The 144,179-nt window shown below is 37.3% G+C and overlaps 2 protein-coding genes across 4 annotated transcripts; one reads left to right on the forward strand and one right to left on the reverse strand.

Moving 5' to 3' along the window:
- Nucleotides 1-12,466: 12,466 nt before the first annotated feature.
- On the forward strand, nucleotides 12,467-93,526 carry st6gal2a (ST6 beta-galactosamide alpha-2,6-sialyltranferase 2a). 3 transcript variants are annotated; one of them, XM_055214659.2, is made up of 7 exons: nucleotides 12,467-12,842; nucleotides 30,940-31,039; nucleotides 61,870-62,824; nucleotides 72,236-72,333; nucleotides 75,192-75,293; nucleotides 81,969-82,143; nucleotides 89,524-93,526. In XM_055214659.2, exons 3-7 carry the CDS (start codon nucleotides 61,936-61,938, stop codon nucleotides 89,769-89,771), a joined length of 1,512 nt encoding a protein of 503 aa, XP_055070634.2. In that variant the 5' UTR covers nucleotides 12,467-12,842; nucleotides 30,940-31,039; nucleotides 61,870-61,935; the 3' UTR covers nucleotides 89,772-93,526. The 3 variants fall into 3 exon arrangements, with proteins under 3 accessions (XP_055070634.2, XP_055070632.2, XP_055070635.2); XM_055214657.2 differs by lacking the exon at nucleotides 30,940-31,039 and having other exon boundaries at nucleotides 12,470-12,842; XM_055214660.2 differs by lacking the exons at nucleotides 12,467-12,842; nucleotides 30,940-31,039 and adding an exon at nucleotides 37,180-37,280.
- tmtops2b (teleost multiple tissue opsin 2b) lies at nucleotides 85,840-118,327 on the reverse strand. The gene is made up of 4 exons (XM_055214661.2): nucleotides 117,458-118,327; nucleotides 102,371-102,696; nucleotides 95,000-95,233; nucleotides 85,840-88,044 (listed from the first exon to the last, which is right to left on the reverse strand). Exons 1-4 carry the CDS (start codon nucleotides 117,801-117,803, stop codon nucleotides 87,832-87,834), a joined length of 1,119 nt encoding a protein of 372 aa, XP_055070636.2. The 5' UTR covers nucleotides 117,804-118,327; the 3' UTR covers nucleotides 85,840-87,831.
- Nucleotides 118,328-144,179: the final 25,852 nt, after the last annotated feature.

Here is a 144,179-nt window from a genome sequence, read left to right on the forward strand (position 1 = left end):
GGTGCTGTGGAAATGTCCCGCCCCTCCTCCACTGTGATTGGACGGCCATGTGAGAACTGACAAGCGGAGCTTTTCATCCAAAGTTGAATATTTTTCAACTCTCGGCGCTCAGCACTGAGCGCGGAAAAAACGCAGAGCGCCGGTTTTTAGCGCGGAAGAAAAACGCTAGCTGCTGGCTTATTTGAAAAATGCAGGGCTTCCATTGGAAACAATTGAAAACATGCGCCAGCCGCGGGCGTAAAAGCTTTGGTGTGCCCTCCCCCTTATTAGCTCCCTTTTCTTAAGTTTCCTATCCAATAGATTCATTAACAAATAATTAAAAGAATATCCCACTTTTATAAATAAAATTCTGATAATTTACTCACCCCCATGCCATCCAAGATGTTTGTCTTTCTTTGTTATGTCGAGAAGAAATTAAGTTTTTGGAGAAAAACAGTCCAGGATTTTTCTTAATTTAATAGACTTTATTTTACAGTTTCAATGCAGCTTCAAAGGGCTCTAAATGTTCCCAACCGAAAAATAAGGGTCTTACAGTATCGTAACAATCATCATTTTCACAAAAACATTTTTTACCACAACTTCTCATCTTGCACTAGCTGTGGGACATGTGATTATGCAACACATAAGGTCGTGTAGCGCGTCACACGCCTGCAAGACGAGAAGTTATGGTTTTAAAGTACATATTTTAAATTTTTTGGGCCTGACGTATGCGAAACCCCTCCAGTGTTTAGAAGTGTGGAAAAAGCGGACCGTTCAGACATTGTTGTATGTAGAATGATACTAATTCATGTCTTTGCATCAGTTTATTGTTTCAAATGGTCCCCAAGTGTGCATTTCACAGATGTAATGCATGACCTTTCGATGTGATTACGTAATACGTTAGGTCGTGCTGGCGCATCAAACGGCTAGTGCAAGATGAGAAGTACATATGTATATGAAGAGTTTGGTTGCAAAATGAGATAACTCCATTTTTTTGTCAAACATATTATTTTTATTAATTCTTTTCTCAAAAATGATGATTGTTTCGCTAGATAAGACTCTTATGCCTTAGTTGGGATCAGAGCCCTTTGAAGCTACATTAAGATACATATTTGTCCTCTGAAAATGTTAGGCATTTAAGCATAAGTTATAGAGGAAAATGGTTCAGGTGAAGTGTGTCCAAGTTGGTTTTCCATGCAGTGTTGGGTATACACAAAAGGCTTATAATATCCCATGGGAGGTGTAAGTGAAGGAAATGTACATTTCCTCAGTGGAACAATACCTAGAAACTCACCACGTTGGAAAAATAAACACATGATATCCACTGTAATACGTTTGTAACCAAATAACTGGTTACTTAGAAATAAAAACTTATCTTGCCATTATCTGTAATGTCTCCTGTTTCTGGCATTGCATGTTTACATTAACAGAAGCTCTATTGTATACACTGGTTTGGCCTTATACCTTCATCTCAAGACAGCAGGAAGAGGCTGCTGGGGCCCAGTGGGTGGCTGCAAGGGGCGGCTGAGCTCAGCTGGAGATCTGCTACAGTAACTGTAGGAGCTCTATACCAGCAATACACAACACCATCAACACCATTTGGCTCTGTCTGAAGCACCTTTATAACCTCCAATGAGGGTCAAAAACGAGCAGAAAGTGAGAGGTTTCAGGCCGTGCCGACATTCTCACTTCTTGGCCCCTGCAATAACCTACAAATTAACACTTTATCTTGTGCTGTCTATGTTTTTATGTAATAAGAGTGAATAATGCATAATTACACTAAAATGTAAGTATATTTTTTTACGTGTACGCAAACGTACGCTCACAGTTGATCTCACAACCTTGCAAAGAATAGTTTATTTGCCCTGTACACATACACAGATGTTCGACGCATGCATATTGCAACAAAATGCAATGCATTTCCTATGTACTACATTACGTAGGTGCATGTGCGACATACGCGTACAATGTACGTGGGGGTTCAAATCTGCCAGTGCGCAAACAGTATGCGCACTTCTGATGATTAAAAATGTGTCACACGCACTGTACGCGTACCTTTGTGTGCATGTTAAAAATGGACCATACTTTGGCTTTAACACTAAACCAAACTCTAACCCTAAAATAAGTAGATGTGTTGTTAATCATTATTACTTATTACAGTGTAACAAAGCATTGTAAAATAAAGTATAACCCAACAACGTTCGAAAAGAAGCCTTGAAATCACATATGCTTTAAACACAGTTCGAGAAATTGACCATTTAATAACCTAAAGGTTTAAATGTGCATGTTAACCCTTGCGCATTGCTCAAAGCCATAAATTAAGCTGTTTTTTGCACAGGCTTACTAAAGAGTTAATGGTGCCACATGGTGATCAACCGTAAAATTTTTACCTCTTTGCAAAAAAAAAAAAAAACACCAACAATCCAGAAGGCATGATATTAAGGTGTCATGGCTCTGCAATCAAAAAAAGAGTCGTTATAATGGAAGTAAATGGGGCAAAAAAGGCCACAAAAAATAAAATCTGATGATGCACAAAGCCAAAGTTTTTACTAATATTTGACATGCCAAAGACTGTAAAAAATAAAAATCCTGTCCACAATCACTTTTTATATTGAAATTGTCATTGTGTGTGTTTTCCCCCAAATCAGTGACATCACTTATCAACTTGGCAATTAAAGAGTTAAAATCATTAAATTTTTGTAAACATTTGGTAATTTTGATCAATACTGTGGTTGATAGAAAGTTGTGGCCAAATTAAGACTAAAATAAAGGCCAAAATGGCCCCAACAACGCATAAGGGTTAAGATGCAAGCTTAAAAATTCGGTGCTGTTTTTAGCCCATCGTTGGGTAAAATATGGACAAAGTTGGGGTGTTTCAACACAAAATGCTGCATTGTTTCAACCCGTGGTTGGGTCACATAGGGACAAATTTAAAATTTAATGTGGTTGCTCTTGTCCATATTTTACCATCACCATCATTATTTAAAGTGTGCAAAGGGTTCAGATGCTGTTTGAGAACACACATTTAAAATGAGCTGACCCAAATAAAATTCAGAGGATGATGATCTATCATATATCCCAAAAAAACACAAGACTGACAGAACATTTCTGTCCCTATGGTTACCGTTACTCATTTGGCACTCTAACGGCCCAAATTATCATCCTTAAACACAACAAACAGAAATAATGCAGGGCAAATGTTAGGGGAATAATTACTAAAAGAACGAGTTTCCTCATTTTCTCTCTCAGAGAGAATGTAAATAATAAACAGATGCAGAATAGACTGTTCTGAAGAGATTACAATGATGATAATGTTGATGATGCTAATAATAAAGCTGATTGGACAGTTACGCGTGGCTCTCATGGTAATGAGGATGCTAAGTGATCTTGATAACAACAATGTTACTCTTTATACAAGAGAGAGAGAGAGAGAGTTTCATTTGCAAACTTTGCACACAGATGAGAGAAACAAATACTGCCCATAGCTGACATTATTCTAGGCATTGTGGGTAATGAATCGCAGCTTGATGTTTATTCTTTGATACAAATTTGCAAGTCTGTGCTAATGCTGATGAGAGCATGTGGGATGGACAGAACAGAGACAGATCTACAAATAAACCAAACAGCCAGTACATTAATCAGATCATTTACCACGCAGCTGAACAAACCGCTGCTGTCGATAAACAACACTTGGACATCCAGAGAAAAAAATCTGTTTTTTAAGTCTTCTCTACATAATGTGCTGTCTGCAAAAGTGCTAAAACTTTAAAGCCCTTCTTGTAGATGTGAGTACAAAGATGGAAAATAGCTTGAGCAGTAACATTTCAAAGTCGCAGGATGTAGGAGACCAATAGATTTGAAATGTAATGAGGTGGAAAATAGAGAAGGGGCAGACATAACTTCACTCTGCTACCAACAAGTCGGCTCGGTGAGACATAAAAAACATTGAGAAAAGGAGAGGAGGTTTTGACTAATGAGGGATTACTGTGGTATGTAGACATAAAAGCCTTTAAAGGAACTGAATATTCAGTGGAGAGTCCAGACACGGCTTTAACCCAGAAAATCTCAACTGGGCCAGTCAGTATTGGTAGAGTATGCATACTTACCATGTAGGTCCACCCAAGCTTCTGCAGTGCATGCTCCAAATGCCTATTTAAATGCAAGTCAAATTTCTGCCCTCAGCAGTAAGTGATGGAAATGAACATAATGCAACTGTGCATATTGTAATACAATCATGCCAGAGTATTTTTCCATACAGGTGTCAATGGACAAATGGTTAATTTATCACTTTACTTGCAGGGGCAATCGTACACTGACTTCCTGTCATCAACCCTACCAGAATCCTCCAATGACCTTTGCATTGAAATAACAAATGCATTCAGAGCCAGAATTTTACTGCAGCAATGTAATTGTGCTGCCAGTGAAGCAATCGTTTGTAATGGTGCTCAAACGAATGAATAACCTCTGATTGGCAAAGCATTTACTTTTTGACATTTACTAATGGTACAATTAAGAAGCTGCCTGTTTTGGGCCAAGGGAGGTTAGCTCCTTCTCCGCCACAGCATGTCAAATAGCCGGAGCTTCTCATTGTATTAAACCCAACATCATACTTATTGCGTTTTTGTATACATTGTTTTAATATACCTAGTTCTTCTTGGCAAGTTTTGGGAATTCCTAACTGAATATGACCTGGATTTGTTGAGACAATTGGCATAGTGGAATGAAATACAATTCAAAGGAAAGCTTACAATTAGAAAGGAGTGTCCCAAAACTCTTCAATTAATAAATAACTCGCCTGTTGCTCCAGTTCCAAAGATGAGTTCACAAGGTAAGTACTTCTTCATCAAACCTATGTCATAAACATAGCTAAGCTATGATGTAGCCATTTGCAGAATGATGCGTACAATCAAATATTTCCATGTAACAGCCATGTTGAGCTACCGTGTTTGATACAGAAGTATAATGGGACCTTTACTAATAAAAAAACCATCACAGTTATGTTAACAATCGATCTTCGATTAATTGTTAATAATAATTAAAATGATAAAACTTAAAGGAATAGTCCATTTTCTTAAAAGAAAAATACAGATAATTTACTCACCACCATGTCATCCAAAATGTCGATGTCTTTCTTTGTTCAGTCAGTTCAATCAAACATTGCAGGATTTTTTTTCATTTTAATGCACTTTAATAGAGCCCTACATTTAATACTTAACTCAACACTTAACAGTTTTTTTCAACGGAGTTTCAAAGGACTATAAACAATCCCAAACGAGGCATAAGGGTCTTATCTAGCGAAAATAAAAATAAAAATATGCACTTTTGAACCACAACTTCTCGTCTGGATCCGGTCGTGATGCGCCAGCGTGACCCCACGCAATACGTCATGACGTTAAGAGGTCACAGAGGACGAACGCGAAACTCTGCCCCAGTGTTTACAAGTGTGTTAAAAGAGGACCGTACGTTGTTGTATGTCAACTGATACTAATTAATGTCTTTGTTTACAACGGTCTGCAAATATGCATTTTATATATGTAACACGTGACCTCCCTATGTCACTTCGCATTTACATTAGACCTAGACGAAAAGTTGTGGTTTAAAAGAGCATATTTTTTATTTTTCTTGTCAAAAATGACAATCGTTTCGCTAGATAAGACACTTATGCCTCGTTTGGGATCGTTTATAGTCCTTTGAAACTCTGTTGAAAAAAACTGTTACGTGTTGAGTTAAGTGTTGGTGTCTATTAAAGTGCATTAAAATAAGAAAAATCCTGCAATGTTTTCCTCAAAAAACATAATTTCTTCTCGACTGAACAAAGAAAGACATCAACATTTTGGATGACATGGTGGTGAGTAAATTATCTGGATTTTTCTTTTAAGAAAATGGAATATTCCTTTAACGATGGTCAAAAAAGCAAGGTCATGCACGTGTGTTCAGAAAAAAAATAAAGCGAGCGCACAGATGTTAAACTAGCCATGATCACAACGATGCCCAATGCCAAGCACACCTGGGCTTTTAAGCTTAATGTGAGACGAGGCAGGCTGCCAACGCAACGAAATGGCATCTGCAGTGGATCTGGGGTGCGTTTCCCAAACAACGACGTAACTCGTTGCTGAACGACCATAGTATGATGCATCGTTGGAGAAACAAACTACCTTGTCACGATTGTTTCCCGAAAGCATAACTTTGTCGCACATTCGTTGTTTGAAGCATGTTGGTTTAACAACATAGTTGATGATGTCACAAGGGAGGTGAAGTACTAATTAATCTGTGCAAATCGATTTAATGTGAGATTATTGCTGTAAACAACATATATTGCACCGGAAGACTGATTTTGTTATCGTGATTTAGTTATCTGTTGTTTATTCTCAAGATATTTAATTCACGCGCAAGTTCCCTCTTACGTCACTTCTGACAAGAAACTGTAAACTGTAACTGACTGTCGTAACACTCTGAATGCCTGCAACAGATATCACTGATCATTATTGACTGGCTGAGGCACTGCACGCTAGTCAAGTTGACTGTTGCGGGGTTTTCTAATGGTAAAAGACCATCTCCATAATTAAAGTATCTTTGCTGGAAGTGCGCTGCAGGTCCCAGCTGGAGGTGACGATGGGAAAAGTGCATGAGGAAGCAGGCGTTTTGATTGACATTTACGCACACTTTTATGTCTTTGGCTATTTGCACAGAAGTAAAGGCTTGCACTATTACAGTTAGCAAGCGATTAATCGATTGATTGTTAATTGAAATGATCATTGAATATGGGGAATTGCATAAATTGACAATGTGCAATGTTTTAGACTGTTTGTATGAAGTAACAATATTATATATTGTGCAGGTCCTATATTGTGCTCTTCTGCTCCAACATTAACACACTTTGAATGGCTCTTTTCCAGTCACACTAGAAGACAAGAAATAACTAACTGAATTCTGGATGCATGTGTTTTTTGCAAATGTAGGGGAAGACCTAGATGACAATGCTTAAACCTGCTGGTGGGGTTGATGACAGGGAGTGAGTGTACAATTGCTCCTCCAGGTAATGTGATAAATGTACCACTTGTATGACATTGCCCGTGGAAACCTGTTTGGAAAAAGTATGTCAGTGTATATCCGTAGTTAAATTATGTTTACCCCTATACTTTAATTTCACACTCATAGCTAAGGGCAGAAATATGTTTACTAAAGTGTGCGTGTGGAGCATGCACTGAAGAAGCACAGTTGTGCTACAGGGTAAGTATGCATTCTTATACTTTTCCACAAAGAATGATGTAAAAACATGAAACCAAATGTGTGTTTTAGCTGTATATTAGGAAAGTGCAGTGAAATAAAGTTCGATTTGAATGGAATTGGAGGGACATTATGTCAAACATACAGTAGGCTCTGTATGTGTAGCTATTTGCTACAATAAGATCTATCAGTATCAGCCATGTTAAGTTACCACATAGGTTTGAAACAGAATAATGAGACCGTTACATCACAATATAAGTAGTAGTAACTACTGTGCAGGTTCTATACTGTAAAGAAGTGACGCAAAAGCTTTCCGATATGGCACTCTTGCAATGGCTGATATTCAATCCGATTCAGGGACCGGAAGAACTGAATTCTGGTTCTAAATGCATGTTTTTTCATTGCAAAGAGTATCAGTGCAGTAAGACTGAGATGACAATGCTTAATCATGCCTGTAACGTGCATGATGGGAAGTGAGTGTACAGTTGCTCCTCCAGGTTAAATGTGAAAAATGAACCATCTGTATGACTTTGCCTGTGGACACCGTTATTGATTGCATAACAAACCTATATCCTTGTATATTTACAGCCATATTTTGTATCTCCAGCTGCATTGTTTACCAATATTCTTTAGTTCCACCCTTATAAGCCGAGAGCAATACTAAAGTGTACGTGTGGAACATGCACTGAAGATACATCTGTGTGCATACATGGATAGTATGCACTCTTAAACTCCACCAAACTTGATTTTTATACATAATAACTAAAAACGAGTGTGTTACGGGTGTGTGCATAGCAAGTTAAAATACAATTCAATTAAAAGCATGCAATAAGTAAATATATAAGAGTGCCTCAAAACCCCTTATGTTTGGAACTACTTTCTGAACTACTGTATAATCACTATTGTATACTTTGCAGGTCCTATACTCTGGCGGAGTGATACAGAAAAATAAATCATCCCAGTGGTGTTTTAATCCAATATTAGCAGTACTTTTTGTATATCAGCGTAAATAAACAAATACAATTCAACTGAAAGCATGCAATCAAGCTAAAACAACGAGTGTCCCAAAGACCTTTGTATTTGGAACAAATTTCTAAAGCAGCATTTTTTGGAACTGCTGTTGCTATATCAAATAATAAGTTTGTGACTAAAGGGGCAGTCGGTCACACTATACTTTTCATTCCATTGAGTTCCATTCATACTAGGGGTGATTAAAAAGAGATTAAAGCGAGATTAAAATGTCAAGAAATTTCTTGTGGAGGTGAAATGCTGTCTCATGATATTAGCATAAAATTGAGTTTGTGGCAAAACCTTTTACAGTACATGCATTGTATTCTGTCTTTTACTGCATGTGCTTTTTTGTTTGGATTTTCAATAATTTTAGTTTGGGAACTCATATAATGTCTAAGACACGTTGTGTTTGTCTGTTGATCATTCACATGTGAAGCATCTCAGCAGTTTACACGGGTGTTTAAACTGCATCTCCGCGTTTACATGATGCATGTTCTTCCTCAAGAAATACAGTGCTGTATCATTTCTATTGTTAAGAATATTATTATACAAATATTAAAGATTTAAATGAATTTAAACATTAAACAAGTGTTTTCTCAATCTAAAATGAAAGTTAAAAAAATCATGACTCCGCTGATGCCCTCTGCATGCATTTGTTATAATACATAATGCTGTTTTAAATTATATGAATGTTTTTGTTTAATAAATGTGTTTACTTGTTTTTGATGCTTTATTTGAACCAATTAATATTGCATCATCATCATTATATGTCATTTAAAGGACAAGTTCGGTATTTTACACATAAAGGCGGAGTCCACAATGTTTGAAAGCCAATGTTGATATTTGAAATCACCTAAACAAACACGCCCCTACCCCAATAGAATCTGGACCTTCTGTTGATAGACCCGCCCCACACATACGCAACCCGGCAAGGATGTCGGTTAGTAGACACGCTCCTTACTGCTGATTGGCTATAAGTGTGTTTTGTTAGTCGGCCCGTCTCCTTTTCCAAAGCATTTTTCAAACATCGTGGACTCCGCCTTTAAAGCCCTGTTTTCAGATCCATGCCGATCTCCACTAAAAATACATGGCCGATCACTATTCTGAATCGGACAGTCGATCTTATTCACAGCTATTTCATGTACTACGGGTTTTAATCAGTAAGTTCTTATCAATTCTAAAATCATTGTTAGTTTTAAGTCGTTTATAACAAGCATTTGAAAAAGCAACACTCATCAAGCATAATTATTAAACATATTCTTTATTATCATGAAAATACCTGAAAAGGTTTGAAAAACAGCAATATTAATATATCCTTAAGACACTTTCTGAAGCTGCGTGCAGTGATGTTACATTTGAAGCGAGGCTTCGGAGCTTGTATCGAGCAAAAGTGGGCGTGCCAGATGAAGCTTTGATTCGAAGCTTGTGTTGTTAACGTTGAAATCACGTGACCAATGACAAACGAAGCTTCACTTTCTGCTTAGTCACGTGCGCGCTTCCCTTTGCGTGTCAGAAGGTTCGAACCCTAGAGGTTTTTTATGAGTTATTTGCCTTATTCACATTTGGTCCCACATAATACTGTATATATAGTATTGTATTTACTTATAAATTTGTGCACGTCTGTTATTATATGCCTGTGAACATTATTCTGTACAATATATTATTGAATCATATGAATATTAACTACTGGAATTTATTGCCACACTTTAATCAGTAAATGCATTTATTATATTGACCATTCACAGACATGTTGTCTAAGCTTTATTTGTTCACATAATATTAATATTCATCTGAATTTCATCAGCTTGTTACTTCATTGACGGAGCTTTTTCCAGAAGCAACTGCTATATATTTTATTAACCAAAAGATGGCGCTGTTTTCGACACCCTCGTTGAGGCTTCGAATCATGGTTCGAAACAGTAAGAGGTGGTGTCTTTATAATGCCCTCTCGTTCTCTGTCGTGTGCGCGTTCGTTAGTCTAGATTCAGTGTTTGTGTTCCTGTCATCCGGGCTTCCTGAATCGTGTTATCTGTTCCTGACTCTGTGTATCCTGTTCCTGACTCGGTGTAGTGTGTTATTTTCAGTTCAGTGTTTCATCACTGTGTTCATTATCTGTTTTACCCCACGTGGGTTTTTGTGTTTACGTTTAATAAACCTTCAGTTTATTATTTAATTTGTGTCTGCGTTTGGGTTCTCCTTGGTGTTTATACGTATCGTGACAGCGTGTCATCATAGCTGCATGTGTATTGTTCTTCGTCTACAGTCTGCATTTTGAGTTTCTGCACGAGATCGCCCCCTAGCTTTTGGATATAGTGGCATTTCGCCGTAATTCATTGAGAAGCATAGCAAGCATTATCGGCCGATCGTTTGGAGCATCCCTACCTGTTGGAAAGCTTCTTTTGCAGCGATTTTTGTGTGAGCATATCAGTGAACACCCCTGACCACTCGGTGAGTTTTACGTCTTTGTAAACAAAAGTTTAATGCATTTTAGGAAGGATTGTTCCAGTGCACCTATGCAGCCATTGTAGAGGTTGTGGGTGATAGACCAGAAACCGAAAATTCTCAGGCCAGCATCATATGTCCAAATTTCAGTCAAAACCGTTCTATTTCATCATAAACAATCTGTAAAACAGGGCTTTAAGTGTAAAATACCAAACTTGTCCTTTAAAGGTTATTGCTCACTTAGGTCTATTTTTATTACAAAAAAAAATCGAATTACTTCATTATCAAGTACCAAAATAAGGGACAATCCTAGATTGGTTAAAAATTTCAACATTATGTGATTTCAGCTTTCCATTCATATACTTTATTATTGAGTATTTCTTAAAAAAAGGTAAAAATATTGTCTAGTTCTCACACCAAACACGAATAAAGCGTTAAGCGCAAGTGATTTACATGTTGAGTCAATCCAAAGACATGATAGACATCCTGCAGCGCAATTTGCGCAAATGAGGCGGTGCGTAAACCAAGTATGTGGACAACCGGAGCTGTATGACACATCTTTTATACTTTTATAGAAAAGGATATTGCTTGGAAGAAAGTGAGTGACGTGAATGATGTGAATTTCACTCACGAATGAAGCAAGTTAATGAAACATTTTCAAGTCCAACTATGCGCGAATAGCACATTTTTTTCGCTTTATTCGCATCTCGTATGAACACATAGTAAGCATCTCGTCACACTCCTAATGTGAATGCGTCAGACCCAAAATGCAAGTTTGTGCGAAGATATTTAGCACTTCGTTGCATACCAAAACTCAAGTCTGGTGAACTCTGACCTGCAAATTCGTATCACATAGAGATATGTTACCAGTAGAAAACCGGTAGGCACTGACCTTTATCTCCCCTGCTGAAAAAAAAACAATAAAACCATTATCTAATGGAATATGGCCCAAAACACACTACAGTGTATTGGTTTTTGTTGGTCTCTAATGGTATGTATTGGTTCTATGTATTGGTTCTAATGGAATATGTATTGTTTCTAATGAAATATGGCCCAAAACACACTACAGTGTAGTGGTTTTAATGTTTAAAGCTAATGGTTCATATTGGTATTTTAATGGAAACCATTAGAATTTTGTTTCTATTGTTTTTTTCAGCAGGGTCTACTGAAAAGCAAAAAATGGAGAAGTGAAATAATTTATACTGAGAAAGCGCTCCCCACCCATATTCCCAATAATGTCAGAAAAATATTTGCATGCTCAAAAGTGTTACTGTCCCTTTAGTTAAGGCTGAAGTATACGTCTACATCAAAAAAAATGTATGTGGTGTGGTGTAGCAACTTGAAGAATGACACTTTAAATCAGATCAATGTAAAGAGCCATGTTAAGCAGATTTGACGCATAAATGAGACCTTTACTAATCAGAAACATTATTACAACAAACAATGGCATTTTGGACTGTTTATGAGAAATCAATATTGTAATAAAAAGGCAAAATAGAGAAATAGAGAGTGCAGAATTGTTTCTGCTGTGAGAGGTTATCTGGGGTAATCGATAAGTTGGTTGTTTCTGTGGCGAAATGATACAAAACAGTTAATCGTGCGGTTGTGGTCCTATATTAGCACTCGTGGCCCTCGTCCAATCTGGAATCTGACTGGAACTGCTAGGAATTGTATAAGACTTTGCTTAATTGCTAGTTAGTGAGTGACAAGTAAGAACAGACGAGGGCATCCTTAACAGTGCTTTAAAGCTGTGCTATAATGAATTTTGCCTGTTATTTAAATTGTTAAAAACAGCACAAAGAACCGGTCAAAACATAACACGCTACAAAGCATGACATCTCTAAACCAACCTTATTTTTCATAATATTCCGTCGTCTTGCTAGCCACGAGGGTCTGAGGTTTGTTGAGCGCAACGAGCTGTCAATCAAGCGCTCTGTGTACAGAGGCTGCTCCACGAGGCTCCTCCCCTTCAAGCTAAACTCACTCATCAGATAAAACACAGAGAGACGAAGAAACTGGACATCCAACTACGCGCTCGTCCGGTACCGCCGGAGCATCCGTGATCCCGCAACACGTCCTCAAAATAATCCCTATCAAAACAGCGCAAAAAATAGCGGTTAGCAGGGTTCGAGAGGAATATCTCAGTCTCTCAAGCGAACAATGAACGCGGGCTGAACTCTCAGGTAAGCCGCGTTTCTCACTCCGTTATGAAGACAGTTTTGGGATTTCAAAGCTAAATGCTTTACAGTATCAACCTAGCAACACACCTTTATCTCATTTATTTGCGTGTTTATTTTTTGAGGCAAATATAAACGAGTGGTCGTGTGCTCCACGTTGCTCCGTCGTCTCTGTGGATTGGTCGATCATGCCACAATCTGAGACAATGTGAAGATATGGACGCGCTATTAAATGATTTGAATGAAACAAAAAATGGATCCGTCGGCGCAGCTTTGCGTTGATTGATTGACTGCATGCATGCAATTTAGTCGGTGCAGTATATCGGAGCGCTTTTTTATTGTAAATCGTGTGCTTGTGTTTAAAACGGGCGTAATGTTGAGTTCAATGCGCTCTATTAACGTTGCCCCTCTGTGTTCACGGACGCTTCATTTGTTATGCATGCTTAAGTTCAATTAAATACCTTGAAACAGTATTTAAGTGGGATCCAGTCCATTGGTGTTAGTTAGTTGGATATGTGAGAAGCCTGGTGGGAACATTTTGTAGTTGCAGGGCTAAATAATAGCAAACGAAATGTATACATTTTAAAATTAATACACTGAATGAATAGACTCATCCCTAGAAAAGTATGTGATAAATGGGATAATGTAGCTTAATTAAAATCAAATGGTGATTGGATGTTAAATGTAAGGGGTAATGTCATGTTGAACTAGTTATATTTTATAAGGTAAAATCAGGGGCATAGCAAAAAGGGGTGGCCAGGTAAGACCCAGTGATTAAATTGGGGTGGCGCAAAAAAACCCCACTACAGACCTAATTTCTATAAATTCTCCACATTTAATGCTATACAAAAAAGGAAAATGTATGCTGATATTTTCTAAATAAAACTGCTGGTACACAATCTTTAACATTTTTTATGATGGTAACTAGGTAAAAAACACAGATTTTACAGACCTGATCACCCGATTTGTAAAGTAACGAGTTTCACTTTTACTGCTATAGACTAGCAGAGATGCACGGATCAGCTATAACGTCACAGAACCCTGTCATTATAAATTATGCACCCGAGCATATGATTTTCTGAAATGTATATATCCGCACCCCGAACCATACCAGTGTAGTCTCCTTGCCTTTGCTGTGACAGACATATTATATGGTAAACGAATATGCATTTAAATGAACATGTATTTAAAGTTATTGTGTCTGTCACACACATAAAGCATGTCAGAACAGTAAATATCACATGCCCAAAACTTCAAAACACGTTTACATTTTAGGGAATGTAGATGACATTTCATTTTCGGTGATTTAACACATCCACTGGGCGATATACCGGTATGAAAATGATTAATACCTGTATTGTGTTGCTCCAGGATTTGCAGTACTGTAACATATTCATAAATTCTATTTGCATTTTTTTATTTGTTTAATTTGGTACTCTTTGCGACTTCTAACACTAACAGTGTTCATATATTTACAAACCACTGCCCTCGATCTCTTATGTCACCGTGTGGAAAGTGCACACTCTTGAGTCCCGTACAGATTGGTGCACATTAAACAATTAATGTGTCGTGCAAATGAGTGGTAAAACTTTTTTTTTCCTTTTGAGCAGCTGCTCCTGTTAAAAAATAATTTATATGATTGGAAATATGTGTGTTTTTTCAGTAATTTTGTATAAGTGTGGGTTGATACCACTTTTCCATAACGATCCGATTTCGATACCTGGATTCTGAGTATTTGCCGATAGGTATCCGATCCTAATATTTTTCTTGACCATTTAGAATTCTGTGTGTGTGTGTGTGTGTGTGTGTGTGTGTGTGTGTGTGTGTGTGTGTGTACGTGTCCACACACATACGCACACATACACGCACACAAAATCAGGAGAATATCACGTCAAGTGTAAAATACTAATTTAAAATGAGATACAAGTTAAAAGAATTTAAATGTTCTTAAGTATTTATTAATAATGCCAGTTTTTGAGTGTATATACGATTGAGCAAATATATAGTCCAAGCACATTTTTACTTAATTGCGCAAAACTGTTACAACATTAAAGACTTCAGTGCTGAGTTGCACAATAGCGCTTATGCACATCCCGGGAGAAGAATGTCGCATGAGACATATTTAATTTACTGCTTCTTCAGTGTATTACCTCAGCGAGAACCACACTATTCAGTTTTTGTTTCTTTAAATATCTTAATATATGCATTTGTGTTACGCATAAGCTGTCAAATATATTAGGAAGATTTTGAATATAGTGTATAAAACATTTATGGAGTTATGCACAGTATCGGCCCGGTCCGTCCACTATCCAATCCAGCAAAAAAGGTCCGTATCCAGCAATATACTGTGGGTAACCTTAAATCAGGGGTTTACCCTGGGTAAAATGATACATAATATCAATAATTATATGATTTTTACACAAATAAAATTATTTTAAGACCACTTTAAAGATGGTGGAGCGGTGGTCCTCACAAGAACTGTATAGGTGTCCAAGTTTGTGTGGTGTAGTGGGTGAATCTAGGCAATTTTCCAATATGACAAGAACAGCAAGCGCTGTGACAGACTCAATCCAGATGAATTAAAAGAACAAGGGGAGCTTTTTTTAAATAAGGATATACTGCTAATGGGTAACGGTGACTAGATATTATGGATGGGGTTTTGAAATGATGCTGAAACAGATGATGAAGGCAAGACACACAAATGTGTCAGAATTTAACCATGCATTCAGGCAAAATTAGTCCATACAGTAAGGTTAATTTATTAAAGCATTGAAATGTAAATCTGTTTAGTTTCAAAATATGTTTTTATTATGTTTGATTTGGGTGTTTCCTTATTGTCAGTTTGTTCTATGATAAATCTGGTAACATAATACCTGTCTTTACAGGAAGTTAACCCCATGCATATACAGTCAATCATTGTAGTGTTAGATATCAGTACAATAAATATCAGTCATCTAGGCCTGGGGCGGTAACCGCATTACCGCCATACCGCGGTCACGTGACCCATGCCGCGGGTCTGAGCTCCTCACCGTCATAACCGCAAAAAAAAAAAAAAAAAAAACTTGAAACATTGGCCTGCACTTGTGTGTTTATGTGGGGATGTTATACACGCAGCTTTTAAACAACCGCAGCTTGTTATGAACATTAAATCTTAACTGATATGATTTTAATATTAAATTGTCATTGAGTAGAAATACGGGTGACGTTGTCTGTGACTCGGTAAAGCAATACAAACATTTTATTTAATTTGAACAAACAGCTGCAACAGATCAACAACAGAATCAGGTTTCATACATTATTAAATTGTCACGCAACATAAAGAGCACGCGATCAGTCCGAGGATTAATATCCAAAGAGGTTAGATCGTCTCTTTTTCATCCAGCCTACCACAGTGGCCATTTCTACAGCAGGACACATTTCAAAAAGGTTTGCTTTTGCGTCTTCTTTCTCCGTTTGTGGATAAAGACAGATGTTAATGGTAAGTGTCTAGAACAGAAGCGGTCCCGAGCACGCGAGACAGACGCGGACTGCGCACTGCCCGGACGCGCGCGTGACAGACCGTGTCATTTCGCGCGCACACACACGCGTCTCCGTGCAGCTTCCAACTACACTCAAGCACGGACACATATGCAGTACAAGTGATTTCTCATACAAATGGTTATTTTACCAGACCATCAGGGCAGCAATAATTTGCGTCATTTACAGGCCATTCATAAATTAAGGATAGAAAAGTGGAGAAATGTCTGTAGGCACGTACGTGTGGACACGCACAATGCGTTAAAAAAAAATTTAACTGATAATATTAATTGTTCAAGTTGTTGAATGTTGAAATTGAATAAATGTGGAAGGAAATAATATTCACTTTACATGTTCCTTAAGTAATTTGCACATGTTGTTTATTAAACATAAATAAGTCATGCATGTTATTTAACTCGTTGTCTTGCCAATAAACCGCAAAACCGCGGGAATTTGTTGATTACCGACCGCGGTAAGAAAAAATCCAAACCGGCCCAGCCCTACAGTCATCAATGCAAATTGCAAAGCTTTAAAAAATGGACATGCATCAACACGTTATGGACCTATAGAGATCCAGGTACCAGACCATAATTTCATACCTGCTCTAATGGTCCCTCGAGGGAGAAATAATATGATCTATATGAAAATATATACGGGAGAAGCTAGGGCTGTTGTTGGAATGTAGTTTTAGACTGTAATATGACACATACAGACATGCATTATCCGTCCACCCGATCAATATGTGTTTTTTACACATTGAGACATTGTGGCTTATAAACCATCAGTTTACCATCTTGCAGTACCTGATCAATAAAAATTGCCTTTTGGATTCAGTTTTATAGATTGTAAGGGCGGTCTCATTGTTACCATTTAGTCCCCCCAAGTTTTCAAGTTCTTTGGTTCCGTTTATGATTAATGTGTTATCTTGCTCATTTGAAGGGCAGTTAAATATATATAAAATCCATAATTTAAGTGGTTTTTGTTATGGTTTGCATTTTTGCATACATTTTTGTCACTGAAGTTTGTCATTTGCACGTTTTTAAGCCTTAGCAATTAGTGATGCACCGATGTATCGGCCGCCGATTTTTTATGAATTTGAAACCATCGGCATATCGGCAATAGCACGAGAAAGGCCGATACCGATTGTTTATTAATTAACTGCATAAAGAAATCCATTATATGTAAAAAATGAGTAAATGTTGTTAATAAAATAAATGCTGAATAGCAAAAAACACCTTTGAAGGTTGTCATGCTGTCTTATTATATGTGTTTTAGCTTAATTTGTGCCTCTCTTATTATGTTGGTCAGTTGAATGTTAATTAGATCCAATCCATGTTCAGTAAAAATAATTTGATGCAGAAATAAACTAGCTAATAGACCAACTGTATAGTATTGTACAATTGTTTAATATCGGCCAGAAGTTGTCTGTTTAAATCTGTATCGGTATCAGCCCAAAAAATCCTATCGGTGCATCTCTATTGGCAATTTAAATATTCAAGAATATGCTCAGAAAGCCACATCTCAAATGGCCTGCGAATACTGAATTGTGTTCTCTGTCACATCTTTTTGCGCTTGAACTAATACAGCATGGCCATATTAGTCCATAAAATATAGTCTCACTCCTGATTGTAACTTGAATAAGGATGAATATAGATTGAATTTATACATTGAAGACAATAAAAAAGTGTATTTTACATTTGATTACTTGACTCAGTTTCTGTATACCTGAAAACATTACAGGGGTCAGAAACAACTTAAACAATAATAGGCCCATGGAAAAAAATCTTTTGTTTTGCCCCCTGGGCTATAATTTTAAAACTAGGCATTTTCTTTTAGGTTTTTTCAATCCAAACACTTGTTCATGACACTTGCCTTACAGCCACAAGATTTTTGCATGTTGCATGTGACATTGTCATGCAGCAGATGCATATTTTAAATGACTTCCTTTTCTTGGTTCTAGGTGTTTTTAGGTGTTTTTATTAGTAGCAAATTCAACCCACAAAGCTGCTGGCATACACATTTGGTTAAAGGGATAATTCAACCAAAAATCACAATTTCATTTATCAGAATTTTGTTAGACTGTGTTTCATTGCACGTCTTTTACAGACCCTTAACTCTTTCCCCGCCAGCATTTTTTAAAATGATTTTCACAAAAGTTTAATGCCTTCCAGAAAATGTTATTTTTTAGATATTTAAACATTCAATATAACCAATGAAAGAACACACCCTCTGCTTTCACAATAGGACTGTCACTTTTGAGAAAAAATAAATTCGAACGGATATCGAATATCATGCAATATATTCAAATATATTCGAATATCTACCTGCCCCCCGCGCGCATTAAAAAAACACCGTAATGGAGATTCAATCACAAATTTATATAACAGTGACAGTCATAAACAGGACTGTCTGGATTATTATTATTTTTTTACTTAAAGGTGGAGTGCACAATGTTTGAAAGCCAATGTTGATATTTGAAATCACCTAAACAAACATGCCCCTACTCCAATAGAATCTGGACCGTCTTTTAAAAGACCCGCCCCACACATGCGCAAACCGGCAAGGATGTCGGTTAGTAGACACGCTCCTGCTGATTGACTATAAGTGTGTTTTGGTAGTCGGCCCGTCTCCTTTTCCAAAGCGTTTTTCAAACATTGTGCACTCCGCCTTAAATCTTTGAAACAGCAGGTTATCAACTTGTATGAATAACAACTTATATGAAGTGTCATTATGTAGCCACAATTAGGCTACATGAAAAAAAACTGTTCAGAACAGGCACAAACAATAATGTGACAACTTAAACAACAGCAGGAATAAGGCATATAGCCAGGCCCAAACGGAATCCGTGCTCGCAGATTTCGGCGGAAAATCCATGGAATTCCGCAGATTTAATGTCCGTCATTGACAAGCACACATCACGCACTTGAGTGTGTTTGTGAGAAGTAATCGTCATTTGACAACAAGCACACATACATAGCCTATCTCACGCGTTTGTGAGCCATCATTGACAAGTACATTAACTCTGTGCGTGCTGTTCGCTTGACCGTTTTTAATTATAGAGAGCACAAACCATTTGATATTTGATATGAACTTAAACTTAACTCAGCGGGAGTTAAGCAGATCTCACTTGACTCTGTCGTCTATGTGATGCCCGACAGTCAGCACATGATCGTTTCATATCCGTTTACAAGACAAATGCTGTTGTTATGTTTAATATAAAGTTTACATTGTGTTGTAAAAATTATGAAATTATCTTCATACATGCTAATTTCATAATGCGAACGTATTAACACAAGCTTTTTATTCTGCTATAAAACTATAAACAATAATATATGTAAATTTATATACAAACTATAATTCTATCTGGTTCATGTTGGTCCAATTTTTAATTTACAAGACTCGTTGGTTTGGTGTATTCATTTTCCTTGTAAGCCTTTAAAAAGTAATAATTTAGTAATTTGTAATATTTACAGCTTAAATTTTCTAATATTTATTTTTTAAACATTTAAAATCATTCCGCAGAATTTTCCAAAAAATTCCCACAGAAAAAGCTAAAAAAGTCTGCAGAAGCCGGAGCCACGTTTTCCTTCTCTTACTCTCAGCTTAGACTGAAAAACATGCGATACACATGGCATTTTAAAACCCGGACAGTTTATTTATAGTTCGATTACGGATTCACGTCGTGTTCGAAATGCATATTCGAATATTGAATAAAAAGTAACAGAGATCAGATTCAGAGCAATCATTAAACATACATGAAGTTCTTTACTGTTTGACCTAAGGGGTTGCTTCTGGGTTTTATAAGTTCAATAAAAGCGCCAACTGGCGGTTAATAGTGGAAATATGGATTGCTGTAAAAACTTGTCAATTAACGTCAGTGGCCCTGCTATCATGAGAAATAACTCTGCAGTTCCTGGGCAGATTCCTTATGATGAGGTAATTGATGACTTGTTAGTAAAGTCAGGGATAGAGAGTTTTAGTTGTTTAATCAGTAGGGGTGGGACAAAAAAATTGATTCTTCGATGCATCGCGATGCGAACGTGGCTGATTCTGAATCGATTCCACAAATGTCAAGATTTTTAAATGTAAAATAATATAGCTCACAAAATAATAACGTGACGTTATTAGAATCAAAAGGCGGAACTCAACTGGGGAAGCGGTGCTGCACACGGACAGCTTGAGAGAGCACGCTCTGCACGTGCACCTACATCGGAGCTTACACAAGCATTAAAGAAAGAAATAAACAAATACATCTAGAACAGCCCTGTTTGACTAATTCTAAACTGCAAGAAAACAAAATACACTTTGGGATGGTCTTCCTCTGCCTTTTCTCTGTTAAGTGAGCAGCAGGGAGAAACAGTGCATTTAATTTACTGACTGACTGACTCATCTGACTCTGCTATAATAGCGTTTCCCAAAACCATCCGCTGACTGTTTATATATTAATATACTTTTGTAAAAATATAGACTCAGTTTGTTATCCAGACGCTGGGTGCACTGCATTAGATAAATACAGTAATACTGCCCAAATCAATGTGTATAATGATGATGCTTATCGCTTAACGTTAGTCAGTTTGTGGAAGTTAATGCTTATAGAATTAATATGTCAAATTTAATTACTATTTTTTACTGGTTTTAATGTCATACAACAGAAACAGAACATATAGCCTATATGTATATTGATCACTTAGTTGCATTAAAGTACTGTATATGACGGTTCAGAGACTAGTAGCAAAAGCGCAAACACTAGACTAGCCTGGCTTTGAGAGCAAATGTGATGTAATGGCATCACAAATATGCTAATTAATACGTCAAGAATCGATTCTGAATCGAATCGGGACCCTAAGAATCGATTCTGAATTGATTCATGAGGGTCCACGCGATTCCCACCCCTATTAAGCAGTGGAGTTGGGTGGGTGCTGAAGGGTGGTTCGCCCAGTATGTGACACAAGCTAAAACCGCCATCGCATCACATGCTTGAATTAGTCACATGTATCGTGTCTTTGTCATGCGTGATGGAGTTTGTTTTTGGCATCAAGTAATGAATGTTAAACTGCACAGCATGCCACAATAAGAACCCATGAGAGCACATCTGATGTTTAATATACAGGTAACCGTGGGATTTAGATCAGTGAGATTTCGCTGTGGATGGGGCTTACCAGTGTGATGCTGCAAAAATAGAAACAAAGCAAGTGGTGAAATGTCCTGCTGCTTGGTTATGTTGTGGACACAGCTGGTTAAAGGGGACATATCATGAAAATCTGCCTTTTTCCTGACTCTTAAGCTGTAATTATGTCCCCAGTGCTTTTATCAACCTAGAAAATATGAAAAAGAACAACCCAGTAACTTAGTTTTGATAAACCATTTTCTCCAAGCATGGGAAAAATAGGTAATTGAATGACCTTTTGATGTCAGAAAGAGATCTTATTATAATAATACCTATCCTAATCTGCAGCTCTCCAACCGTGTTGCCGGACTGTTCAGCATGGCAAAAGAAGGAGAAAAGTTAGATGTTTGTAACCCAATAAATAAGGGATGCTCCGATCAGGAATTTTGCAGCCGATACCGATTTGTTGTTTTTATGATCAGCCGATACCGATTTTCAAGCTGATATGCAAGCTCTTTGATGACTGCAACTGTTAAAACTTTTTCTTGATAAAGTAATATCACAATTGTTGCCTTTGTTGTATTACTTGCAGTAATTGGGTATATTTAAAATAAAATGCTCACCCTGTGTAAAAATAGTCTCTAATTGCAGCCACATGGGGGATCTTCACGCTGATAAGTAGAACTTCCGCTTTCAGCGATCTTTGTGCACGGCCACTTACGGAGAATGAAGGAATACAGATAAATTTAGGCTTTAGTCATTTCTGTTAATATAGCTTTTATTGCTATAGAAGTCACTAGTTCACTTTTGTAAGCGTATGGTGCTAAGATCCACCTATAATGATGTTTTTGCACTGCTGTTCATGGTATTACAGTGTTTCCAATATATTCATTTATCTGTGACGGGCCTATTTTATAGACAACAGAACAGAAACTATGTAAAAATAGCATTCAGTTGTGTTAAAATGCAATATAATGTGACGGATCAAAGAGTAAAACACGACGCAATGATGTCACATATATGCTAATCAGCGTGTGACGTCATCACCGCCACAGTATCTCAAAATCCTGTGGGAAACACTGTAGTATTGCAAATTCTTTATGTAATATAAAACCCTGCTATCATGTAATACTTTTGTTAGGGGCCATTTTCACATAAAGGCATGTCTAATTTAATATGATGCCTGTCATTAATCATATTGAGATCGGCAAATTTAGCGAGCACAGATCGAGTCATTTAATGTTGTTATCGCCCGATACAGAATTTGACAGTAGCCTTTTCCCCGTAAAAATACACACTCTGAAGTGTACTGAAACAGTGACCCTTAAACTTTGACACACCCCCCGAACCGTGAGTAATTTGAGCCGTTGCACCCCTAACAACCAAAACCGGCAGATTTCTGCTCACACCTACAAAGTGGCAATTTTAACATGCTATAAAAAGTTCTATATTATATTCTATATAATTAATGCTATAACACAATTTATATGGTATTTTGAGCTAAAACTTCACATACATGCTCTTGGGACACCAAAGGATACCAAACATCTTGTAAAATGTCCCCTTTAGGATGTTCAGATTTGTTGGGAAGTCGTCCGGTAGACTTTCACATAGAATCAATAACAGTAGTATATAACAGTAGAGTACTTTACTAGGGCTGCACGTTTTCAAGTTTTTAATTAACCGTTAACCGACACCCTTAGCGGTTATTACTCGGTTAACCATATTATGCGCAAGGCAACCCAGAGATACAGACACACGAGAAATGGATAGTTATTAATTTTTAACACCTTTAATAACTGGTTGGACCACATTTAAAACAAAATTAATTTATAGAAATAAAACGCAGTGGTAAGGACAGAGCAGCTTAAGTATGTCACTGACTTTTGCGTTCGCGTGGGCGAAGGAACTCGCAGGCTCCGCGGCCGCCTCTCTATGATGCCCGGGTGTTGGCTGGGTTTGCCGCGATAGTCGGTGAAACGGTGATTTGCCGGTGCTTCAGCCTCTCACCAGTTAGATCACTTGCCCACCCCGCCACCGTCTTTCACCGTCGTTTTGAAATTTTCTTGTAATTAAATCATTTAGCTTCGTTAGAGAGAGCGAACACTTATAACTGAATGTGTCTGCTGCATGAATTCACAGCGGAGCTGAACGCGCGTCACGTCACAAAGCAGCAGGTGTCAGATTTCATTTATTTCTGTCAGAGTTTGCGAGGCGAGCTGACTGACCAGACGATAGCAGAAGCTGCGTGCTTACTCGTTTTTGTTATAATGCACATATATGATGTTTAATATAAGCGAGATTTTTTTTGTATTTTTTATCAAGAAAAATAATAAACCCGTCATTCAAGCAGCGCTTTATGGAGGAGTAGCCGGTTGCACTGCTTGGAACTGGCGAGTTCTGCGAGAATTACCTGCGCACATTGACTCAAGCACTTAATTAAACCAGCTGTTTATTCATAAGCACGCAAATTCATACGCGATTTAATGCAGCTTACGCAAGCGCTGCATTTAAACAATTGCGTAATTCAAAAGTGAAAGTAAAATGCGCACGTCTGCATGCATTAACCGGTGGAAAAATTCTGTCACCGCAGCACCCCTAGGTTGTAGATGAAGTATATAAGCACTGCATTGCAATACTTGCATTTTGCCCTGTCATTCTCGATTTTAAAGTGCTCCCACGCTGTCCTTTTCTTTGCCCGCTTCATATTAGAAAACTGCTATTACTTGTGGACATTACAAATGTCTGGGAGCGCTTTGGCGGTCTCTGGTGGTGCAAAAATTTATTACATCTAAATTCAATGCACGCCATTGATGCCATTTTAACCGAGCAAAATGTTTTACTCGGTTAAACAATTTTTAACGGTTAATCGGTTAATCGGTTAACCATGGACACCCCTATACTTTACAGTAGTTTATTTCTGATAACAAAGGAAATAAATTAAGTAAATAACCTTCATATATCTAACGTGTATCAACTATTACACCGTGCTAAAGTTACTGTGTAAAATTATATAAACCATGTTAGCTACAGGTCCTTAAATTCTTGCCTGGCTACCAAACCACCTGCCACAGTTGTGATCCATGCTCGTCATTTTCCCTTGTCCTTAGTAAACCAACACATTTGATTTTCGAAAAGGTATTTGTTTCAGAAATCAGTTTAGCCACTAGCCAGACAGATAAATAAATACGGACCAAAAGTTTACTTCAGTTCAGGCACGTAACTGCGGCAACGTGGGTGTGTCTGATGAAACGATAAATACAAAATTACCACAATATAAGATAAGGGGTTTTTTTGTGAGATGAAGAAAAGGGAAGCATTTTTCTATTTTAAATGATGACAAAACAGGCAAAATGGCACAAAATTATAAATACAATTTTGACTATCATATCACTGTAACTTAATTTTCTTGTGGAATAGACCTGAGACCATTGCAATACAAGTCCACGTCTTAACCTTTCAACTATGGGCATCTCGCAGTCCTCCATGCAGCATGCCATCAGAGAATAAAATGTCTGTAATTACACGAGCCTGAACTCTTGGTTGTCTTTTTTTAATTTGCTTGAAGCTTGTAAAATATTATGTTTCTAAATATATGTTTGTGTCCTATGAATACGTCTTGACAATTTCAAGGTCTGAGCACATCTAAAAAGCCACGACTTCAATAAAGAGCTTTGTTTTTATATGCACATGAGATACACTTAAGGAAATTTACTTTTCTGTTCTTCTGTAAAGGTTGGCGTGAAGCTTATGGTGTTATTGGAGTTCACACATTAAACTTTTGAAAATCTTGTACAGGCCCTGTGTGTGGGTAGATTACAATAAATGGGTCTCATTTAAAGCTGAACCCAGCTCTTTTGTGTTAGAAAGTAAATTATAGCCTCTATTGTACGTGCAAGAAAAGAGGCAATCATTTCAGAGCTTTGTGATTTTATAATTGTTACCATTGCAGGACGGGAAAGCATTTCAGCTTTAAATGTTTTAATTTAAGTAAACATTGCTCGAAATGGTCGGTAATAAATGTAGCCTAAATAACAAAAACAACTGCAAGCAATAGAATGTATACAATAAACAATGTTGTAAAATGTTTCGGGTGTCTAATAGCGTCAAGTAAACATTTATTGACTAACAATACAAAAGTAATCAAATGTGACCATAAAGTCTCTGATTTCAGATGTACTACAATGAAAAAAGAGTTACAGCTAAACCTCATTCACACAGCACTTGGGTCACAGAAAATAACTGTAAAATTGGAAGACTAGCTTCTGTGTGAACGTAAACACGTCCCATAAATGTTCTGGGATCACCGAAAGATACCCGCAAAGCCCTCAGTGTGAATGACACGACAAACAATGCCGTAAGGGGCGTGTCGTAGTGAGGATGCTCGTCATGGCAACATGAAGTTATGGTTCAGCTCTTTAAAATGAGAGGTTTACATGCAGACGAGAAATGTCTGCAAACTGGACTGAACCAGATATCAGGGAGCTCGTCACTTACCGCGCCGAAGCGGAGATCGTTTAGCAGCATACAAGAATAGTGCATCACACGCTCACATGAGCTTATAATAAACAAAAATGCACGTACGTCATCGCAACAAAATATATCGTTTAGCTCTTTAAAACTGGGTTTTTTAAATGCACACTTACATTCACAATGACGGGAGCTCGTCAAATATCCAACTCTGAAGCTGAGTTGGCAGTGTGAATGAACTAAAACTCAAACGATCCCGGCAAATCCCGTATGCATTTTCTGTGTATTTTTCGTAATGTTTGTGTGGGCTCTACAGTGTTCCTGTTGCTCAGTTGGTAGAGTAGGGCACTACTTCGGAAAACATGGACGGAATCACGGAATCTAAGCATAAAATGGAATTCTACAAATTAATTTTTCAGTCATTTTTAAAAACAATTAAAACTCATTTTCAAATGCTAGTTTTTTGTTCAATAATCAGTAAATGACAGTAATATGCGAAAACATTTTCCTTTTGTTTAATGTTGGATGTAAACAAAGGTATGTCCAGTTCTCGTTATGCATTTCAAACAGGGCAAGCAGGTTTTCGCCAAAGCCCGGAAACACAGCAGACTAAAGGCAGAGTGTACTTTCTTCCCCCATCCGCCTTGCTCGCGCACACGTCCGCACAATGCAACACTCTTCACATCTGTTTACCAGCGTGTATAGCTCGTATATGTTCTTCATACATGAGGGTCCCATTCGAAGTGCGCATACAGGACCACCGACACTGCAGTCAACACACGCATGATCACTGAAATAAGTTTTCTTTCTTGTTCAAGTGTCCATAAACTGCTGGATGTATATCAGTATTAGAGATGCGCGGTTGGCGGTTACAGCCGCGGACTCCGCGGATAAACCGCGGATCGGGCGGAGTACGTGACGAAAAATAATATTTTAATTCAATTCGGGTGGGTGGCGGATCGACTGCTTGTTATTAGCTGTGTCCTTAAAGCATGCGACCTTAAGAGGTGAGCACTCTGTCTTTCAAGGTGGCAGCCTCAGAAGTTCGCGAAGAGAACTGAAATGAGACGGTCTAGCCTTCTGAGGACCCCTAATTTGCGTCACCTGTTGCACGCGCCCCCAGTAGCGCCCACCGCGCCTGTCAGCAGAAAACAGCGGAGACATTTCTGACTTATTAAAATAAATATGTAATCAAAAATAGTAATTTATTTGAGAAAATATGACACATTGATGTAGATTAAACTATTCAACATTATATCAAATAACCGTAGAAATATACGCAACATAAACAGAATAAAACAAAACATAACTTATAATACTAAAACAGTGACAAGAAAGTTTTCTTATACACTTTTATTTAATAAAGGATTTAATTGTTTGGGATAGCCTCGGCTGTTAAGGATCCATTCGTTCTATCATTAACCGCGCGGAGAAATGAGGATGCATTGGGACACAGCTCTTATCAACGCCGGCGAAGGAGGTACATGGCAAACTCAAAAAATGAGAATTAAAAACAAAAGAAATAGAATGTCAGAAAGGGTTGCCTGGAATAAGTTTTACAAAGTGTTAAATCAGGATGACACCAGTGCAGACTATGTAATTTGTGCGTTTAATTTAGGCTATTTATTTATTTATTTTTGTCCTATGTGCGCCGATCGGAGACTGAGTTCACTGCTGATATTTTAGAGCTTTCTAGATTCGCGGCTGTCATCAGCAGCGCCTTGCATCGCCCAGTCAGCGGATGGCGGGCGGGTGCGGTTTTGAAAACTGGTCAGAAAACGTTGGTGGGGATGGATGGCAGACGGATGATGAGTTTTGTGATGCGATTGCAGATGAAATAATAGCCCATCCGCTCATCTCTAATCAGTATGTTGAAGCGGTGCAGTCTTAAAGCTGTCTTGGGTTTAGTAGTAGTAGTAGTAGTAGTAGTAGTGGTGGTGGTGGTAGTGGTGGAAAATGAAAACTGAATTTGAGAATAATAAAACGGAACTTGGGGACGGATTTCATAGGGCCCTAGTAGAACTACAAGGTTGCGGGTTCGATTTTAAAGGTACAACACACATACTGCTAAAATGTATAGCTTGAATGCATTGTAAGTTGCTTTGGATAAAAGCCTCCGCCAATTGCGTAAATGTGAATCACAGCAGTTTTGACATCTTTGCGAGTTCACAGATCCGTTTTGGCTTTGCACTGGTCATATTTTTACACTTGCAAATAAACCCTCGGCAGCCCAGTGTTTCCGTGTCTGGTGGAGCGTGAAGCTGCCAAGCCGTCCATTACTGTGACCGAGGGATGGATGCCACTACACAGCACTGCTTTGCCCCGCTTTCTGTGGTGCTGTCTAATGGGATGTCATGTGTCAGGGGCAGCCACTGCGTACTGTTGGCCAGACTCTTACCCAGGGGAGAAAGGAGAATGTAATTTCAGATGACAGCAAACACTAAAGTTCTGGGTCAGACCCCTCCATGCAAGAGGGTAAATTTATCTGGGTTGGCTTTAGACCTTAATGAAGCTGAATGAACTTCAATTAGAAGTACACAAAGCGAGTGTTAGGGCTGCTCGATTATGGGAAAAATCATAATCCCGATTGTTTTGATAAAAATCTTAATCTCGATTATTTAACACGATTACTAAAATGACTGTAAAAACATGCATTTATACATGGGCTTGACATTAACTTTTTTGCTCACCAGCCAAAGTGGCTAGTTGTTTTCCAAAGTTACTAGCCACTCAGCATTTTCACAGGCCACAATTTTGTTGCTGGTAAAATAAATTTTATATGATTAAACTTGACTTTGGCATCCTAAAATGACTTTAATTTGAGCAAATTTACTTGGTTTAGCTAAATTAGATGCAGATTTAATTTCAAATGCAGTCTGACCACCCAAATTAGGACAACATTTATTAGCTGGTATATACCAGGTATATCAGTATAGATCATATCATATATTTAGGTGCATAAAAACAGTCTAGTAAGGCATAAGTAGATTTACATTGAATGAATATATTAAAAGTGGAGCAGGGGTGTAGAAGATTAACTGAAAAGATATACACAAAACCCCTTTGACAACCACTTTAAATATTTATTAACAACAGCAGTCAAGAAATGTACATGAATTTTACTTTCAACTTGTTTATGCAGATTGTATTTTATATGCTTGATCATGTTTTCTGTTAAAAGTGATTTAAGACTTTTAATGACAAATGTCGAGAGGGCATTATTGTTGCCCAAAGTAGCTTACATTAAAATGATGCGCGAACCTCTCAGCTGGCGGGTTTCATTTGATTTCGTGTTCATTCAGGAATGCGCTGAATTTCTCTCCGCTCTTGCCCTGAGAATGTGCACGCAATATATATCTCTCCAATCACTTCCATGCAATTGTTGTATCTTTCCCGAAGTGTGTATGCGCTCAGACTGCGTCCTCTTGTGCATTCGCAAATCCATCAGCTCTCGCGCGCTCTCTGGGAGGTGGCGCTTTGGTCCGCAGCGCTCCGCTGAACGCGCGCCCGTCTCCACAAACGGTCGCAGCCAAAATATACCCGCATTTGGCGGGTGTTAATGTCAAGCCCTGCATACATTCAATGCATTGTTTAGTGTTGCTGCAGAAGGCTACACGTGTCAAAGCAGTAGTGTTTAAGTGCCAGCAGAACGCGATTCACATTTTAAACACGATCGCTTGAAATGCATATAACTTTACAAACATAAACAGGATTATTACCTAGTGACCTGACTTTAAACAGATGACTGAGCGCGCAGCTCTCTGCACGGAGAGCGGTGCCACGATCCAGCTGATATTTTAAACGTGAGGGATAGTTTGCCTCCGCTCGCTTGAAAAGCATAAAACTGAACAAATACATGAGGATTTCTACTTTGTGTGCGAGGCGCAGCTGCTTATGACGCGTTGGATTAATGACTCAAAACGAAATAACAGAAATGCGGCACACTAATCGATCTTCCTCGATTGTCTTGTTTTTGCAATCGAAATGTGCAAAAATCGAAATTGAAATCGAAAAACGATTAATTGCACAGCCCTAGCGAGTGTTATTGGGTTTTACAGCGAGCTTGTAGACCCCCGAGCTTAGGCGTGAGTAGGACATGCTGCGGTGACATTCACATGTTATTGCCATTTCTTCAGTGCAGGAAATGCCTCATCTGATAAGAGTAGCACAGATGTTACAACTACAAAAAAATGAAATCCATTAACATGTTTTCTTATCTAACATTCAGTCTATATTTTAATGTCATCGAAAATGTTTTTCATTTATTTTAATTTTCTACTTTGCAGTAAAAAAATCCTACACTCTTAAAACGAATGTGTTAAATTAACACATCTTGTGTCTAGTTAAGGACAACACATCTAGTGTGTTGTCCTTAATTTAACACATCTCTGTGTTATTTTTGAAACAACACACTTTGTGTTGTTTTAACACATCTTGTGTTGTCCCTTTTATTTATATGAACTCTAAATCAGCACGAAATGACACATAATGTGTTAAAATTAACCCATAATGTGTTAAATAGTTTAACACAAAGCAATGTGTTAAAATTAACACACCCTGGATGTGTTAATTTTAACACATTGCTTTGTGTTAAACTATTTAACACATTATGTGTTGTTTTTAACACATTAAGTGTCATTTAAGTTTATAAAAAATAAAAGGGACAACACAAGATGTGTTAAAACAACACAAAGTGTGTTGTTTCAAAAATAACACAGAGATGTGTTAAATTAAGGACAACACACTAGATGTGTTGTCCTTAACTAGACACAAGATGTGTTAATTTAACACATTCATTTTAAGAGTGTAGCACTTGTTCCGGTAAAGATAACATGATAGACAAGTCTGCCCCCCCAAACTTAAATGTCAAGCAGACTTCTCTGTTTGTGGTTATGCATGGGCAAGTCTGCTCTTAAGTTTTCTTCCTGTTTGCTATGATTATTTAAAGCAGAATATATGTGTGAACCTGTTACGTACAGGTTTGTTGATAGTATTCGCTGCTGCTCACAGGAATTTCTTCTGAAGCCTCCACCCTGCTGTGAATGAAGGTAGAAGGATGTCTTTGTGATGCAGAGCTATGGGTCATTTGTTAGAGACAACTGCTGAGAAGGTTTGTGATTTCCTGGATCTTTCTTTAGGCCTGGGTTTAGCTTGCTGTTAGCTTTTACACTTTAGCACCTGGAAATACCACTTTCCTCCAGTTGGCTTTTAACTTTTCTATATAATCTGATCTGTCACAATGGCATTTCATAGAAACTCAGAACAAAAAGGAGAGAGGCTCTGGTTTATTTATTTTTTGTATACAGTTAAAAATATATACTATGGGAAACCATTTCATTTGTTATTTGTATCAGTTATTCGTGCTTGTAAAACAAATCTGGTAAATCACTGTAAAGATCTTTGTGTCCGAAATACTTAGCAATAAAAATAAGCATGACCTCATGTTGTGTCAGTCATGCTTACACACTGCCTCCGAAACTTTCCGTCTGTCATACAAAATTCCGATCAGGTTCAATTTTCGGTGTTTTTCGCATCAGTAGCAAGCATTTTGAGAAGTGTTTTGACATCAGAGCCACCGTAAGCCAACGTCAACAATAGCATCTGACATGTTGATCCATATCATCTCGCAGCACAAAGTATGACAAACAAAGTGAGGAATACAAAAAGAATGATTGTAAAGACAGATCGAAAGTGGCGTGATTGTCAGGTATGCCACCTGCATTTAACTCACCCCAGTGTTAGTGAATGCACACACACCCGGAGCAGGTGCATTGCTCGAATTAGCTAAGCAATGTCTTGTTGCTAACCATCTTGTTGAAGTGCTAACTTTACAAAGATGTCATTTTGTATTTTTTGGGATTTTTTTCACAACGGTTGAATTAATTTCATCCGAAACAGCGTGCAAGGTTTGTGTGCCTAAGAAAATTACGGACTACAGTGTGCAACGATCTTTAACCACAATGTTCTGTTTTCTTATGGTGCATTCCCACCAGCCGCGGCAGAGGCGGCAAAAACGCGCTATTCGTGCGTAGTTGGTCGCTTGAACATTTGAGTTCACTTGCTTCATTCGAAATTCTAGTCATTCAAGACATTCACACGGAAATTCGCGTCATGGGAGAGGCTTTTGGGACTCCGCCTCTCTGCTCGCTTCCTGTAATCACCTATCTAACGCGGTATTTTTCTACTCGCGCGTTTCCCGCGGCAACCCTTTGCTCCGCGTTCCGCACCATTTGCACCGCGCTTACCGCGCCGCAGGATGCCCTATCGTGTCTTTGCATTGACTTAACATGTGAATCAATCACGCTTGCTGCGTCTACCACTTCTGGTGTAAACGTAGCATTACACAATTAAGTAATAAAGTAGACATTTTAAAGATTGACGAAAAATACTCCTCATATTGAGGGTGGGAGCAAAAAATAAAAAAGTCTAGTCTGTTGTTGGGCAATATGCCCCATTTTTAGATCATCCTATCATCAGCCTGTTAGATCGCCGATACATGCATTCACACACATACCGTAAAGATCCCGTAAAGAACTGTTACTAGGTCCTCTTTATTGAAGCGATCCCAGACAATTTGCAGGATGTTTTGTGTTCATACACTCTCTTAAAACGAATGTGTTAAATTAACACATCTTGTGTCTAGTTAAGGACAACACACCTAGTGTGTTGTCCTTAAATTAACACATCTCTGTGTTATTTTTAGAACAACACACTTTGTGTTGTTTTAACACATCTTGTGTTGTCCCTTTTATTTATATGAACTCTAAATCAGCACGAAATAATGTGTTAAATAGTTTAACACAAAGCAATGTGTTAAAATTAACACACCCTGGATGTGTTCATTTTAACACATTGCTTTGTGTTAAACTATTTAACACATTATGTGTTGTTTTTAACACATTAAGTGTCATTTAAGTTCATAAAAAATAAAAGGGACAACACAAGATGTGTTAAAACAACACAAAGTGTGTTGTTCCAAAAATAACACAGAGATGTGTTAAATTAAGGACAACACACTAGATTTGTTGTCCTTAACTAGACACAAGATGTGTTAATTTAACACATTCATTTTAAGAGTGTACAGAAGCCTATTTGTACAGAAATTTTCTGGGAAAAAGTGCTGTGTGAATGGGGTTATGGACTCTTTTAACATGTCTTTACTGTCTTTTTGAGCCTTGAAAGTTGTGAGTTGTGTTTTGCCTTTCATGTGGGCTCAAAAAGCTCTCGGGTTTCATTATATTAATTTATGTTCCAAAGATGAACGACACGAGGGTGAGTAACTAATGAAAAACATTTAATTCTGGGATAAAATTACCCTTAAAGCGTAACTAAACCCCTGGTCAGAGCCTGACTCCACCCACTGGCAATATTTGAAAAATGCAAGAAAAGTGGGCAGATCCCAACAGAGATAGAGGGGACGAACTAAGCTCATACTAAGTATGTGGAGAGATCGTAACAAGGGCGTGGTAAGCTTGAACCTGCTTACGTCACAAGTCATTTTTTGGACCCAACATCCAATAGGAAAATTCAACTGCAGTAGCCACCGTTCAACCTGAAGAGGGCAGCACTCAGACGTTTTTACACCATATATTGTAGTATTGAACACTTTATACCCAAATGTCAAAAAAAATTACTAAAATCAATGAACAGCACTAATAAACCATCATTCTTACAGATCAGTAACTAAAAAAAGTTGGATTAGGGTTTAGTTACTCTTTAAGGATTTTATAATAAAAAAAAAAAAAACACCCAATATAATTCACAAAAATGTATTGTGGTGTGAATTGATCACTGACCATCACTTTTCTCTGCTGTTCACACCTTTTCATTTGCGGTCATTGTTTTCTAGACCATGTTCCATTGATTTTGATATCTTTTAGTGTTATCATCTTGTCGTAGTGTTCTTGTAATGGAATAAAACAAATATTTGTCGGTTGCTTTCTATTTACTTTTCTTTTAGTTCCCATAACTATCTAGAGGCTGTTATTGTCAGGAAACCTCACCCACACTCTAAGAAAGGATGTGTTAATTTTAACACATTGTTTTGTGTTAAACTATTTAACACATTATGTGTTATTTTAACACATTGTGTGTCATTTCGTGTAGAATGTGAGCTTAAATAAATGAAATGGACAACACAAGATGTGTTAAAACAACACACAGTGTGTTATTCCAAAAATAACACAGAGATGTGTTAAGTTAAGGACAACACACTAGTCGTGTTGTCCTTAACTAGACACAAGATGTGTTAATTTAACACATTCATTTTAAGAGTGCACAAAATGTAACGACTGCAGAAACTTGTGATGCACACCTGTGGATGGTGTTGGGGGTTTGAGAAGTTGGGCAAAGCGTTTTATGCACCTCACCAAATGTAGTTCTACATTTATGCATGTATGCAAAGTGCTAAGAAAAAATTTGTTTCGAATTAGTTGCCAATTTAGTGTTCCTGTAGCTCAATATATAGAGCATTGCATTAGCAAGTTCAAGGGTTTGACTTCAAGGGAACATAAGGTAGTCATTTGTACTAATGCACTTCTTTAGAATTGTACATTGTTTCAGGAGTCACCTTTGCAAACAGACATTTCTGGTTTAGTAACCTAGAAACATACCTTCCACTGTTAAGTTGCTTTGAAATTCTCTGTTTTATGATACAAAGAATTCAAACAGCTTAATACAAGTAATTATTAAGTGGAGCAGTAGTTATTGAGCGGAGCAGTAGTTTACTCATTTATTTATTAGTTAATTTTTTACTTGTAAGACAAGTTACTTGATTGGTGGACAAAAAAGAAGCAAGGGCAACGCTGTCATCCTTCCTAAAACTGATGCCATTAATCCATCCGTGTTATTAAGCCGAGGCGCTCTAAAATTTCCTGAGTGCCAGAGAGTGGGAACAACAAACTCACTGGGTTTAACCCTCTGCGTGCCTAATAACCTCTCTAGTGCAAGGAAATGTCATGAACATAACAAGTTCAGATGCTAGGAGTTCATGGCGTGCGCATTCAGGTCCGTGCAAGAGTCCAAAACGCGTGCATTGTCTACGTGTGTGAAAAGGAAGGAATCCATGTGCGTAACAAGCTCTCTCACACAAAGTTAATCCCACAAACCCTCTCATGTGAGGAAAAGGACGCAATGCACATGTTAAAGGCACACTTTTTGGCCACTAGGGGCCAACTTTTTCGCGCCTAGAGGCCACAAGCGCTGAAGCACTGTCGCAAAGGAAAAGAACTGGCCAACCTTAAAACTAAACTTGACTATTGTACTTAGTTCATCGTAAATTTTTGCAGTATGCTTATGACTTGCGAATGTAATTCTCAGTTTACCTTAATAAACCATGCTTGATGACGTATGCAGCCTGCATATTTGACCTCCGTAGGCTGCAGCCTTCCAATTGAGAAACGACCAGAAGTATTTCCTTGCCTTTTTCGAAACAAATATTGTTGCATCTTCTCTCTCTCCCTCGCCACCAGGATTTTCCGCAATGGCGCTCGTTTTTCCTCTCTTTTGTATGAAAATTGTCGCTCCAAATCCAAGTAAACTGATGTGTTTAGGTCTGCCGCTTTGTAATACATCACGCGAGTGACAGCGTAACGCAGCAAATGAGGAAGAGAGAAACGATCGGATCTGATTGGTGAATGAATAGGGTTTGGTTTTACACTGTGTGAGTTTGAGCAAGTTTGACTGCTATAGCATCCTGGATTGTAATGTAAATACTAGTGCTGCCTCACGATTAGTCACGACTAATCGTTTGCAGAATAAAAGTTTTTGTTTACATAATATATGTGTGTTTACTGTGTATAAAAATTATGTATATATAAATACAAACACATACATGTATAATTTTAAGAAAAATATAAATTTATATAATAAATATTTTTATTTATATATAATTTAAATGATATATAAATGTTAACATGTATATACACATGGAAATGTTTCTTATTTACACAATGCATGTGTCTGTGTGCATTTATGCATAATTATTATACACAGTACACCCACATATATTATGTAAACAAAAACTTTTATTCTGCAAATGATTAGTCGCGACTAATCGTGAGGCAGCACTAGTAAATACCATATACAGTAAAAGAAAGGTAAATACGTGAACACGTGAATGCAGCATCTGAATACAGGGAACTATATGCAAGATAATTGTCGTCGTTTATAAAGAAGATCGCATTTATGTATGAATCAAGACCGTGAGTTTATATAAAAAATTGCCTTAAAGGGGAATCGAACACACGATGCCACAGAGTCACATAATAGAAATTGCTCTCTACACTCCTTAAGTAGCCTCCAGCAAAATTCACGTAAAAAAAAAATTGTGTGGAGGAAGTGATGTATGCCGTAAAGCAGTCGAATTTTGTATTTTGTTTGTGCTCTGGTTACTACCCAAAACCCTAAGTTTTAAAGTACGAGTAAAAGCGATACAGACCCCGTCAGGCTATGGTAGACATGTCATTCAACCTATTTAAAGTCGATGTACTATCACAAGGGTCATGAAAATTTATTATGAAGGTTGAAAAATTACATGGTGTCGCTTTAATGTGAAACTATGATGATGATAATAACTATCGCCAACTATCGTCATGAAAGCCCACTATTAGCGTATTGTTGTTTTATTTGTATGCATGTTTGAGTAGCCTACTTGCAACACAGTATCATGAAATTCGTACACACTTTACAGTGTGGTCAATTTGTATTTATACAATCTGAGTTGTACGTTTTTGTATGATGTGTTTTCACCCCAGTAACTTATCGTTTAGGGGTGGGGTTTCATTTAAATTCTTTTTACATAAAAAGTTTTATGGATTCAATTCATTTGTCTTTACACAGGTTAGCCAACCTTAAAATGTGTGCACATTCCAGTGGAATCAGGTTGATACATGTCTGTTTGGATAACTCAACATTGCCTTACAAAGGAGCGTTATCTGAACTTTGATCAACTCTGTATGCAATAGGCATGTTAGGATTACATGAAACAATTTTGTTTTATATCAACTACAAGGTTGTATCTTTCTTGAGTCAAATCTTGATACCTTTTAGCTTTACTAGGCTAAGCCAGGTATAGCCAGGTGGCTGCTATTTTATGGCCTCAATCGCTTTCTCTCTCTCTCTCTGTGTGTGTGTGTAGTGAATTCGTGGCAGTGAATTGTTTTTATGTGGGTGGGTATCTGGGTGTGATGACCAATATAATAATAGCAGTTGGGATACTCCCTGTGTAGTCTTGTTTGAGTACCAGACATCATCCTGTGCCCAGGTATCCTGTGCGTTTCTGTACCGCTGTTCTCAAGATCAAAGTTCATTTGTGTTTCCTGTGTAACAGATGGAGCCTAGTATGACTACAGGTGAGTTTGTGTACTCCTGTGACTCTCTGCTGTATCTTTCCTCACCTCAAGAAGCATTGCTCTCAGGAAATTAAGGGTCAGGTTAGAAAATACCATTTTTAGGGTGATCTTATTGATTTTTGTCTAGTACAGATCTTTTGGGCATTTTTTTTGTTAAATCTTTATCTTGGGGGCGGTCTAAAGCTATTTCAGGCATTCTGATTTAATACCGAGTTGTTTCCTCATGCTAAACAAAGGCAAAGAGTAAAAAATCAGTTGCACTTCGCCAGGGTTCGTACAAGTTTCTGAAAGTTTTTTTCAAACATGAAAGATTCATACGTAATGCTTCTGCTTTATTTTTTTATGGGCAATTTCTGTGCAGGAAGTACAGTGGAAGTCCTTATATGGGCACTTTAACTGGAATAGTGCTTTCTCTCACTCACACACACACACCAACCAAGAGCTGACACAAAATCAACATTACCAGAGAAGTGTTTTTGTGCTTGTTCAGCTTCCCGATAAACCCAGCATTATGGAAACAATAGATATAGTTTGTTTATCCAGGTTAGCAGCGGAGCTCTGTTTTTTTCGGCAATAATCTTTTTTAAGTTTGATATAACTAAAGACTCTTTGGATAAATAAAGAATGTAATGCTACTTTATAGATACTCTAGATTAACATAAGATAAGCAGAAACAATGTATGCTATGTGAGCTTTGTGTACTGCGCCTTTCCCGTATATACTGTCATTTTATAAAGTGCAGAAAATATTCTTCTCAAAATGAGCTTAAATGATCTCTGCTTGAACTTTCCTTGGATGCTTAATGTGCTTTAAGAGCCCTAAGGTTTTTAACACCCTATGCTCTTCCAGCTATGGGTAATCGGATTTGAATGAGAAATGATTTTAATTTGAAAAAGTCACACAATTATTGCGCTTTTGTGATTTGATCATCGCTGTAACTGTCTTTACTTGCAGTACTTTTGGTAGATCAGATATTTAGCTCCGTATCTTAATTAAAATCTTTATAAGCCAAAGAACTGGAAAATTGACAGAAGTTGTCAAAACAAGCTTGGGAAGGTAAAGCCATGACACCTCAAGCTTGGGAAGGTGAAGATGATTTACTATTTTTCTGCACCTACGTGACCCAAAGCTGTTTGCTTTCTTGCCTCCTGGATGGTTAAGGTGTGTCAATAGCTGGGCTTTCATCCAAATATGAAGTCAATCTTTGAATTCCCAAAAAAGAAAAATAAACAAATGCGAATTGGGTGCGTTTTCATCAAGTTGTCAGAGGGAATGACAGTGGTATTGGTAACCTAGTAACCAAGAGTAAATAAAACCAGTCATGCTTTAAAAATGAAGACATGACTGCATTTAGTTAAGACGTTTTGATGCAGGCACTAGCATTAAGGACATTATGGCATTAAGGACATTAAAGTTATATGAGAAAGACAACATCAGCTGATAAAGCGAACGTAAAAAAATGCGTATTAAGGGATTTTATTTGGGAACTTTGGCGTTTCACTCACTCGTTTCTTATGTGATGCTTTAAAATGTGCATGAAATGAGGTTTATGGAAACCCAGCTATATATGAGGAGAGCCCTTATGGAAGACTCTATCAAATCAGTCATGCGTATGTGTGTCTGTCTGTGTGTCTGTCTGTGTGCGTGTGTGTGTGTGTGTGTGTGTGTGTGTATGTGTGTGTGTGTGTGTGTGTGTGACTGACAGCTTGTGAGATGGTTGGAATTAGGACTGAATCAGTCGCCTGCAGAGTGAATGCAATACCAGGAGATCAGTGCCAGCTCAACACACACATGCACACAGTGGCTATGTTTACATGCACAAAATTTGGTCAATCCGATTGAATTTAATACGATTGAAGGTTACGACGATACAGTTTACATGCAGCCTAAAGATTGCAATCTGATTAAAATGTTCGTTTACATGTACATTATATCCGAACCGAACGTCTGCGCAAGCGCACAGCCAGGGTTGCCAGATTCGGGTATCAGTCCCATCCCAAATGGACATTCAAAACTAGCCCAAAAGCATCCCAATGACTATTCACAGCTCAAATACTAATAACTAATGGACGAAAAACTTTCATCTTTAACCCCCAGAAAAAACAACAACAGGTGGAAACAGTTTAAACAGTAGCTCAAATCTAAACTCGAAAAAAACTTGGCAACGCCTCGCTGCGGACAGCGCCTCTCTTCGAGTTCAGGCTTTATCTCTGGATTAAAGTCAAAACGGAGTTGGAGAAAGTAGGTGATGTGATGAAAACACTTTTCAAAAGTCACAACGCTATTTTATTGCTTTAAATAGCCTAATGTTTAAAAAGGTACACATAAACGCGGCAGAATGTACATCTCATTACCCCAGTAACCTACCTTAATAATGTGTGATGCCACTGCCTTGCTATTGCGTGTTTCTGTGACGAGAATCATGTTATATAAGAGTTTAATATCAGACGTGAACTTGAGAACAAATGTTCTGCGCATGTGCACAAAGTATTTTTGCATCCGATTGAGAAAATACTACGATTCACGCACATTACATGCGTACTTTTCTCCTGCGGATCGGATCACAGATCGGAGTACACCACCCCCTTCAATACGATCCAAATTTGCATCCGATCGTCCTCAATCGTATTGATTAAGGTGTTTACATGAAGGCTTTTTTTTGAGCCTTCAATACGATTACAAACGGATTATTTGGTTGCATGTAAATGTACCTACTAGTGTGTTTTTTTTATATTGCATTTAACTATATAATGTTGCTCATCAGCTAATTATATCAGGTAATTGTGTACCATTCAGTATTTTATTAAAAATAATGCATTTATTTTGTGTTACGTTTTCTCACTGTCACCTGGCTAAGGCTCTCTATCCCTCACAGTGGAAGGGACTTGCTCGGCTTGTATGTGATTTATGATTTAATGGCCGGCCGCACCTGCGAGGTTCTGGACAAAAGCGCAAATCCACTGGTGTCAATTCTGTTCTTTTACTCTTCTACAATCAAGTAAAACTGATTTCCACTTAAACACTCTGATTTCTCAATGTGGGCTTAAAGAAAGCCTTTCCTCTGAATGTCACTGATAACTTTGACCTTTTGGTCACCATGCTATTTATAAGGATTATAACAAGACTTCTGTAGAACTTTAACATGGCGGCAATAGTCAAAGAGCTTATTTATATGTCATCATGCATCAGTCATGAAACAAGAGCTCCTTTATTTTCAGGCATGCAGAATTAGAAGGCAGGCAATTTGAGCACTTCAGCTGTTCATATGTGCTAGACACAGCTAGTCATTTTTTGTGATTTTTCTACATGTAATGTAAAGAACATTCTGTGAGAATAAAACATTGATATATTTAATACTGACTGACTCAGATTTAAATGCACCTCTCTAACGCACCTAAAAAACATTAACGTGGTAAGTGGTGCTTTAAGTTATCAAGTTGTTTTCTAGTTCTTTTTATGGTGTTAAATTACGCACTGGCATGAATCATACCCCATTCGAAGGTACTTGAGTGACAGCATGTGCAATTATGAGTTTGCTCTCAAGTTGCATCAGGCCTCCGGATAGCTGGTAAAGGGGGCAAAAGGTGGGATCTTCAGTTGTGGAATTTTAAGCCGAGACTGATTGCGCTCATCCCAATCCTTTACATGGAGGTGTTGACTCAAAGAGGAACAAAGATGAACTCTTACATTGGGTTTGTTTAGGCATGTGCTGCAGAATTTATTTCTTTTCCCGTATCACTTTTCATGTTTTTCACTGGGCTATTGAATAGCTTGAGCATTCGGATCATTTTGACTCTTTAATTTGAAGGTGCTCGCGTTTCCGCCATCATAAACTGCAGACAGATCAATAGACCATATGAATTACAGGGCTCTAATGAAAGCGTTGCTGTTTCAGTGCAGCAAGAGACGCCCGCAGAAATGTCCTGCACGGGTCGTTTGTTTCACTCTTAACTGAGGAAAACGTACAGTGAGCTTTACATTATTTATGACTTAAAGTCTCCCTGTGGTGAAAATCAAGTTTTTATTGTTGATCATATGTCTTTGGTGTTTTAAGTGTGTTAATGGGACCTAAACATAGTCTGTTTACTTGGTGGATTTGGAGTGGCAAAAAGAGTAAAAAACGAGCACCATTGCGGAAAATTCTGGAGGCGACTGAGAGTGGTGATGCAACAATATTGATTCCGAAAAAAAGCAAGGAAATATCTCTGGACTTTTTTAATTGGAAGGCTGATGCCTCAGAAGGTCTGCAGGCTGCATACGTTATCAAGCCTGCTTTATTTAAGTTAACTGAGCATACCATTCGCAAGTCATAAACATACTACAACAATTGACGATTAACTAAGAATAACACTCAGCTTTATAATTGTTAATATTTTAAAATAAGACTTGATGACGTATTCAGCTTAGAAATGCGACCTTCAGAGGCTGCAGCCTTCAGATTAAGAAACTGCCGTTGTATCCCCACCACAAGTTCCCCATCAGAAAGGCTTTTAGCACTAGGGGAACGTTGTAACATGCCTATGTTTCTCCCTGATGCTAAATGTTCATCGTTTAGTGTTTTTAAAGTTGTTTGTGTTTTAAGAGTTTTAAGGTATTAAGCAAAGTTTGAGTGTACAAAAGCACAGATGCTATTTGTTCTACAACCCCAAATCAGAAAAAGTTGGGACACTGTAGAAATTGTGACTAAAAAAGGAATGGAATAATTTACTAATCTCATTTACTTTTATTTTATTTACAATAGAATATAGATATCATATAAAATGTTGAAAGTTAGATATTTTGAAATGTCATGCCAAATATTGGCTCATTTTTGATTTCATGATATCTACACATTACAAAAAAAGTCGGGGCAGGTAGCAATTAGAGGCCAGAAAATTTAAATGTACATATAAGTTTCAAATTAGTCCTTAATATGTTCCTTATAAGGTCAATTGGCAACATGATTGGGTATAAAAAGAGCCTGTCAGAGTGGCAGTGTTTGTCAGGAGTCAAGATGGGCAGAGAATCACAAATTCCCCCAATGCTGCGGCGAAAAATAGTTTTCTGAGTTTCTCAGAGAAAAATTGCAAAGAGTTTGAAGTTATCATCATCTACAGTGCATAATATCATCCAAAGATTTAAAGAATCTAGAACAATCTCTGTGCGTAAGGGTCAAGGCTGGAAAACCTTACTGGATGCCCATGATTTTTGGGCCCTTAGACGGCACTGCATCAAATACAGGACCGTTACTGTAATGGAAATCACAACATGGGTTCTAGAATACTTCCAGAAAACATTGTCGGTAAACACAGTCCACCGTGTCATTCGCCGTTGCCAGCTAAAACTCTATAGGTCAAACAAGAAGCCATATCTAAACATAATCCAGAAGCGCAGGCGTTTTCTCTGGGCCAAGGCTCATTTAAAATGGACTTTGGCAAAGTGGAAAACTGTTCTGTGGTCAGACGAATCAAAATGTGAAGTTCTTTTTGAAAAACTGGGATGCCATTTCATCTGGACTAAAGAGGACAATGACAACCCAAGTTGTTATTAGCGCTCAGTTCAGAAGCCTGCATCTCTGATGGTATTGGGTTGCATGAGTACGTGTGTCATGGGCAGCTTACACATCTGGAAAGGCACCATCAATGCTGAAAGGTTTATCCAAGTTTTAGAGCAACATATGCCCTCATTCAGAAGTCGTCTCTTTCAGAGAAGACCTTGCATTTTCCAACATGACAATGCCAGACCACATACTGCATCAATTACAACTTCAAGACTGCGTAGAAAAAGGATCTGAGTACTGAAATGGCCAGCTTGCAGTCCAGATCTGTCACCCACAGAAAATATTTGGCGCATCATAAAGAGGAAGATGTGACCTAAGAAGACCTAAGACAGTTGAGCAACTAGAAGCCTGTTGTAGACAAGAATGGGACAACATTCACATTCCTAAACATTGGTCCTCCTCCAGCTGTTCCTTTATATGTACATTTACATTTTCTGGCCTCTTATTGCTACCTGTCCCAACTTTTTTGGAATGTGTAGCTCTCATGAAATCCAAAATGAGCCAATATTTGGCATGACATTTCAAAATGTCTCACTTTCTACATTTGATATGTTATCTATATTCTATTGTGAATAAAATATAAGTTTGAGATTTGTAAATTATTCCATTCCTTTTTTACTCACAATTTCTACAGTGTCCCAACTTTTTCTGATTTGGGGTTGTAATTCTTTTTATTTATTAATGTCAACATTGTTGATGTTAAACACATTTTAAAATGCGCATCTTAAGGGAAAATAAGAAAAAGAGACTTAAGACATGTTATTATCCTGTTTAGCACTTTTTTACTTGAGTGCAATAAATCTTTTTGCTGAAAAAAATGAGAATCATGTCAGAGAAACGTGATCTCGTTTCCCAGGGAGAAAAACCGTGATTTACATTTTTAGCAAGAATCGTGTAGTCCTAGTGACAAATTAGTTTTTGTGCATCTGATATGTTGGGCATTTCAAGCTTTGGTGATCTGATTCTAGTTTGTATAATATGTCTGTTTTAACTTTTAAGTTAAGTCATATCTAGGCAGACAGGCTGGCATTTACAGACCCCTTTTAACCTTGGTCTAGCATGGTTTGTGGAAGGGTTATCATGTAGAGTTATAAATATTTGAAACTTGTTTTAAATAAAACATGGTAACGTAGCCTTCTGGAAGCTCAATATTTTAGATGGTACAAACAGGTTAGAGTAAAGTAACTGAAAATGGGTTGCAACTTTATCATGTCATCCAAGGACGATTATCATGCTTGTCTGATCATGCTTGCGTCATTATGATGTGGCTGTTTTGAAGAAAACAGGAAGGAAAGTGTTCTCTGAGCACTGTAGAGTGGATCACCAGTTTGTCTCTTGTTATTTTGTGTAGTTTTGGTTGTGGTGACACACAACCCTCTCACATGCGCAACATATTGCTTAATACATTTTTTACGTAATAGTTCTGCAAGGTGGCAGATGAGGTTGAGGGTAAAGTTTCAGATTTACTAACAGACTACAATTGCAGTTCATTAATAAGGGGAGAACCAAACATGGAATTGAAGAACTTTGATGCAAAACCCATCTCTGAGTCTGACATGTTTTCCTGTAAAAAAATATATATTTATATTTATTTATTTATTTATTTTTAATGTGTCTGAATGGATTCTGCCAACAATCTGATATTTCTGAATGACCTGGAGCAGGATTAAGCAGATTTGAAGCAGAAGCATTTGGTCAATATTAGAAATGCCCTGATATGTCGGCCAATAATCTGTATCAGTCGATAGTCGAAAATGCTAAGACTTTGATCACTAGTTTAATGTTTAATATGTTCAGAATCATTTATTGCCTGGTTTCACAGACAAGGTTTAGATGAAGCCAAGACTAGGCGTTACCATCTGATGCAAACTAAAGGTACAAAAGCTGTCACTGGGACAGTACCCTTTAAAAAATGTCCTAATATGTACCATTTAGGTACCAATGTGTATCTTTGAACTACCAATATGCACTCTTTGGGTACAAAATGTCAGGATCCTGCCAGAGTCTTTAGTATTCATATCTAGTTCAGTATTGCAGGGTTCTGACAGTGTACAGTGTTTTGTGTGGGAATGCATGGTGTCAATATTGTCTGTATTGAACCATGTGTTTCCTGTGTCTCGTCACTTTTATCCTGCTTTATTGCTCGTGTTATTATTATTTTCACATGTTTCCCTCATTAGTTCTTCCTATTTAAAGTCTTCGTGCCCTTTGTTCTGTACTATCATTTTGCTCATCCCTAATGTTTTTAGTAAGGTATGTTTGTTTAAAACTAGTTATATTTCCTAATTAAACTAAGGCCTAGTCCTGGCTTAAACTAATCCCTGTTTGGGAAACCACCCCCTAGGGGCCGTTTCCCAGACAGGGTTTAAGACTAGTCCCAGACTAACTTAAATGTTAGTGTTGTCTTGAACGAAAATAACTTGCTCTGACATATCTTAAAATATATCAGTGCGAGTGTTGTGTCTGAAGATGCACACCAATAGTGTTTATTTATAGATTATGACTTAAATATCCTAATTTAACTAAGGCCTTGCCATGTTTTAAGGTAATCCCTGTCTGGGAAACCACCCCCTAGTGTGCAGAGTACACACTAAAGGTTTTAAAGGGGTCAATGTTATGAGATTTTTTTTTAAAGATTTAAAATAAACATTTGGTGTCCCCAGAGTGCAAATGTGAAGTTTTAGCTCAAAATACCCCACGTATAATTGATTATAGCATGTTAAAATTGCCACTTCGTAGGCCTGAGCAAAAGTGTGCCGTTTTTGGGTGTGTCATTTAAAATGCAAATAAGCGAATGAAGTGCAAACACCGATCACAATAATGGTGGTTTGTTGTAATTGAAACTCAATTGTGCTGTCAAATTTTTTTTTTCTCTCTCTTTCTCTGCACTAAATGGCAGTGCTGTGGTTGTATAGTGCAGATTAAAGGGTGGTATTATTGTAATTGGCCTTACTACCTACCTCACAAAACAGGCGAAATCTGAACGATCTAATTTTTCGCATGCTTGCAGTAAATGGCTTAAGTTACTGGGTTGATCTTTTTCATGTTTTCTACGTGGAAAGAAGCACTGGGGACCCAATTAGAGCACTTAAACATGGAAAAAGTCTGATTTTTAGGCTATGACCCCTTTAAAGTAGCTCTTGTTTTAGATTTAAGTTATGAAATGATATCATCTTATTTTTTATCAATTATGTTGTCTGTGCAAACTCGGATCATCGTCCATCGTGACACCATTGTCATGCCACGCCCCCGCGCCACTCTGCTGCGAGTTGACATAACTCTCTTCTAAAGAGTTAACCTAAAAACGTGTTCAATTTGTCTAGTTTTAATAAGCTGTGGATTGTAGTGCTTGCTGCTCCCCACGATGAAGACCGCTCTGACGGAGTACTGGTGGCACATATGCACAGATATTTATGCAGATATGTGCAACCTATTGGAAAGTGCGGAGGAGTCATTTGTTAGTAAAATAAAGAATTACTTTAAATAGAAGAAAAATATTTATGTAAAGAGTAAATGGAATAAAGCTACTTTTCCCCCTTATGTGCATCCTATTTGAAAGAGTCATTAGTTGGGTAAGTAAAAGATCGGAATTATTGCTTTTAAGTACAAAAAAGTATTTATGTAAAATATATATTAAAATAAAAAGTGCACAACTCTTCTTAAGTGGAAGTAATAAAGTAAATTAACGAATAATAATTATATAATAACGAATAATAACGAAAAATACCCCCCGCCTAACGATATCATCGTCCATCGCGATGGTTTAACGTAACCATCGTCAACTGCCAATTTAGGGGACATCGCTCAACCCTAGTGCAAACAATCAGACACTTTCTGTAAAAGCATGCTTAGTGACTAGTTGTTAATCATTAGTTGCATCATAAAGTTTTATCGTTTTCGTATGGCCCTCTTATAAACTGAATATATCATAAAAGCGCAAATTATTTAGAAAATATCTAAGTTCAACAACAATCCAGTACTGGTTGCAACTTGCAAAACATTTGTCTTGAAATTAGACATGACAGTGCACTTTACAAAGTGTTGCAATCCATTTTAGTTTCCATTGCATTGCCTAATTATTCCCCTATTAAACATTTTGTGCTTGTAGGTAGAATTCAATGCCTGTAAATAACTAAGCCATCTCATAAAGTGGTGGCATTCAAATGAGATCAATTACATTGTAAATGCATAAGCCATCTCATAAAGTACTGCGGTTTAAATGAGATCCATTACATTCCATGCGGTCGCTCATTTCACATGCTCGACGTCCTTTTAAAACAAAGCATCCAGGTATTGCTGTTATATAATCTGATTGCTCGTGACTTCATACCTTTTGAGAGTGCTTTCTAATTACCTTATAAAAGCAAATAGGATGTTTACGCCCCTGGCATCCCATAACCCTCATCTCCGGTACAGATTCCATCTCATAAAGCCTGGAAAGCCGAGTGGGCTGTGCTCGGAGATTAGCTATTTAAATGAATGCTTCACAGTTCTGTGACAAAATGAGTGAAGAGCAACATCACCCTGAACGTTCACTAAAACGCTGCACAGCCTTTAAGCAAAGGCGTAAAGAAATTATCCATCATCTTACCTTGAAGTGTTTGACAGAATGTAAGTGATGGGTGCTTGGCATTTACAAAAGGCTGCCAAAACAAAAGTGAAATAAATGTTCGTTTTTCTTATGTTGTTAGAATATTTGGTTAAACATTTGGAGCAATGTTAGACAGGAATGCATGAATAATGGATGGACGGGAATTGGGGCTTGTTGCTAAGGGAGGTGGAATTTAACCATAACTTTTGCAAGCTGTCCTTTTAACATCATTTCAAATTAACGTATAACTTCACGCCTTACCACCAACCGATTTTCCCTCTTATTCTTTTCTGTGACAACCATTGTGATTGTCAGGGTATATAATATACATTCAATTTTACTGCTTAAAGGAATAGTCTACTCATTTTCAATATTAAAATGTTATTACCTTAACTAAGAACTGTTGGTATACCTCTATCATCTGTGTGCGTGCACGTAAGCACTGGAGCGCGCTGCGACGCTTCGATAGCATTTAGCTTAGCCCCATTCATTCAATGGTACCATTTAGAGATAAAGTTAGAAGTGACCAAACACATCAACGTTTTTCCTATTTAAGACGAGTAGTTATACGAGCAAGTTTGGTGGTACAAAATAAAACGTAGCGCTTTTCTAAGCGGATTTAAAAGAGGAACTATATTTTATGGCGTAATAGCACTTTTGGGAGTACTTCGACTCGCCTGAAAAGTCCGCTCCCCTTCTCACTCTCATAATGGGAGAGGGAGGGTGTTACTGCGCCGAGTCGAAGTACTACCAAAAGTGCTATTCACATTAAAATGTAGTTCCTCTTTTAAATCTGCTTAGAAAAGCGCTACGTTTTATTTTGTACCACCAAACTTGCTCGTATAACTGCTCCTATTAAATAGGAAAAACGTTGATGTGTTTGGTCACTTCTAACTTTATCTCTAAACGGTACCATTGAATGAATGGGGCTAAGCTAAATGCTATCGAAGCGTCGCAGCGCGCTCCAGCGCTTACGTGCACGCACACACCACACAGATGATAGAGGGATGTATCAACAATTCTTGGTTAGGGTAATAACATATTTTGATGTTGAAAATGAGTAGACTATTCTTTTAAGTTACAAATTTCAAACTACCGTGCTATTAAATACACAGGGCTCGACAAAAATCTGAATTATTTGCCCACCTGGGCCAGTAGAAAAAATACTTTATCGTCAAGCCCTGATACAGATGTTTAAGTTAAACATTTAGATTAATTAATGTTATAAAATCCATTCTTAAAGCGTTAACACTGCATTTCGCCATCTTTTAGTTTCCAAATTAGTCGAAAATAGGCGGTACTTTGTTCTGTCAATATATATAATTTGTATCATTCTTACCCATTTATTTTTCGTAATAATTTAAATCAGTACTTCTGTAATAGCTAGTGCCCACACACCAGAAACCATCAACACCTATTTTTTTCTTCCATCCATTCCTCTGCCTTTCTATCTCAGACATGTTACAGATGGTGGCTTTATTTCTAGTTGCTGGTTTTAGACATTTTCCCAGCTGGATGGAGGCGGCCCATTTGTATGGTCACATCCATGTGTGCATCTTCAAAAGGAGGTGTATGCAAAAAAACAAAGCCAGAGCAAGCAGACTTATGGAGATGCTGAAGCTGAGCTTTTGAAACCTGCTGAGCCCATGTAAGCCTTGCCAGTTCCCTGCCAGTGGATTGGTTTACTGGAGTGCATTAGCAATGTAGATTAAGGGTTCAGGTTAATGGGTTCAGTGTGCATCATCAATCTGTTCTCTCCATTTTCCATGCACGTGTAGTCAGATGACCTCTGAGCTGATTTCGCTACATTGCTGCACTGCAGCGGGGAGTCTTTCACAGGGCACTGCCTGGTCATCCGTAATGGGGAGAGGTGTAAATGCGAAACGGGGTCATCCAGAGGCGGACTGGATTGAGACCAGTCCAGCAGTCTCAAGGTTGTCTGCTTAGAAATCGCTTGCGTATCTCTTAGGTGCTCAGCTTGGCTTTCCGTCTTGTATATTGATTGCCCTCCACAAGGACAGAACAAGCCTCCGGTACGAACGCTTGTCTTTGGTGAAATTGATGAAACAATTGTGGGTTTGTCAGCATGAGGGGAAAAACCTTCCAGACAGACTCACCGTGATCTGTGATATCTAGCCATGATATACCTCATGTTCCCATTGCAGCCACAAGATTGTGTAAAATTTGGGATCATTTTAAAACTTATTGATTTATTTGGTTCAATCTTTGACATGACCTTACTCAGCCAATATTAGTGATGTCAAGGTTATATATTTACAAAATGTTCTTTACGTCATGTAATGTGTAATGATTTTATGTAGCAAATACTAAATCACAAAAGCTGTGTTTTCACAAATTGGTTCACATATTTAGTTATTTAGCGACGTTTCTGTTTCTCTGAAATGTTTTTCGTGTTAAACTACACTGCAGGTCTAGTCAGGCTGTTTACAACTACAATAAACTTTTTGTGTTTCTAAGAAATGAGCGTTTTTTGTTCAAAAAGCACAACACATTAGCTGTGTCCTGTAGGTGAGTAGGCAAGTAGTATTATGTCTAAATGCATGGGCGGAGCGAAGGGGTGGCTTCTGGGGCTTAAGCCCCAAATATTTTGTCAAAAGTCCCGAATCTTTTTAGATCTGTAAAATTAATTCGTCCAGTATGCTAGGTGACGGCATTCAGCTTTAAACTCTCCGGTCCCCCACTCCAGTAAAAACGAATGAGAGATGCGAGTTGAAGGCAATTTAATATGCTGAATCTCCCCACAGTAAACGCAGTGTTTATTATTGCAGTGCCTTCGTTATTACTGTAAGTGTTAGTGTATATTTATAGCTATTATGTGATGTAAATACTCTTAAATAGCGTCAACTGATATACACTAACTTAAAGGATTATTAGGAACACCTTTTCAATTTCTCATTAATGCAATTATCTAATCAACCAATCACATGGCAGTTGCTTTAATGCATTTAAGGATGTGGTCCTGGTCAAGACAATCTCCTGAACTCTAAACTGAATGTCAGAATGAGAAAGAAAGGGAATTTAATGGTGTGAAAAGGGAAAAACATCCAGTATGCGGCAGTCCTGTGGGCGAAAATGCCTTGTTGATGCTAGAGGTCAGAGGAGAATGGGTCGACTGATTCAAGCTGATAGAAGAGCAACTTTGCTGCATACCTCGGTTGTAACGAGTGGTTATCATTCAAAACATTTGTAAAGCCACAACACGCACAACATTGAAGCGGATGGGCTACAACAGCAGAAGACCCCACTGGGTACTACTCATCTCCACCACAAATAGGGAAAAGAGGCTACAATTTGCACAAGCTCACCAAAATTAGACTGGAAAATGTTGCCTGGTCTGATGAGTCTCGATTTCTGTTGAGAAATTCAGATGGTAGAGTCAGAATTTGGCGTAAACAGAATGAGAAGATGGATTCATCATGCCTTGTTACCACTGTGCATGCTGGTGGTGGTGTAATGATGTGGGGGGTGTTTTCTTGGCACACTTTAGCTTTAGGCCCCATCGTTTAAATGCCACAGCCTACCTGAGCATTGTTTCTGACCATGTCCATCCCTTTATGACCACCATGTACTCATCCTCTGATGGCTACTTCCAGCAGGATAATGCACCATGTAAAAAAGCTTGAATCATGTCAAATTGGTTTCTTGAACATGACAATGAGTTCACTGTACTAAAATGGCCCCCACAGTCACCAGATCTCAACTCAATAGAGCATCTTTGGGATGTTGTGGAACGGGAGCTTGTGCCCTGGATGTGCATCCCACAAATCTCCATCAACTGCAAGATGCTATCCTATCAATATGGGCACATTTTCCCGATATACTTATCTATGCAAAAGCGTATCTGGGTACACTTAAAGGGATACTTCACCGATTTAGCATTCAGCTTTTTATCTGTAGAAACCCGGCAGTATTACTGAATGACCATGTTTCCCTCCATCATTTCCCCCTGAGAGGAGAGATATCTGCATTTTGGTTCTGCAAAAAAGTCCTCCGATGATGCAAAAATCGTCATATTACATCATCGGAGGACTTTTTTGCAGAACCAAAATGCAGATATCTCTCCTCTCAGGGGGAAATGAGGGAGGGAAACATGGTCATTCAGTAATAATGCCGGGTTTCTACAGATACAAAGCTGAATGCTAAATCGGTGAAGTATCCCTTTAAGCATATCTCACCCTGGTGCAATACGGAGTGATCACACTAGCCAGTAGCCAAACAAACCGTACTTACCATACATGCTCTGATACGGTACGCATAATGTGCAGATATAAGTACACCCTTGCAGTCATCACATTTATTTGTATGTGTGCTATTTCCTGTTTGTCAACCCTCAATCTAATTCTTGCAGCTCAGTTGCAGGAAAGGAGGTGGTCACCCATAGCAACCTTTAAAGCACGCTCTTGTAGTTTTGGGGGTTTTGTTGATCTTAATCTGGCAAACTAAAGTAGACTACTGTTTACTACTAGTTAAAGAGGTCTTAAATGTTCTTTATCCTTTTTGATCAGTGATGGATAAAGGCACAGGCGATGTGTTAAACATTGTGTGCAACCAACTGTTGTCAGCTGCTGACAAATGGATGAAGAAAATGTAGAGCGTAAATTTATTTTGAACATGAGGGTGTTGAAGTATCAATCTTAAAGGCGGAGTGCACAATGTTTGAAAGCCAATGTTGATATTTGAAATCACTTAAACAAACACGCCCCTACCCCAATAGAATCTGGACCTTCTTTTAAAAGACCCGCCCCACACATACGCAACCCGACAAGAATGTCGGTTAGTAGACACGCTGCTTACTGCTGATATGCCATAAGTGTGTTTTGTTGTCGGCCCGTCTCCTTTTCCAAAGCGTTTTTCAAACAATGTGCACTCCACCTTTAACTGTATAAATATTTGGGGAGGAAAGCGTTTTTCAAACATTGTGCACTCCGCCTTTAACTGTATAAATATTTGGGGAGGTTGCATTTTTGCTAGTTTTCATTATTGAAAATCTAAAATATAGATTTTTTTATTTTATTAAAAACAGCGAGTAATGTAAGATTAAATAAAGTATTGTTTCACCACAGTTGTCTGTATTTAGATGGCCTTCTTTGTATGTTTTGGTCTTGTATCAGCAAAGTCCTTGCCTTTGATGTTGACATGAAACAACTTGATGTTTATTCCTTTCTTCACTCTTATCGTAGATGTCTTCTCAGTGTCTGTCAAACATTTCAGCAGTCACCGAAAGTCTAAATGCAAATCATACAGGGCTTGACATTAACTTTTTGAGGAACTTGTCCTTCGGACAAGTAAATTTGTGTTTCACTTGTCCATGCACAAAAGTCACTTGTCCGGGTAAAGTTTTATAATATAATGTGTTATAAAACTGATTGTTTTGCTAATCAGTGGCAGAGCAAGGGATTTTTCATAGCGGTGGCCAGGCAGGGGCCAGCAGTTACTCTGGTGTGGCACATAAAATCTCTATCATTCAACCTTAAAATACTTTTAAGTATTATAGGTGTGTTAATCAGAATAATGTATAACATACAATTGCTACAACACTTTAATTTGAATTCAAATGAATTGAGATTAACATACAATTTATAGTCATAATTCAACCTCATGTTTTTTTAAACTATTTAATCAAATAAAACTTTTAAAATTTACTTTGAAACCAGAATTTATATGTCCCATTGCTGAAAAAAATATATAAAGACCAGAAAATCACGTGAATTTTGTAGGCCACTGAAATGTATTTTACTAAGATTCATTTGGCTGCTTCTTGCTACTCTTTCTGAAGAAGGATGCTATATCTGCTGCCTTTCTTTTCATTTTTCCCACATTTCAATAATTGTCTGACATTAAAACACTAAAGCAAAACATTAAAACATGACCATGTTTTAAAAAACTTATCAGGATAAATGTATCTAGATTATCTGTTATATATAAAATCAATCTTAAACCTAGCATTTACGCTGTAATGTTTGTGTGGGATTTTTTATGTACAGTGACATCAGATTCGCGTGAGGCGCACACACACACATAGGCGCGCTGAAAGAGAGATTCTCATTATAAAACTGGGGCCGGATTCACGAAAACATTCTTAAGACAAAAAATAAGGAAGTTCTTAAGACAAAAAATAAGGAAGTTCTTAAGATAAATTATAAGAAGTGCGTAAGAATGTTCCTAAGTGCAATTCTCAAACATTTCTTAAGTTCTCAGTTTTTTTCTTAAGAATATCTTAAGAATAAAATGACAAGCTTTTAAATGAGTTAAGATAACTTACCCTGCTAATGAGGTAACAATACACTTATCCATGAATCTTTTGACTAAGTTACCTTGCGATCATTAACGCGATACAAACGAGCAGGGCCGTGCAGAGACAATTGGATGGTCAGGTGCTCAAAGAATAAAAAGGGCACTTTGCTCGCTGATACGCAAGAACACAACTGAAACAAATAATAAAGTAATACATAATATAAAGATTATTTTAATTCTAAAGTTTTTCTTTATTTTCCTTGCAAATAGAGTGAGACAGAAAATCTATATAGACTGAGTATTATATCTTTATATTTATTCATTTGGCAGCCACTTTTATCCAAAACGACTTACAGTGCATTTCATTTTGTGTTTGTGTGTGTCAACAGTATGCAGTTTTAAATTTATATGATATTATTGCATTGTGACATTAAGATATTATTACGTTTACAGGCTTGTGTTTTTGTTGTCATATTTAAAATATAATTCTATTCTAATCCTGTTCGAAATTTGTATACAAAGAGAGTAGTCTACATATTTTAGTTTTGAATCGTGTTTGTGTTGTGTTTTTGCACACTTTGATGCCTTGATGACAGAACAATAAAATAATGAGATTCATCTCTCCTTTCATTCATTTCATGAAGCCTCTAGTACTTTCTTTATTTTCAGGTAAACTAAAACTGGTTGCAAAGCTGGAGAGTTTTTGACTGAGTTATTAATTTAGCACGAGTATAGCTATATTAACCAACATCAGCTCACATTGTCTTTTATCAAAGGCGAGTCCAGGAATCGTAAATTCAATATGATAGAAAAATTAAACGAGTTTTTTTTTAACCGTATTCATCGGATCTTTTTCTTCCAACAAACTCCGCGTGACAGGTGGATGACATTAGAACAGCTCGAGAGCAATTTGAAATCAAACTCCTCCGTATGATTTCCCGAATATTTCTCGCGGTACTTTGATGTCATGTGCGTTTCGGTTCTTGCATTGCTGCGTGAAGTTGAGCACACCTAAAAACTCGAGACAGCTACCTGTATGAACTCCCGGCAGAGAACGTCCCTGCCTTTGCTTCATCCATTGTTTTTATTTGGGAAGAATGTTTTCTTTTCAGCGTGAGAAATATAAGGTGTGGCGAGTAAACTGGCTGAAATGCGTGTGTCTCCCGCCGAATGCGTGAGACTTGAGAGCCCTGTTTGCATCTAACGTTCTAGAGATGTTAATACACACAGACAGCAATAAACAAAAGCTGTGCATGCTCTCCTCACGTTGTTCTTGTAAAATAATAACAATATAACAAGCATCGCTTCGGTTCAATGCCGGCTCGAGGGGGATCCTCCCTCTACTGCGCACCGTGTCGTGCACGTGTGGGCGCTGCTAGCGCTGTGAGCTAGCTAGTGATCGTCCCTAAAGAGATTGTCCAATGAAAGGTCAATACGTCATCATGTGACTAATTTTATTTGAGTCTAAATTATTTTTTATTAATTTTACTAATAGTTAGATTGGGCAGGACTTCACAAAAGGGCATTTAATTACAAAAAAATGCCTTGACAAAAAGGGCACTTTGGTCATCCAGGGGTAAAGGGGCAGGTGCTTGGGCACCCACCACCCCCCCCCCCCCCCCTCTGCACGTGCCTGCAAACGAGTGATGCATTAAGACTACTACAGGATTTTATTCGCTGTTGTAACAGAGGCCAGCTAGTATTAAGGCGGTGCGGTGCGTAAATATAATTCCATAATGTCCCAATCGGTCCATCATGCGGGTTGAGCGCTCTGGGTGTGAGTGCTTTACTCTCCGTGGCCACGGCTTCGTCTCCCGCCGCAACCCGCGCTCACGCGTCAAGAGACGGACGCGGAGGGTGAAGCGTGCCCGCGGTTTTGGAGCGCTCGACTCGCATGATGGAGCGATTACCCATTCGCCTCCCGCTTAGAGCGACTTTTAGCTGTTAAGTAATTTCAAAATGAATGTAGGCTATTACAGGGGAAGTTAAATGTTTGCTAATATTATCACTAATACTTATTTGTGTTTCATGACCTATTACTGCAGTAAGCCATTAAACTTCATTACCGGTATATGAGTGTGAAATTCCTCTTTAAACAATCACATTAACTTATAAAACATCTTACATTTTGACATTTAAGACTACTTTAAGGTTATCCTAACTTTAAGATGTTATTTAAGACTGGCAGTTAAGAAGATTTTTCTTCTTAAGAATGTTTTGTGAATCCGGCCCCAAAGTCTTAAACAAGATTTTAAGCCCATTATGTGTTTTTACCGAACTTTAGAAGAGAAAAAATACGGACTTAAATCGGCTTTTTTGACACAGTGATATATTTACGTTATATTTACGCCGGAGCCTGAAGAAACATCACTCTCCACTCCACGCCATCCAGCGACTCCCGCCCCTCCGTGTTCGTTGATCAGGTTTAATGCGCGCCCAGCTTGTTTAGTAACAATAACAGTAACATGTAAAAGTGTGTGTGTGTGTCGGCACGCCGCGCACTCTGTTCAATATTCCGCTCGGTGTTTGCGCTGCGTGTTCTGCTCTGTCGATAACGGCACATAACGTTAAGTAACATTGTTTGAAATTTAACTTAACAAAAAAACAAGCGGACAAGCCTTAATGTCGAGCCCTGATCATAGCTAAAGCATATCAAAATTAGAGCCCGACCGATATGCATTTTTTGGGGCCGATGCCGATACAGATATTAGGGAGTAAAAAAAGACCGATAACGATATATCGGCCGATATTCTTTGTGCATATTATAGTACAGTACACATATACTACAGTATATTATACTACTACAGTACTGTACATAGAATACACTATATACATTAACAGAATATACTATATATAAATACTTTTTTGTAATGATCACATCACTCACAAATGTGGTGAACAAACACTTAAAATGACGTGATAAAGATATGTAATATAGGCAGGTGTGTTTTACAAGTTAACAATAAACTATATTATACAAAATGATTCTGATATAAGTGCACAAAACAGTAAACTTGACTTATTATAAATAACTTTAAAACACAAACAAAACAAAATACATATAACTTAAATCATTGTCAGTTTTGACGAGAATAATGTTATATTGGGCTTATTTTAAAAAATAGAAACTTATAGGGCCCTATTTTAACGATCTGAAACGCAAGTCCGAAGCGCAAAGCGCAAGTGACTTTGTGGGCGGATCTTGGGCGCTGTTGCTATTTTCCCGGCGGGAGAAATAAGTCTTGCGTCGGGCGCAAATCAATAAGGGGTTGGTCTGAAGTAGGTTCATTATTCATAGGTGTGGTTTGGGCGTAACGTCAAATAAACCAATCAGAACGCTATCCAACATTCCCTTAAAACGCAAGGGCGCAAGTTCCATGGCGGGTTGCTATTATTATGACGGATTTGACAGGCGCACGCCAGGAGCGGTTCACAGCCGAGGAGACCCACGTTCTTGTAAGAGCAGTCAAAGACAGAGAAGTTGTTTTGTATGGGAGAAACCCGCCCAAATCAGCGTCGGTTAAACAGGCGTGAGAGGAAATAGCCGCAATTGTCTCATCAGCTGCGCCAAGCACTACAATGATGTCAGGAGACGGGGGGATCCCAAGCTTGCCAGCATAAATCGGGCACGCCGGGCACACAGGAGGACATCGCTGCGTCCACCCTCACAAAAAGGGTTTGAGGGCTTTGAAATCGGACACAAGAAACGCAAGCAAGGTTCAACCCCAAAGTACACTTACAAATCAAGTTCACATACATGAAGGTTTCTTATGAAAACATTTTAATTATTATTTAGATAAAATAAACGTAATACAGCCACACAACAAACTTATGAAAATATTTTAATCGTCATTTGCATGATAATTGTTTAATGCTGCCACACAAAATAAATAAAAACTATCACCACAATGCTCACCACAATGATTTCCTTTATCTCATGTATTAATATTTTTTATTGTAACAATTTATGATTTAATGATTTCCCTTATCTTATATTTTTTATTGTAACAATTTATGATTTGCAAAAATAACTGTTGCATCTGTGTAGATTAGATAAGCAATGCGCGTTGTGCAGGCTATACATTATGGTCAAGCATGCGCCCTTAAAATAGCATAATGAACCACGCGCAACGCGCCACTGACTTTAGACTAGTTTTTTTTGGTTAGTAGCGCAATTGTTTTTTGAAACGGCAAAATAGCATAAGAGATGGTTTGCGCCGGAGCACGCCTCCTTTTTTGCGCTGAACCGCCCAGGGAGCGCAAGTTCATTCCCTAGTTTGCCGACGTGCGTCTGTGGAGGGAAAAACCCGCTGTGCGCCAGTGCAAAATACGAAAAGATACATGCGTCACTGACAAAGTCACTTGCGCTGGGTGCAAGATAGGGCCCATAAAGTCATTGTTTATTAGCTTTACAGTAAGTTATACTTCACAAATTAAATAGAAACTTACCGTTCAGACGACAATGCTTGACTTACTGACAATATAATGATGTAGGCTTATGTTTAATGTACTGCACAACGTTTTTATAACACGAACCCACAGTGTTCTGTCGGGACTTTAAACTTTTATAAAACTAAAGCGTCTACACCCTCGCTAAATAAAAGAGGCGGAGAGCAAAGTTGCGCGAGCTTATTTAATCAATTGCATGTTCAGTAACAACACAAGCAGCTGTACTCCCACAGACTGCGCGTCAGTTTAAGCGCGTCCTTTTTCCGCCTCGCGTCATTTCTTCCGCTTGCGTTTTAAACAACTCGCAAGTGGACAAAAGCGACAGATTAAAAACACCAAATGTAAACAGGAATGTGTCTCTCTCGCACACTCATAATCCAATCGACCAAAGTGCATCTTAATACCAGGTGTATAATGTATAATGAAACCGCGTGACTGCCGCCACCTGAACTGACTGAAGTGAAAGGGGTGGGGGATTGGCTGGTGTCACTCCAGTGAGTGACCTGGGTCGCCATTAGCAACCAATAGGGCGCGCTCTGCTGGCCAAACAAGTACTTACATCTTTCAAAAGCATTTAATGTTTTTTGAAAGGGACATTCATATCGGCTTCATATCTGCGGCTTATACGCCGATACAGATATATCTGCGACATGCTCATATCGGCCGATAAAATCGGCAAAACGATAAATCGGTCGGGCTCTAATCAAAACTACACTAAGCTAACGTTACTGTGTTAAATGTGTACTATATAATGTATACAATCTTAGCTACAGATCGGCTGCCAAATCTCCCATCAAATAGCGGCAATCCATGATCGTCGTCTTCCCTCATCTTTAGGAAGCTTTGTTCACGAATTCAGTTTAGCAACTAGTCAGACCATTAAACAAACAGAGACCGGAAGTTTAGTTCCGACTAGACGCGTAATCGCATCACCACACGTGCGTCCAAGAAACTGTCTATACAAGCAGTCTTTGTAAAAGTGTGTTTGTGATATACTTTAAATTCAGATTTATTTAAATAACATTTTTATAGAAAACATTTTACGCTAAAAAAGCTTGCTACGGTTAATACATTTTGGAACAAACAGTGGAAACGTCCATTAAACCAAATAGATAAAAGGAATAAGAAATGTATAGAAAACATATTTGTTGATAAGTTCATACGTTGTTTATAATGTCATCCGTTTAGTGTTTATCGAGCCATGCTATGTTTGTCTCCCGTCTGCTCGGTGTCCTCTTACACTTGTGCTGTTTGTGTAAACAACAATGAAAGTGCGCTGAAATGTTGATTCATCTCGTGTTTGTGTGTGTGTGTGTGTGTGTGAGTGACTGGGAGCTTTAAAGAACAGTAAAAACTTTTATCAGTCTCTGTTTTTTAAAGGATGATGTGATGTTTCGTTGATAGTTAGTCCAAATTTATGAGTTTGAGTTTTATCTGATAAGAGAATGGTGCCAACAGCTTCTGAAAGTTCAAGCATGTCATGTGTTAAGACTAGATTAATTCAAATGGTTTCCTCTTTCAGTGGAAAGTACAGATAATAAAACCATGTGTTATTTTGGTTCTAATGCATAGACGTTTTTGGTTGGAAGCTTACGAGGTGACTTTGCATGCTTTTTGTTTGTTTAGAAGACAATTATTGTCTATTATTGGTATGTTTTTCTGTTTCAGCGACTGAGAATAAATAGTCAAGACAATAGAATAAAGAAAAATGGGTCTGTGCGCGTGCTTGCGTACTGCGCGCATGGGTGCGTTTGTGCCGTCGCGCATTGTAAAAGTAATGTTGATTTCTTTTTCGTACAAAATGGATAAGTGAAAGAATGTTATGACATGACATCTTTGGTATTCGGATCTAAATTGAGATCAGCAGTTAAAGAACAGAAAATGATAACTGACAGTGTTTTGGAGAACAAGTGATCTCAGGGGGACTACCGTCTCTCAAGGGAAAGAGAAAGGAAACAAAAACTTTCCAGTTTTTGAAAAGAGAGAGAATTAGAGACTGTCTGGCTTTGTATTTTAAACCACTTCTGGCTTGTATTGCAGTATTGTCTACCTGATATGTTAACTGGTAATTAATTGCTATGTTCTTTCTGAGTGTGTGTACCTGATATTTGTAAATGTGGTTTTGTTTGTTTGTTTTGTTTGTTGTTATTAGCTTCTAAGACCTAGGTCTAGGAAACGTTTAGAAACAGTTTTTAGTTTCGATGACCGATTTAAATACTGTAAATAAATAAGATTTTTTCTTTTTGAGATTTTACCACATTTTAAATAAATACACAATATCACCTCATCACAGAGGTTGCGTTAGACAATTTTATTCTCCGTCATTTTAATTAACATAGACTCTGTTGTCATTAGTATTTGTGTCTTTACCTCGGACAGACGACGTGTTACCTTTTTAATTTTGTTCTGGAGATTAATGGATGACTTTTAGATTTTTACGTCACTGTGAAAAGTATTCCATCAAAGATGGAACATTTTAGGTTAACGCAACATCTGCCTCATCAATACAGAAATGTAGATGTTGAGTTGTTGTGTAGGGTGGGACGTTTTATGGAGTGACTTATTGTAATGTCATTATTCAGTATAACTTATTGTATTTTTTATATATGAAGAGTTTGGTTCCAATACTTTGATGGCATTGCTAAACCTGTGGTGGTTTTCTGTGACAGGAAAGAAATGTAAGCCATAAACATCTAATAATTTACGCGAGAGGTGTTCTTCCGACAGCATCAAGCTTCTCTCATGCTAACACATTGACAAGATTATGGATTAAATTAGAATGAACAAGTGTCTGTGAACCATTAAAAATAACAAAAAGTTGTTTTATACAAAATCAGAACATGAGCAATCGCACATCGTCAAGAAATAAAGAACCATTTAAACAGCATTTTACTGTTTTTACGGTTTTATTTATATAGCGCTTTTCAAAAAATTTTAATTGTTCCAAAGCAGCTTTACATTAATAATAGCAGGAAAAACACAGAAAAATCGGTGTGACAACAAAAGAAGCAGAGTACAGCGGCTAAGATTAAACCGTACTAGCGAGCGTAGTAATAATGTAACACGTCGAAGAGAGTTCCAAGTTACGCAAATTTCGGATGACTCCCTAGGGGTTGAAAAACCTCCTAGGAGAAAAAAACTAATTTCTTTTTGCAGCTGTGCTACCCACTGTGTGTTGCAACTTCTCTTATTTAAATCTTGTGATACACTGCACGATTTTTGGCTGTCTCAGATGAAAGATTGCTATCATGAAACAATCATCACGATTTCTGTGATCGTGGCTCTTCATCGGTGGTTCTATGTCGTTCAGTTAGAGCGGTTTAAAGACAGACGTTTTCCCGGTCTTGCATCCAAAGATAGCCTACGATAGTTTTCTGACAGTGTCAGAACTTCAGCATGATCAACGCACAGTGTGTTTGCTACTATGACCTGCTTACTTGTATTTGTTTACCACTACCACATGCTGGTGATGTTGCGCCAACTTGTGACGCAGCCGTCGAAGCCTCCGTGTCATCATCGTACAGTCTACATTCTTGTCGTACCAAAGTTTAAATGATTTATATCGCACATTGTGATAAGGTAATGATCTTGTAGGAGTGCAAAAATTCTACAGTGTACAGTATTTTGGGCTTTAGGAACATTTTAGGATTCATCGCAACTCAATTTTAAAGTGAAATTGTTGCTTAAAAAATAATTGTAAGACATTTTGACCGATTTCTTTTGATAATGAGTTTGACTTATTGATCTCTTCTCAGGCCTCCTGCTGACCCTTCTGTCGGGTCTGGAGTGCAGTGCCGTGTGGACTAGAGGACTGCTGGGAAATGTCCAGTCTGAAACAGTGGCGGCGAGTAGCCCTCGGGCTAATGCTGGGCTGGGTACTGCTGTTTCTGGCTCTTTTCTCCTACTTTATGGATTCAAGAGTGGATGAACCGAATTCCCCCGCAGCACTTGCCTACACTGACACTCGGCGCTTGACCTCACTGCAAGGTAACCCCCGCACCCATTTGGGGCTGGCCCCCTCTGCCTCCAGTAATACCCAGCGGAAGCAAAGTCAGGAGCAAAACCCCAACGTCAACCCCCAGCCTAGTCCAGTCAGTCAGGAGGCCTACCCCTATCCAGACCATCAAAGCTTGGCGGCCTGGTCTGCAGTTGGCACCCAGGATGTGCGCTGGAGATCAGCTGCTGTGAGTCGCAGTCGTGAGAGGCAGGAGTACAACCAGGATTCACCTCAGCAGGATGAAGATGAGGAGGAAGAAGTGGTAGGAGGAGAAGAGGAAGAAGATGTTGGAAGGAGGAGGACTACGAGGATGCGGGTGTCTACATCTAAGCACGAAAACTCGGATGCGGATGATTACTATGTACCAAGAAGAAAATCCATAGTTAAAAGCTCGTGGAAAGGGAGTTTATCATTGGACATGCTCAGTCCACGTCTGCAGGTTGCTATGAAAGAATATCTTACTAATAATAAACTCGGTGTGACCTTTAAAGGGAAACGAAGGAAGAGACAGAGTGGCCAAGTGTTGTGTGATCTTAAGAAGATGGGAGAGGTTAAAACTTTGGATGGAAATGAGACACCCTTCTCCACCTTGGGCTGGAAGAAGATTGTACCAGCTTCATCCTTGAAACAGCTTTTCGGGAAGGGCTTCCGGACCTGCGCTGTGGTCACCTCTGCTGGTGCCATGCTCCACTCCAAACTTGGCAAGGAGATTGGTGAGTGAGAGACAACATGGCATTCTTAAATCCTTTTAAAACCCTTTTGACCTTAAGTGTTACCAATGTTTCATATACATTCATTTATTTGTGGCGACCAGTCACAAAAAAACTCACTCTCACATGCGTTTCTGTACACACACCGCTGTTAATTCAATTCAATTTTATTTATGTACCGCTTTGCACAAGTGTTAATTGTTTCAAAGCAGCTTTACATTAATATATGTAGAAAAAAGCATAGAAAAGCGAGCGTAGTAATAATGTAATGTATACAGTAAAGTATTAAGTTAAGCCAACGGTGGCGGATTCTCCAGGGAATGAAAACCCCCCTAGGAGAAAAACCCTCCTGGCTAGTCCGGGGGAAAACTCCTAGGAGGAGAAAAACCCCTGAGGGAGATACATATTTATATATATATATATACTATCGGGGTTACTAGGAAGTCTGACGCATCTGCCATTGGTCCGCCTGTCATCATAGAGTTGGCGGTGGTGCGTGCTATGTGCGCAAGACCCTATTTTGTGTGGTGGCGCTTATTGCACTTTTTGTGCAGACAGGGTTTGTGAGGATCTTGGCATCTGAAAATGACCAACCTGTACCCATGTTAGTTACAGATTTTTAGCCCATCCCCCTGACAGATGTGCCGCCACAATAAACTAAGTCTGTGGAAAACACTTACTGGAAATTAGTATTCAAAATCTATTTGAGTAATTCATTGGTTTGGCTAATTATTGACTATGTACTGTTAAATCTATTTACTTGTCAGGCAATTGCATGCAAAGTGTATTCAAATTATGCTTTTTTGTTTATGTAAACCTTATACCTAGTTTCTAGCATGCTGCACAACTGGTAGAGCCACTTCAGGGAAGTCATGCCTGCAGGCAGCACTGTGGTCATACAAGACCTGGCCTGCTTCCCGATTTCACTTGGCTTATGTCCTATGCTCTAAAAGTATGTGCTGCTTTTGTTACGAGACAGTATAGGCATTTAAGTGGTTTGAAAGAGACGGGACATACTAAATCTAATTTCAACTACTTTTTAGTACTGATATTATGCGAATTAAGATGCAGGGCAAGTCTTGTATGACTGACATTGCTAACTAGAGGAATAACGGCCATGTTGCATCAACTCTACCATAACTTTTACTTGTTTTTTTATTTATTTATAAGTTAAAATGATCCTAAAACATATTTATTCGAAGCCGTTGCAGGCAGCTACTGCAGGTTGAAATGCACCTCATGCAATTCTGGCCAGAGCCCCTCCCACAGAGAATGCCAGTCATTGTCGAATGATGATTTGTTCTTTTAACTGAAAGGCGGGACTTTCATCGCCAAAGCGGCCATATTGCAATCCTACCTCATTGCATTTTGTGGTATTGTCACAAAATATTTGATTTATTTATTTGTGTTCTTGGAAATTATTTTCCTCTTCTTTTTTTTAAGCACAAATGCCTTTTTCGTATCACTCGGCACTAATTTCTTTACATTGTTTTTCGTGTCCCTGAGCACAACTTTCTTTTTTCGTGTATTTTATGTGTTGGTTGTTCCCTTCTTTTTTTTACCATTGTTGCTTGGGGTAAGATTTAGAATTTTAAACTATTGTCCGAATACATCAAATTACATGTAAAAGAAAAGTTCTCCAGGACGTGAAAAACAATTTATAGAAATCTGTGCTGAGTGACATTTGTGCTCAATGACACGAAAAAAAGAGGAAAATTGTGTCCTTGAACACACATATATAAATAAAATATTTTGTGACTATATCACGAAGTGCCTTGAGATTAGGCTGCATATTGAGTGTTGCATAGTCTCCTATTTATAGTAATAGCAGTGATCAATCTTGTTACGTCCAATATCTTTGGTCTGGTATTTATAGCAGAACAGCAAAACATTTTTTATCTCTACCAAATATAATAGATATACAGGAACTGGTTTAACAAAAAAGTGGCAATATCAATCTGATAAAATATGATAATCGCAAAATATTTTTGTGATTGCCAGGTGATAGTTTATTGGACTCAATCACTGTAGACACTTTACAGTTGACAAGCAATATAGCAGCTTGGCACATGACATGTTGTTTAGTTTAAAGGCTGAGTCCACGATGTTTGAAAAACGCTTTGGAAAAGGAGACGGGCCGACTACCAAAACACACTTATAGCCAATCAGCAGTAAGGAGCGTGTCTACTAACCGACATTCTTGCCGGGTTGCGTATGTGTGGGGCGGGTCTATCAACAGAAGGTCCAGATTCTATTGGGGTAGGGGCGTGTTTGTTTAGGTGATTTCAAATATCAACATTGGCTTTCAAACATTGTGGACTCCGCCTTTAATCTTGTGTGTGGTACAGTGGCTTCATTTGTTACTCATCCAATCAAATTTAAGAGTCAGAATTATCTGTTTAGTTTTGCTGATTTGCCATTTGACAGTGTCTATGTAGGCTCATCATTTCTAACTGATGTTTAATATATCCAGTAAATGTGTTACATTCAATCACAATATGTTGGTATTGGTTTCATCATGGTTGCTTATTCTAAGAGTTGTTGCTTCCTTCAGGGCGCACTCATCTTTGATCCTTTTCGGGATAGTCTCATAAGGAACTAAAGTAAAAAAAAGTACAGTCAACAAAGACTTGTTTTGGTTTGGTTTTGGATTCTCATTTCCTGAGGTTTTTGGTTTCCGTGGTGATGCCACTTTCTTTGAATGGGTCAGTGGGATACGGATGCCCTTTACTGTTACATAATCGCGAGCATCACAAAGAGGCCGAGTTCTTCCAGCTTTGGCAACTATTATGGTGGTGGTGGGTACAGAGGAAGAAGTTGCCATGGTGATGGCACAGCTATCATTGTTCCTCAAGACAACAGCTACAGTGCCAAGAAAGACATTTAATACAATCTTTATAAAATACAAAAATAGTTTGAATCGTAGAATGCACACTTGACATTTTTTCATATATTTTCATCAATGATTTGATTGGGGTTTCTTTCTGTGTAAGCACAGTATATACTACCAAACATTTATACAACCTTATGGGTTGTTTATCTTGCATACACAATTTCAAATCTTATTTTGTTTTTATTATAGTATTGGTGTAATTAGCCCGAATTACCCAATCCTATTTCTCTGTCTTCCCCCTTCCTCCTACCCCTTAGTTTTGAACATTCACGTGAGAGTAAGGCCCAATTTGGATAGCCCTTACTCTCACGTGAATGTGCAAAACTAAGGGGGAGAAATGTAATTGGGCCTTAGTCTGAATTTGAAGTATATTGGTGGAGGACGAGCGCCAAGGGCATGTACCATAAAGATGGTAAACAGAATTAGTTTGATTAACTCTGCCCAAGCCGTAATACTCATCAGAAAAGGATCGCCAAAAGAGGGCGGAAATACATTTTCACATTTTGATTAAAGAGCACCTATTTCATTGCTAAAAACTTTATTTTGTGTGTTTGTTATAATACAATGCATTTGCGTGGTTTATGGTTAAAAACACATACCGTAACATTTTTGTAGCTCCAGATTTCAATCTCTTCCTGAATCGCACAGATTTGAAAAGCTCTGTGTCCCTGATTGGCCAGCTAATCTGTACGTTGTGATTGGCCTGAATACCTGAATACCTCATATTAATTATTTAATTACTGTGAAGTAGTGAGATCCCTGCTGCAAGCGACAGCACTGGCACACATACATACAACCACACGTACCCTTACTCACCCGTAGATGCCGCTCTTGGAGTTGCGGGTGCACACGCATTCCCGGTAGCGTTAGATTATACTCCTCCACCATTCGTACTTTCCTTCTGTAATTCATACAGGATAAATCACACACACCCATCATCACTTTGTCTTGTTTTATTGTGAGTTATTGTTTTGTTGTTGGCGTAATCGGGTTGCTGACAGCTATACGTAAGATCTCGAGCTGTGGAAGGGCGATCGCTTATGACGTCATCGGTCAGGGTCGCGCCGGCGTAGTGATCCATAGATATGTATAAAGGCTAGATGTCTTACGGCGGAGTCTCTAACGTCATCACCGGGTGGCCATCCTACCTCAGACAGCTCGCCCACTCGTTGCATTGAGTTTAATGGTGCAGGTACTTTTAAATGACCATAACTTGCGGTTTGGTTTTTTACAAACGTTATTAACGTGGCTATAATTCTGGATGCTTTAACATGTTTCATGAATTTATTTATTTTTAGTATAAGTATGCGGTGTCATAGGTACATCTTTGACGTTTATAAAAAAACCCAACCGTTTGAAAATAGGTAAAAAATTAAGCAAGGAGTGGTCATTTAAAAGTACCTGCAGCATTAAAACTCAATGCTACGAGTGAGCGAGCACCCTGTGGTAAGATGGCCGCCAAAATGCGGACGTTCCACTTAATTGCCTAGCAGCGCGGGCAAAACATCTAGCCTTTATACATATCTATGCAGTGAACCAGAACCCGGTGAAACCATTTGTGTTTTTGTGTAGGGGTACCCAGAAAAAAACATCTGGAAAGAGAACAATAATTGTTATTATTGTTTTGATCAGGTTTAATTGTTATTTATGATCAGGGTTTTGTTTTGTTGTCATTATGTTATTATTCTTTTGGTATTATGTTATTATTAAATCACAATATATTGGATGATTAAGGAAATGTAATACCTACTTGGGCAATAATGTGGTTGCCCGTAAAAAGGGCGGAGCCTGGCCTTTATAAGCTGCAGCCAGCCTCTAGCTCAGGGCTTGTTTACCAAGTCGAGTCATACCTGTATATTGTGGATACTGAGAGGGCACGTAAATATATATTTGTACAGTGATTTGCGGTTTTTACATTTGTTTCTTTTGTTTGTTATTTTTTGTCATCGTTGTTTTGGTACTTTGGGTTACTTTTTTGTTCACTGTATATATATATGTCTCACTGCTGGATTACTTTGGTGCACGTGTAAATAAACTCCACCAGTCTGAAGAGTGAAGAGTGCTTATGTTGAGCCATCATTTACCATCATTTTTTAATCATTACATGTCCGATTTATCACAATTATGCTACACGCACCATATGCCAAAAAGAAAATTTTTAAAAGATCATTTATCCCATTGGCAGTGACCAAATTGTCAATTAGGGCCGTTATTGTGAATATGCAAATATTGCATTAATTTAACTGAATCATGTATCTTTTAATTAGTATGTATGTTTTAAGTATTGTGTGATTTATAATATGTTTATTATTTTGTGGTGTTTAATGTTGTTGTAGAATGTTTGTTGAAGCCAGTGCCAAAGATGAATTTCTGTCCAGTGTATCTGAACAGACAATAAAGTTAATTAGTCAATCAATCAATCAATAATTTTTTAAAAGTTTTTTCATAGTATTAATATATGAGTCTACCCTTTAAAAAATAACAAAATAAGGAATACGTTATTTCTCTTTAGATTACACAATGAAAAAACAAACTGTACTTCTTCTTGAACAGCATAAATGGGAGAGCAGAGCGTGCAGTGCCATTTTCAGATACCCAAAGTATTCCCATACTGCAGATTTAACTTATTTTTTGGCAGAGGATAGAGATAAGAATTTGTAGCCTCTGGTTCTGACATATTTTCTCAGCTGTACATGTCTGAATAGAGTCTAAACAATGAAGTTGCATATTTGCAGCAGTGCAGGTGAGATCGGCTTTCATTTCCCCCTCAAAACCGATGATAATCAAATGTTCACGGGATGATAATCAAATGTTAATACTGTGGCAAACCATCTTATCAGTATACTGTTACAACCCTAGTTATGACTTTTTATTATTATTATTGGGAGACAACGGAGGATTCAAATTGTCCCAAATTCTCATATTTCACTTCCTCTTAAAATGTTTAATCCCATCAGTCTACAAACCCATATGTGTCCTCAAGCAGACTACAGGTCAGTTTCATCAAAAATCATCAAGAGTTATCAACACATTGGAGATCAGGCTGTATCTCAGCATGAGACCTGGTAGGAGTCATTGCCATTTTGTCATTAGTTTCCCATTGTAGTTTAGTGATAGTAAGCAGTCAAAATTACAGTTATTATAATGTTGATGACGTGCTTATAACCTTGTCATTACTTGACCTTGGACTTGTAAGGTACAGTGCAAGATGCTTTAAATGCTGTCATGAACTATTTCTGTACTACTTATGCTACAAGATTAAATGTGAGTCAGACAGATAAAGCTTAGCAAGAAAAAGATTTGTAACCTGAGAGTTGCCGGTTCAAGTCTCACGGCTGGCAGGTTTCGACTGATGTGCCCTTAAGCAAGCACCTGTACCCCAATGCTCCCCTGTCCATGCAGTGATAGCTGCCCACTGCTCCAGGTGTGTGTTCACTAGTCACTAACTTTTAGACTTTTGAAAACATTTACCTTTCTCAGTTTCTAAAGTGCCAAAACTTCCCTGCTGAGAAGAAAACAATAGAAACCATCACAGAGATCTGATGGTTTTAATGTGAACTATAATGGTATCTAATTGTCTGTACTGACAATATGTTGGCTTTAATTGGTGAAGTTTTATTTGGTGAATGGAATCCAATTAGAAACCAATAAATCCTATTGGGATGAAGCACAAAACACTACATAAAATAATTTGTAATGGTTTTAATGGCGAACAGCTGTTAGTTCATAATGATATTTCTGAGAACTATTATGTTTTTTTATTGTTTTTGAAGCAGGGTGTTCATACTATTAGTGTGGTGTCACCATGATAGCTATTTGTTGCTATATTCATTGCATTGTTGTGGTTTTATTGTAATAGTAGTATTGGTTCACAGTCACACACAGTAAATCAAACTACAGCTAGCATTGATTTTGCTAAGATGTCAGTCTAGACGGTAGCCAGCGATTTTTCTCTGAAGCCCCTTTTATCCTGTCTATTAAATTTTGCTTGTCTAAACATTTCCCATCTGCTGTGCCAACCCGATGCGTGTCCTCTAAAAATACTCAAGGACAACCAAGACAGTCAGCGCTAAGCTTAGCCCAGAGTGCACCTGCCAAAACTGTTGATAAGACATTTATCTCAGGAAAAGGTTTTTTTACTGGAAGTAAATGCATGCTGACTAGAGAGATGTGTGGAAACTACACTCATTGCATTTTTAGCTTTGCAAAGTGTGAAAAGTGCCATGAATTAAAGTGCACAAACCTTTCCAGCTATCAAATGCAAAATCTTTTTCTTAGCGCTTTAGTTTCCTGTATCTGTAATCATCCGCTGTACTGTAGATATTCTCACACCACAATGGTCAATTGTGACCACATTGCTTGACATTTGCATGGGAGTGCATAGTTGCATAGTTTGTCACATGCACTTATGTTGTTTAGTTGTCATGGGATTTTCCAGATTTGATTCACATAATAATACTGCAAGCACCTGGAATCACACAGCTGGGCCTTGTTTCTCAAATGTGCATGCTATTAACTGAGTTGTTAGTGTTTGTCTGCCACCTAGTGGTAATGCTGTGTCTTTGCATAATAACAGAAACAATGTGGAGACTTGTTTGAGTCCACTTGGTTTCTGTTATGATGCAAAGACACTATAAACAACACTAACAACAAGACCGTACTTGAGAAATCTACAATTTAAATTGTATTTGAAACGTAATGCTAGTTTTAATAATCACTCGTCAGAGGGAAATAAACTATAACTCCTAAAACAAAGTAAAATAAATGACATTGATATTGTGTCACTGCCGTGATGCCCCGGATGTTCAGTACATTTGCAAATTTGTGGTACTTTTTAACTTATAAACCAAATTTAACATCTGACTTTACAGGGACATTGAGTTTGTCACATCACAGAAGAATATGTTATTAACCACCCAACCAATTTTGGATGCTGAAAAAAACGCCAAGTCTATAAAATAAGTTCTCAAAATCTTAGGCAGCAGTGCTCTCAAGCGGTTGGGGCGTGACCGCTGTCGGCGTTAAAACCACGCCCACTTGCGGGAAAGCTGACGTACCCTCTCAACTTTATTTTTTATTAAATAACGATATTAAATGCTAAAATCACATTTTTGGACGTAATATTTTTAAAGTAAGTTACTCGATTTTTTTGTAATTTTCCAAAGAGGTACGGTATAATTTCATAAAATTCATTCATTAAATGTGACAAGTTTTGGTTTACAAAGCCCCATCTTGTTGTGTATATGGCTGTAAAATAATTTGGAAAGTTATGGACAATATATTACTCTCAAAATAAAAAAACACATCAAATACACAAATTTTACTATAAATTTCCACAAAACATGTTTTGCTCAAATTTTCAATAAACTTACATGAATTGATGCTCGCGCGATTGTGTTAGGGTCGGGGTCATGACTGGGGACACGTTTTAACCCTGCCCAAATAATCCTCACCTCAGAGATGGTAAAAACAAACTATTTAACGATCTAACTCTGTAATTCAGACCTAGTTTAGTCTTTTTGGGGTGTTTCAGCAATACATTTCAAACATTTATAATGCGTTTACAAAGAATTTTCAAGATTGACTTTACAGAGACCTTTTAATTTGTTGCTGATTATATAATTTCCCATGCACTACATTATATCGAATTCTTTTTAAATAATGCAGAACAGAAACAACTCCGCTAATGGTTTCAAAACTTTTCCACCCACGTTGTAATGTGTGATTCAATCATGTGCAAATGCGATTTGATGGCTTTATGGTGTTTTCCACATCGCGAGTGTCTGCATAATTTCTTGCTTTCTCTCACACTGTTTCTTTCCTCGTATGATTTATGTTTTCTCACAAGATTGATGACTCTGCCAAAAATGCGGGACGTCCTCAATGTCAAACGCGCATTTACTGCTTTAAAAAAATGCTAGTTGATGAATGCCAATAGCATGTCAGCTGAACTGAGTGATTGATGTGGCATCTCGCGGTTTTTGTCACTGTCACACACATACAAAGATAACATTTATCATTTGCTTTCGGTTTTTTCCTCATTCTATTTCTCACACAGTATTTGTCACGTGCGTGTGTTTGGAATGTGTTTTGTTGTAGTTAACGTTTCGTCCAGCAGAGAGCGCTGCCAACTACTTAATAACCGAGTGTGGATTTTATGCACTAACAAATGTAACTGGAGTGCACTGTAGGTGCTAAATGTAAGTGCTTTTAAAGATGTTCGTCACGCTTATTGATTTAATGGTCTCTTTGACATTGGTAATGTAGCCCACACTCTTGTCCATTATTAAGATATGGATCTTTATAGTGGCAGTGAATCACGACTGACGTCATTGTGATCATTTTTATTATGGAATAATGTGTTCTGTCTCCATTTTGTTTAAAAAGACAATGGTTGAATACTAAAGCTTGCTTTAAATGACACGTCTTGTTTGTTTGCATTGCCAGGATTCATTTTATTTGTTGTTTAGATGGCCCAGGGCATTTTTATTTCATTAAATGCTCAATTTGTGTAATTCCAGACTCCCATGATGCAGTTCTGCGGTTTAACACAGCTCCCACCGAGGGTTATGAGAGAGATGTTGGGAATAAAACCACAATTCGCATCATTAACTCTCAGGTGAGTGGTGTTTAATGTTTGCACAAGTATATTTTTGTGTTTCAGCCATGTGATCATATTAAACAAACAGGGTTTCAGATGCACAAAATGTAGCCAAAAACAACTTGCACGGTGTTATATATTTTTGTTATATGATAGCATAATATCCAAAAGCAAAAGTTTTGTGTTGCTCTCGCAAGAGCTAATAAACTACTAATTCAGTAATATCCAGAACGCCACTTTGTTCAAGCGTTATTTTATGAAGCCACTTTGTTAGCTTACTTTATAATAAAACGGTTATAAACTTTATTTTATTACATCATTCATGAACGTGATTAGTGAGTAGGACTGTTTTCCAGTCACCAGTGAAGGTAAAAGCTACAAGTCATATCATTTTACGCTGTTTCAATGTGTCATCAAGTTGCGCCTTTGTTTGTATGGTGACCACTAACTGTGAAAATAACATTATGCCTCTTAAAACATTTAATATAATATGTATTTTTTAATTATGCAAATACATTGAGTACATTTAAAGGGGACATATCATGAGAATCAGACTTTTTCCATGTTTAGGTGCTATAATTGGGTCCGCAGTGCTTTTATCAACAAAGAAAATGTGAAAAAGATCAACCCAGTAACTTAGTTTTGGTGAACCATTCTCTGCAAGCATGTGAAAAAATAGGTCATTAAAATTTGGCTCCCCCTGTGATGTCAGAAGGGGATAATGCCGCCCCTTAATCTGCACTATCCAACCACGACACTGCCATTTAGTGCAGAGATCAGCTCATTTACATTTAAAAAGACACACCCAAAACGGCACATTTTTTGCTAAAATTTACAAAATGTCCATTTTAACTAGGGGTGTCACGATTCTCCAAATCCTCGATTCGATTACATTTTCGATTCTAAGGTCACGATTCGATCCGATTCTCGATTTTTACATATTTTTTATATGGCATATAATTTAGACAAAAATGATATGCCATTATTTATTATTATTATTATTATTATACTTTAACATTAACATGCACATTGCACAACTCGCATGGGGGTTTGTGGGCTTCACTTAACGCGAGAGCTTGTAGAGAGAGGATTGCTTCTTGCACACACATGGACTATGCGCGGTTGGCAGTTACATGGATCGGGCGGATGACGTGACGAAAAATAATATTTTAATTAAATTCGGTCGACTGCTTGTTATTAGCTGTGTCCTTCTAAGCATGCGACCTCTCTGCCTTTCATAGTGGCAGCCACAGAAGTTCAAGAAGAGAACTGAAATGAGACGGTCTAGCCTTCTGAGGACCCACAATTTGCGTCACCTGCTGCACACGCCCCCAGTAGCGCCCACCGCGCCTGTCAGCAGAAAACAGCGGAGACATTTCTGACTTATTAAAATAAATATGTAACGTTAATCAGAAAAATATTAATTTATTTTAGAACATATGACACATTGATGTAGATTAATCTATTCAACAGCATATCAAATAATCAACCTAGAAATATACGCAACATAAACAGAATAATATTAACACAAAACATAACTTATAATACTAAAACAGTGACAAGAAAAAGTTTTCTAATAAATACACACTTTTATTTAATAAAGGTTTTAATTGTTTGGGATTGCCTCGACTGTTAAGGATCCATTCGTTCTATCATTAACAGCGCGGAGAAATGAGGATGCATTTTGACACAGCTCTTATCAACGCCGGCGAAGGGTACGTGACAAACTCAAAAAATGAGAATTAAAAACAAAGGAAATAGAATGTCAGAAAAGGGTTGCCTGGAATAAGTTTTACAAAGTGGTAAATCAGGATGACACCAGTGCAGACTATGTAATTTGTGCGTTTAATTTAGGCTATTTATTTATTTATTTTTGTCCCTGTGCGTAAATCGGAGACGGAGTTCACTGCTGATATTCTAGAGCTTTCTAGTCTCGCGGCTGTCATCAGCAGCGTCTTGCATCGCCCAGTCAGCGGTTGGCGGGCGGGTGCGGTTTTGAAAACTGGTCAGAAACGTTGGTGCGAATGGATGGTGGACGGATGATGAGTTTTGTTATGCGGTTGCGGATGAAATAATAGTCCATCCGCGCATCTCTAACATGGACTTAATGCACATGGACTTAATGCGTGTCTTGGACTCATAGCATCTGAAATAAATCCAGCATCATAAGCAGCTGCGCTTCTCTCTGTCTCAGTGCATGCGCTCTCGCATCTGTCCGAAGTCTGAACATAAACTAAAGTAGTAATCCTTATGTATTTGTTCAGTTTTGTGCGTTTCATGCAAGCTGAGGCAAACTATCCTTTTGTTTAAAATATAACCCGCTGCATCTTTGCGCCTCCCTTACTATCGCGCACGTGCGCTCGTCCAAAGTCAGATCACGTAATCCTGTTTATGATATGCATTTCAAGGAGTTGTAGCAATAACTTACATCCCTCGTGTTTAAAATATGATCGCTTTCTGCTGGACAGATGTTTTTAAAGGCATCTCTGAGAGTTTTTTTTCCTCGCTTGGCAAGCCGACCAGACGTGAAATGGGGGCGTGGCAGCACCGACGATCCCATTTTTTAATTCGAAGTTCGAAGCTGTGACTTAATTTCGATCGATTTCGATTTAAAATCGAAATCGTGACACCCTTAATTTTAACATGTTATAATAAATTATTAGATTATATTTTGAGCTAGAACTTCGCATATGTACTCTTGGGACACCAAAGATTTTTTTGCTACCTTAAAGTTTTGTGAAATGTCCCCTTTAAGTTTTTTTTAATGCCAAAATCGTACATATTGTACATCTGAAACCCTGTTTGTTTAATGAGATTACGCAAAAAAATTGTTCTTTTCTTGTTTGATTGTAACATGTCCTCTGTTTTGTGTGCAGATCGTTGCTAATCCCATTCACAAATTCAACAAAAGTTCATTGTATAAGAATGTAACACTGTTGGCGTGGGACCCTGCACCATATACCATTGACTTGAAGAAAGTAAGTATTTTTACAGATTATCTGGTCTACCAAGATAAGAGTTTTGTTCGTAAATAACTGAATGTATAAAATCCCCCTGTAGTCGATCATTTTCTCACTTAAAGCTCATCTTTAAGCATCAAAACAGCATTTAACTCTCAGCCTTGCCTCAGTTAGTGTACATGGATCTATGAATATGCAAATTAGACCCCACCCACACTCTTACACCACCTCAGACCATATAATACGGCTGGGCAAAAAAAATCTGCTGCAATTCTCATGTGTATACCATCAGTAAATATGGTTCAGTGATTACGAGTAAAATCGCCATCACCTGCTTTCAGATTCCGCCAGCTACAATAATCATAACTCCTTGAATTTTCACACGTTTTGATCACACTCAAGTACCGTTAGTTACGATGATATAATAATATAAATGGTAAAATAACCATTATGATTGTTCAATTTGATCTGGTATCAATACTGCACTGGTTATTACAACCGTAAGTTGCACAAAATATGAGCATAGTTGCTGGCTCTCCATTGACTCAGATCGACTCTTGTGCTAGCGTAGAGTGAGGAGACCCAACCAATATGGCAGCGATGCTGGATTACATTCTAGCACGTCATGAGGCTTCTACAAATATAATGTCTATGTTTTCAGACACATTACTGCTATGTCAATGCATACATGAACTGTGCATTTGCAGCATTCATTTTTTTAGCACTGATGTTAGGTTCTCAAACTTTTTCAGCGTGCGGCCCCCCTTGTATATGGTGCATTCCTTTGCGGCCCCCCCAAATTTTTTTTTATAACAAATTTGTTCTAAAAGGTAACATTTAATTAGACAAAACATATTAAAGTATAAAAAGTAGTGCTGTTGGTTGGTAGCCTTATTTTTATTTAGGTTTAATTACACAGAATTCATGATAAATTAATGTGTTTTATGAAATGTCATAAAACTGGGGCCCCCTGGCACCATCTCGCGGCCCCCAGTTTGAGAACCACTGGATTAGAGCATTCAAATCACACTGAATGTGTGACCATCACAGAAGCAGATATACTGCAAGCATTTCAGTCTGTGCGGCATCTATACAGAATATCTATAACTCGAACTACTGATCTACTCGTTCAGCTGTGATTGGTAACATGTTTGTGACGTAGAAAACCAAGGTGATTTCAGACATTTGTTTTGAGAGTCTTTGAAAAAATCCAAAATCTTGTGTAAAAAAAATACTCTGCAATAGTGGTGAATGATGAATTTGCACATGGTTTATGTTAAAGCATATTTCAAACCAGGGCTCGAAATTGCGACCATTTTGCGACCGAAATTTAATCTGTGCGACCTTAAAATATATTTGGGAGCATTTGTGCGACTGCCCATTTTGTTGTGACGCGAGTTGATTGTGATCCTGCGTGCTGGCGCTGTCCCAGGTTCAGTGTTCTCTCCAACGATACATAACCAATCAAATTTCACCATTAAGTTCTTGCGTTTAATGAAGACCGCAGATTGGCTAATATGAGTGTCAGTCATTCCTTGTTGCCGTGAAGCGCGGAAATGTGAAAAGACGAACGCGTCGCGAGCATGACGAGAGCGAGCCGATTACAGCCAAGGTTATTACTGTATTTTTTAACGACGATCCGGATTCAAATGTAACTCCACCACCGGAAAATACGAGTTGACGTTGAACCTTTCAGAGAGAGTGGCTTAAAGATTTCGAGTGTCTCCGCTATGAAAATGTAACTTACTGTGTTTACTGTAAATCCTGTAAAACTGCGTTAATGGCGGAATCAAAACATTTTAAGCGCCAGACGTACCTTGTATAAACATGTCGAAAGTGACAAAAACACAAGACGTCTCATGACAAATGTGTTTATTATTGATGGAGACACCGACCTGTCTGTCAAAGTGTGTTTGATGGTGTATGTGCGCATGCGCTGTATATATTAGCCTTCTATATTAGGGTCACTTTTGTAATGTCACAATTAATCAGTGTTTTACGTGTTTGCTAGATTTTCTATGTAATCTTAACCATGTTACCTGTAATTCTTAAATTATTATTGCTGCTTTACTATTTCAACAGCATTTGGGTATTAATTTAGGAATTTATGCAGCAAAAAATAAAATAAAATAGAAGACCAACTTTTAAATGCTAGCCATAGGATGTGTAAAGCCCGGTGGTGGTGTTTTATTTTTAATAAAATAAATCTATTAACATTTACATTGTAGTTGTGGTGCCCTTTAATTTTTGGATGGATGCGCCTACATTTTTGCTGGTGCTCCTAACTCTTTAAAGTTGGGAGCACCAGTGCTACCAAATAAAAAAGTTAATTTTGAACCCTGTTTAAAACACCACATAGGCTTACAGTATAAGCAATCAATATTCATTTACAGTTCTGCATGCATGTATAGGAAGCAACTGATGTGTCCGTTTCACAATTTAGATGAGCACTTAAGTGTGCAGAGGCAATAGACTAAAAGGTTATGCTCATTTATCCGGTCCGAGAGTTTCTGCTCCTACGCAAATCCCAGGTGTCAGGGGAAAAGATGGGAGCAGATTACTATAACTGATTTCAGCTTGTCCTTGTGTGTCCTTACCTCTTTAAAAGAGTTTCTGATGTCCCATCATGTCCTGCTCTCTTTTGCATGTGAAATAGGGTGTAAACAAAACCCACACAGATTTGTGTTCCTGTAGCTCAATTGGTAGAGCAACGTATTTGCAACGCATAGGCTGTGGGGGTTCAATTCATTGGGAACACATAAACTGATTAAATGTATAACCTGAATGCACCGTAAGAGTCATTTTTAGTCAAAGTGTCTGCTAATGTAAATATTGAATAGGCATTCATTTCCATTCGGGTAGCAATGCCAATAATAACCAGATGTCCCTGACATGATGTGTACGTGACCCTGTGCGCCATGAAAACATAATGACCCCTTTTTATAGGTGGTCTTTAGAAAACCTAAAGAAAGACCACTGGGAGTCCATGGCTTTGAATTATCATTTAAATCAAGAAATGATTCTACTTCAGTGGAGATTGACACATAGTTCATACTTTACAGAAACAAAGTGGTTTATGCTGTGAAATCAATTGAAATGTTTTTTTCTCTCTATTTTATAACTGCGTTTCATTACAACAATGACAGTGCGTCACTCAAGAACCCCTAATTCATGTCATGTGGAGCTTTTTGAAAACAATGTATGATGACCATTCATTGAACACAGTCGACGCTTACCTGTTGAGTTTCCATTCATATAGAGGCACAAACATTTGATATGTAATTGTTCCTGTGAACTCAAATGTCATTTTTATTTCATGTTTTGTGGTAATTCGGTAAGTGTGGTTGTGCAGTTGTTTCTCCGTACATTTTCTTTTGATTAGAAAAGGTCCCCTTTTTGTTCTTTCTTTCTTTCTTTCTTTCTTTTAGTTTATTTGCATAACTCTATTCACTGTAGAACAGACATAAGAGCAATCAAAAATAGGGCTAGGGCGAGTCATACTAATAATACCTTTTCCTACCTAATCAGGATTCATAATAATACCTGATATCGATTCTGAATAGCAAAGGCCATGTTATGCAAATCTCTTTTATGTATTATGCCATTTTGATTAGTAGGAAGCCCTTATCAATCTCAAATCCCAGAGTTTGAGTCGTTTATAGCATGCACTACGTGAATGTACGAGCACGGTCGAACGCACAGCCTTGCAAAGTATAGTTTATCTGATTTGTATGCGCATAACGACAAAATGCCATGCATCTCCTGGGCTACATACTGCATTGTTCTGTATGCGTATACGCAACCTACGCGGGGTTAAAAAAAGTCTGGCGGTATGCGTACAGTGCGTGCACACTCTACTGATGACGGAAATTGTGTCATTGTACATGGACCCTCTAGTACACTTAAAAGCAGGGCTTTGAACCAGAAATTTCCCAATTGATTAGTTCCGAACAGAAACAGTATTTTAACGTTTACGGTTTTAGGTTCAACCTTAAAATTAATTTTCTTGAACTGGTTAGAACAAAAAATAAAGTTCCCGAACCGGTTAATAACGTTCCATGTCAGCTGTGGGACATACAAATAAGTAGGCTGATCATTAGGACATTAAACTTAAATTATTAGTCTACATAAAAGTCTCTATCTAGTCATCAAACATTAAAAAAGACTGACATGCCTACATTTGTTGAGTGCACTTAAACATGCGCGCACACATAGGAGGACGAAGGCCAAATGGCGCTTCGAGAAGAAGATGCAGCATAAACAGTCGCTCCACATAAAGTGAAAATTACGTTGTTTTTCAGTATGTTGTTTTTAATACCAAATGTATTTTAATGGACTACAGTATGAGACACAGCAGCCAACTCTCTCTCAAGTTTATACATCAAGAGTTCTTATCTTTGAAAGGCAGGGTTGGACTGGACACATTCAACAGCATGTGCGTCTGTGCGTACAGAAAATTGCTCACTTTAGCGTCTTTTAGAGGTTAAATTGTTTATAATCTCTTAAGTGTTAACATTTGCAAGCCTTTGAAACACGTGCAAATTATCAACTTTCACCCTTTAAATTTGCGTATTAATCTAATGCGAGCCAAACCATGGGTCGTGATCTGTACAGATCATGGATCAACTGCAATGCGTTACACCACTAATTAGTATAAAAACGAACATTTTGAGATACTTGGTAGCCTACAATATTTACCTCTTATGGTTGAGTATTAGAGACGTGGGCTTGAGTAGGCTACTTGCTGGTGGCAAGCTTCTCATTTCTCCGATGAGTCAATGGGGAACGGAAGTGAACTTCACAGTGTCATACTGTATTGAACAGAAATCTTGTCAAAGAATGAAAAAATAACGGTATTAACCGGTTACCATTATTTTAAAGGAACAGTATGTAAGAAATTTATATCAATTAATCATAAAATGGCCCTGATATGTCACTAGACATTAAGAAATCATTTTCATTTCAAATACTTATATCACTGACAACAGTGGTCTGGCCAGGATATTGTCATTTAAAAAGTGGAGATGCAGCCCTCAACTGATGTTTATGTTGTCATTTTGTGTATTGGCCACCAGTTGTGTGATTGCAGTACCAGTTTTAGCCACAAGTTTTGTGATTGCAATACAAGTTTTGGCCACAATCCTACATACTGTTTCTTTAAATAAACAGTTCTGTTCCTGAACATATATTTTTGGAAAGTTCCTTGTTTCATTTCTGTTCCTTGCAAAACATCAAAAGTTTCTGGTTTTCATTCCGTGAACCGGTTCAAAGCCCTGCAAGTGGACCATATTGCGGATTACTGCAGATCACTTATTGATCAGAGAAATCGTCACTACCTGCGTCATTGCTAAATGCAAGAATGGATTACCCTTGTGCACTGTTGCGTAAACCGTGATGATGATGTCGTCATCTGTGCTTTGTTGTATGACCTCCTACACCATTCTTAATAGCAGTAAAAAAATCCACACCGAATCAAGAACACCATGCCATCGATATGCTCCCTTGCTCCTGCATAAATGCGGCACAAACAAATGCGAAACAATGATGTCACAGCAGTGGAGGCGGAACAACTGTAACGATAAGTCTATAATCCCACCCACTTAAAAGCCGAACTAAACCGCAGTGGAAAAGCAAAGCGAGCCGGGTCGAGCGGTGCCTATTTATACCACTCCGATAGATTAAATGTTATATTAACACAGCAGTTTCCAAGTGTTCAAGTCAAATAGTAAAATAATATTTGTTAATAATTAAAGCTATAAAAATAATAATCGATCAACAGAAATGTGCATGCATGTGTCTTATGCCTTTCCGTATAGAGACCAGCTTTAAAGCACACCTATCTCCTGCACATTCACTTTTCATCATGGGGCTTAATAAATCCTCCATTTCATTAGTACTTAAGATAAACAGAACACTTACATAAATGATCTAGTTTATTTCTAAGTGTATGCTGGTGAAGTGGGAACATAAAGGACATGCATTACATAAAGTATAGAGCACTTAAAGAGAACAGGATTGCTTTTAGAATTTCATATTGTATGTGCAGTGGTATAGACTTTCACAGTTTTTTGTTTGTTCCTATAACATACCATTTGCTTAAAGTAGCCCATGATTTGTTAAATAAATTATAGAATGTTAAGTAAAAAAACTGTAATTTTATTTATTTATATAAATATATTTAATTCTGCATCAACTTATAAACCCTACAATTCCCTTATATTAACCATTAGACTATTGTGTTTAGTTATGGGAACATTGGTCTACAGAAATTAATTTTGACACCAGCATGAGAGGTCGATAATCAAAATGCTGTTTGTATGTTAATATTTTACTTGTGATTCTGGTGATGTGTTTGCTCCTCTATGGTTGAGATTAAGTATGAATACTAACTAACAGTCTACACTGACCATAGGACATCAGATCACATAACCTCAGGGTGTGGAGGAGGAAGCCTCCAGAATAATGTCCATATTTCCCTATAATAATGTCTGGTAATTTACATTTTAATATGGAAAAGCTCATATAAAGTTTTTATAAATTTATAGTTTTATTGGACTATACATTTCTGCTTGTCATTTAAAGAAGCCAGTACTGACAGCTGAGCAAAATGCCTTATCTTTGTCCTGAGTTAAAAGTGGAAGGGATTTTGGTAGTTTTTTTAAAGACATATTTTTGTTGTGTTTTCATTTATAGTGGTACTCAAATCCAGATTACAACCTGTTCAAACCATATAAGGAGCACAGGACCAAATTCCCTGCTCAGCCTTTCTACATCCTGCACCCTCAATACATCTGGCGGTTATGGGATGTGATCCAGGCAAACAATCTGGAGAACATTCAGCCCAATCCTCCCTCCTCAGGATTCACAGGTATGATGTTGGACGTAGATGCATGCAAAGTTTGCAATAAAACTGGCACCAAACAGAAACAGATCCCAACAATAAAAAAATCACATTTTCTTTTTTTCTATAAAGATTTTATTTTTTTAAATAATATATCAATTTTAAAACTTCACTTACTCCGCAATATTGGTCAATATCTGCAAGCTTAGATTGATTTTATACAAGTTGCATCCAGGACACAATGACGTTGAGAAACATGCTAAACCCTAATCTGAACTCAATGGTCAAGTGGACTTAAAAATGTTTAATGTAAACCCGAGTATAGACGGTGACCTGTAGGGGATTGAGATGTCATGATGAGGTTGTACAGTAGGTATGACTTTGCCTGCTTTACTTGGAGGTTGTGGGGCATCTGTTGCAAACAGAGAGTAATAAATAAATAAATTAATAAATTAATTCAATGGCTTTAAACAAAATAGTTAAAGTCTGTGTAAATCCGATATTAAGTGCATTTTTAGTTTTGCCACATCACAGAAAAATGTGTTTTTACCACCCAGACAAATTATAGAAAGTTTAAAAAAAAATGCAAGTTAATTATTTTTTTTAATGTTGTGGAAAAGGGGGCAAGATTCTTTCCTCCCAAACCCTGGGGACTTGTCCGCTTATGGGCGCTGAAACCACACACATTAGCGGGAAAGCCACCTTTTTAGCACCAACTAAATAATCCTGAACACTGAAATGTGGAAAAACTGTTGATGTGTAGCTTCCCAATTCAGCTGAAGGATCTTTATTGAACCAAACAGCCTGAAAAGTAACCTTTGTAGGAACCATTATTTTTGAAAGTGCACTGTGTGTGATTGAATTTTAAGTTGATGTTTGGTGATAATTCTGACCTTCACTGCAGCCATTAAATTAAATACAGTGTGTGTTGACATAAAGGTTTGACCTTTTATAGCTTTGTTAGAGATTATAATTTGAACATCAGGCTGTTGCCCACACAACACTATAATATGGCTGCAGAAGATCCCAGTTGCATGAAACTCCTTAAGTGAGGGTTTCCCTGAGGGAGAAAAAATCCCTGAGGTAAGGATTTGTTTGAGCGTTGCAACAAAGGTCTTACCTTACAGGGCTCCAGACTAACTTTTTTTACTAGGAGCACGCTGGCCACCAACAGAAAATTTTAGGGGCGCAACCAGAAAATTTAGGGCCACACACTGTAAATCAACATGCTAACCAAATATTCACATTTCTACTAATTTCCACTGTATTACCATATTTTTCAGTTTATAAGCTGCGTTTTTTTCATATCTTGGCTGGTGCTGCGTCTTATAGTCAGGTCTGTCTGTTTGCTATTGTTTAGTTGAATTACTAAGCTTTCCAGATTAAATGTCTGTTTTTCCGATTGGATTTCGTGGAATAATTGTCTAAATAACCGCGACATATAGTCCACTGTGACTTTTATATATGTTAATTTCTTAATGACGTACGGTAAGTACGGAAAGTACGGTACTAATAAATACTTTAATGATAGATGCAGAAAGTACAATGTGCTGTTTTAAATATAGTGTCACATCACAAAAAAATGGTCAAATTTACTGAATTTTACATCTATGTGCAACTAGATGTAAAATTCAGTGCCACACCATTTGGTGGCAGTCTGGAGCCCTGCCTTAGTGTTTATACTAAGTATTTTATGGTAGTCTCTGCCAATTTACGCCATTCACATGAACTAAACTTGTGAATGAGGTGGAATCGCGTCCGCCGTGCTATACGCCTCATTCGCATCGCGAGACCTCCAGACGCGCGTCAACGCATCTTTACATTGACTTAACATTGAAATCACTCGGTTTGATGCCTCTACCGCTGCTGGCCTTAATGCAGCATTAAAGTCTCTTAAGTTTTTAAGGGAAAATGGGTACTAAGGACTTTGTAGCAATGCTTCGCAGAACTTAAGGTAATACTTTATCATTTAAGGGTAAATACTTACTAATAGCCTTATGGTTCCCTAAGGGGCTAATCACACCAAATGCGCTTTAAACGCTTGGAAACGCAAGGCGCAAAAAAAGAGCAGTGCGACTCGGCTTTTTATATTGCTAAGCAACCACAGAGTCAGCTGTCTTGTCAATCAAATATTGAAGTGTGAGCACTCTTTTGCTGTTAACTGTCATATTAGCAGAACTTTAAAAAGATGACGCTTGCTCTGACCATGTTTGAGGATGAGAGGTGCACAAACACAGGAGAGAGTGAGCGAGTGGAGTCCGGTTCTTCAAAGCAACTGTAAACTTCCCTCACCACAACGTAAGGCCTGCCTCCCCCTCATTTGATTGGACAATGGAAAGACGCAAATGACATCAGGCGCTTCTCCGCTTTTAGCACTCCTTTAAAACCGCTTGCTGCGGCTGGCGGCAAAAACCGCAAGGTGTTCGGCGTGCATAAACAGCGTGCAAACGCTCCCTGCCCATAAAATATCATTCAAAAAAGGTTCCTGCAACTGCCATAAACGCTTTTGGTGTTATCAGCCCCTTACTCAACACTTGAGTTTTTTCTTGAAACGTATTTTTTATATATATATAAAAAAACTAATGTTAGATCTAAGGGATTTCTTAGCTTAAGCACTTTCATGCAGCCGGGGACTGGAATATAACTATTACAGTGCCCGGAATAACTATACTATTACTTCCGTACTACCATGAGTTTTATTTATTTATTGTTGCAGCTTTGCATTAGAATTAAACCATCCATTTTTCAAGGGTACTATTATAAGGTTAATCTGACCATAGGGAATTGAATACATTTTCTCTTTTTATGCTGCCTGTGGCTTCTAGCAAAAGTATCTGCCCACCTTTTATCTCCTAAGACCTCTGCTTTGTTGACATTGCTTCAGGTTTTTATTGAACAGGTGTTCAATGTTTACATTTAGGCCTTTAGCAGATTCGTTTATCCACAACACATTTAATCCTAGGATATCCAGGCTTACTGCAAACTCGGATAGGCAATGCAAATGTACCCTGTTACTGTGGTAATGCATGATAATGTGAAATAGATTGGTTGTTTTGTACAGTGGAAAAGTAGTTTGAATAATTGTCTTTAAAATGTAAAAAAGGACATTAAATTTAAACTGTGCAAGAAATGATGCAATATTATACAAAATGACACAGTAAAAAATGTTAACCAAAGGTGTGACCATGGACCACAAAACCATCATAAGTTGCACAGGTATATTTGTAGCAAATGCCGACAATACATTATATGGGTCTTTTATGCCAAAAATCTATACATTTCCTACTCTAAATATAAAAAAATGTGAGTGGATGCAGTTGCTAAGGACTTCATTTGGACAACTTTAAAGCCGATTTTCTCAATATTTAGATTTTTTTCACCCTCAGATTCCCAATTTTCCAAGCAGTTGAATATCTCCAAATATTGTCATTTCCAAACATACATCAATAGAAAGCTTCATTGTTCAACTTTTAGATTATGTATAAATCTCAAAAGATCTTTAAAAAAAACTGACCCTTTATGACTGGTTTTGTGGTCACATGCGCAGTCATTTATAAAAATCACAAACATTACTGACACAATGGTGCTTCTGAGATCAATCAGTGCTCCTGTAGGTTAGTTTGCATGTTTATTTAAAAGAAACAAATATACACAAATACAAACTGACAGGCAAATTTTATTCTTGTAATGTCCATTTTTCCACTATAACAACTTAATACACAAAAATGATCATGTTTGGCACATCTTAATAAACTTCCCTTTCATACAGTCAATTATTCACAACCTTGAGCAGTTTCACCAGAGACTCCTTGAAACTGGAAATAATATTTTGTTCTCTCTGATGTTAAGAATTCAGCACACTAAGTGAAATAATGTATAATGCACCAGGTGGTCTGTGAGGATGAATAGATCTGTAGACAGAGAGTTTCAAGTACAGTGCAGTAAATATAAAGCTGTCATCTTCACAGCTTTGCAGCGCGCTGGAGTACTTAAGTGTAGTGGTTTCTATGCTATTATACAACACGTTTCTATACTTAAGTTGTTTGAACGGTCATGTAACTCGCCACATAAATGGCAAATAATGGAACAAATTACATTTGTTGCACATCTCCTACTTTATTAGCATTTTTGTAAAATCGACGTACTGTAACACACAAATGTATTCAGATGTAATCATATGGCTGATAAAAGAGCTTTTTGTCATGGCAAATTAACGCAACCGTGGTGTTTAGGTGATAAAACACAAATTTGTGTTCTGATTTAGCCACAATACAGTTAGACTTTACATCACTGAGATGTTTTGTTAACTTGTAATATATATATTTCTTACACAGAAATGCCTGATGACACATGCGAGATGTTTTTATTTGCCTACATTTTTCTACTTTTGATGATTAAAATGATTACTAGGGCTGCAACAACGAATCAATAAAATCGATAATAATCAACATTGTGTTGACAATGAATTTCTTATTTCATTCTTATTAAGGTCTAAAGTTGAAGATTAAAATAACTTTATTAATCTGTGCACATCACAAGATTACAACTATTTTTTTTGTTTGTTGACATTTTAAAGATGTTTCACCATTTAAAAGCTGCACAAAGCCCTTAAATTTATTCGGGGCTTAAAAGCAGAAAGCTTATATTAGTAAAACTCTGTATTAGTGTGTCTAATCAAGATTACAATTACAGGTAAAACAATTACATAAATCACCAAAAGCCTCAATTACAGCTGTCAATTTGTGCTCATTTCTGTGCATTTCGGCAAAACTCCCATAATAATTTGTGATTTAAATGATTTTTTGGATGTACATAATTTGCAGCTGCTTCACAGAAAGTCATAAAACGTTTCAAAACTTCTACGTAAAAACTACGTCAATAATAATATTAATTACAATATTAAGGTGAATAATCGACAATTATGATTTTGCAGCTCATGCGAGTACCCTAATTTTGTGCCGTAAGTAAATAATCTAATTGATTATTTAGGTTTTTATCTTATTAATCGAAAAAAGAATCGCCCGATTAATCGATTATGAAAATAACAGTTAGTTGCAGCCCTAATAATTACAATGTTAGTTACAGTTTTCTTTTTGGTCCGGTACGCTTTCACATGGCAAAGTTTTAAAATGGACCACAACGGGTTAATAAAACTCATGTGAGACTTAAAGTGTCTTCCAGTGGGGAACTTGGAAGTGCTGCCAAAATACAAAAGATGTGATTTTTTCTTTAGCACTCTGAACAGCATAATTATTCTTGACAATGCACTTGAACTTAAATTAACTTTAATTTGCTCCTCTGTTTTCAATTAGCATTGCATTCTTTTCCAATTCTGGGTCATTCTGAACATCATTATGAAACGCTTTTTGAAATACACTCAATGTAAAATTAACCGTTTACATTGATGCATATATCAGGCATCTTTTTCAAAGTGCATTCCAGATATACATGTTCTCGGTTTGTGCTTTCACTGCACATCCAAGCTCAACATAAATAAAGTAGCATAATTAAGATAAACAACTCACTGAATAAAAGTTCATTAGAGAATTTGTCATTACTGTCAAGACAAACACACATTGAATGAGATTAAACAGCTACAGTACATTCATTTAAACACAACAATGCCAACCATTGTCCACCCTGTTCATGAGTTTTCTCAACATCATGACAGCAGAGATCATACAGTGACAGTATTTGACAGCTGGTTTGTGATAGTTAGGTGATGACTTGGGGTGGATTGGTTTTCTCTGTAACGGGGGTGCTGCACTCATGGGTATGGGCTCCAGTGGAGATCGGTGCAGTGCAGGCTACTGTGTTGCTATAGACTCTGCGAAGCTGGATGACTGTGGTTTTTGAGGGCATGATGGAGTGACCGTTCTCAACCCGTGGTTTCTGACAGCAAAACATGAGCAGGAAACACCTGTAAAACTTTAAAGAAAAAAGATCTAAGTTAACTTTCCCTTTATCCTAAAGTAACATCTCTTCTTTTGATGTCAGCATTACTTTTCACCAACCATTTAATGTGACATATAGAAAAAGGTCCTGATGGGTAAAGTCAAAACTTTTTTGAGATAAAAGTGTGGTGCATCCATTCATGGCAACATATTTAATTCAGGGTTCCCATGGGTCCTTGAAAGTTTGTGAATCTGGGAAAAAAAATTAAAATCTTTGGCAATATTTCAGATAGCGATATACTTCTTGACTCCCGCGTCACCCAGTCTTTGACGTTAAGCCTCACCATTGGTTAAATTTTTGTCCCCAAAGTGTCACCGAAGCGACGCAGCGTGTGGAAGTCAATGGCCATGCACAAACATGTCATCAAAACAACACCCAACGTTCACCCCCAAAACCGTGCCACTCACCGAGTGGCTCGCGGCGCTCGTTGATGATGAAAAACAAGTTGTGTAGCGAAATACAGTTTGTGTCGTGTTTTATTTGGCATTTTGTAAAATTCCATTGACTTCTCTTGGGAGACTCATTGCTTGCTGATATATCACTCCGCACCCGGGAAACAGAAAAGAGTCTGTTTACATGTGGTTCTAGTTTTTTCGCTCGGTTTCTCTCACAAGAAATTTTTCCCATATTTGATGGCTAAGTGACCAGCTTTAGGTTTGAAGTTGAGCTCGATTGTGACTGTCTATATGCTAGACACCGAGCTTACTTGTACGGCAAAGTGTTTGTTGCCATCAAGTGGTCGGGAGTGTGCTAACGCTTCAGACTCAAATATAGAGCGGAAGTATAAACGCGGTTGTGAGGTATCTGAAAAATTAGTTCCACTATAGCAAATAACACTGATTGAAATCATACATTGCGCCAATATATTTGTTTTTGGTCATCAACGAACACCGCGAACCGCTTGGTGAGTGGCACGGTTTTGAAAATGAACGTTAAGTGTTGTTTTAATGACACGTTTGTGCATGGCCCATGACTTCCATTCTGAAGCTGTCAAGAGATGCTTCTAAATGAGTCGAATGGTCAAGACACGACCCATTGTCAAGATTTCTGTGTCCGTCACTGTGGTTCATCCAAAACGGACCAGAGGTGAGACTCAAGGTGTTAAATACCGGAATTATCCTTTAAGCCCGGGATACACTGCACAATTTTTGCCTGTCCCAGATGAAAGATTACCATTGTGAAACAATCGTTGCGATTTCTGTGATCGTGGCTCTTCATCGGTGGTCCTACAGTAAGAGAGGTTCAAAGATGGTTTTCCCGGTCTTGCGACTGTGTCTACACATAAGCGTTTGTCTTTCTGGTCAGCGAAATGAACACAAATCTATAATTTCTTCTCTTCTCGTTCATAAGAATAATGGCCACATATTGGCAGATAAATTGCTCTGTCTATTATATATGGTTATGAATCTTTCTGTATCATCTTGGTGATGTCCTGCTTTGTGTGCTTTTCAGGTATCCTAGTGATGATGTCCTTATGCGAAGAGGTCCACGTGTACGAGTACATTCCTTCTCTACGACAGACCGACCTGTGCCACTATCACGAGCGATACTACGACGCCGCCTGCACCCTGGGCGCGTACCATCCCCTTCTGTACGAGAAGATGCTCATTCAGCACGTAAACACGGGCTCGGTGGAAGACCTTAAAAGGAAAGGCAAGATCACTGTCCCCGGATTCAAGAACATCAACTGTGATCCCTGAACTCGGATGCAATAACTGCCTTTGTGAAGCCGTGGACATCCGTAGACTCGCGCAGGACCGCGTGAGTTCGGACTTGCCAGCGGTCCAGATCGGAGCATGTTTGTACAGACTAGACTTTAAATTGCATTTCCTGAGCCTAATAAAGATGGTTAGAATAGCAATAGAGGTGAACGCTTTTTATAGATCTGTGGATGTGATCTTTGTGGTGTTAAAAGCCATCAGAAAACAGTGTTTTGAAAGATTTTTTTAATTTTTAATGGTAAGTATTAGCAGTCATACACTGAAATCTACACTGTCGGAACAAATACAAGAACACGATGACGTGGGCACCTACTTTTTTAAGCCTTTTGCGAGGTTTGCCATAGTCTGTGTATTTTGAACTTGATTTCATTTTCTGCTGTAATATAAATCGTCACATTCACGGGCCTTTTAAAATCATTTTTGCGCTTCCAAAACTTTTCGCGGAACTGTGGTAGAGAAACTTCATACTGCTCACCTTGTATAGTCCTCTTATTGAAAAAAGTAGGCAGAAAATAATCTTTCAATAGAGGAAAAAGTTTGTTTCGAACCTGTGGTTTACAAAAAATAGGTGAGTTTTTTGTTATATAATGTCGAATAAGGAATTTATTGCTTGTGATATGGATTCATTACAGCACTGTAAATGGTATCTGGGACTTTAAAGCTGCTTCCTGGCAATATAACAACAAGTACAGCGTTGGTACTTGTTAAATATAAACCGAAGTAGCCTGGACTATTTAACGTCCTGACACTAAAATAATGCTGTCTTATTTCCTAACTACTTTAAAGCGAATGATTGGCAATGCATCTTTGCATTGTCTCCTCTTATAAATGTACAGCTGTTTATTTCGATCGATTCTCTGTCCTGTGGTTTCGTTTTTACAGAGGTCGGTTGAAACTTGAAGGTGTGTTTACTCGTCCGCATCGTTTCAATGTGTGTGCCATTTTGAATTTGGACTAAAAAGTCGATTGTCATTTCTCAGTAGATCTAGCGAGCGGAGCAGAAGTAACTGCTTTTAACTGCTCGTGTATGTTTATTAATTGGTTATTTCACTCAGGAGCTTATGATACTCTTTACTAGGGTGAAATATCTTCCTTGTAGACTTATGGTGAGGTATAAAGCTAATATTTGATCTTTTCCCCATGTTGGGGGATTTCTGCATTTTGGACCACGATTATATACTGTACATTATTTATTTTTACAGTCGAATACTGAACGTGTATGTTATACGATAATGAGCTCAAATCAAAACATCATACTGAACCTACTATGTGTGTGTTTTCTTAATACGACTCGTTGGTTGTTTGGCCTGAGCTGACTGCATTTATAATTGCATTTTGTAACGTTCTGATAAATTTGGCCCCTTATGCCACTTTTTATTGGGCGCTGGAGAACAGACAGGAAATTATTTGGAGAAGAGCGAGCAATGTTGCAAACCCGCGTTGCCTATGTGAGCTTGTGTGGTAATCATCAGGCCACGTTTTTCAACGCGTCTCTTGCTTTCTGACGCGTGTACGGGTTAAAACTTTGCTTTCTCTGTCCTCTCTCTGTTTTTCAGGGTCACGCGAGTCGTTCTTTTGTGAATGTCTTTTAGTAAGCCTTTAACGAAAGGTATTTTAGGAGGATAAACCCGGCCTGATCTCTTACAGAGAGAGGATACTTTTAAGAGTATTAAGTGTTTACTGTAAATTTGTTTATTATTATTATTATTATTATTATTATATATGTCATTGGGTAAAATGACCACTTAAGTGAATAAGGGGTGAGGGAAGCAAGAAATGTACATTATAGTGCAGAGAGCATGTGACGTAAGCAAGGCTTGTTAGTATTCACGGTTAATGTTACCACTACAGTATGAAAATTGTTAATATTAAGCTTGATATGGAGCTTGGTCTCTAGGTTTAAATCTGTCTAAGAGGAATAAATGAATTGCAATTGTTTTTACTGGTGAACTTCACTATAAGTGTCATGGATGTGCACAGTTGACTCATAATGGCTTAGGGGTGTGACGAGACACTTAATTCACGAGACGAGACGAAACACGAGATTGGGTTCACGAGAACAAGACAAGACAATATTTTTACACTTTTTAAGAAACCCTCAATGATAAAATAAATGAATAAGAAACTGAAATCACGTTATTTTTAAATGTTTTAACTAATCAAGGACTGGCCCTAACAATTATTTTGCTAACTGACAATGAAGTTATTTGTTATTTTGGGGTAATAAAAATAGACCCAAATGAGCAGTAGCATATTGCAAATTACATAATAACGAAGATGCAATAATAATTGGTTCAAAGAAAGTATTAAAACCAAGTTACATTAAACAACATTAACAAACACATTACATTTGTGGCCTATAAATAAAAAGCATTATGTATGTATTATAACAAATGCCTGCAGGGGGCGATAGTGGACTCGTCTCGCAGACGCTGTCTTTCACTTTCGACGGAGAGAAACGCTTATTTTTAGTCAAACAATGTTTAAATCCATATTAATATTTAATATATGTCCATTTCTTTACACTAGAAATGATACAGCTACTGTTATTTTTGAGCAAGAACATGCAGACATTAAATCATGTAAACTGTGAGGGTTTAATCTGCTGAGACTTCACATCTGACACTGATCAACAGACAAACACAACGTGTCTCAGACTTCACACGAGCTCCCAAACGAACATTATTGGAAACCCAAACAAAAAAGCAAACGCAGTAAAAGACAAATATAATGCATGCACTGTAAAAGGGTCAAACAGAAAGCTGCATCCTCATCCCCAGGATGCATACGTCATCAAGGTTTATTTCAGATCATTAACTGAGCATTACATTCGCAAGTCGTGAGCATATTACAACAATTTGCGATTAACTAAATAATTAGTAAACTTTATAATTGTTAATAGTCTCTAATAAGACAGTGATGAAGTAAATGCAGTTTAAAAATGCGACCTCCGAAGGATGCAGTCTTTTACTTAAGAAACGGCCAGCACCTCCACAAGACATCTCGCGAAACACATTTAATCTCGCGAGATCTCGTCACACCCCTATAATGGCTGTATGTAGTGTGACAGAGTTCTCAACGGGCCTGAAAATTACAACCCGACCCGGCCCGTGGCCTTAAAGCCCGGACCCGATGTAACCCAACACATCAACATAAATAATTTGTCTGAACCCGACCAGCGGCCCGACGCTGCCAACCCCAGACTTTCTTTACGGTGAACAGCAGTGATGATCAATATTTTTTTCACTGAGCGGAAAATAGGTCCGACCAGACTCATTTGCTTATATTTTTGACCCGAACCCGCGGGTCCCTTCAGGTTTGTCGGGCCGACCCAACCCGTTGAGAACTCTAGTGTGAAAGTGGGAATGGTTCTTTATCTGGGGTGCTTTGCATCTGTGCCAACTTTACTTTTCTAGCGTATCTTGAATTTCGGTATGCTTATTTTCCTTACCTTCACTTGAATTTCGTTATCTACTTTTCTTTGCATACCGTACCGTATACTTTCCTTCTTGTAGCTCTGCACCACACAGCCTTTTTCAACTATATCTGTGAAAAGTATTGATCTTTGACTGTAAATATCTGAACCAGAAAAGCCATGGGGTGTTTTATAATCGTTTCTATTGGTATAATTTCTCATAGGTTTACATATCATCAAATTCATTCTGAAACGATAAATGTTTGTGTATTCTTTTGACTATTTCTAAAATAAAACCATGGCCGTTGTAAGATTGTGAGCGTGTACGTTATTTGTCATTTCTTTCTCTTTCATATGCAAGACTAGATCTAGTTTTACCAAACAAATGTGTTTGCATGATACCAAGTCTTTTAAAGGGGCCATGGCATGAAAATCTGACTTTTACCATGTTTAAGTGCTATGATTGGGTCTCCAGTGCTTCTATCAACCTAGAAAATGTGAAAAAGATCAACCCAGTAACTTAGTTTTGGTAAACCATTCTCAACAAGCACATGAAAAAAATAGGTCTTTGAATCTAATCTGCACTATCCAATCACAGCACTGCCATTTAGTGCAGAGAAAAGCACAATTGAATTTTAAATTGCAACAAACCACCATCATTGTGACCAGTGTTTGAATTTCATCAGCTCATTTGCATTTTAAAGGACACACCCAAAACGGCACATTTTTGCACACACCTACAAAGTGGCAATTTAAACATGCTATAATAAATGATTTATATGGTATTTTGAGCTAAAACTTCACATATGTGCTCTGGGGACACCAAAGATTTATTTGACATCTTAAAAAAGTCTTGTGCCATGGCCCCTTTAACATTTGTGCCAGCAAGCAAAATAACAAGATATTTTATCCGAATGTATATAGTTTTGTAGTTTTAAAAGGGATTGTTTGGCCAAAAACGATATTAAACCCATGATTTACTCACCCCCAAGCTGTCCGAGTTGCATATGTCCATCGTTTTTCAGACAAACACATTTTCGGATATTTTAGAAAATATTTAGATCTTTCAGTTGATTAAATGTAATGTTACGGGGTCCAGCCATAGTCCACGACCTTCAAGTCCAAAAAAGTGCGTCCATCCTTCACAAATTAAATCCAAACGGCTCCAGGATGATAAACAAAGGTCTTCTGTGGGTAATCCGTGCGGTGTTGTGGTAGAAATATCCATATTTAAAATGTTATTAACGTTATAAACTACCTTCCGGTAGCGCCGCCATCTTAGACTCAGGAGAGAGTATTAGCGTAGTGTACGCACTTTTCTTAGTGACGTATGACAAATTCGGAGGGCGGGGGCACAGAGCAGCAGCAGAGAAACTCTGTACGCTGCGTAAGCTCTCATCCTGAATGCGCATCACTCCAAGATGGCGGCGCTACCGGAAGGTAGTTTATAACGTTAATAACATTTTAAATATGGATATTTCTACAACAACACCGCACGGATTACCCTCAGAAGACCTTTGTTTATCATCCTGGATCCGTTTGGATTTAATTTGTGAAGGATGGACGCACTTTTTTGGACTTGAAGGTCGTGGACTATTGCTGGACCCCGTAACATTACATTTAATCAACAGAAAGATCTAAAATATTTTCTAAAATATCCGAAAATGTGTCCGTCCGAAAAACGACGGACACATGCAACTCGGACAGCCCGGGGGCGAGCAAACCATGGGTTCAACATCGTTTTTGGCCGAACTATCCCTTTAATGAGGGTGTATAAGTAAGAAATTCTTACCTGTTTGTTCATGAGGATGTATATTAGAGGGTTAATAACTGTACTGCTTTTGGCGAGGAGAGAAGGAACCACGCTGGCCACGGGTGAGATGGTTCCTGGCCGGCCGAACGTAGCCATCAGGGCCACAACGCCGTATGGCATCCAGCACAGGAGATAGCACACCACGGTGGCGATGACCATAAACAAAACATGGTACTCTCTTTTACGGGCTGCCGTCCTGCGATTTTTCCTGACCTGAGGAACAAATGTGAGAATATGAAATAAAAAATATAGCACATTAACAAAGTTTATACCACAATGCTTTATTCTGAAATGATGATCCACAAGTGGTGTTTATTTTTCTGTAAACGTACACCTGATGGGTCAAATGTCTTAACCACCCGAGCAATGTCTGTGATAACCATGATATAAGCAGAATATTTGTCTCCGGTGAACTATTTGAAAATAAAGCACACCTGCTTCGCATCATGCTGCATTACCACCTTGAGCATTATTTTTGAATAATTTAACGGACAGTCATCAATTTTTCCTCAATATTTATAATGGCAACTTTATGCAGACCAATTTCCTAATGAATAAAATCTGGTGGTTTTTTTTATAAAATATGACTATTATCTGAATGTCTTGTTTCACTTGTTTCATATTAAAGTAAAATATCATTTCATGGTGACTTTAGATGACATTTATGATTATTGAGATACTCTATGACTCAATTGTAAATGTTGCCGCTTGTCTACAAGATTGCCACATGATGGAAAAAAGGGTTTAATAACTTCTTGAACGGTATGAGCATTGAACCAAAAATCAATAAGATGATTTTGCTTTCACATGTGTAAGGATTATGATGGTGGGTGGTGGTACATGTATGCATTTTGCAGACACTTTTATCCAAAGCAACCTGGATGCATTCAGGCTAAAAATGCAATGCGTGTTTCCTGTGATAAATATAAGTACCTTGTTTTTGTTGACCTTTATGATGACACTTGATATAGTTCTTTAAGCATAGGAACCATGCTAAGAGCATTTCAAAGCTGGGAAATTGGTTGTATAACCCAAACCCTTACAATAATAAGGGTTGGGGTGATTAAACTACTTTGCAGAACGTGGGTGAAGAGTAGCAAAAAAACCAAAACAAAACATTTTAGGAGCACAGGGGTATGTGCTTGTTGGTATGAATGTTAAATATGTTGCCATTTCATTTATAGAAACCGTAAGATTTAGCTTCTAACGGCACATTAAGCTTTGTCTTTAATAGGGCTGTTAATTTTATTTGTCTTGACTGATTAATTTTTGTAACTTTACTGTATAAATTAGATATAGCTTTGTTTAATTTCTGTACCTGAAAATTAATACAGACCAACCTAAATTACATTAAAAACACATTTTATTTTAATTAATTCAATGGTAATTTCACCATTTACATTAAATGTGATTTATTTGATTAATTAATCGGCACATCTTGTAATTAATTAGATCACATTTTCTATTGCTTATAGTCTTAAACACTGCTGGTGATGAATGTCTTTAACAACAGGAATGTGTTCAACCTTCAGCTTTCTGGTTGCAATACTTGACATCTGCAATAAATTTCTACTTGGATGCTGTAAGCCTGTGATATCAAATTTACAAATATACTTTTAAATAGAATTACAATGTGTTTTATTAAGTAGCATTTTTTCTTGTTTTACATTGGTTGATGTAGAAGCACCCATTCAGGGGCGTCATGCACCATTTTTTTAAGGGGGCACAGTGTCAACAGCTCACAGAAATTTGTGCATACACAGACATCAAAGCAGAGCTTTCAGTCTTTTCCATGGCACTTACATTTTCTAACAATCTGAAAACCCCTGCTTTCATGCAAAAACCTCCAAAATAAGAGTGATGACTAACTTTAATATCAAATACTATTTAATCGGAATAATGACACATTTGCATCATATTTACATCTGAAACGGCATGTTTTATTTAAGTCTTAATGGCTTGTTTAATTGTGTCATTAATGCATTTTGCAGAACAACTACATTTTCATATAAAATTAATGTAATTTTAAATCCATAAAGTATATAAACATGAAAATGACATAAGCTATAGCCACGTAATTGATTTTAATGTTCAATAATGATTTTAAAAAAATATGTTTAGATAAAATTATTAGAGGAACGGATTTTTGCAGTAAATTTTACCTTATGTGAGCATGTGAGATTCCGTGCCCGCGTGAACTCTGGCAAACTTTGGCTTTGTGCCAAGAATATGAATCTCTACTGTATAACGTTGGTCACATTTAAAACCATACATTTTCTACACAGAGGAGGTTAACTGCACATTACCGTACTGGGGTTTGGAAATGTTGTGAGCGTTTCTAACACGTTTTAATTCCTCAGATAGCCAAATGCAGCAGCAAGCCAGCAACAGCAGAGAGCTCGTGAGCGCGCCCAGACGCTGATGACGTCTGCGACTGCACTGACTGCAGCGCCAGCTGCCGCCAGAATAAAAGTAATGTAACATGATCAAAACACTATCAAAACGGCGAAAATCTCCGAAAAGTGACAAGGATGCAGCACAGAATGTATAATATTGTGCATATTAAACAGATTAAAAGTCAAATAACAGATTAATGGACGCTTATTTGATTTTGAGGTTGGATGCAAAATCCATTGGCTCAAAAAAACCAAGGGGGCAGGTGCCCCCTCAGTTTTGAATGGGCCATGACGCCTCTGCACCCATTACATTAGAGTAGCCATTTTTTCAGTATTAGCTAGATGGTTTTAACCCAACCCAGCATTTGGTCAATTAACCCAGCGGTGTGTTCTGTCCAAAATTGACCCAGCCAGTAAAAACATCCAGACTTTTTAGAGTGTATTTTAATCATATGGAAATACAATTTAGCCTATTTATGCTTTTACAAACACCACCCCCATAGAAAGAAAAGTTTGTTCGATCAACATGAAGAGCAATCATCATTTGTTTTATTGACCACAGTAATAGACAGTTCAAACTATTGCACAGCAGTGTCGATGTGTAAAAAACATATTTACAGATTACCTAAAATGTTTAAAATTGTATCTATTTCTTAAAATTATGTATCTATATAACATATCCTTTTTACAGAAAGTACTTGTTTGGAAACCTTTAACATTGCTGAAAGAGCAGAAATGCCACGTGTTGCCATGGTGACAGAAAAGGTATGAAAAACTCTTATTCTACTTTTTCGAAGCAAAAACACTTTAATATCAGATATTATATAATGTTATTATCTATTATATATAATGACTTGTTACCTCGCTGACTCATGAGGAAATGACTACGGCGGCATGAATGCAGCTCCAGGAAATGCTTTCGGACAGCTTTTACAGGCAGCGTAATGAAATTCTGTTTGAAATATAAACAGAGAGCACCTTTGTGATAACTAAAAAACTTCAATACTAATTTTCTCCTAGAAATCAAATTAAAAGTTGTACAATTTTAAAATATAACTTCATTTACACTAAATTTGTGACGCTTTTGGCTGCCATTTTATTTAACTCCACCAGGCTCGACCAATCACCAATCACATTCCCTGCGCACCCCCACGCATAGAATAGAACAAGAGGATGGAGGTTTCTCAGGAGACAGGAAGTGAAGCAAACATTGGATTCGGACATGCCTTGATGCCTGCCTGTTTTCACTCTAAAAATGGCTAGGTTATTTTTGACCCATAATGGGTAAATATTGGAAAGAACACATGCTGTGTTAAAAATTACTCAATGCTGGGTCAAAATGACTCAAACCAGCTTGTTCTGTCCAATATTTACCCATTATGGGTCAAAAATAATCCAGCCATTTTTGGAGTGTTAGAATGCTGCCTCCGACCGCGGCATTTTAGAGATTTCAGATGCAGCCAATGTTGTATATTCTGTTTATCTAAAAATGTAATACAGCACTTTTTCTTAATGGATAGATGTTTTATTGAGGTTGATCTCAATCAGATCTTTATTTTTATAGAGAATCAGGAAAATACTGAAAGTAAATATAAATAATGATGCCGGCAAGGTTTACTTAATACACTGCCTCTATTATAAGCATTTACAGAAAATACCAAAGTCCACTTCAGAAAACAAAACAACAGTATGTGTGAAGCATTCTTCATATTCTCATCTAAAAATCACTCATTCATGTCTGAGAAGATTTCACCTTGATCCGTCATGCTGTCTTGTGTGGAGGTAAAAATCATTTCTCCTTAAGTTGAAGCAGAGGTGTCAATTGGGTATGGCAAGGGGTGGCAGCTGCTCAGGTCAATGTAAAATGACCTTTTGTTGCAGGATGGGACTAAAACTTTAGCTGAGTGTCTAATTACACGAAGTGCACGTACGTATTCATTGTTGGCAAATGCTAGAACAAATGACTTTATACCATGCCTTCAGGTGAATTGACGCCAGTGAGTTGAAGTGAATTTCTTATCTCATCAACAGAAGAACCGGCCAAACCCAATAATACTCCAGTGAGTGTGACGCACAGCATCCAAATCAAATAATTCTCCAAGATGTACACAGCTGGGATATTGATGCACTTTTAACAGGTAACACTAAAGTAAATGTCCAGTACTGGACCACTGTTAGCTCTATGCAGCATTATAACAGATACACTCACCTAAAGGATTATTGGGATCACCTGTTCAATTTCCCATTAATGCAATTATCTAATCAACCAATCACATGGCAGTTGCTTCAATGCATTTAGGAGGGGTGGTCCTGGTCAAGACAATCTCCTGAACTCCAAACTGAATGTCAGAATGGGAAAGAAAGGTGAGTTAAGCTATTTTGAGCGTGGCATTGTTGTTGGTGCCAGACAAGCCGGTCTGAGTATTTCACAATCTGCTCAGTGACTGGGATTTTCATGCACAACAATTTCTAGGGTTTACAAAGAATGGTGTGAAAAGGTAAAATCATCCAGTATGCGACAGTCTTGTGGGCGAAAATGCCTTGTTGATGCTAGAGGTCAAAGGTGAATGAGCCGACTGATTCAAGCTGATAGAAGAGCAACTTTGACTGAAATAAAGACTCGTTACAACCGAGGTATGCAGCAAAGCATTTGTGAAGCCACAACACACACAACCTTGAGGCGGATGGGCTACAACAGCAGAAGACCCCACCTTGTACCACTCATCTCCACTACAAATACAAATAGGAAAAAGAGGCTACAATTTACACAAGCTCACCAAAATTGGAGAATGGAAAAATGTTGCCTGGTCTGATGAGTCTTGATTTCTGTTGAGACATTCAGATGGTAGAGTCAGAATTTGGCGTAATCAGAATGAGAACATGGATCCATCATGCCTTGTTACGACCGTGCAGGCTGGTGGTGTGTGGTGTGGGGGATGTTTTCTTGGCACACTTTAGGCCCCTTAGTGCCAATTGGGCATCGTTTAAATGCCATGGCCTACCTGAGCATTGTTTCTGACCATGTCCATCCCTTTATGACCACCATGTACCCATCCTCTGATGGCTACTTCCAGCAGGATAATGCACCATCCATGTCACAAAGCTCGAATCATTTCAAATTGGTTTCTTGAACATGACAATGAGTTCACTGTACTAAAATGGCCCCACAGTCACCAGATCTCAACCCAATATAGCATCTTTGGGATGTGGTGGAACGGGAGCTTCGTGCCCTGGATGTGCATCCCACAAATCTCCATCGACTGCAAGATGCTATCCTATCAATATGGGCCAACATTTCTAAAGAATGCTTTCAGCACCTTTTTCAATCAATGCCACGTAGAATTAAGGCAGCTCTGAAGGCGAAAGTGGGGTCAAAAACAGTATTAGTATGGTGTTCCTAATAATCCTCTAGGCTTTGTAAATAAAAATTGGATAATGCAGCATAAAGCTTTTGTTAAGGCACAATATGGGAAACATGAAAGCATTAATGATATGTTCTGACAATAAGAGTTTTTCATCCCTTTTCTGTCGCCATGCCAACATGTGGCGTTTTCTGCTCTTTCAGGAATGGTTAAAGATGTTTTGTTTTCAAGCAATTATTTTCTGTAAAAAAGATATGTTAGATACATAATTTTAAGTAACAGATACAATTTAAACAATTTTAGATAATATGTAAAGATGTTTTTACACAGTGGTCAATAAAACAAATGATGATTGATTGCTTTTCATGTTGATCGAATAAACTTCTTTCTATGAGGGCGGTGCTTGTAAAGCATAAATAGCCTCAAAATATTTGGAAAAATTGCCCTTTAAAGGTTGTCCAAATGAAGTGCTTAGCAACACATTACTAATGATAAATTGATAATATATTTACAGCAGAAAATTTACTAAATATCTTCATGATCTTTACTTAATATCCTAATGATTTTTGCCATTTAAAGGAATACTCCATTTTCTAAAAAAAAAATCCAGATAATTGACTCACCACCATGTCATCCAAAATGTTGATGTCTTTCTTTGTTCAGTCGGGGAAAAAATTATGTTTTTTGAGGAAAACATTGCAGGATTTTTCTCATTTTAATGGACTTTAATAGAGCCCAACATTAAAAACTTAACTCAACACTTAACAGATTTTTTCAACGGAGTTTCAAATGACTATAAACGATCCCAAACGAGGCATAAGGGTCTTATCTAGCGAAACGATTGTCATTTTTGACAAGAAAAATAAAAAATATGCACTTTTAAACCACAACTTCTCGTCTTCCCCAGTCCTGTGATACGCCCAGCGCGACCTAACGTAAATGCATAGTGACGTAGAAAAGGTCACGTGTTACATATATGAAACGCACATTTGCGTGACCGTTGTAAACAATAAACTGACACAAATACATTAATTAGTATCAGTTGACAACAATGTCGGAACGGTCCTCTTTCAACACACTTGTAAACACTGGGGCGGAGTTTGCTTTCGTCCTCTGTGACCTCTTGATGTGATGACGTATTGCGTGAGGTCACGCTGGCGTATCACAGGACCGGGGAAGACGAGAAGTTGTGATTTAAAAGTGCATATTTTTAAATTTTTCTTGTCAAAAATGACAATCGTTTTGCTAGAAAATACCCTTATGCCTCGTTTGCGTTTGTGATTGTTTATAGTCCTTTGAAACTCCATTGAAAAATAATTTTAAGTGTTGAGTTAAGTATTAAGCGTTTGGGCTCTATTAAAGTCCATTAAAATGAGAAAAATCCTACAAAAAACATAATTTCTTCTCGACTGAACAAAGAAAGACATCAACATTTTGGATGACATGGTGGTGAGTAAATTATCTGAATTTTTCTTTTAAGAAAATGGACTATTCCTTTAAAATATCAATCATTTTGACAAATACAATGTATTTCTGGCTATTGCCACAAATGGTTCAGGGTCAAATTTATGTGTGACCATTCTGGTTCTTACCTGTTTGACAGCATATAGCAGTCTTCCATAGCAGTAGATCATGATGAGCACTGGTAGACCCAAACAGAAAATAAAAAGGCAGATGATGTAGGCATGCGACTGGGCCGAGCGCTGGGTCCACGACACAGAACAGCTGGTTCCTGCCCCCTCTAACCCATAACCGCTCCAGCCCAGAAGAGGGGGCACAGTCCAGATCAAAGAGTATAACCAGGACCCCCCTACTGCCAGCAGAGGTTTGCGATAATCTGGGCCATGTTTATGGTACACTGTTAATGTGCTGTAGCGGTCGTAGGACAGAACCACCAAGGAAATCAAGGACACGATGCCTGAGAGAGAAACAAAAAGGGAGAGCAAATACATGGTCAATTTGTTTCTGCAAAAGAGCCACAATAAAAGCAGGTTCAAATATATCTACCAGAAAAATATGTCATACAACCAGAACAAAGATCACTTTCAGCAGCAGTCTTTCACCTCCAAGTAAATAAAAAAACAAGCTCATAAAACCGATGTAATGCATATTATTGAGTCAGGAACAATCTGTGTTGTTACATTTTAGTACATTTTAATGATTTTTTCACAATATATTTGATATCCCTGTTAAAAAAAGTCAGGTGGTACCAGCCAACTCATTACATTAAAATAGCCTTTTTTAGTAGCTGAGAGAAAATCTAACTTTTCCTTCAGCCATAAAGACCACACGGGGTTCACTGGATGAATTTGTCATGGTCTTGCCAGACCTTTGTGCTAGATTCAGGTCTGAGTTCATATGGCAAGACCATGACAGTACTATGTTCTGTCTGGGGACTAGTGATGTTAGGTTCTTGAACAAATCGTTCTTTTGAGCCGGTTCTCAGGAAGTAACCGGTCGAGCCGGTTCGCAATCGAACTGAATCGAACTTTAGTTTTGGGCATAGGTTCCGGGTTGATGACGCAGGACGCACAGCCGAAATAGCACGTCGGACTCATAAAGAACCGAACGAAGTTTGTCGATGATTGCCGAGGCGAGGATTGCCGCCGGCGCCGACTCTGACGGATGAGTTGCTGACACTGCATGTGAATCACCGAGGATTTGAACGAGCCTGATGCGCGAAGTTTTTTGTTTTATTAGTTTCTTGATACTTGTTTTATTAGAAAGCTTTAGTTATGATACGATTTATTTTGCATGCAAATCATATTGTAGTTGTTTAAGGAAGACCAATGAGTTTAACACACAAGTTTATTTATTATTTATACTTACACATATCCGTAATTGTGCATCAGTGTCTTTTAGGAATCTTATTCAAGTTGTAGGTTTGTCAAAAATTTTTTACGATTTATTAATTATTTATGATCCGCGACTTAAACTGTGACCACAAACATTACTAACTTGTGAATGCAAGGCAATAAATCAGCTATGCCTTCACAAAAACAACTTTTTTATCTAAATGTTTTAATGTGTTGACACAAACGACTTTATTTGAATGTTTCATTGATACAATAATTGCGTATAGTAATGTCATTTCATGATGACGTCAGGAACCGGTGAATCGGCTTTTTGAACCGGTTTCAATGAGCCGAACTGTCCGAAAAGAGCCGGGTCGCGAAAATGAATCGGACTTTGCATCACTACTGGGGGACACGTGGAGTCATATTGTGTGTGTGGCTTCCACGTGTTCCCAGTGTCTTGTCGCTGTCATGGTCTTGTCAGACCTCTGTGTTAGATTCAGGTCTGATTTCATAGGGCAAGATCATGGCAGTACTGTGTTTTGTGTGGGGACATGTTGAGTATCATTGTATGCTTTGGCCACATGTTCCCAGTGTCTTGTCACTTTTACCCCACTCCCTTATGTGCTCTCGTCCTGATTATATAATGATTTGCACCTGTTCCCCATTTGTGTTGCTGTCTTTATAATGCCCTCTCATTCTCTGTCTTGTGCTCGTTCGTTAGTCAAGATTCAGTGTGTTTGGTTCACGTCTTTCCGTTTTACCTGAATCTAGTCCTCAGAGTTTCTGTTATTTTGTATTCAGTGTTTGTTTCTTGGTTTGTGTTTTACATCATCATTCATCACCTGTTTTACCCCCCTCGTGGGTTTTTGTGTTTTGTAGTTTTAATAAACCTTCGGTTTATTTTACAGTTGTCTGCATTTGGGTTCTCTCCGTATTCCTACCGTAACAGAATTGATATCATTTTTTCTGTCTATACTTAACTTCTTAATTAAAGGCCCATGACTGCAGTTGTATTACCTTGTTTATACTCTAAAGAAGTTTGCGATCTAAATAACAAAAACCGTTAGAAGTACATAAGAATTCATTTTCATGTATACTTCACATTAAAGTTTATAAAAAGCAGGGTTCCCACTAGGCAAATGTCAAATTCCCTTATTTTCCCCAGACTAAAAGGCTGAATTTGCATGAACTATGTCCGGGATGCAATAAGCCTGGATAATGTAGTGTACACTGTGAGTTTATAAAAACATAGCGTAAATGCATGAAATGAGTAAACAATGCCAATAAACAGCTGTTTAAATTGTAGTCAGCAGAGACTTTAACTCAAAAACAACAAGCAGATCACATTTTGATGAATGGAAACTAACATTTAAAGCATCAAACAAAAATCCCTGATATTCCCTGACTTTCAATGTCTGGAAAAGACCTTTTAAAATTTCATTACATTCCAGAAAAGCGTTAAAATGAGCATTCTATAGCAGTATGCCTTAAATTTAAATAGCATTTTTTTTTTTTTTTTTGCAGATAATCATTGCAGAATGAATATCGACTAGTCATGAACATCTTTAACACTAAATAGGTTTTATAGATAAAAGTGAAACATCAAAAAATGCATCAAGATATTATTGCACATGAATCCCCTGGACACAAAAATATGCATGTCATGTCACTAATCAATAAAACAAATGATCCCATATTCTATTTGGTTCTTTGCTGTAACAAAGGGCTGCTTCACAAAGCGAGAGAGAGAGAGAGAGAGAGAGAGAGAGAGAGAGAGAGAGAGAGAGAGAGAGAGAATTCATATGCTGGAGGTTTTATTCAAGTATCCCAAAAGGGCAGGCAAACAACTCCAAAGGGCAATCCAAAAGCGTAATCCAAATTACAGCAAGGGTCCAAAACCATAAACATGAACACAAGAACCATGAAGCAAGAAAAAAACCATGAACGCTTTGTGAGGCAGGTTACACTGACAATACTTAGCAATGTGACTGAGTTGTTTGAACCGGTTTTATAGTAACAAACAGGAAGTGGAATGTGAAGCATGACATGACTTCAAAATAAAAGATTAAAAACAAGAGCATAATATTAAAATAAAAGACCTAACAGCAGAACACAAGACAAAACCATTACATTTCCTTGGTGTTCCATTCTCAAAAAGCATCCAGACTTTTCAACCACTAGCTAAAAATAACTTGGAGCAAAAGCCATGAATTAGAAATGCTAGGAAAAAAAATTCCCTTTCACACACTGGTACAGATACTGGAGTAATCTTGACAGGCTTAGTCGCATATATCTTAAAGAGCACCCATTGTCCGATACACAATTTTACATTTCCTTTGGTGTGTAAGTGTGTATTTGTACGGGGTATGCCTCATATGTCTTGAAAAGTGAAGCCGCTGGCTCTTTGATCGCCCCCTGGTGGCTGGCTGCAGTTCAAGTCATAAACCCCGCCCTCTCCATTCAAACGAATGGGACTCTGCTCTAAATAAAAAATGATTTACACTTCCAATAAAAATTTTCAAAAGATGGTTTTGGTCCTTTAAGGTAGTTGTTATCACGCTGATACAGTATATGTTCCTTTTTGTAATAAGTTTCATTTTAGCTAGTAATTTGGTGCTATAGAAATGGGGCATGTCGATATGATTGGCGTGGTTGAATTGGGCGCGCAAGCGTTTGGGGTGGATGATTCCTTCTGCGCATGCCTTGGCTCCAAACAAATCCATCTTTTTTTTACAGTCTAAAATTTGTACATGTTAACGATATGCAAAAAGGTACATACCCCAAAGTAAACGATGACACAAGTTAGCGTCTCCAACGTAAATCTCTATTCTTGGACTACAACAAACACACGGATTGAAGGCAACAGTTTACTTCCTGGGATTAGTGATGTAGAAAAGGCCTATAAGTTAACTCCTGTTAGCATTGCATTGTGACCGAATCTTTCAAACATGTAAGGAGCGTCACATTTCCGGCTGACATCAGAGGTATTCAGGCCAATCACAATGTACAGATTACCTGGCCCATCAGGGACACAGGCGCAGCACTTTTGAGATCCATGCGTTTCAGGAAGAGAGTTAAATCTGGAGCTACAAAAATGTTTGATATGTTGAAAAGGGTGCTCTTTAATAACCAAACTTTCGAACTCATCTATGATGAAAAATAATGAGGAGGACAGCCCAGTATGAACCTCTTGAGTTCACACCAAAATGTTTCTTATAAGATAACTGACAGATTTGAGATATCATGAGATACCTGTGGTGTAAAAAAGCCCTTTTATTTCCATACTGATGTACAGCACTATATACAGTGCTAGAGGATGATGGCCTCTCATTAGCAACACAACGTGAGATGTCTTCATGTGGTCTTTTTGTCCAATTTGAAGCACATTAATGCTGATCATTATACAGACTTTTACTAACAAGTAGCACTAACATGATCCAATTCCACTAATCAGCAACAGGGTTTCTGTGAAAAAACTGAAGCTGCGAGTTAAATTATAGATTGATCTAATAGACTGCATTCACAATAGCGTTTCCGTTTCCATTACTTTTGTTATGGTTACACCCGACATCCACATTACTCCAGAGTTCTTGATCCTTGTCAATAGAGATGTTGTACAGCAACAGAGAGAAAATAGAGGAGGAGAATAAAATGTGTAGTAAACTCCCGAAACACAAATCACATTTTTCACTGAACCCATGCTTGCTCAGAATGAATATTCACTGAAACAGTATTGTGTAGAGCAAAAGCGGTGTGTGTTAGAACGGAAATGTACTTCAGCAGCTTCCCTATGATACAGATTAAAAAGAAAGGCAAACTATTGTACAGTAGACTGGTATACATCAATGCTGTGTATGTGAATCATGAAGCAATTTTACAGTATGGTCTGATCAATGAAAATAGAAAGTAGAGCATAATTTTTTGAATTATATGTGTTTCCGGTAATGCAGTTACAATAAAAAAAGATTCAATAAGGCAACACAATATAAAGAATAAATGTACATTTTTATAAAGAGTAATTGATGTTTTCTTGTCCGAAAAAGAAAGTCATGTTTGGAATGACAAGTGATGGTAAGTTTGTTAAATTCATGCACTCTGGACATGAAGAGTTGCTCTTATGTAGCATTTTGCAGAGATAATTATGCTCAGTCATGTTCACTTGAGATTACAGCTAGCACAATTACAAACTGAGGAATCAATAAACACAAACTAGTTCCAGCTGCCAAGTTGTCTGTTCATTATGAAGAAGCACTTTCTTTCTCTTTCTAGAAAATGCCAGAAGAGAGTAATACTGCATACACTTGTGTTACTAATTATTACATAAGGGACAGGCAGCATCTTTGCTGTTTAATATATTTTACAATCTGGCCTGTATATATACATATACACTCACCTAAAGGATTATTAGGAACACCTGTTCAATTTCTCATGAATGCAATGGTGTAATGGTGTAGGGGGTGTTTTCTTGGCACACTTTAGGCCCCTTAGTGCCAATTGGGCATCGTTTAAATGCCACAGTCTACCTGAGCATTGTTTCTGACCATGCCCATCCCTTTATGCCCACCATGTACCCATCCTCTGATGGCTACTTCCAGCAGGAAAATGCACCATGTCACAAAGCTCGAATCATTTCAAATTGATTTCTTGAACATGACAATGAGTTCACTGTACTAAAATGGCCCCCACAGTCACCAGATCTCAACCCAATAGAGCATCTTTGGGATGTGGTGGAACGGGAGCTTCGTGCCCTGGCAACCCAATATCACAAAATGATGTACCTATAGGCACGTGGACCAACGTGACAATGTCACGTTTCTCCTCGTTTGAACGTGAACATGTCACACTTTTCTGTTTGTGTCACTGTCACATATTGGTTACTCAACTTTTTTGTCCTAATTTCGTACCATTGTCGCTTGGGTTTAGGGTTAGATTTACATAAAATGACATCCCTACCCAAACCCAACTCTAACCCTAACGTCAGGCGACATTTGGTTAAAGTTTAGAAAATATAAAATAATAAGTCTTGTGTCTTTTTTTTATAAACCAATACTTAAAGTGACATACTAACGCAAGCACCAAATCTAACCCTAAACCGAAGCGACAATGGTAAGAAATTAGGACAAAAAAGTTGAGTAACCAATACGTGACAGTGACACAAACAGAAAAGCGTGACAAGCTCATGTTCAAAAGCGGCGAAACGTGACATTGTCACGTTGGTCCATACGTGCATATAGGTACATAATTTTGTGATATAGGGTTGGCCCTGGGTGTGCATCCCACAAATCTCCATAAACTGCAAGATGCTATCCTATCAATATTTGCCAACATTTCTAAAGAATGCTTTCAGCACCTTGTTGAATCAATGCCACGTAGAATTAAGGCAGTTCTGAAGGTGAAAGGGGGTCAAACACAGTATTAGTATGGTGTTCCTAATAATCCTTATATATCTTTATATATATCTTTGCAGCAACTAATGAACACAAATAACAAGTTGAAAGAATCTCTCTTTCTCTCCCATTGTAAGCTGTTATCAAAACCCATTTGCTTTCTGTCTAAATGTAACAACATGGTAAGATGCCACCCATCGGCCCAACAATCCAGTCCAATGGCATGGATAAGATATCTCACATGCTCAGTCTTTCCTTGGCGCTTCTGACAGAACTGTCTCTGTTTCTATTTTAATCTGACTCAATTTCATTTTATTAGGATTTCAATCTGATGCTGATCATAGTTTTGTTCATAACCTTATAATAGTTACTTTAGTCATGTTTATGAGGGATTAAATAATTGCACTACCTTCACTCTAAATTTTGCTGGGTTATTTTTAACTCAACACTGGTTAAATAATGGACAGAACACATGCTGGGTTAATTCATAAACCTATGCTTGGTTGTTTTAATGCAATGGTGAGTTGTTTCAACTGAACAACAACCCAACATAGGTATTTATAACCCAACATGTGTTCTGTCCAATATTTACCCACCATTGGGTTAAAAAACAACCCAATTTAGAATGTTTGGTGTCCTTAATCGTCAAATTAGGGTTAATAACAGGGTTATAGCACAAGGATGTTACTGGCAATAAAGCATGACTGAAAATTTATTTAGGAAATTAATTTTAAAGTCTTTAATTTGTTTCTGCTTATTTCAACAGGTTTGTTATTATTATTTTAATAAATTGGTACTTATTACCATCACAATTATGTTATAGTCCATAACAATGAATTTACTGCAAAGTGTCTTATACAGCTGAAAATCAAGATTTTAGATAAGTCAGTCTCAATTCTGTTGCTGCCAAACTCTGTTACCAAGCTACACTGCAAGGTTTATCTACAGCTTCTAATTGCATTAGTAATTCAAGTAGAAAAATTAAAAATGTTTCATTCAATTACATACTTTTAGTGTAGTTAATTGATTCTGCATAATGAATATGGTTAATTAGTTATTTGCTGTTACATAAATACATTCCTCTTGCATTGTAATTACTGCATCATTAATTGCTCATTATTTCTTAAAAGTATAGTTTTTATTTATAGAATTAAAAATTAATAAATTATTTAGTGTTTAAGTGTTCTTAAGGCATACAAATACAGTAGGTTAGGTGAAGTTGTTGTGTCCTTCCAATGCTTGAGAAACGAACCAGGAAAGAACCAGGAAAACCTTTTATTAAACTTCTCAGTTTTGGTTTTGAACAAGAAAGATGGATTTGGGGTTTGAACAACACAACGGTGAGTAATTTAAGTTGAACCCTTTAATCAATAGTTTAGGCTTTGATTTTTACATGTTAACATGCACAATTAATTAAACTAGCTTTGTCACCCACAGATCTAGTTTCGACCAAAATGTGTGCATGACTGGGCAATGTACTACAATCATAAAAATAAAGAAAGGTTCTGCTGCTTTAGGATGAAAGCTACAACATAACTATGACCCAAGACAATGTGGTTCACCACTAGTATACCTAACACCTCCCATTCACATAATAAAGTTATCAAACCGTGACTGATTTGATTTGAGATACTAAGGACGTTTCACGATAGGCAGCACTTTTTATCGGGTGAGAGATCTATTGTGTCCCACTTAACTGATGAGATTCCCAAAACTGGCAGTCCTATTCAGCTTTCTTTTATCTTTATACTTTTGTGTGTAATGTAAATGGCATTTGCGTAAAGTGATCATGAAAAAAAAATTATATCACTACCACTGTTTTATTGTTTTATATTTAGCGAGAGGGCAAACTAAATGTGTGGGCACACACACAATGCAATTGCACATTCATTTGTGTTGCTGATTTAAATGGCTTTGTCTGGTAAAAGGTTGCATCTAAAGTGGTCTATTATTGAAGTAACAGAGTTATCGAAGCATTAGCATATAACTGGCAATAAAGCATGACTGGAAATGAATTTAGGAAATCTACATGAAAAATTGCATCCAACGCAGAATTTCAGCATAACTTTTTAAACTTGAACTAAACAGAACTAAACTAGAAACAGGGTTTTCCATTACAAATCTACAAAGTAGATTGTTTTTTTTAACATTGTACATGCTTGAGGCAAATTTTAGTGTGAACATGAAGGGAGCCAGGATGTTTCCTCAAAATATGCAGTTCAATAGACAGCTTATAGCTTTCAAATTAAACGAGTTCGCATTATAACATGTAATCAAATATCATAATAAAGCATATTTGGCGTGCTGTCCGAGGGGATTGGCCTTTATGTCTAATCTCCCCCCTCTTTAACTGGGACAGATACCAGCTAAGAGTGAGGCGATAGGGTCTGTAAAGGGACAGATGTAAGGGACGGCTATACTGTAGTGTTGCTCAGAGAAAACTGATTAGAAATACAGGCTACCGCACATATGGAGATCATTAATTTAGATATAAAAAGTATATAAAAGAGAAGGGTCTGCTTGGATTTGTCAGGATCCTTGTTTTATTATTTAGTTCAGTATGGCAGGGTTCTGACAGTACAATGTTTTGTGTGGGGAATGCGTGGTCTGTATTGTGGATGCTAACCACGTATTTCCCGTGTCTCGTCACTTTTTACCAGCTCCCTTACCTGTTATTATTTTCACCTGTTTCCCTCATTAGTTCTCCTTATGTATAGTCCTTCCGTGTGTCTCAATTCGTTCCCTAGCTCCCGAGGTCGTGAATCAGTATATCGTGTACACAGGTTTGGGCACTGGTAAGGACCCTAGCCCACTTCACATTGGGACGATGTTCACTTATTTTTCTGTCACGGCTGCTTGAGCGCGTTGTAAACACTCACAGCTGTTACTCATCAACAACCGGCAAAACCAACATCTCTCTGACTTAATTTTAAAAACAGTACATTGTGAAAAATGCTGTCATTATTCTCTTACATATCTGTGCATAAAATTGGAGGCATATAATTACATTTTAAATGTAATAAATATATTTACAATTTTAAATAAATATTATTCTTTAAAATATTGAGTAGATTGTGGTCCCTTACTGTGTAGCAATGTGTGTTTATATTTACAACTAAAACAAATGTTTGTCTTTATAAAAGTTCTGTAACATTTCATAAAGTTTATTGAGTTGGATCACGTGATGTTCGGTTGGCGAGCTTCAGAAAAGGTCACGTGATTTCCGGTTAGGGAACATAGGGAACATCGATGCTCACTGGTTTTTGCGTTGCATTGTGGGAATTTCTAGGGAACGAACGTTCCAGTGCACTGAACGGATTTTGCGATTGAGACAGCCCTTAAAATGGCCGACTCCCTGATCAGTGCCCTGACTACTGAACAAGGGAGCTGATTGAGACACACGGCTTGTGTTGGGTGTCCTGTACTGGTTCGTTTGTGTTGCTACGTGTGAGTACTGTGCCACATATTTATCTAGTCTAAGTCAAGTTTAGTGTGCTTTGTTTAGTGTTAAGTTTAGTCTAGTTTTGTATCAGTTTAGTGTTTTTTCTGTCATGGATTACAGAAAAATTGAATTCAGGAGATACAGTATTCAATTCTTCAACACATAAATGCAAGTGTTAGGTATGTGACAAAAAAATATAAATACTAGAAAATTCATGTATAATTATAACCATATGATAGATAATAAAAAGAACTTTAACATGTTTTTTAAATTATTAAAATCAGATAATTATTAAGAAAGTTATGGAATTTTTTAACTCGAAAATTAGGGGGCATTTTTGTACCCAATTAAAACGATAAAACTATGAAAAACTGTGACCTCTTCCGCTTGACCAAACACTTTAAAATATAATAACTTTCTCATTTCTTGGTCTATTTGCATAATTCAAACACCACCTTGTAGGTAATTAAAAGCCCAACAAGATTAAGATGACATCTTTTTAAAAGATATATAATTAAATGTTATTATTTTTGATTAACCACTAATTAATGAAACTGAGAGCATCAATCCACGCATATCTTTCCATATGAAATCAAAGCCCTCTCAAGTAAAAGCTATATTTTTATATATTAAAGAAACATTTAATTGTTTCTTTAATATTTCTTAATTGACTAATAATGATGGCGAGCAATTTAAATGGTCAGATATTATTAATACATTAATTGATGATTATGTTATTTATCATTAATAAATCAATAAATGCATGCATGTTGCATGCATGTATTTATTTATATGTTTGACAGAATTATGCCAATAATGTAATCTAGAGATTCTAATCCTTCGTTCTGTATGATTACTTTGAAAAATAATGCACAGATTGATGAAAACGGAGAAGTTTTGGAAGCCAATGATTGAATGGGCGATTCTGCTTTTGACAACAACGTCACTCGCGGATCTTAAAAAAGCACATGCGAATGTTACAATCAATCCCAAACTTTACCTAATTTAAGTTAAATGTATATTCTATCAAAAGTATTTGGTTTGAAACAAAAAAATACTCGCCTTCATAGAGGATTTCAACTCCAAACACGAGAGAAATTTTGCTTCGCTTATAACTTTCTTCTTACGACAGCTATCTTGGAAATTCGAACGCGAGAATCAACGTGAGGAAGTAATTTATGTCACGAGTATATGGGCTTTAGAGGTATTCACAAAGCAAAGATATGACAGATTTCCTAAGTCACCAATGCGTCTGGCGCTGAATACCTGCTGGAAACACAGCCGTGGGAACAAACCGCTCGTGCGTATTACGTCATTTTGTCACATACCTACAAGTGTTTCAAAACAACCCACCCATAGACAAAGCCTGTGCATTAATTTACAGCCAAGGAAGTATCATGTTTCCTTACAGTGAATATTTTTATAAGTAAATACTCACCTTCTGTTTTTAAAAAGAGTTGCAATTGGCATGCAGATATGCAAAGCTTGCAAAGGCACTAAAGCTGGACCCAAAATTAAAGACATTTATCAGAGCTACTGGGTGAAATTAAAGAGAAATGCTGAGGGATGCACATGTATGTTTTATCTTGAGAGGTGAAAATTTCAATTGAAAAGGAAAGATAATGTAGGCAGAGGACGGTTGAAATTTTCCTCTCCATAGTTTTAAATCAATAGCTGAATAAATTATATATCTGACCATTTTATATTTGTACAGACACAGTGAGAAAACAAACAACTCTCACAGTTGGCCATTTAAATCACAAGGCAACACAATGCGTATGCAGAATACATTTCAGATGATAATCTGGTTCTCATAATGCAATCTTTCATATGGAAACAGTCAGAATCTATAGATAAGGCATAATCTACATTTATGGTAATCTTAAAGGGATAGTTCACCCAAAAATGAAAATTCTGTCATCATTTACTCTCATGCTGTTACAAACCTGTATAAATTTCTTCTTTACTGGTAAACACAAAGGAAGATATTTTGAGAAATGTTTGTAACCAAATGGTTTGCGGAATCCATTTACTTCCATAGTATTATTTTTCCCCACTATGGAAGTGAATGGGGTCCATAAACAGTTTGGTTACAAACATTTCTGAAATATCCTACTTTGTGTTTATCAGAAAAAAAGACATTTATACAGGTTTGTAACAACATGAGGGTGAGTAGGCTAAATAATGACAGAATTTTCATTTTTGGGTGAACTATCCCTTTAAATCCTGGGAATATTGTGACTCGTAAGTAATGGTTAGAGAATTGGGCTTGTAACCTAAAGGTTGCCGGTTTGAGTCTCATGGCCGGTAGGTTATGACTGAGGTGCCCTTGAGCAAAGACACATTAGCTCACATCTCAAATATAGGATACTATGCTTGACAATCCAACCGTCTCCATTGACTTTGTATTGCGAGAGGCTGCCTCCTTACCATTTCTGGCTTATAACAAAAAACAGAACAATGCCCAAAAGCCGCCGTGCGACAATATGCACAGCCAACAAGCCAAAGAACCCAGAAATACGTTTTTATAAGGTGTCGAGCCGTTAAAATTGGATCGCCGACTACGTTTCCCCCTAGTGGACGGAGTTCTACCTATAGGAGTACTATGAAAAGTTGCCTGTTTCCACTTTTGTGTCTTTAAATGCTCGTTTTTTGGGGTCGACAGCCCACAAAAACGTATTTACAGATTAAACTTAAAAACAGAATAATACCTAAAAGCTGCTGTGTGACAAGGTGTACAGCTAACAAGCTAAAAAACCCAGAAATACATTTTTATAAGCTGTCGACCTCAAAAAACGAGCATTTAAAGACACAAAAGTGGAAACAGGCAACTTTTCATAGTACTACTAATAATAGAACTGCGTCCACTTGGGGGAAACGTAGTCGGCGATCCACTTTTTTCTCCTTAAAGGCTGGGTTTTACGGCTCGACAGCTTCTAAAAACTTATTACTGGGTTCTTTGGCTTGTTAGCTGTATTGTCACAGAGCAGCTTTTAGGCATTATTCAGTTTTTTGTTATAAGCCAGAAATGACAAGGAGGCGGCTTCTCGCAATACAAAGTCAATGGAGACGGTTGGATTGTTTTCCCCCCGGTGGGAATGGTTTTCAAATTTGCATAACTGCGCTCTGTCTCTATCAGCAGTAAGGGGCGTGTCTACTAATCAACATCTTTGCCTGGGTTGCGTATGTGTGGGGTGGGTCTATCAAAAGAAGGTCCAGATTCTATTGGGGTAGGGGCGTGTTTGTTTAGGTGATTTCAAATGTCAACCTTGGCTTTCAGAGATCATGCATCCCGCCTTTAAATGTTTGTTATTGTTATCTATTTGCTTGAAATAATCTCTGTGCTTATATTAACAAGCAGAACATATTTAAAGGTTGTCTTTTGAGAACTGTACAGTTGCTCACAGAAGCACACTGTCTTAAAGTCTCCATAGTCACTAATTTTATCATTTAAAAATCTTTGAGCATCACAATAGCATATATAAAAGTTTTTCCTGTGACAGTAATTTCTACATGCTTAAAACAGCTTAAATATAATTCCCTCATTTAGTATACCAGATCTATGAATATGCAAATTAGTATACCTCTACTCAATCGCACAGCTCAGACCTCACATATATATATGTGAATTAGTCCCCGCCTCTACACTGTCATACGTGTAAACAGATGCCATTTTGGTAGTTTTAGACACATAACTGCCAAGTCCGGTTTCACACTCTTTTTAAGACTCAATTATGCTTTGCCAGGTTGTAAGTGCAGCCACAAGCAGCAGGTGTTGTTCATTAATTTCATAATGATTGTTAATAGATTCTAGCATGAAGCATATTATAATTCAACATAGATAAATCACAAAGCAATTTACTGCAATCAGAATAAGCCATTTAACGTTGCAGCGCTACTTCCTCTAGAAGTTTCACCCATAATCTCTTACAGCAGCACCTCGAGAAAAAGGTGGATAAGCAAGATAAATCTAGATGAAGGTAAACTGTTAACCCTATAAGAAAAATGAACCTAGAGGAATTAAATAGATATAAATAAATAAAAAATGAAACCAGAATATTGAGAATGTAAGAAGAAACACTGAAATATGAAAATTAACGTGTCGGACAAAGGAAATCAACTGGTTTTTCTCTCACTACTGAGCAAACAGTATTAAAGATTTTCCACTAAAGATTTCTCCTCTCAATCACAAAAGCACAACAGCATACATGCAGAGTAAGATTTAACTTGTTAGAGACCTATTAACAAATTAGTCATCAGTGGTGTCTGTTTAGGGAATGCAATAGTTACAAAAGCAGCTAAAAAATAATATGACAGTAAATACAGGACAGTGCAAAGCCACTTAACTCATTACTAGAACTAGAACAGAACATTGTACTGTGTGCTGTAAAATGCAGTGTGTGTGATAAATTAGTTATTCCATAAGTTATAACAATAAATGTGACGAATGCAGAAAAAAATCTTGGGCATTTAATCACTTCAGTGTAATTTATCCTAATCCCTAATAATTAAATTTCGACCTTAAATGCCAACAAATTAGCTTATTTCATGCAGTAGTACACTCAATAACTTGTATGCAACACTGGCTTACAATCAAAAAGTCATTTTTAAGATACAATCCAAGTTATATCCATCATAAGTGAAAAACAGATATGTATCAATCAGGGTGATGTTAAATACAAAACATCTGATACAGAGAAAGACATACATTTTTCTATGGCTTCTTTGTTGTGTCGTGTAATGTATAGTTTAAATGAACCAAATGCACTATTTTATGCATGGTTAGATACATTTCAGACTGTTAACGTCGTCATATTTGATGTTTTAGCTGTTTCAGCAAACTTGTGATGACAGTATTGTATCTTAAGTAGAGAAAACCTCGCATACTTTAGGTGTAAACAAATACTGTACCATGCTTACAATCTGAATACAGCTCTTTTTTAATTTGTGTGTTTCTCTAATTATGAATTTCCACAAACATATAGAGACAGTGAATGTGGATGGATCCTAAATCAATGGTCCATGCTGAATGTTAAAGAAGAAAGCACGTACCAAAGCAGGAGTTGATGAATCCGTACCACATGCACCCTCGCCGCCCAAGCAGCCACCGTCCCCGCACACTTGAGGCGAAGCTCAGGCTCGTGCCGAACACGCACACGAGCATGTCGCTGACGCTGATGTTCAAAAGAAGCATGTTCACCGGGGTCCGAAGCATTTTAAACTTGCAGAAGAGGATTAAGACGATCAGGTTATTGAAGAAACCAAAAGTCATAATGAGTCCCAGCATCACTGACAGGGCGATGAATCCCGCACGAGAGAGCGTCTCCACCGGAGAGTCGCGCCAGTCCTCGTGCAGTAAAGTGAACAAGTCTTCGCTGCTCACGTTCCCCGAAAACATTGTTGAAATTGGGAAAAACTTACTTTTTGTCACCTTTAAATGTCTCGAGGCACGAGACTCACAATCTAACCGTTCTCGTCAGTGCACACCTACGCTCAGCATCGCGCTTCATTGCTTGACACCTGGCGCCTATGAAAAACATAATTACTTCACTTTGGGATAAACTTGACTATATTTAGTAACTCACATTCACTGTATTGAAACTGAATTTGTATTATAAGTTAGAAAGTATTGTTGTAAGAAGGAAGAATAACCGTCCCCAATGTCCATGAAAACGCCTCAGGTTGAAGAGACTATCATTATAACGCCAGAATAACGCGCGCGCAACCCAACAAAGTAGTGACCAAGTAGCATTATAAGGAAAGTGGATGTGTTGTTAACTGTATAAAGTCCGTTCACAGGCTACTTGTCTGTTGCATTCTTAAATTGCAAAGGCAAAAGTTCCCATCTCATTCCCATCTGTGCATGTCAGTCTTCACCTCAGTACTCTGGCCAAGTGCGCACTGTGCGCAAGCTTCTCTAGGAGCAACAGGCATAATATAAAGCTGTTGTGACGTCACGACACGACTTTCGCTCATATCCAGCATTTGATGACGACTATTTTAGTACATTTTTTTCTCCTTCACATATCTACACCATCCCACATCCCAGGTACGCATGAATTCACGTTTGACTAAAATTCATGTTCATTTCAACATGTTCATTTTTTTTTATTTCAGTGTGAGTCAACCCAACGTTTTTTTAGAATGTTTAATTCAATAACGGTTTAATGTTAACGCTTTTTGACACAGACACACACACGCACCCATAATGGCGACATTCCATAGACGTATTTCTATCCCCTAACCCTCACACATCCTTTCTGAATTTTTACATTTTAAAAAATATCTTCCTTTATGATTTATAAGCTCGTATGCCCGTGGGAACATCAATGTAGGTCCCCATGGTGACACACATCCCACTGAGTTTGTGCATTCAGGTGCGCGCGCGCGCGCGCACACACACGCACACAAACGCACGTACACACAAAATACTGAAAACATGGTATTGCTGCAAATCTTCCTAAATATGAACACTTGTGATACTATCTGTATGAAAAATTAACAATTATTGCCTCATCATTATTATATATGCCATTTTAAAGGTTATTGCTCACTTAGTCTATTTTAATTACCAAAAATACCAAATTACTTTATTATCAATTACTAAAATAATTGTTAGTGACACAGATTAGCTATGTGATTTCAGCTGAATAAAAGACTATTTTCCATTTATATATTTGAACCCATTATTGTTTATTATTATGTAAGATGTACATATGGAATAGTATCCATAATACTAATAGTCTGCAGAATTGTAAACAGACTGTATTCACGGCATGAGTATGCAAAAATCAAGGTAAAATCATGAGACCTTTAGATTCCAATGGTCTATAAGTGAAAAAGAAACCTTGTGAGAAATCAAATTCAAACGTCAGGTTGAGTTCTTATCTGACGCATTAACATAACACTACTGCATCTGACAAAGGATGAATACTTGAAGAAGTTAACTGAGCTTTGAGATTGTAGCAAGCAACTGGATAGACAGATATAAGTTTCTTAAAATTACCATTGATTGTTTTAGTTTGTGATCAGGACTTGTCTGGCTGTTGTCTCCTCCTTTTGAAACCTGGATACGGACTAGATCCTGCTGAAAATAAAAAAAACCAGACATGGTTTTTATAAGAAATGTTCCCAGTTAAGGAACAATCCCATAAGGAATTTGAATTATGTTAATATTTTTTTTATTCAGCAGACACATGACATGATGAAGCCTTCAACATTTTATCTTATAACCTAACATAAAAAGCATACATTAACATGCATGCAAAGCTACTTTACAATAATACTGTACATCAGTAGTTTAAAGGCTGCTTGGTTAAAATAAATCTTTATTTTCATTATATTGTACGTGTGTTGTGTTCTTATACATCACACAATATGTGTGAACCACAAGATGGAGTCTGTTTTATCTAAGAAATGGCTTGAACTGTATTGATGTTTTTGATGCTGACAGCTTTGCACAATATTATTTGGATTTTCTCCCAGCTTCTTTATCTTTCTATATCCTTTCATCTTCAATATCCTTACAGTCTCTTTTTTTTCAATTTTTGAACCACAGAGTAGACTGCATACTTGTTTCATCGGTCATGTTGGATATCGCTTAATTGGAATGTTAATGGTAGCTCTGGGTTAGAGGTTGTATTGTCATTTGTCCGTAGCAATGGCATGATAGGTGTGCCATCCTTTGTGCGTTGTGTTGATACATTGGTACAGTACATAAAGCTCATGAAATCAGTATCCTGTTGTTGTATACTGGGAAAAAGAGTGGGGAACTCATTACATCTGTTCTGTCTCTACATCTGTTCACATCTTTTACGCCCCGGAGAGCTTGCATTGCCAGGGATAAAAATCAGAGGGCTAAATGGCTGACATGGGACTAATGCCTTCTGCAAAAATTTGTCGCAGATGGAGAACCTTTTACTGACCTTTCAATGATCTTTCATGTGTTATTATTTTTAGTGGTGCCAGCTAACCCCTATTCTTTATTGCTCAAACTTATAGGTATTCCTTTATACGTCTGCATGTTAATCATCCTGTTTGGGCTTGTGTTTGTATAGTACGGGTGAGAACGATAACTCACAACATGTGCCTTGGTGAGGGAAAGGTGCGCTACTATTTTTTTAAGCAATCAGGTTTGATTAACACCTGGTGGGTGATGCAATTGGCAAACAAGCAGACAAACAAAGATTTGGATGGACTTGTTGACTTGGTCCAGTAAGCAATTAATCACAACACATTAATCACCCCAAATTTCAACTCCTTGCAAGAGCTTATAATTATTTGCATAAAAAGACCAATCACATTTTAATCATCAGATATTTTGGCTGAATAATAATTATGAATAATGTGTGTCTGCACTATTTTTTAAAGCAACACTATGTAGTTTCCATGTGAAAATGACTTACAGCTCCCCCATGTGGTTGAAAAGCGCAACAGTGCCTGGTATCAGACACTCTTCTGCAGGCAGGGGGAGGGGCGGGGCTGTGTGCTCTACCCTCCACCGCCACTTTCAGGCTATGTCCACACGAAGCCGGTGCATTCCCTATCCGATCATTTTTTTTCCTTGCTCTAAAAAAAGAATCTGTAAACACGAAACCACTGAAACCGACTGAAAGCGGTGTAGTATATATGCCGGACCAGTATGGGGCGCTGTGATTCTGCCACAGATATACACTATACACGGAGAAGAAGACTTTGAGCATGCGCATAACCAACGTATGGTGTTGTCCATTATCGCTTGTTGGTCACCACAATTGCATAGAAGCAATAGATTTTGCTGTAATAAAGCTAGTAGGATTTAGTAGCTTCTGTAGCACGAACACAATCACGTAGTCCGCCGTTATTGTTGTTGCTGTTACGTGTGACGCTTCCGACACATGATGTGATGACATTTTCGCTTCACAAAATATACGGATTGGCTGTACAGACGAAACCGCAAGGGTGTCGGTTTCAGATTTATCCACTTTAGGACCCGGTTTCAAAAAATAGCGGATTCAGTCTTCCAAAACGCTGGATCCGTGTGGATGAAACGGCAATACGATAACAAATTTATACGTATACAGTGATACGCGTCTCCGTGTGGACAGCCCCTCAGAGTGTGCTTGTAGCAGCTAGGAGGTTGCTCAGGTTGCAGCAACAGTACAATTTGTCCAGTTAAAAGTTGTTCTATCACTGAAATAATTTTAGAGACATTATTTAAAGGTAAAAAAACTACATAGTGTTGCTTTAAATTGCATTCTTGATCTTTCTTTTATTAATCTTTAAAGGTGTTGCTGTTTGAAACACTTTCCATCCAAACTAATGTTTTTCTACGTCTACGTTTATGCTGTCACAGTGAGATTTGTATTAAATGAGGAGCTCAAATTTAAAAGCTGCACCATGTCAAAAATGAGATAATCATAATAAACAAATGCTCTGTAAAAGCAGCGCAGTTTTTTGTTCATAAAATGAAGCATCTGCATTGCTTTGGATTTTCAAATAAGGCCTTTAAGTTTATAATTAGCACTGAGCAGAATACCGAAGTGACCCTTTATTCCTCAATAAACAAAGAAGAAGAGAACAAGCAAGACCCCTGATGACATTATGCATGGCTTTGTCTCACACACCATAACAGAGAGAGATAGCGTCTGAACAATGTACCATGCTTTCTCCCAGTATAAGGGTCCATATTACCTAAACCCTTTCTGTAAAGAAATAAAGTCCCACAATGCACCTGGATATTCCTTTACTCCTCTTTATTATTCTGTATGTGCTGTAAAGATTCACAGTGACCCACTGAGTGCAAACAGTTCCTGGTTACCTAACTTTTTACAACTTTTTTCATAAAAGCCAACTTTTCGCAAAGTTTAATGCCTTCAGGATTTTTTTTTTCTTTAAATATATACACATACAAAATATCAAATAAAAGAACAGACCCTATCAAAACAAAAACATTTCATCCTATCTTCATTTTTTCGAATATGGGTACGTTTTTTGAAAAATAATATCACATATTTATACTTATATATTTGTCAACATATTTACTGCTTTTGGATCCTTACTGTATATGCTATAGTGTTTTATAAGGTGGAGCACCAACAAAGTGCATAATAGCAGAGATATGGATTGACATAAAAACTTGTTTTTGGCAGGGAAGCATTTTCTCTTAATTGACGAGATAACTCGTCAATGGAGGGGAAAGAGTTAATTAAGCATTTTCACCCTTAGATTAATTCAAAAACTGTGCACACCGGGCAAGTTGCTGTTGTCATATTACAATAGAGGTGCATTGAGGTCTATAGAGCAGTCTGAAGTGTACATGGGGAAGGAGACTGTGAGTGTCTAAAAGTGGAGTGTTACACACCCCAGATCTAGATCTTATTGAATCTCACTCAGTATTTACTGTCTCTAAGATTTGGGTTTTGGCCATGCCCAGAGTGTCCGTACCTGCTGGGGTGTGGTGTGATTTGACAAAGCAGTTGAAAATTGTAATCATTATCAAATATCTACAGAAAAATGCCATTATTGCTTATTACAGCATTCAGAGCAATTAAAGATTATATTTTTTAGGCATTGAAGCCTGGTCCTGTTTATCTCCACAAACATTTATAACCCCTTTCAAGGAAGCAGCCAGTGTTACATGGTTCATTAACAATCTTGTGTCCTCCAAAGGTTTAAGCATATGAATAGGGCAAAAGAATGATTAATAGTCTTAATCTGGTGCTAATGGATCTCTTAGACGTCCCATGTGGTACAAGATTACAGGGTACTCAGTGTACATTCTATTCATATTAATTCCCATGCATTATATTTTCTATTGTAATGATTAAAAGTGCCAGTAATATAAAAGTGAAATGATGAATGTTTTCAAACCCTTTTTAAACACACCCTTGTCAGATTTAGTCAGATTTGGTCAGATTTATCAATTAAAAAAAAAGAAGGCATTAGAGAAGAACTGTCTGGTCTATAGGACTATGAAATAATTTCCACAGATCAGAATAGGGATAACTGAAGTAAAAAATTACCTGAACCTGTCCAAACGAGAGAAGATTAAGCCTTAAAATGTCAAATATTATTAAATTTAAACTCCTTGTTTTAAAATATTTACTGAGTTTTACCATTTTGCATAAAAAATATAGCTCATTTAAAACATATAATTGTGATGGCACAGTGGCGTCAGTGAGTATTATCATCAGTCCCTAGCCTTGCTGTGGCCATTCTGTATAGAGTTTGTACATGTATGTATGTCCTTGGGTGCTTCAGTTTCCCCAAAAATCTAAAGGCATGCAGTTTAGATGAATTAGAAATAAAAAAAATTATAACTTTGAGATTATTGTCTTTCCCATTCAATTAGAGCTGTGTTTGTGTGGCTACAGCACAATATATATTGAATCCATTCTGTAAGGATAAGGTCAGCTAGAGGACATCTATACTCTTGGATTTACAGACCAAAAGCGGAAATGGATGAAGAGATGTTTCTCTGGTGTTATCTCCTTAGAAAGGCTCTTATTCTGATGGATGCTAGACAAAGGTCAGGAAATGCAGCCACTTTATGTAAGCACCTGTCCTATAACTGCTGAAGGTTCTTCTGCAGCTCTGCATCGCTCCTTCCTGTATCTGAAGAGTGAACAACCTTGGAAATGCAGCTGTAGGTATGGTCCAATCCTCCCACAGGTGCCATCACTGAAAGATCTTAGAAATACCTAATATCAATACCCAACAATATAAATAAAACATATGTCTTTTATAGGGTATACTTATCTGTGAAGGTCCTTGTTCTCTAAGATATACACTGTCAGAAAAAAAAGGTAAAAATAAAGGTCCCTAGCTGTCACTGGGGTGTTGCCCTTTCACAACGTACACCTTTGCACCGAAAAAGTTCTTAATAGTACCTCAGAGGTACATATTGGTACCAAAAAGTGCATATTAATACCTCAAAGCTAAGGTTATATGTGCTTTGATTTTTAAATCATGAAAATGTAAGACTTCAAATATAAACATAAAATATCTGATCTGAAATCTGATCAGCATAACAGGGGCTCTTAAACAACATTATCAATATTGAATTACAGCAGCTTGAGTTTTAATATGTTTCTCTCTTCTATTCTTAATTTTTCTGTAAGCAGAATTTTGTCATTACAGTTTAATTCTTGATATGTGCATGTACATGTCTTGTTTACATTTAAAGTGCCTCAACTACGAAAGAAAATGTTCCAGTATAGCTGGAACAGCAAATGAGTCTATGCTTTTATTATTGAGTTGCTCACATTACTGGGTTTTTGTTAACAATGCACTTACTGGTATATGAGCTTTTATATTTTTGAAGCTTTCAGTCTATTTACTTATAGTATATTATAGACAATTTCTCAAACTCTTATGCTGTCAAGGACATCACTTCCTTTACACTCTTAAAAATAAAAGTTGTAAGGCTACATTTAACATCCACAGAACATCATGTTGCACACAATGCTAGTAGATGAAGTTGTACACTATACAAAGGTAGCCTTTAAGAACCATTGACTTAAAATGTTCTTTGGAGAACGAAAAATCATTCTTCAGTAGCATCATGATAAAAGAACACTTTATAAAACTTAAGAATGCAATCTGTAAAAGCAGTTATATGAACGTGAAACTACAACAATTTGTATGGATTGCAGCGAGTGGTCTGTATTTTATATCCCATATTGTTTATTGATTGTTAGTCCTGAATATTTTAAAGGGCTAACAAAAATAATAACCCAAATGCTGCAAGAAACATGCTTGGAATAATAATTTTGAGATTAAAGATTTAACAATGATAATTACCCCATGATTACACCAAAAGCTTTTTATTACTGTTTGGTAAAAACACACACATACAGAACCAGGTCACGTTTCACACTTTAATGATATTGAACTTTCAGCTTCTTTTCAGTCTAATATACAGGAAAAAAACAGGGCATTTTGAACATTCAGGCTAAAATTAAAATAGTCACTGATTATTGTTTAACCTGTCAGAACACACTGTTAATAAAGCAGATAAAAATAAAACATTGAAGTTCACATCTAAAATCTTGCACTTTAAAAAAATAACTTAACATTTCACTTTATGTGTTTAAATTTAAGTTGAAAAACTATTTTTTTAAAGGTCCTGTTCTTTCTGTGTTTTTGAGGCTTAGATTGTGTTTACAGTGTGCAATATAACATGTGTTTCACGTGTAAAAAAAACATGGTATTATTCACACAATTTACTTATCTGTAAAACGCAGTTTTCACTGTCCTCAAAACGGTCTGATGTCTTCCTTGTTTTATGAAGGCCCTCCTTCAGAAATACGTATCGAGTTCTGATTGTGTAGTTTGTTTAGTGTGCTGTGATTCGATAGCAGCTTAGCTTGCCTTTAGCTTAGCTGTCGACTGACGTATTCCTGTGGGCGGAGTTTAGTCAAAAAACTGTTCTATTGATGTCATTAAAGCAGGAAGTAGAGGGCTGTAGTCCAAACCGGCTGTTCGCTGTTGGCTTTGAAAGGCGAATTCTGTTAAAGAAAATATATCGCCTGTCAGTGAACATTTTACAGGTGTTATTTATGCTTGTACAGCAACATTACACAATAACTAGGGTTTAAAAATGGGATCAAAAAGAACATGACCTTTAAGTATTATTTTAAGTTTTTTAACTTTTCACTTTTACAGTGCCTGACAACCAGTGTTGGGTGTAACTAGTTACTAAGTAATTAGTTACTGTAATTAAATTACTTTTCCTTTGAAAAAGTAAAGTAAGGGATTACTCTTATTTTTCTTGTAATCTAATTACAGTTACTTCTGATGTAACTAAATACTGTGTATGGACTCTAAACAATTATATATACTATAATACAATAGTGGATTTAACATGGTTTAAGTTTACAATTCTCAGATGCTGGCTGTTTATTAATACTTAATAGCACATATTAATGCCTGATTCTGCAAAACCTTATTCTACATCCTTAACCCTTCCCTTTTCTACCAATACCTAAAATGTATAACTTCTTTAGTATTAGTTGTTGGAGTATATTGAGGCAAAAGTAGTTAATAGTTAGTTAATAGAGAGAATTGGACCCTAAAGTGGGACCAGAATAATTGATGTACTTTTATATATTATTTCTTCGAGCCATTTCAAGCCTATCCTTGTATCATGTACTAAATAGGATTTAGAAAGTAATTAGTAATAAGTAATTAAATACTTTTTGTAGAGAGTAATTTGTGAAGTAATCTAATTACATGATTGAAGATGTAATTAGTAACTAGTAATTAATTACTTTTTTTGAGTAACTTACCCAACACTGCTGACAACACAGTGAAATACAACCCTATTTTGTTTAGACTAGACTGAACTAAACTAGACCAGACAGAAGAATATACTACAATAGAATAGACTGTAAAAAAATTCAGCATTTTTGTCAAATCAACATAAATTTTATTAAACAATTGTAACTTGTTTTATAAGTTATGTCAACTTATCAGAGGACAAAACTTAAAATAGTAGGAATGGAATGGAATAGAATAGACTATAATAGAATATGGAGATAAGGGGTAGAGATAGAATAGAGATAGAATAGAATTTCTACCAGAAAGACTCGAAGATAGGTTAAGACTTGATATAAGAGTTTATTTAACAGTATTTAGCAACCAAGGTTAGAATGTAACAGTATAGTTCTTTGGCGTAGGCCCCGACCATAGTTCAAATCCGGGGGTCACGGATTCTTGCGGTTCCTGTCTGAAGATGAAGACAGGCCAGAATCTAATCCCCCTCGAATATGGACGGAACCGACCTGGTGATGGTGGTAGGGAGGGTGGGTTGTAAATGCTGGCATCAGAATCTGCGAACGCAAAGACAGGTGAGTACGAGGCATATATACTCTCAGTATCAGGGGTGATTGATTGCGCCTTGTGAAATGAATGACGTAACATTCGAGTTTCCTGGTAGAACTTGCGCTACGCTACGCTAAAGCTAACATTTCTACCAGAAAGACTCGAAGATAGGTTAAGACTTGATATAAGAGTTTATTTAACAGTATTTAGCAACCAAGGTTAGAATGTAACAGTATAGTTCTTTGGCGTAGGCCCCGACCATAGTTCAAATCCGGGGGTCACGGATTCTTGCGGTTCCTGTCTGAAGATGAAGACAGGCCAGAATCTAATCCCCAAAAATTGATCACGATGATCGGTACCCACCAGTGTTTCTTAGAGGTTCCTGAAACAGAGATAAGACAAATTGTTATCTACTGACATTGACGGATGCCGTAAGAGGCCATGGGATTGCTGCTTAGGCCGTAAAAGGCAGCAATATGCCAGAGAGAGATAGGCTGAAAGATAGGCCGCGTAGGCTGTAGAAGGCAACAATATGCCTAGTGGGAAAAGCCGCGTAGGCTTTAGAAGGCAACAATATGCCAGACAGAGATAGGCCGCGTAGGCCATAGAAAGCAACGATATGCCTAGTGAGAAAAGGCCGCGTAGGCCTTTGGAAGGCAACGATATGCCAGAGAAAAAGCCGCGTAGGCCATAGAAGGCAACGATATGCCAGATAGAGATAGGCCGCGTAGGCCATAGAAGGCAACGATATGCCAGATAGAGATAGGCCACGTAGGCCATAAAAGGCAACAATATGCCAGAGAGATAGGCCGCGTAGGCCATAAGAGGCAACGATATGCCGAGTGGGAAAGGCCGCATAGGCCATAGAAGGCAACGATATGCCGTGTTGAGAGAGGCTGTGTAGGCCATGAAGGGCAAAGATATGCCAGGGTTAGATAGGCCGCGTAGGCCGTAGAAGGCAACGATATGCCTAGTAGGAAAAGCCAACAGTTTAGCTTGCAATAAGATTCACCACCACCAGTATTGACAAAAGATACATACCATTAACATGTCTGTAAATGTTGACCGTGACGTCAGCAGTAGAGGATATCCGTAGAAGGCTGGCACGTTAGGCTTGAGAGCATAGAGGCCATGCAGGCCGGAAATTAAAGCCTTGTTAGGCTTGATAGCAGAGAGGCCGCGTAGGCCGCAGAAGGCAACGTTATGCCAGAGTGAGAAATGATATAAATGGTGCAAAGGCCATAATATAGCATGGTTGAATACGCCACCACCACCAGTAATTGTTTAAGACATACCTTGATTATTGCTTGCCATTATTGAATTGAATATCAGTGTTTTCCTGCACACGGTGAATTAGGAGCGCGGCTTCTGATGAAGAGAGACAATTGATGCATTCATGCTTTTATATTGTCATTATAAAAGTAGGGAGAAGATTAGATGGTTACAAACAAATCTGACTGATGCTAAAGATTGCACGGTGTCACTGTCGTGTCTTGTGTTTCCCCAGTCTTGTACTCTTTATTTGAAGTTCTGTAATGTCATCCATGTCTGTAGTTCTTGTAGTTTGTTGGTCCTTGTTCTAGATTGTTTCCCAGGTGTGTCTTGTTATCTTGGTTACCCACATGAATATATACAGTCCTTGTTTCAGTTGTCCTTTGTCGAGTATAGTTTGCTGTCATCACTTTTAGTCCTGTATTCTGGTCTTCATTCTGGTTCTGCTTTGTGCACTTTTGGGTTTTTAAGAAATAAACCATGCATTTGGATCCGTTGCCTTGTCTTGCCTGCTTCGCCATGACACACAGATGATTATAAAATTCTCCATTTACAATGTAAATTAAGACCCCCCAAAAACTGAGGAGCGGTATCAGTAGGTTTGTGCAGTTGATAGATGACGTACTCCGAAAGTAATAGCCTTCTAGATGAAAGTTTACAGCTTAAACTTTAACTAACCATAATAGCATGATTAAACGTGACAGGTTTGTGCTAACAGTCTTACATGGTATGCACTTAAGAAGTTCTGAATTATTTGTTAAATGAAGATCCTCCGCCACACTGGCATTCCAGAAACGATCGATGTCCGCACCACACATGACCGCGGACATGAAACGTGACAACCTGCGTGCACGCCGTAAGTGCGCACGGCCCAATACTAACGAAAGCTTATTTCTTGTACATGTAGCAATAATGCATGTTCAAATCCTTGCAGCGTTTGCAATTAGAGTTCCTGGAAGTAGATAAAGAGCCCTGATGGTATTGCAGGCACTGAAAATAAAGCACTTATAGAACTGCATGCCCATAGTCTGTGTAAAAACATGTATATAGTTTTAAAATAGCTTGCCTCATGTATGAATCCGATCCGTGCTGTTATAATGGTTTAAATCCTAGCATCCTGTGTAATGTGGTTATATGGAAAGTTGATGCATGTTTCGCTATTTTCTTGAGGATGCAGAGTAAGTGGATTGTACGCATCTAGTTCCAGACAAAGTTTCTTGTAAAGTTATCATTTAGAATCATAACTGCATGATTTTTTACTTTCCCAGACGAAAGATTTCCATCGTGAAACAGTCATCATGATTTCTATGATCGTGGCTCTTCGTCGGTGGTACAGTGTCGTACGGTGGGAGAAGTTCAAAGACGGACGTTTTCCTGGTCTTGCGTCCAAGATAGCCTACAAGTTTTCTGACGGTGTCAGAAATTCAGCATGATCACCGCACAATGCGTTTGCTGCTACAAACTTGGAGTGCAAAAATCCTGTGGTGTATTCCAGGCTTTAAACAGAACATAGAATTCAATTAGAAACAAGTTATTTCAGATGCATTCCAATTCTTCAGTCATGTTGGAATTCATTAAAACAGCATATGACGATTAGAATTAAATAGTTGAAACACATAAGATAATCGAACACCACTATATTCGAACATAACACTCGGAGAAATATTTAGACATTATTTCCATTGGGTTCCATGTTAAAACAAGAAGGAAATGTGTTTGTATTCTGTGGTTATATCTGGTGCACCACCATTTCGGGTGAAACATACGTTGCCCACGTTCAACAGCACTTAAAATTTGAATTACGTGCTGTGATTTAAAAGCTAGCAGTCACATTACATCTTCAAACCAGTGTCCAGACATCCGCTGTAGCCTACCCATGCGCATGCTCTGGGTGCCTGCGTCGCAAACAAGCACAATGCGCTTAAATGGTTTAAACTGACGCAACCTGTCGTGTTCTTAAAGAGGCAAGGCGCGCGTTTTTCAACTTTATAAGTGAGGTCTACTGCATAACAAACAAACTCAACATGAGGGTGTACAGGCTCAACTTTTGTTGAGACATCCGCAGAACGCACACCGACCAAAACAACGGCAAGTCCTCAGGAATAATGCAGCCTTCACATGCTACCGTAATTATGGTAAATACCAAAATCCCACTTGGAAAATGCACATGAGCACCCCTCATGTGGCGTTTTCCCTGGGCAACTCATTAAATATTTTGATGCCCGAGTTGCCGAGATGAGATTACCTTTGACCTTTTCAAAATGGCGGAGAGCAGCAGAATGTAATGGTATTATTTACCGTTTCAGTTTCAATAAATCATCTTCATGCTGTAGCAGATGAACTAAGCAATCTAAAATTGTTTTACCAAAATAACAGGTCCGGATGTCCATCTTTCATTTTCCTAATGACAACAAAAGCAATGGTAAATACCAGTTCCCAAATGGAAAATGCACTTGAACACAACACGCTGGTAAATACCAGTTCACAAATGGAAAAAATCATCTTTCCCATAGCACGCTAAGGCAGCATAACACAATGCACGTTTTAATTGTATTAAATACACCACACAACCTCAGCTCCGTCTCCATGTCACGCTAGACATGGTCATTGCCATCTTTCGGTTGTAAAAGCATGTAATGTGCAATATCAGCCAATCCAGTATAGTGAATAAGAGAGCTTACCTTAGGAGAAGATAATCCAGATAAATAGATGGGACGTTCAACGCAACCGAGCTCGGATAAGAAGTTGACTGAGATCTGGAATAAAGTCTCATTTGAAAAGTACAGTTAAAAGTTGATGCATTCTCGTACTTTATACATGTGCATAACTGAAGATCTTAAAGCACAAAGCTTTAGATGGAAACATTTATGCTGAACCCCGTGCTCAAAATTGACAATATGCATTACTGTTGCCATTCGACCACACACACACTTACGATTTGCTCAGCAATAAAATGTGTGCTTGAAAACTTTACGCTGTATGACCAGGATTTATTCTCCAATGATATATTAATGGTGTATCCTACCATAAGATTTAAAGTTCGTAAAATAGCGTATCCCCGTATCCTTAAAGTCTGTAATTAGGGTCAGGTGAGTGAAGATCTAACGTGAATATTTGCATTTGATATGAACAGTTTGCATGAATACTGTTAGGCATTAAGCAACTTGCATTGTAGTACCGTAGCAGGCATAGGACGTTGCAAGACCTGTTACATGAATAAATAGTACCTTATATTATTGATGTTTTAGGGAAACAGTGAAAGGGACAGTTCAGATGAAGCTCGTATACTTTGCGCATTCCTTATTCCAATGAAACACGCGAACATTAAACCGCGTCATTTGCCTGTTTGCAGCATGTCATGCATTGCATACACGCCGTATTTAATGTGAGAAATTTTCGCGAGCAATAGTCTCTTCATCCAAGTCGATTCCATGTCTTTGCTTCACAAAACATTCGCGTACGGTTTAAAACCAATAATAAGCGGAGCATTTGGTATTGTAGATGAAAGACAAAGATCCTGTGATGAGGTAGATATCAAGCATTCTTCCAAAGCCGCCACGGCGACTGCCAGCGTGCAGGACGTGCAGCGCTTCGCCAATCAATGATGATTAGTGACATCTGCTGCGGGCGTTCAGAGTGTGCGACAGACAATTAATATTATGGTTACACTTTACAGATCATCCAAATGTTCTTGCACTGTTCATAAAAGAAACGGCCTGTGGTATCCTTCCCTGTGTACTGCAGGGTTACACACTTTTAAGGAAGCTTGAAGACTTCCCTCTTAAGTCTTTAACCTTCTGTGAGAGCTCCTCGCGATGGTGCAGGTGAAACGAAACGAGATGAGAAAATCCCAGGAAAACAGTTCGAATGCCCGATAAACTCACTCATCATCTGAATCGGCGTGTTACGGGTAACAACGCTTTAGTGTACATATGCACTGAACATCGAGCTTGTAAATGCTGGCATCAGAATCTGCGAACGCAAAGACAGGTGAGTACGAGGCATATATACTCTCAGTATCAGGGGTGATTGATTGCGCCTTGTGAAATGAATGACGTAACATTCGAGTTTCCTGGTAGAACTTGCGCTACGCTACGCTAAAGCTAACATAGATATAGGAGTTTGGATATAAGAGACAAGAGATAGAGATATGGAGTTACAATAGAACAGAACAGAACAGAACAGAACAGAACAGAACAGAACAGAATAGATATGAATATAACAGGACTATAACAGAACAGAACACAATACAATACAATACAATACAATACAATACAATACAATAGATAGGAATATAATAGGAATAGAATAGGAATAGAATAGAGCAGAGCAGAGCAGAGCAGAACAGAACAGAACAGAACAGAACAGAACAGAACAGAATAGAATAGATAGGAATATAATAGGAATAGAATAGAATAGAAAAGAATAGAATAGAATAGAATAGAATAGAATAGAATAGAATAGAATAGAATAGAATAGAATAGAATAGTAACATAGTGTAAAGACACATTAAAGGGTCATGAAGTCTACCTTAGAATCAGAATCAGAATCAGAATAGAATAGAATAGAATAGAATAGAATAGAATAGAATAGAATAGAATAGAACAGAACAGGGCCAGGTTTCCCAAAAGCATCATAAGGCTAAGTAGATTGTAAAAACAATCGTTCAAATCATCTTAGAATTACAGTCCGTTTCCCAAAAGCTTCGTAACTTAAGTAGCACTTGAAAATCATCGTAGATCTACGAGTGCTTTGGAGTAATCGTTAATTCGTAAGTGCATCGTAAGACAACAAAGTTACAAGGTCACCTGCAGGATAACCAGCAAATTGCACTCCTTCAATGACGATAATGTAATGTTTTAAATGTATATTTATTTATTGGGTTCTTCTTTGTTTATTTTATATTAAATAGATAATATAATATATTTAAAATTCAAATGAGAAATCAAATTTAAATGACTAAACATAAATTAATAAAGAAGGAAAACTTATTTGGTACAAGTTGGTAAAAGTTTTTTTTTGTATTCGGGTAAAAGTTGATACTAGAAAATTGATGAATTGTTCCTACCGATTGATGCTATAATTCATCTAAAAATTGTTTTGAAGGGAAATGCCATCTTATTAAAGAAACCAAATAAATATTTACGGTACAATGCAATAATCCATAATAACAAATAAACATAAAAAACAAATAATAATTATAATAATCTAAACTAAAATATTAAATGCAGAGGGCATTTCGTGGGACGACTCCTAAATAAATACGGAAAATAATATTTCATTATGCACAAATTATTAAAACATTTAAAAAGTCATTGAACAATTATGAATAATAATATTAAAATTATTAGTGCACATCGGCTGAAAATAATTAGCCTAAACAAGCTTCTGCAACAAATTCGAGTCATTCTAAATAAACAACGAATGTTCGTAAAGTAGCTCGTAGAAAGCACTCTTAAATGCTAAGTTCAATCGTTATCGGGAAACCCAGCCCAGAACAGAATAGAACAGAATAGAATAAAATAGAAACAGAATAGAATAGAAACAGAGTACAATGCAATACAATAGAAACAGAATAGAATAGAATAGAATAGAATAGAATAGAGTAGAGTAGAATACAATACAATACAATACACAATACAGTACAATACAATACAATACAATAGAAACAGAATAGAATAGAATAGAATAGAATACAATACAATACAATACAATACAATACAATACAATACAACACAACACAGTACAATACAATACAATAGAAACAGAATAGAATAGAATAGAATAGAATAGAATAGAATAGAATAGAATAGAATAGAATACAATACAATACAATACAATACAATACAATAGAAACAGAATACAATACAATACAATACAATACAATACAATACAATACAATACAATACAATACAATATTAGTATTATAATATATAATATATATATTATATAATATTTTATTATAGTCGGATACTTCCCCTCGCTGTGTCTATTGGTGTAACGGCACTGTGATGGATGGCTTACATTTCGTTGTCTTTGGTTCATTCTGAAGAGCACTCTGAAAATTAAGATAATTATGCTTTTATAACTTTCATTTCCCTTTCAATTTGCCTGAAGGAAATTCACCTTTGGACAGAGGAGATCAGAGGTTGAGTATATTTGAGGTGAGATATGTGTCAACCTTTATTAGCTATATCGATATGTTGTGCATGTGGATATCAGGTTTTCATGAACTATGGCATCTAGAGGAAATCTTTTAGATGTCTGTTCAGAGGCGGAATAAATTAGCAATTAAATACACCAATAACGGAATGTAAAATTGAATGGAGAATCTAAACTATGTGTCTTTTTCAAAATGTATATTTTGTATTGTTTTCCAGTAAAATTATGTAAACATCCTTAAAAACAATATATTAACCTAAGAGACAAAGTATTTATGTTTTTAAAAGAAAACCTTACTTGTCAATTGGTTTAAAACCCAATATACTTTGTTTTGTGGGCAAATACTGTATCATCTTAATTCTTTGGCATCATCATTTCTAAAATAAATCGCTAGGAGTGGTAAAACATTTCCTGCACATGTTGTCTATAATGTCCCAGTGCATTCTGCTTTGCCACATCTCATTCCTCTTTAGACATTGCACCGATGTCGTGGTTACAGTGTGGAAGCATATCTGACATACAGCAGAAACACATTGTTTGCCTGCAGAAAAACATGAGGAAGAAATCATTTAAATGTCAAGCTCTATAGATTTTCCAAAGACTTGAAACATATTATTTTCACAGCATGTGGTCACATCAGTATACTTCCCAAACAATCTACAATCATACATATAGAGTACTTATAAATCACAATAATCATAATAATTTTAGAAACTAGTGTTACAGTAGAAGGTTATACTACACCAGTGTTCTCAACTCCGTTCCTGGAGGCCCACTGCTCTGTACATTTTGTATGTTTTTCTCATCTGACACAATCAGAGTTCATATAGATCTCTACTGAGCTGATGATTTGAATCAGGCGTGTTAATTAAGGGAGACATACAGAATGTGCAGAGCAGTGGGCCTCCAGGAATAATATTGAGAACCACTGTACTACACCATTAAATCTGATAGATTGTTCTGTAAAAGTACACAGTTTTAACCAGAACATGAATTTTAATAATCTACTTTTGCAATTATAGATCACAGTTAAATGCTTGATGCAAATGTCAGTTTTGATAATGCACAATGAAATGTTGGTATGCTGGATTTGCACTTTTCTTATTCAGTGGTATGTTACAGATGATTACTACATCTAAAAAAAATAAAGATGCTATTCTAAGATGTATTTTGTTGATCAAACATTGTTGACTGATGGTTGTGAAGTCCTCTAACATTCTAGTCAGTCAAGAGTTTCCTAATATTGGGATTTCTTTTTCCCGCAGTAGTGTGTCCACATTACTCTTTGTTCATTGTTTTTCTTTTAACTGCAGTTTTCTATGAAATGTTGTCTAAACAATCAGAACCCAAGAGTTTTTCTTTACTGCTGTCATTCATCATGTCTACCTGTGTGTACTGTTTAATGAATGTATGTGTTTCACTTTAAAGACTGTGATGTACTGCATTTTTCTGTTCTGCTTAGACAGTTGCTTAGTTGCTTTCTTCTATCAAGCCTGCAGTGCACACTAATTTGCAATTTCTACACTTAGAAGTGTTTTTTAACCATGTCCTTTAACTGGTTAAAGTCAAATGTGATTGCATGTAAACCTTTCTGCTTCAAATTCAACAAATAACTATTAGATTTATGAAGTTAATGTTGTGCTGGGTCAAAATCCAAGAGATGACTGCAAAAAAGTACTTGTATGAGGTTAAATATGTAAAAGAGTGAGAACTGACATTAAAGAGCTAAGCTTTAACTCTTGGTGCTCAGCGCTGAGCGTGGAAAAAATGCAGAGCGTCGGCTTTCAGATCGTAGACTTTGGGATTTGTAACTTTGCATATCGTTAACATATACTAACACACACTTACAAACCAAAAGAAATCATGAATCGGATAGTGGCTTTTTAACATCTGATATAAAAACAATATTACAAGACCAAAAGAACTGTTTTTTTAGAATATGTGGATGATTAAAAATAATTTGTTTGCTCAAAGAAACCAAATGTTTGTGTATGCAGATTGGATCGTAAAGGGTGTGTACGCAAAAGTCTATGGCAATTGACGTGGAAAAAGCATAGTGCCACGTCAGGGTCAGAGCAGATGTACACATGTTTGTTTTTTCTGATTTCTGCAGGTTTTTGGTAATATAAGTCATTCTTGATGCTCTTAAAGAAATTAAACATTGATAAGTGCGCTTTAATATGTCAATGCAATTAACTCATTCACCGCCAGCCTTTTTGAGAAAAGTTGCCCACTTGCATTTTTGTGATTTTAACAAAATTTTCACAAAATTCCTTGCAGGAAAAATTATTTTCTATAAATATATAAACATACAAATTATATCAAATTAAAGAACACACCCTCTGCTTTCAAACAAACAATAAACAAACAAACAAACAAACAAAATGGGGAAAAAACTTTTCATTATATATTTACTTTTTCCACTTAATTTAACCACTGAAATATCAATATTTCTCTTCAAAAATACAACATTTTGAGCAAAAAGCTTAAAAAAATTTTTTTTAAAGGAATTTATGTTAGAGATCAGACTCAGAATGACTATCAAACATAAAGGCATTTAAAATAAATCTTAAAATCTTTTTAACATCTGTTTTTGATAAATTCGTTTTGGCGCCATCTGGTGGATAAAATCGGTATTACACTTTCACTTTGAAATTCGTCCAGAAAGGCATTTCTATTAGTTAAATATGAACTCATAAATGACGAGATAACTCGTCAATGGCGGTGAATGAGTTAATTGGGCATCGTTTAAAGGCAGAAATCTGAAACTGTTCAGCTGCACACAATTTTAAGATCATTTCGATTTATAGATTTGACATCTGAAAGTGTGGCGTAAGGCTTGATAAGCAAACTCATAATTCGCTCTTACCGGGCTTTGATATTATCTGCCTGTTGGTTCTGGCAGCACTGCAAGAAGCTGAAGAAGCCTAGATGAACTTACTGAACCTAACCTACCTTACTTAACCTGAACTAACTAACATAACTAACTTGACTAAATTAACTAACTAACTAAACTAACTTACCTAACTAAACTAACTTTAACTTTACAAACTTTACCTAACTTAACTAACTTAACAAACAAAACTAACTAAACCCCTTTATCCTAATTACCTTAACTAAATTAACCAAATTAACTAACTAAACTAACTGAACTAACAAACTTTACCTAACTTAACTAACAAAACTAAACTAACTTATCCCAACTTAACTAAATTAACATAACTAAACTAACTTACCTAACTTAGCCTAATTTAACCTAATTTGACTAATTTAACTAACCTAACTAGCGTATCCTAACTAACTTAACTAAATTAACTAACTAAACTAACTAATCTAACTAAAGTTCATTACAATAAAGTAACCCCGACACCTTCATAAACTTCCACAGCTTCTTGTTTTTTGCGGCCTATCAAATTTGGAAATCATCCTCATGTTTTTTTTCTTGTGTACATATAGCGTGCCATGATGGTCAAAAGTTTGCTCGATGCATCTTCTTGGTGTGTTTATCTCTTCAACGTGCTCTGCAAGACCATTTTGTGCTTGAGCAGACTTCAGCAGCTCCAGGCATGTGAACAAAAGCGCCAATCTCATTGGTCTGCCAACTTTTAACACGCTGCGTCAAACCAAAAAAAAAAGTGTCTGAGTCGTTTTTCTGAAAATGACGCTTTGCGCCTGGCACTTTTGTGTGGGTGAGCGCACTCACACTTAACTTAACTTAACTTAACTTAACTTAACTTAACTTAACTTAACTTAACTTAACTTAACTTAACTTAACTTGTTTAACCTAAACTAACATAACTAACTTGACTAAATTAACTAACTAAACTAACTTAACTCTTTCCCCGCCATTGACGAGATATCTCGTCAATTAAGAGAAAACGCTTCCCCGCCAATGATGAGATTTTCCGTCTTTCCGCAATACCGCTATTATCCACCAGGTGGCGCACTTCCGCAACTTTTTAAACCCGGAAGTATTGCCCTCTGGCAAGCTGCTGCATGTCCGGGTCTGTTTTAAAGATCGCTCTGAATGGGATCTCTATGAAAAGTCCGTCACAAAAATTGAATTATCTCTGCTTTTTGCTCAAAATGTGGTGTTTTTGCAGAAACCTACCCATATTCAAAAGCTAATTACAAAAGAACCACTGAAGGTAGGAAGAAACGTTTTTTTTTGTTTGAAAGCAGAGCGTCTGTTCTTTCATTTGGTATATTGTATGTTTATATATTCAAGGAAGAACATTTTCTGGAAGGCATTAAACTTTGGTGAAAATCATGAAAAACACTGGCGCTGGCTGGCAACTTTTTTTAAAAATGCTGGCGGTGAAAGAGTTAACTAACTAAACTCACTTACCTAACTGAACAAACTTAGTCTAATTTAAGTAACTTAACTTAACTTAACATGCCTTACTTAACCTAAACTAACATAACTAACTTGATCAACTTAACTAACAAAACTAACTAAACTTACTTATCCTAACTAACTTAACTAAAATAACTAACTAATCTAAATTAGCCTAATTTAACTAACCAAACTAACTTAACATAATGTAACATAACTAACTATTTATCACATTGTAGGGACCAAATGTCCCACAAAGATATGTGTGTGTGTGTGTGTGTGCGTGTGTGTGTGTGTGTGTGTGTGTGTGTGTGTGTGTGTGTGTGTGTGTGTGTGTGTGTGTGTGTGTGTGTGTGTGTGTGTGTGTGTGTGAGAGAGAGAGAGAGAGTGAATAATAGAGAAAGTAAAATATTATCCATGTATTTTCATCATTTTAAGTTGTGTTGTAACTAACTAACTAACTAACTAACTAAACTAACTAACTAACTTAACTAACTAACTAACTAACTAACTAGCTAACTAACTAATCTAAATAACTAACTAACTTAACTAACTAACTAAACCAACTAAGTCAACTAACTAACTAACTAACTTACTAACTTAACTAACTAACTAAATTAACTAACTGACTTCACTAACTAACTTAACCTAATGTAAGATAACTAGCTAAACGAACTTTTTCTAACTAACTTAACTAAATTAACTAACTAAACTAACTTAGCCTTATTTATCTAACCTAACTAAATTAACTTAATGTAACATAACTAACATACCTAACATACATTACTTAACCTAAATTAACTAACATAACTAACTTGACTAACTTAACTAACAAAACTAACTAAACTAACTTTTCCTAACTAACTTAACTAAATTAACTTACCTAACTGAACTAACTAAGTCTAATTTAACTAACCTAACCTAACATAACTAACTTGACTAACTTGACTAACTTAACTAACTAAACTAACTTATCCTAACTAACTTAACTAAACTAACAAACTAAACTAACTAACTAGACCAACTAACTAAACTAACTAATCTAACTTAGCCTAATTTAACTAACCTAGCCAACTTAACTTAACCTAACATACCTTGCTTAACCTAACCTAACCTAACTAACATAACTAACTTTACTAACTAACTTAACCTAATGTAACACAACTAACTTAACTAACTTAACTAACTTAACTAACAAAACTAACTTATCCTAACTAAACAAACTAAACTAACTAACTAACTAAACTAACTAACTAAACTAACTAATCTAACTTAGCCGAATTTAACTAACCTAGCTAACTTAACTTACCCTAACGTACCTTGCTTAACCTAAACTAACTAACATAACTAACTTTACTAACTTTACTAACTAACTTAACTAACTAACTTAACTAACTAACTAACTAACTTCACTAACTAACTAAACCTAATGTAAGATAACTAACTAAACTAACTTATTCTAACTAACTTAACTAAATTAACTAACTAAACTAACTTAGCCTTATTTATCTAACCTAACTAAATTAACTTAATGTAACATAACTAACATACCTAACATACATTACTTAACCTAAACTAACTAACATAACTAACTTGACTAACTTAACTAACAAAACTAACTAAACCAACTCATCCTAACTTGTCTAACTAAATTAACTCACCTAACTGAACTAACTAAGTCTAATTTAACTAACCTAACTAACTTAACCTAACCTAACGTACCTTGCTTAACCTAAACTAAATAACATAACTAACTTGACTAACTTGACTAACTGAACTTACAAAACTAACTTAACTAACTAAACTAACTTACCTAACTGAACAAACTTAGTCTAATTTAACTAACGTAACTTATCTTATCTTAACTTAACTTAATCCTATAACTGTCACCCCCGTTTTAGTGGGGGTGAAAAGGTGATCTAGTTAGTTTTATTCGTTTTGTTTGTTTAGTTAGTTAAGTTAGGTAAAATTTGTAATGTTAAAATTAGTTTAGTTAGTTCAGTTAGTCAAGTTAGTTATCTTAGTTAGTTTAGGTTAAGTAAGGTAGGTTACGTTAGGTTTGGTTAAGTAAAGTAAAGTTAAGTTGGGTTAAGTTAGTTAGGTTAGTAAAATTAGGCTAGTTAGTTCAGTTAGGTAAGTAAGGTAGTTAGTTTAGTTAGTTAATTTAGTTAAGTTAGTTAGGATAAGTTAAGTTAAGGGTTAGGGTTACACTTTAACATTGAATTCTGTTGTTATAGGAGGGAGTCAATTGTACCACTTACACTGAGACATTTTAAATAATATCAAACAAGACCAGATTCAGATTCTTTGTGCATGTAGAATGTAGCATGTCATATACAGTTTCTAAGTGAGATTTAGGGCCCTATTTTAACGATCTAAGCGCACAGCGCAACGTGTAAATGGGTGTGTCCGAATCCACTTTTGCTAATTTAACGACGGGAAAAATGGTTTTTGCGGCGAGCGCATGGTCGAAAAGGATTGGTCCTATTGTAATGGGAGTATTTTGGGCGTAACGTGCAGTAAACCAATGAGAGTCTCAGCTCTCATCCCCTTTAAAAGCAAGTTGCGCTGGCGTTATGTCTAATCCCTATTTAGATGACGGACTTTGTAAACTGAAAAACTAAGCGGAGGAACAAGATCCCCCGTTTAAGATTAATGTTAAATAATTGTGTTGTTTTCACTTGTATTGAAATTGTTATTTTTTTATTAAAACCTTTAAAACCTGTTTTCTTTTAGTCATTGAAGTAAAAAAACAGGCTTGTAATTGCTTTAAATGTATGGCTATCCAATATCATCAAAAATAATTTACAAGTATGTAAGATAAGGTTTGTACTCTAAAATTACTTTATTTGTAACAAACAGGAGATAAAGATTTACAAACGGCTCTCTGCGCGTTTCAGCACTTTGGACAGCGTTTTTTTTAGCAAAGAGTTTTTTTTTAGCAAAGAGTTTTTTTTAGCAAAGAGTTTTTTTTAAGCATTACTTAAAAATGTTTCTCATCTCACCATATCCGCAGGTACAGAGTCATCATATACAATAAAACCGTGAGGTAGCATTTAAAAACACATTTAAAAACAGATGCATTTGTTTAAAGCAAAGCATTTATTTACTTACCAGGCTACAGGTGAAGCAGCTCTTTGCGCCTTTTAACGTCTCATAATTAGTCCTCATTTATGTCCAAGAGACTCAATAATAATCTTTTACATTCAATCCTTTAATCTTTCATATGTAAAAGCATTTTTGTGCTGCTGCGCATTCATGTACTTTGTGATAAGCAAACCCGCGTTGTCCTCCCGTTAGGTGCATATTACTAATGCGCTCTTTTAATAACAAAAAACATATTGCGCCATTGACTTTAGACTTTAGACCAGGTTTTTGTTGGTCAATGGCGTAGTCTATTTTAGTTGCCTCAAAATAGCAACGCGCCAACAATGCGCCTGAACACACCTCGTTTTTAGACCAGAACGCCCATGGGCGCAAAAGGGGGCGCAAATTCATTTGCTATTTAAACAACGCGGCGCTAAACGTGAAAATTAGGCTGGAAACTAGCGAAAGACACTTGCGTCGCGCATTGCGCTGCATTGCGCCGGGTGTAAGATAGAGCCCTTAAGGTGCTCTAAGAGAGAGACAGACATCTGCCTGACTGAATGTGTGATGTTTGAAAACCAAATGTGGGCTTTGTGGGAAGCTCACTGTAAACTGTAGAGAGTTGTTTTCCCAGTGCACCCACTGGGCACCCATGCTGTGTTCTTTGGGAAGGGCTATCTTTATTAAGGATAGGAAATTAGCCTTACATCACAATTGTTGTGATCTAAATGGGATGTATAAATTGTGCTTTTTTCAAAAATGTGTGATTATGTCACACACAAGAATATGATGTGCTTTTTATAAGTATTAATAATTTGCAACAATATGTTTTTATTAAATTTCACATTTTGTTCCACACTAAAATATATATCAAATATTAAAACGACCACTTGATCTGTTGATCTGCTAGATCAACATTTTCTCCTCTTAGTTTTCAGAATGATTGATACACCCACATGCAATCACCCCAAGCCCCAGCTTACAAACACAGACAATCATTTCTTACTCATTTGTCCGTTCTTTAGCACTGCATGCAGTGTGACACAATGGAGAGTGAGCAAGAATTTGTGTTTATGAATGTCTTTTAGTCACACTGCAGTCCTGCAGTGTGCATTGCATCCTGAGTTTACAGCTTTCCTTGCCTTCCTCCTACACTACAATATGGAAAAGAACTTGATTGCTGATGTTTTTGAGCTATTAGCTAAAAAACCTTTTCTTAAGATTGCCGTGTCTTGGGAACTTTAAATCACTTGTATGCTTGTAGTGTCAGCTCTGAGTGTATGGTTATTATATTTTGCTGTGCTTTCTATCTAGTTTCAGGTTGCACCTGTTGTCAACAATTTTTCTTTGGCCTGACTTATTTTTTTTAGAAATTGTAGTGTTTACAACTTCAACAGCTTGCAGCCACAAGTTCCTTTCAGCAGATTTCACATTTGCATGACCCCTGGATATGAACAAACATGCCATGTACCCATTTTTAAATTCAAGCACCACTTTTATGATATCGTGTGATGAACAACGTTATGTCTCAATTGGCAATCACGAAAACGTACTTTTACACAATAGAATATGCGGCTTAAGATGTTAACCATTCATTACCAGTCATTGTGTCTGATAAGCTGTCAGATATAATTTGTTGTATTTGCAGTAATCATTCTTGTTGTCACACCCTGTCACCGATTTTTGTAATTTGAACAGCATTTCACTGTAATATGTACAGTGACCTACTAAAAAACATGTAAACAATATAATAATGTAAATATCAAAGGATTGTGGGAAATATATGCTTACTACTGTAATTCTTCTCTACTGTAATTACTTTTACAGTAAAAATACGGAAAAAAAAGACCAATGACAAGAATGATTTCTTGTGAATTTTTTTACCTTTTGGTTGGAGTGGCAGATAAAGGACAGAGAAAATTCTCTACAGAAAGGTTCTATAAACATTTTATATAAAACAGACATTTTAAAATACTTTTACTTGAGTCAGCAGCAGTTGCGGTTTTTGGCAAGGGCAATCCGGGCAAGTGCCCGTGGGAGTATTTTTCATGAAACATGGGGAGCAGCACAAAAATCTGTTGCGTTGCCGTGAAGCGGTTTTCTATTATCCAT

Source organism: Misgurnus anguillicaudatus, chromosome 17 (assembly GCF_027580225.2).
Source record: "Misgurnus anguillicaudatus chromosome 17, ASM2758022v2, whole genome shotgun sequence".
In the NCBI taxonomy this organism is placed as follows: domain Eukaryota; kingdom Metazoa; phylum Chordata; class Actinopteri; order Cypriniformes; family Cobitidae; genus Misgurnus; species Misgurnus anguillicaudatus.

What these genes read in the sequence shown, in the direction of transcription:
- st6gal2a (XM_055214659.2), top strand. Translation starts at nt 61,936, where the DNA reads ATGTCCAGTCTGAAACAGTGGCGGCGAGTAGCCCTCGGGCTAATGCTG. An exon ending in CAAACTTGGCAAGGAGATTG is followed by an intron (nt 62,825 to 72,235) that starts GTGAGTGAGAGA and finishes GTGTAATTCCAG; the next exon opens with ACTCCCATGATGCAGTTCTG. An exon ending in TCCCTCCTCAGGATTCACAG is followed by an intron (nt 82,144 to 89,523) that starts GTATGATGTTGG and finishes TGTGCTTTTCAG; the next exon opens with GTATCCTAGTGATGATGTCC.
- tmtops2b (XM_055214661.2), bottom strand. Translation starts at nt 117,803, where the DNA reads ATGTTTTCGGGGAACGTGAGCAGCGAAGACTTGTTCACTTTACTGCAC. An exon ending in ATTCATCAACTCCTGCTTTG is followed by an intron (nt 102,697 to 117,457) that starts GTACGTGCTTTC and finishes TTTCTCTCTCAG; the next exon opens with GCATCGTGTCCTTGATTTCC. An exon ending in TGCTATATGCTGTCAAACAG is followed by an intron (nt 95,234 to 102,370) that starts GTAAGAACCAGA and finishes TTTGTTCCTCAG; the next exon opens with GTCAGGAAAAATCGCAGGAC.